Source organism: Ostrinia furnacalis, unplaced genomic scaffold (genome assembly GCF_004193835.3).
Source record: "Ostrinia furnacalis isolate ACB-3 unplaced genomic scaffold, ASM419383v2 OfSCF6287, whole genome shotgun sequence".
In the NCBI taxonomy this organism is placed as follows: Eukaryota; Metazoa; Arthropoda; class Insecta; order Lepidoptera; family Crambidae; genus Ostrinia; species Ostrinia furnacalis.
In genome coordinates, this window is record NW_021136526.1 from 116,946 (window position 1) to 261,124 (window position 144,179).

At 36.0% G+C, this 144,179-nt stretch overlaps 2 protein-coding genes and 1 non-coding gene across 4 annotated transcripts; all 3 read right to left on the reverse strand.

Annotated features, from left to right (window-relative positions):
* Positions 1-27,527: 27,527 nt before the first annotated feature.
* Positions 27,528-64,145, reverse strand: LOC114362215 (putative inorganic phosphate cotransporter). 2 transcript variants are annotated; one of them, XM_028317513.1, is made up of 11 exons: positions 64,034-64,145; positions 41,422-41,561; positions 40,477-40,656; positions 38,384-38,522; positions 36,856-37,079; positions 36,350-36,499; positions 34,638-34,770; positions 33,406-33,530; positions 32,368-32,487; positions 31,684-31,819; positions 27,528-27,636 (listed from the first exon to the last, which is right to left on the reverse strand). In XM_028317513.1, the coding sequence occupies exons 1-11, from the start codon at positions 64,101-64,103 to the stop codon at positions 27,569-27,571; spliced, it is 1,485 nt and encodes a 494-aa protein (XP_028173314.1). In that variant the 5' UTR covers positions 64,104-64,145; the 3' UTR covers positions 27,528-27,568. The 2 variants fall into 2 exon arrangements, with proteins under 2 accessions (XP_028173314.1, XP_028173316.1); XM_028317515.1 differs by lacking the exon at positions 64,034-64,145 and adding an exon at positions 62,538-62,651.
* A 12,920-nt stretch (positions 64,146-77,065) lies between these two features.
* On the reverse strand, positions 77,066-108,546 carry LOC114362216 (putative inorganic phosphate cotransporter). The gene is made up of 11 exons (XM_028317516.1): positions 108,359-108,546; positions 104,336-104,463; positions 94,084-94,263; positions 93,010-93,148; positions 89,567-89,784; positions 87,947-88,096; positions 84,173-84,305; positions 83,299-83,423; positions 80,273-80,392; positions 78,871-79,006; positions 77,066-77,213 (listed from the first exon to the last, which is right to left on the reverse strand). Exons 1-11 carry the CDS (start codon positions 108,393-108,395, stop codon positions 77,164-77,166), a joined length of 1,416 nt encoding a protein of 471 aa, XP_028173317.1. The 5' UTR covers positions 108,396-108,546; the 3' UTR covers positions 77,066-77,163.
* Positions 108,547-135,476: 26,930 nt separating this feature from the next.
* On the reverse strand, positions 135,477-135,548 carry TRNAM-CAU (transfer RNA methionine (anticodon CAU)). The gene has a single exon. It is a non-coding gene; the product is annotated as a tRNA-Met (tRNA).
* Positions 135,549-144,179: the final 8,631 nt, after the last annotated feature.

Below are 144,179 nucleotides of genomic sequence, written 5' to 3' on the forward strand. Positions count from 1 at the left end.
TCTTCTTCTTGTCGTGTCGACAACAAACTTATACAGTGTCAGTCCAAAACTTCGCTAAAAGAGTAGTGTTGTTAGTAGGAGTCATAAAAAGACATTGTTATTTTAAAATAAAAGCCGCCGACACCAAGCTGCCCTGCTGTCGACGGGCTTGGTGTGTAGAGTTAAACTAAACTTGTTGAACATAATCAAACTCCTATTTACACGCCACGCCACTCATGTTTAACACTAGAAGTGCTGAATATTACGACCTCCCTAAAAGCGCCGCAGGGTCAATTTTGTCCCAGCATATATTTTGTATCATTTTTTAGTTTCAGGCATGAACATTATGGTTAAAACTATTTGTAGTATCCTTAAAAATGGTTTATCTATATAGATAAATCAATATGTACTTATTTCTTTTTAAAATTTAGATGTATTCAATTTTAATTTTGAATTATTAAAAGACAGATATTTTTGGTTTCATATAAAAATAGTCACATGTTACATAGTGTTACACGGTATTAAAATCATGAAATTACTACTTTAACTATTCATTATTATTTTTGAAGGAATAATAAATATCTTACAAATAATAGTGCACATTTTGCACAAAGTTTTTTGTATGGTTTTTTTTGTCTCTTTGGTCTACTATGTGTTTAGGAATTTCTATGGGTATGGTTATTTTTCTGTTATCCGTACACACACAGTGAAGTTTTTTACCAGTTACAATGAAAAGTATGTTCGTTTAATTTAAAAAATATATAAGTCACACATTTTAAAAATGTATCAAATCATACAATGTATGAACTGGCCCATGTCTAGAAGTCACCTTCCTACTAATATTATAAATGTAAAAGTTAATAAAGATTGATGAATTGATGAATGGATGAACCGATGAACGGATAGGAAGGATGAATGGGTGGATGTAAGCCTTGAACTTGAACTAAGTGAGTGTGGATTCATGGTTAGATCAATTGTTGTTTTTTCACTCTTTTACGGAAAAATTACTAAGCCGATCTTAATAAAACTTTGCAGTTTTAGTGTCAATACTTCAGAATAACATAATATTGTCTATAATTTACAATAATATTCAGTTATTTGGTCAAATAACAACGATAAGCGTCAAAAAATTAGGTCTTTCTATGATAAACTTAATTTCTCACTAGGTGAAGTCACAGGCAAAAACTAGTACAATATATTTATATTTCTGCATTGCGACGAGTCACCTAAACGTTTCTCACCTCTACATTCTCGTATCTCCTCGAAACAAGGACTCTTCATCGAATTATTGTTGCAAATACCAGGGTGGGACAAAAATGACCCAGTGGCGCTTCTAGGTAAAACCGATTTTTAAAATTTTTCTAATAATGTTATATTATCAAAAACATTAAAAAATGATAAAATTCAATAAATCAGGAAAAGTCAAAAAGTTTCATGGACTTTGGTTGAAAAATAAAAAAGTTAGAGACGATTAAACTCGCGAGTGGGACAAAAATGGGACGGCGGCCTTTCTAGTGTTAATGAATACTCGTAAGTACCCGGCGCTCTTGACGATTAAATGCGAATTGATTTGTTTTCATCATCATTTCAGCCATAGGACGTCCGCTGTTGTACATAGGCCTCCCCCAATGATTTTCACATCGCCCGGTTGGTAGCGGCCTGCATCCAGCGCCTGCTACCTATACGAGGTCGTCGGTCCACCTTGTGGGTTTGTTTTAATGAAGGATAAAATAAACTAAATAATTTGATGAATGACAAAAATTGGTTCGAATATTAACACATTTTATTAGTAAGCTTAAAAACGGGGCCTGCATAAGTGATGGCCTTTCAGTCGCCTTCATTTTAACCTATAAAACTTAACTGCCCTTAATAGATCAAAGCACATCGCAAAAGGGCTCTTACCGTTACAAGATCGCGATACCAGCAAGAGGTCAAATCGATAAGGGCCCTCGGCGTAGTTTATGCAAAACAAAACACTTAAAATGTATTAGCAAATTGTTGATCCGACGCAGTTTGTTTTAGAGTTAATCGGGACGTTTCGAATCTGGGAACTTGTTGTTATCAGATAACTGGGTTCGTTTGGTCCAATGAATGTGAAAGAGCGGGCAAAAAGTAGGTATTTTTGTTTAGTTTTTTAACTAATTCTTGAATGAATTAAAATAGAAACACGCGATATTTATTAATGATCTACATTATGTACTCACGGCTAGACGTTTTGGCTGCTATGCTGTAGCCGTGGTCACGCAGTCTGGCGGCGTTTACATTCTTGAATGAATGACAAAATATAGTACTAATAGGCCACTGACAGTCCAATGGACGTTGAAGTAATCCCCCAAAAAGCTCTCCAAAGTACCTACGATTCACGAAAGTTCATTCTGAAAACCATTTTGTCTATCAAAGGTTAGGTACGCATTCGTGCTGAACAATAGCTGAATGTTAATGTTTATGCGTTTTTAAAATGAAATATTATGGAAATTGAAGCTTTTCTTTTGTTACATTGTCAAAAACAAATACTTTACGTAATCTTTTCATGACCCTTGCGCATCCATATTTTTCTTATTTGTTCGTAAACAAAAAAAAACAAAGCTTTGTATATTTCACCATCAAAATGCACGCCGAGGTCTATAATAAGTACAGGTTCAACAAATTGTTATGAAACCTTTTTCGCTGCCGCCCGTGAGTTTCATTAGGGGCATAAGCCTTAGCGGAAATTAAACGTTTTGTGTAAGCACAATCGAAAAGCTTGCAGGAAGCTCACGACACACGAAACTCTTTCTCGGTTTTGTTTTAGTAGTTACTTGATCTACTTAAACAGCAGGAAACAGTTAAATTGCGAGACAAATGATGAGATTATAATTTATGCAATTATTTAAATAAACTCTATATTTATACATACTCGTAATTGACGTAAACGAGTCTGGTATATTTCAGATACCTGTGTATTACAGTTTTTATTTTCATTTAAAGACGTTTGCAAAGGCTTAAATTTCAGACCCTTCGATCAATTCATTACACTATTTTTAGAAATCTATCAACACCATGTTATTGTGTTGACACAATAACAATATAATGAGATGGATGCTTTCTTTCTTACTTTCTGAAGTTCTTGAGAGTCAAGAAAGTCTTGACACTTTTGACCGAGTCAAATTGAACTCTACATGAGCTTATTACCACAGAATAATAATAAGTACTACGTACAGAAGCTTTACTTCGCGAAGGTATTTAAAAAAATGTATGCCCAATGTCATTAACAATATGGTGTAATTTAGCTTGTCTTAAGAGTCAAGCACCATATTGTTGACAAACGTCAGTGATCGGCACTGCGCCGAAGCTATAGGGCTGACTTCGATAAAATGATATTTATTTATTTATTTATTATCAGAAAATGATATGTGACGTGAGGTGCCAAACTGCAGAAAATGGCGGAGGAAATACATGATTAAGCGTAATATTAACCACTTATTTACCTCTCAGTGTCTTCAGGCAACTTAAAAAAGTACATTCAGTGTTTTTATTATTATTTAGGCTGTTAGTTAAATACTGAACAGTATTTAGTACACCATTTTCTTTATTTTTTTTCATCATACACAAGAATACGCGTGCGTGAGTCAATGCTCGCTCATGTGAGGCCTTGTCGAATAGTAATCATGTAGGGTGCCATCGTGCTTGTTTTGTTTTCGATGTAAACTCGCGGAAATGAACGAACAGGCCTGTTATTACTGAATATGAAGGACTTGTCGCTGTAAACATCCTTGGGGTAGACCTTTGTCCAGCAGTGGACGTCATTTGGCTAAACTTAACGAACGAATAGCAAGCTTTCTGCACACATTTGCACAGTGGCTTCGTGTTACGTTCAGCAAAGAATGTTCCAGAGATAAATGGCCACGATGGGATGTTCCGCAGCAGCTTTCAGCATTCGTTCCGTGGAATTATGCACCAATCTGATAAGTGTTTAAAAGATGGAAGAAGGCGCAAACAATTTTAAATTACTTTTCTGGGGCGGCCGGATAATGCCAATGGGTAATTCAAAAATAAGATGGACGGCTCCTGATTCTTCGTTGCGTTTGTTTGTGAAAGATAGCAAAGTAAATAGCATAAATAATAAATGTAAATCATGGGCAAAGAGCCTGTGATTTTTTTTATGGAACAGGAGGTCAACGAGCAGACGAATCACCTGATGGTGTTGATTACCGTCTCCCAAAGACACCCGTAGTCGCGGTGGAATTACTAGTGTGTTGTATATTGATTGGTGTTTTAAGGCCGGGTAACAGAGAAAATGGCGAAAATGAGGTTTTCATTTTTCATTTTTGAGGTACTAAACAGTAAAATAAAAGGCTAAGATTTTTTTTGGGCATAGTTGAGGATATTTTCTAGGGCTATTAACGGATGGAAACANCATTTGTGCAATTATTACACCTCTTCAAGCAAAGCTTCAAAAAGAGCAATTCGCTAATGATAATGCCGTCTAAATTGAGTCAAAGTTTCATCTTATATCTAAATGATTTTTCATAATATCCTTGGCCACGCGTGTTGCATAACAATACAACGATAAAACTTAAATTATAAATCACGTACATAAATACAGTAAAACGACTTTAATAGTCCAGTACAAATAAATCAGTGGGACATTTTCCCTAATACAGTTATGTCCCCCCTTTATAATAATATTCACTGTGCCGTTACAGCCTTAACTATTAAAACTCCGACCCTGTAATAAACTGATAATAAAGTTTTACAAGTTCCAATTAAAACACAAACAGAAACAATTACGGGCCCCGAAACTGTAACATGTAACTGAAAACAAGGTTACCCTTTTCAACAATTAGGTAATGGATAGTGGACGATTATATTCGGAAAGTAAGGGACAAAGACTAACCAGTAGGTTCATTGTATGTATTAGGTATTTTTCTTTTATTTTGAGCTCTTAATTTTATTACTTGGTACGAGTATTATGACTGTATTCACAAACATTACTATGAGGTCTCACAGTGCGTGTGGACGCATAGTGTCACACATGAACCAATGACAGAGCTCTATTTTTTTTTTTTTATTTAACAACTTAAAGACAGTTACATTGAAGCAATTACATTTAGATAGCTTTAAAAACCACTAGGGTTTGATGTAAAGCTAACGAGTTTGCAGTGGGTACATTCACAATTTCACATACAATTACATAATACAGCATAAAAATATTTTAATATTGTTACATTAGCTTTAGGAAATAGTCCTTCAGCTTATATTTAATATTTTTAACAACGCTGTCAGTTCAATTTGCTGCTTCACTTAAGCAAGAATCCTTTGTAAATACGGACGTTAGTCGCTTAAGGCTACTCATAGGCATACTCAAAGGCATAATAAATGACCAATTCATTTTTTTTTTTTCAATTTTTAAAATCACTACCACTGACTCTTCCAGTCTACTAGGCCTCGTTTAAAATTTCAAAGATTTCAGTTTATAACTATTATTAATTTTATAACTTTTTCAGTCATGACCGTTATTATAACCCTACAGGCGTTATGACTCATCTATGACTGTCATTACTCGATTGATGTAACCTAGAACCTGTGCTAGAAAACCTCTTAATTATCAATAAATAGTTTAGTTAATTATATTCTACCTGGAGGTTCTAGTTTCTATTTCCTGATAGAGAACACAAAGCACTAAATTATTTCCTACAATCGGCAGTTTAGGTCCTTTGAATTAATTATATCCAGGCTAGAGTCGTTTTAATATCCGTGCTATTATCAATCCAATTATTCATAGTGCTCAGAATTACTTTGTTGGGTAGGTAAGCCTACTTCAGTTTCCTATCAATTGTTCATATCTAGACTAAAATATAATAGGACAACGTGTGAACTATTCACACTCCAACGAAATAAGCTTTTATTGTCAGTAAAATAAACAATAAATTTTATTTACTTAGTCCGTACTTAAAATTGCTTCAAAATTTTCAAAAGCTCAAGTCTAGAAAAGTTCTAATCTAATAAAAAATATAAATATTTAAAACTTAAAACAATAAAGTGACAGTTCTATAAATTATTGCCTAAACATACTGCAGTGGCTGCATAAAACAACAATTATTTTTGTGTAATAGTCGAATGTCACCGTAGTAATTTATAAACTGCAATCTGGTGGAATAAACTACTTTGTAGCATGCAAAGGGGAACTTAGCTGGTGAAGCCGTTTTGATAAAGGCTAGCAGGAAGTGGTTATGAAGTGGTGAAAATACTAAAATTTAGCGGCTCTGCCATGCGTCTTTAAAAGATTATAGAGTAGCTTGTCTAGACAGCTGCTGGTAATGTCCTGTCCATACACTGTTAGAGGCCGGTAGATCTATTCTCATAAATAAAACACTGGATACTTAACTTTCACATTATATTGCCTGATTCTAAGGGCTGATTTTTCAATCGTCGGATAACTTTTAACTGAATATTTAATAAGTTTGGCACATTGACTGTTTCGGTATGGAAAATATGTCAAAATGACAAATTTATTCTTCAGTTAAAAGATATCTGATGTTAAGTGGGATACAGTCTAGGATGTACCTACTTACAAGGCTTTAGCAATCTTTACTAGAGCTAAGCAGAAGGTTTGAACGTACAGTCGTTGGGTCTCTGCATTTACCATGTACAAGTAAATAAATAAATAAATCTCTGAATCATTAACAATAATCTCAGAGTGGTCTCGAGTATGATAAAAATTTGCGTAACTTTCTATATTTCTTTGTGCATGTTTTAATCTCAGAATACGGAACAAACCAGAAACCGTCAACGGGCGTAAATGTGTATTCATATAAATTACTCCAAAACGCACTAGTTTGACTTTAGAGCAATTAGTCAATGGCCGGCGCGCGCATTGTTTACATATCCGTCAGATTGACACTTTATAATTAAATTATGCCGTCTTGTGCCGTTCCAACATGTAAGAATGCTACTGGAATTACGAAGAAAGTGCATGGGATCATGTTTTATCCGTAAGTAGCACATTTCCAATTCATTTTAATTAAATAATAATTTTNGGCCAGTCATGTCGTCTCGTTCTATCGCAAAGAATCACCATTTGATGAGAGCGAGAGCAAAAACGGAAATGGATAGTTAATACTGTGGCCGTGTGTACTTATTTCACTTACTTATTTTTTACTTGTTTAACATCTCATTAAAAAATTACATAATTTTACCCCGAAAATGGGGGTGTCACACGGCGCTAGTAACACTAAAGGGGGTAGAGGGGTGCGGGAGGGGAAGTATTTTGGACACAAGTTGCCGCGTAGAAATGTTATCGAACACTCCTTCTGGTTTGTTCTGTATTCTGAGGTTTTAATATAATTTTATGATATCAAAGTAACGTAATATAATAAAGTTATCATTGCATAAAACGAGAATTTGATTACAATTGTAATTATGTAAAAAGTTAACAATGCAACAATGTTAAGAACCTCTAGTTAACAACTACTCCGAGTGGCGCACTCTGGTGGCAAACACGAGAAACAGCGATTAAACGCAGTTAAATGCGTTAAGCAGTTTGCATTTTAATAGTATTGTTTGGTGTTGCTTGGATAATTCCAGTGACTATGTTAAATTTTTTGCTACAACAAACGTGAGTAGTTTACCGAACAACTTTTTTTCTTCTCTTCTGTGTAGACTAAAAAGTTTCGTAAGCGTGGAGATGGTTTTTACGTACTGTATTACAGTTTCATTTGCAAATCGAGTACTTAAATATCACGGTCTTTTCGCAAATGAGTACTTTAATAAGATGTTTATCGAGAACCTAAAGTTACGTAAGATTTTCAACAAACATCCTAATCCAATGAGACTCCAAACTTTGCTTTTTAGGTGTCGAAAATTTTGTTCGCGTTCCCAGGTTATCCCTAAAATGACAATACTAAAGAGTTTTTCCAGTACCTACAGTAGGATAGAAAATAAGACTAAACATTTTTGTTCCAAAATAGTACTTATCACAACTACTTAAGATGGCACAATGTTCAGCTTAATGTACATAATCTCCATCGATAGCATCTTAATGCATCGTATGCGCAGTTTTATCATCACTCTTGCAATATTCCCGTCGTATCGTCGTGTATTATCTCAAAAACGCTCGACACGACGTGCACGATGCCCGTTAAGGTCATTACACACGAGCTGATTACAGAACGTTATTACACGCGCCGTGATTTCACTGTTATGGCGGTGTTGTGTTCTCGCCTTATTATGAGCGGAGCAGCGTTTTCGTATTTTTTTTGATACACCACAAAGCAGTTTAAAAGCAATGTCTGTGTTCTGAAACGCTATCTTTTGTTTTTTGAGTGTAATCGAGTCGTGTGAAATCGCTAAAACTTGTTATTTTTTCAGTAAAAAAGGTTGTATTTACATTGGCACGTTGATATCAAAGCAAATGGTTGTATATTTTGCTAGAATTTCCACTAAAATGTTGATTAAACAGAACCTACATGTGGTGTTTAGATTTTATGTCTGATGAGAATATTTTCGTTTAGGCTATGAAATGTGTGTTTCATAGCATAACTCCAACCTGAGAAAATGAGTAAAAAAATTAAATTAAAATGCTGTATACCATACATACTCGTACATTGTTCTCTCACGATTTTGTTGCTTTGTTTATTTTAATAAAAGTGACTGCTAACAATATTTTTTCTTTTTGTTGCAGGTAAGTGAATAATATTCATACAATGCATGACAAGAAGGTAATCGAATGTTATTTTTATATCTTGCTTATTCTAGGTACAATATTTTCAACAAACAGTTAGTTTTGGCGTCTATTTTTACGTTCTTTGGGTATCTCAATAACTTCTAGTGCGATCTACAGTTGTCCAAATTTGACCGATTCTGAAATATAAACTCTACTACCTACTCTTTACATGACTTGACTTACTTGACTTATGGTCCTATGTCCCCTAGATGGGGCAGAGGGCGTCCACAACAGTCCTCCATCTCGTTTGATCTTGAGCTTCTCGCTTGATCTCGCTCCAGGTCTTGCCGATCTTCCTCGCCTCGTCCGCTATAGTGCGCCGCCAAGTGTGCCTGGGTCGACCACGTTTGCGTTTTCCTTGGGGATTCCAATCCAGAGCCTGCTTAGGGATGTGATCGGGGTCCCTTCGGAGAGTGTGGCCGATCCAGTTCCACTTGCGGCGCTTGATCTGCTGGTCGATCGGAATTTACATGACAGTTTATGATAATTAAATAGACGATTTCACAGTGATTTTCTAGTAAGTTCAATATGCGCATTCCAATGTACGCATTGCGTAATTTTTTATTTAAATTGAGTGTCATTTGCTATTTAGGTAACTATTAAGCCCAAGATTACAGATAAGTACTTTACTCCTTGTGTAATCGGCTTTTAAAGAAGCAGAAACTTTTACTAGAAACGCAGCACTTAAAATTTCAACGTAGTCGCTCCTGTAAATTGGAGTTCAAATCCGAGGATATCATATATCAAGCTAAAAGCCAATATACACTGGGGTACATTGCAACATGTATTTTAAAGTTTAAACAAGAATAAACTGCAGTATCGCGGCCAAAGCTACCTTTACCGTAAATTATGAGTAATGTTTCACAGGTTCAAACTCCGGAATGAAAGCGCGGAATATGGCACTATGTTTGGTCATAGTAGAAATATAAATAGGCAGTGGGCTCGCTCTTATTATATGCAACCCTCTAGTTGGGTTCGCCACTGATCGGGTGCCTTATGCGCTCGATACGGCCCAATCGCGAACGAGACCGATGGTCACCAAACGGCTAGGAGTACCTTAATTAGTTAATTCTGTACTCGCCACTCTGCCCGGTGAAGCTGGAAAAGCTCTTCAAGCTACCAGCGCGCGTCCCTTAAAAAAAGTCTTATTTTATCCTCAGCTGGATAAGCAAGCATGCCAGATTCTTCGCAGCTTAATTTTTGAAATTTTCGAGCTTTCTTCTTTCTTTCATTATCCTGGAAAGCTGCGCCTACCTACCATCATTTATTATCAGCAATTTGGGAGTAAAAATGCCAGATTATAATATTACACTGCAGCAGGGCTTCTCAATAATCTTAGATGAGTTACATAATACACATACATATGTGCAAACATCGAAACAAAATGATGAAAAAAGTTGCAATTAACTTGCGCGTGAACTCTTCCTAAAGAAATGCAACTAGCAAAACACACTGCAACTTTTGCTACTGTGACTGAATTGGTGTAGCTGAAGTAACTGAATTTTCAATTGTCTTACTTTCAGCTGGCAATGTAGCGTCGGTTTAGGAATGTGAATAAAATTGTTCTTAGTGTTGACACTATACCAGTCAGCTAGTTCTGTTTATGTTTGGAACAGTCTGCGTTTGGCCTTAATCTCAGATTATGGTCTGTAGTAATCGGATTTAGATAGAAAACTTAAATAGGTTACCTTTACTATAACTAAGTGACATTGACAACTGGCGAAATGGAATACTTATTCCATTACTTAGAGACTCAGTGAATTACTAGTTAATAAAAATAAAATGGGCGGTCAAAGGTGACTGAATTTCTTACGCTGCTACTTTTCAGCATTGGCCCATTTCGACGGTGAATACCTCCTAACTGCATTTATTTTTTTGGTTTTCAGGAGATAGAAAAAAATACGTAAATATTGCTTGCGCAATATTGCAGCTATCTAAAAAGAAAATAATATCGGTTAGGAGAAAAATTTCAGATGGAAATTATATTTTAAGCCTATTGTATTAAGAAAATCGATTTCTTAAAAAATGTTAGGAGGTATTGTCACTTCACCGTCGATTTTCTATTCCGAATCGACATCCCTACTACTACTGTTATATTATGAGACGAATAAAAGCGTAAATTCTAAATGCCAAGTTGCAGAAATATTTTTTTAGTTCATTTACAAATCTACGAACTCTTACCGAGTATTCATGCACTCCTACCTACAAAAACTATAGCTGAAAAACAAGTAAAAAAAATTTACTGAGTAAACAATTTATATTTTTCACACAAACTTGGCGTGATTCATTACTTCAGCACCATACTGCTTTGCAACTTGGATAACTTAATAATAATATGTTCTCGACTAAGAGTTGAAAATTTTCCCGTTTCTAAAAGTTTCTAGAAAAACATAACTGTAAGTTATTTTAAGTTTGTAACTGAGGTGCTGAATGAGCTAAGAACAATTGCAACTTATAAAACCTTTTAAAGAAACTTTGAAGTTTATTTTTGGCATATTTATTTGTTCCCTGTGGAACGGATTTAGATTGAGGAAATGTTAGTAAGATATAAAGTGTAAGCAAAGTTACTGAAAGAAATAAAAATAAACTTGGACAATTGAAACATTTTCGTACATAAACTTTTATCACCTAAGGTTTATTTTATCGACGCGAATATGAGTTACTCGTATATCGTGTTTTATCACACTTAATTTTAACTTTTAACATGTTTGCAACTGAATAAAAATCCTTTTTCATTATTCGACAACATTATTTTACATTCAAGTTGTAAATATAAAAGTACGCTATGTTTTTTTTAGTATACAGTGGACTATTTAAAAGCTCTACCTGGACTTGGGGGCTCAGTATTTACATCGGATTTTTTATTTTTTATTTTTAAGAATATAAGTCATTTCTATTGCACAAATTACTAATAGTCCCGTTAGCCCCTCGTACTAAACTGAATATGTTTGTGTCACGAGTGAGCTCACCACAATAGTAGAGCAGCGGCGGTGTTCGAACCCGCGTTCCTCGGATGATAAGTCGGCCAGTCCGACCCCTTCACCGTTCGGCTTTCGTGGCTTGGTATATAGCAAAATGGTTTAGACTGGGTTGCACCATGTTACATGTCAAACTTCATACAAAAAGCACCGGTTATCGTTATAGTTACGGTTAAATTAAGTGGTGCAAGTCGGCCTTTCTATTTAAAAAAATTAGCTAAATAAAAAAATATTTTTCAAAAACAAGCTTTTAATGCTCTAAAAAGAATAAAATAAAACAAACCCATCAACTTATTACTTTACTCAATTTATATGATTAAAAGCTTGTCGCGAGATTTACTAGATGTATGTATTTAACTATTTGATTTTTTTCTAAGATCAAAGTTTTAGCAAGATCAAGTTACGTATTTAATGTATTTTTTTTTATACAAGTAAATCTCGCGACAAGCTTTTAATCATATAAATTGAGTAAAGTAATAAGTTGATGGGTTTGTTTTATTTTATTCTTTTTAGAGCATTAAAAGCTTGTTTTTGAAAAATATTTTTTTATTTAATTTTATTTTCGACTTTTTAGTATTTATAATGCGGGTTTGAAAAGTTGAAATTTATTGAAACATTTTGGTTAAGGCGCAGCGTTAGTGATTATGACATATTATTTTTTATACACCCTCATAATATTCATATTCAGCTCTCAGCTCGTGCACCTTTGCAATGGGTTATTCATCTAATCAAAATGAAACTACTTACATTCATACTAAATGTAACGAACATTATTCCCATTTGATAGGGTTACGACTTGCGACGTATTAAATGAGCCCAAAGTCTACGGGGTTGTGTCGCTTTATTGCGGAGTTCCTATGGCCACATTCCAACTCCATAATTAGACCCTAGTATCATATAGGATTGAAGTTGTCGTCAATACAAATTAAACGAGCCCAAACTCGATGGTATTGTGTCGTTTTATTGCAAAGTTCATGTGACCACCTTCCAGCTTCATTATCAGACCCTAGTTATCATATTATGTGATTGAAGTGCTCATCAATACGAATCAAATGAGCGAAAACTCGATAAGGTGGTGTCGTTTTAGTGTGGAATTCCTATAGCCACCTGCCGGCTCTATCATCAGATCCTGTTTATCATATAAAATTGAAGTCCTCATTAATACGAATCAAACGAGCCCAAACTCGATGGTATTGTGTCGTTTTATTGCAAAGTTCCTATGACCACCGTGCGGCTCCATCATCAGACCCTGGTTACCATGTAGGATTGAAGTACTCGTCAATACGAATAAAACGAGCCCAAACTCGACGGGGTTGTGTCGATTTAGTACGGATTTCATAAGGCCACCTTCCGGCTCCATCATCAGACCCTGGTTACCATGTAGGATTAAAGTACCTACTCGTCAATACGAATCAAATGAGCCCAAACTCGATGACATTGTGTCGTTTTATTGCAAATTTCCTATGACTACCTTGAACTACCTTCCGGCTCCATCATCAGACCCTGGTTACCATGTAGGATTGAAGTACTCGTCAATATAAATTAAACGAGCCCAAACTCGACGGGGTTGTGTTGTTTCAGTGCGAATTTCCTATGGACACCTTCCGGCTCCATCATCAGACCCTGATGGTTACCATCTATGATTAAAGTACTCGTCAATAAAAATTAAACGAGCCCAAACTCGACGAGGTTGTGTTGTTTCAGTGCGAATTTCCTATGGACACCATCCGGCTCCATCATCAGACCCTAATGGTTACCATACAGGATTATAGTTCTCGTCAATACAAATTAAACGAGCCCAAACTCGATAGGCCTGTGTCGTTTTATTGCGGAGTTCCTATGACTACCTTCCAGCTCCATCATCAGATCAGCTCCGTGTCATCATAATATTGCATTGTCATCCGACTTACACATGCATGCAAAATTCCAGCTCAATAGAAAACCGGGAAGTGGGTCAATTTTAAGTTGCAAGATTTGACGACAGACACCAGACATGTGAAAGTAATAAAAAGCTTGTAAATACACTCGGCATCAAATAAATCGCACCTCCCGCGACAAGCACTTATCAAACGTATGAATCCCCACTTCCCACCAACATTGGGACTATTTGAAATCCTAGTTCTAAACTTCATTTCATTAAAGGAAAGGTTTTTGTCCCAAAAATGTGTCTTTAAAAGGATCCAGAGTCACTTCTTCAAAAAATAGGTAGTTACGCTTGAGCCAACTTTTATGGCTATAAAACTGTTAAATTGGGATTAATTGCTATCCATCTGTTAAAAAGGACACGTAAGATCATTATTTGGTTTAATAAACACAAAAATTGGTCTACTTGGTCCCATAGGTGAGCCCCAAGTGAGGCCTTTTTTTCAAGTCATATTTATGGTACCTACCTGTTAATTATTTATAAAAAAATTAAATGTGTTTTTCTTTAAGTTTATTTATTAGGCTTTCAAATAACACCAATATTGTTGAGGCACCATGATTGTGTCAAAAGAAAATCTTTAAAGTTTGCGTCGCGGAAGGTGCGATTTATTTGATGTTGAGTGTATATTACTTGTAGTTCCACTCCAGCATATTCAATTAAATATTACGTCATTCCTAATTCTCAACGAGGTAGCTGCACAATATTAACACTCGCCGCCGCTTCTCAAACTTGCTCTACCAAGCCGTAGTTCCGAGACTTTTTAACTGAAGAGCGGCTAACTCTTGAGAAAGGCTATTGTAGTTCAAAATTAACGGCACACCGCTATAGCTCAGACACAACAGACTATACATATTTTTTGTATGTCATAGCAGTTTAACTTTCCCCCAGGACAAACTTGACCTTCACTGGTTGGGTTTTTTTTTGAGGTCAAGCTTTAAATCCAGGTTACACAAAAGATTAACTAATGTAATTCCAATATACCTAGTAGTAATTATTTTGACAAACATTTACATGAGTGTTTAACACTGAACTTTTGCTTGAATATTTTTTTGTTTACAATTTTTAAGTGTGTTTTTTGTCGGAAAGATAAAATTAAGCAAAAGTTGACATAAAAATATAAAAAAGCTTGAAATTTCCATAACTAAGACAGAAATAAATGCGGCGTAATAAGTTAAGTTATTGAATCACTAGCTTTCCGCCCGCGGCTTCGCCCGCGTGGAAATTTGTCTGTCACAGAAAAACTTTATCGCGCGCGTCCCTGTTTCAAAAACCGGGATAAAAACTATCCTATGTTCTTTCCCGGGACTCAAACTATCTCTATGCCAAATTTCATCAAAATCGGTTGCGAGGTTTAAGCGGGAAAGCGTAACAGACAGACAGACAGACAGACAGACAGACAGACAGACAGACAGACAGAGTTACTTTCGCATTTATAATATTAGTTGGGATTGGGATAAGAGACACACGTCCTACAAATAGTATTCGCCTTTAATGTTAAATTAGTGTATAATTTTTCTACTAAAATTGACTTTCGTTTTTGCATTGGCTACGTCGCTGGCTGCGCCAAGAATTCGCCGCAAGCTTCATTATGTTCTACGAGGACCTGTTACTGTGAAGAAAATGTTACACTTTTAATTTGGTCGGAGATTTTGTAACTAGGTCTAAGGCTGCGGCCATACGTTGCTTCATTTTCTATTGTTTACGAATAGTACTCGCTTGTAATAGTTGTTAAATTCTGGTTAACAAAGCTGTATCGAAAGAAACATCAAAAACTGTAGAGAACTTAAAATGACTTATATAAGTATTTATTTGGATGCTTACGACAGAAGAAATAAGAAGAATAATCGATGTAGGAAGTTGTTACATTCAATCAATCAATCAATAAAGCATTTATTGAGTGGTACGTACCAAGGAGTTCGAAACCAAATCGGTACAGTGTTTTACATTGCTAGATTTTTAAACTTTATTTAATAACCGTTAACAAAAGGAAAATTGTATGTGAAAATGGGAAACGTAGCCAGCGGGAAAGGTCTAAATTAGTATTTCGTATTAAGTTACATTAATTCTGCGTAAAATAGGACGTTCCATTGAACGGTATAATTGATCTTTTATTAGCACAACTTGATTCATTAAGAGTATATCCCCATTCTAATCCCGAGAACCTGTGGGTGTGTTGTCTAGAGTCTAGACAATTAGTGTACGTTTCCTTCAAATAAAGGCATTCCCGATATTCCCGTTAACAATAGATAGTCCAAGGTTGTGTGTCACGTGTAAGGATTATTACAAAATCCTGAAAACGTCCACAAACGAACAATATTGCTTGTTAGATAACGGCTTAATAGTCCAGTAGAATGAAAGTAGGTCTCATAACCGGTGGGAAGTTGTCACAAGTTGTCATTGAGAAGATTATCGAATTATTTAGTTAGTGGACTGTAAAATCTAAGGCTGTTTGTAAAGGAATAAATTTTTATTATTAACTAGCGACCGCCCGCGTGGCTGTTCTTACGCGTGGATTCCGTTTTACCCCCGTTAGGGATGGAGTTTCGTAAAATCCTTAGCTGATGCCTACGTCATAATATCTACCTGCATGCCAAATTTCTGCCCGATCCGTCCAGTGGTTTGGGCTGTGCGTTGATAGATCACTATGTCAGTAAACAAAAACTAGATGGCGCTGCCATCATGTCAACATCGGCTCCGTGATTTTTATTTATTTAATTAATCTAAACTTGCTATAATGTAGTAAATTTGTGATAAAGGCGTAGATAACTTCATGAATATTATGTGCAAGTGTTATCTCCCGGATTTTTGATGGCGACTTTATGAAAAACATCGTGAAAACACTGTGAATAAGTGATAGTGAAAAAAGACCAGTGACTACAATAAAGTGACGTTTGACTATTTGCGTCGAATATATAAACTATAAACAATAAGTGAAACAACACTGTGGTGAATAAAGTACTGTATAAAGTTATTTACCAAAAATAATATATTCGTGGCGGTTGAGTTTGTTTCAAATTGTGTTACCACTTGTGGGATTGTGACTCTTACTGCGCACAACTTAACTGCTACTATCGAATAAACTCGATATAACGCCCTCTACCGACGCCGAACAATATTACCGGGACATATTTTCAATAATTTATCAATTATGATTGCTATAAGCGACAGTGGTGTCATCTGTTAGAAGCCGACGGAACTAAATGCAAGAATACCACATATGCTTTGACGTGACTTCCTACTGACCACTAAATTCGACCCATCTGTTATTGAGTATCTGGAGCAGTGGCAAGAGTACTGATCTAAACCCGGAGACTGGGTGTTCGAATCTCACTGCCAGCAGAATTTTTGTTATTTATATTAGTATCTCGACCATAAAAAAATATTGCAAAAATGAATGACTCCACAAATAACATTACTTTTAGACGATGTCAAATGACGAGAACTAAGTCATTGGAATGTTTGATAAATGATACTAATAATTCTCTAAGCCCTATGTCGTGTGATGAAGTCCTAGGTAGAAGCCTCGACTTGTCAACTAACGTGTATCCTACCAATCTGGAGGACATGAAAGCTGATATGAATAAGCTTAAAATGAGCCTGGCAAGCACACAAAAAGAACTAGAAAGTGTAATATTGGAAAACAATGACTTAAAAAAACAAATTACATGTATGAATCAAGAATTAATGGTTCTAAAGCAACTGTGTAAAAGCCCCACTACGTCACTACGTCATAACAAATGCTTAAGCAAAAGACAATATTGGACTATTTCTCAGTTTCTCAGCGTGTCTTATCAACAAAAATAACTTCTAATAATAACAGGGAGAATTCCTTAAAAACTGTTCATGGGAATTACTCGGGAGCAGACAGTCGAATAGCACAAAATAATCATTCCTTTCGAGAGTAAACTAACTATGTTTCATCAGAATATAAGTGGTCTAGTAAGTAAAATAGAGCTGTTGGAAGTTTGTCTCGGGGAATTTTACATGAATGGTACCTATATAGATGTTATATGTTTATGTGAGACTTTTATAAAGTTAGGAGAGATACAAAATGTTAGACTAAAAAACTTTCAGGTTGCCTCCTCATACTGTAGAAGATCGCAAAGGCGAGGAGGAGTTTGTGTTTTATGTAGAGATTATACGGAATACAATGAGTTAACATTTCTAAAGGATATAGCGCATGAAAACGACTTTGAGTGTTGTGGAGTCTATATACCAAAATATAGACTTATAATAATATGTATATATCGTACACCAACGTCCAATATAAATATTTTTTTTGAAAAATTAGAATTTATTTTATTTAAATTTCGAAATGAAAAAAATAAAAAGATAGTTATCACAGGTGACTTCAAAGTAAATCTACTCAAACAAACCAAAAACTCCGAACAACTGCAACTTATAATGCAAAACTATAATTTTCACATCCACATAAATGAACCGACAGGACGAAATGCATGTTTAGATCTTTTCGTAAGTTCTGCTGAAGGTAAGGTTCATAACTTAGGTTTATCTGATCACGAGACTGGCCAAACCCTACAGTTCTCGCTGAATAATAAAAACATTCCAGTCCAACAATGGTTCGTTTGGAAAAGAGACTATAGCAAAGAAAATGTTGAAAAATTCAAAGAGTATTTAGGACAACTCACCTGGTCGGAGCTGTATGAATTTAAAGATTTCGACCTTGCATTTGGCTACTTTCATGACATTTATGTACTGCTTTTTAAATTATGCTTTCCTTTGTTAAAAATTAAAATAAATAACAAACCTAAAAAGTCTAAATGGATCACGAAAGGCATTAAGAGATCCTGCAATACAAAAAAGGATCTACGATTTGACTATTATAGAAAAAAAACCAGCCAATCAAAGCATAAATATCTGAACTACAATAAGCTGCTAAAAAAGGTAATAAATACTTCACAAAAAAAGCGAATAAAAATTATGTCTCTAGAGCCGTAAATAAATGCAAAGCTTCTTGGAATATAATCATCAACAGCCCTTTACAGTCCACTGCTGGACTATGAGAAATACTCTTGGAATATAATAAATAATAATAAAAATAAAACACAACCAAATACTGACATTAAAATAATCCATAATAATGAAATAATTACAGACCTTGACTTAATTACTGACATTTTTAATAATCATTACACTAACTTGACACAAGTTACTGACACTTTAAAACCCGATGACAACATAAATATGCACAAACAGCCACAAAGCATCTACCTACATCCTTGTGACCCTGTAGAGATCATTAAAATTATCAAATCCTTGAAACCGACCCAATCAGTAGGATATGACGAACTATCTACAGACATGGTTAAGCACAGTGCCACAGAATAAGTAATAGTACAGGTACAGAAGGATTACTCCGCACGACGATTTAAATAAATGCGAGTCTTGCTGCGACGCGATACAGTGGAATTCAGCTCGCACAGCACTACGTACCTACAATTTTATTCACCTACAAGTTTTGTCTCTTTCTATCGCGTGCCTCTGAACTCTTCTTACGCTGTTAGGGTTGCTGTCTAGTGAAAAAATAATTAATCTACTTATTTGTAATGAGGTACGTATGTAGGTAAGTAAAAATAACATTTCAAATATACCTAATAATTAGGATTAAAAAAACTTGTTCTATTACAATGTCTTCATTCATACCTACCTATTTTAACATAAGACAGATAAATTAAACATACTATTACAGAAAAAAAGTAAAAATAACATTTCAAATATACCTAATAATTAGGATTAAAAAAACTTGTTCTATTACAATGTCTTCATTCATACCTACCTATTTTAACATAAGACAGATAAATTAAACATACTATTACAGAAAAAAAAGAATCCTATACTATCCTAAGAATTTTATTATTGATTACCTACATGGCCAACATACCTTTCAGCATCTTTGGGAAGCGAAAAAAAAAGATAAATCCGGTAATTTCTTTTCGAATTGAAACACCCGAACGCCGCACAATATTTCTTTCTCTTTATGTCCATTTTTAAATAATACTTCGATCATAGAATTATAATCATACTAAAACGCAAGCCAGCAGCGTCCTGACGGGCGAGCGCGTGACACTCGACTGATATAATACCCGCCGGCGGGGCGCTTCGCTGTAGGTAATTATCGGATGTACCACGCGGAGTGAGCCAGGCCTGACAGTGCATACTATATTGCGGAAGTTCTAGCATATTTGGTGAATTTTTCGTTCGAAACTGGTCGGTTCCCAAGTAAACTTAAAAGTTCTGTAGTGAAACCAATTTTTAAGGAAAATGATCCAATGGATATAAATAATTATCGTCCGATTACTTTAATCCCAATACTGTCAAAAATATTTGAAAAAGCCATGTGTGATGTATGTTATCTGTGGTCGACGATCATCTGTCATTCACATAATAAAGATGTCGGAGTACAAAGTGTTTTAATTATTGAATTAATAAATAACTATATTATATGGCGCAGTCGAGTGGTAAGAATTTAATAAGTATTAGAAAATTAAGATGGAGATGTTAAAACAGCCGCCGCCGCTGTCGTTAGTGGGCGATATTTCGCAAAACTTCAAGCGATGGGAGCAAAGGTTTTTGCTCTATTTTAAAGCATCGGGGGCTGAAGAAAGATTGGATGAACATGGTCAATGCTTNAGCTTTGGACGAAAAAAAAGAATTGACAAAACACACGTCTACCTATAGGATCAACAGGTTCGGTGTCCCCCAGGGCAGTGTACTGGGACCTCTCCTATTCCTTATATATATCAATGACCTACCTGACATAACACATTATCAATGTACACTCTTTGCTGACGATGTCTCGATAGTTATAAGTAATGACGATATTGAAGAACATGTAAATGAAGTCAATAAAACAATTAATGAATGTATAAACTGGTTAACATCAAATAATCTTAAAGTAAATGTTTCTAAAACTAAATATATTAAATTTTATAATAGGAAACCAAAAAGTAACAATTTCAAAATACAGTATAAGGATGAGGAAATCTTGGAAAGCGAGAGTACAACTTTTCTTGGTATAGTACTTGATCATACCTGTTCATGGACACCTCACATTGACACACTGAACACTAAAATAAATAGATTTGTCTATTGTCTTTGGAAATTAGCGAAAATAACAGACATTAAGACTGCTCTTTTAGCCTATCATGGTTATGTCGCTTCTTTGCTTCGGTATGGACTTGTACTGTGGGGCAATGGAGTAAAGGCTAACAATATATTTATTGCACAAAAGAAGTGTTTACGTGCTATCTTCAATGTACCCCCATGGACGCCTTGTGCTCCAATATTTAAGGAACACAAACTCCTCACTCTCCCCTGCCTGTACATTTTTGAACTGTGCAAGTTTGTAAAAACGTATCCAAACTTATTCATCAAGTTTGAAGACCAATATAAATTTAGCGACAGACACAAAAACAAACTAGCACACCCCAGGGTGAGAACTGCATTGTACAGTCGGAACTGTTTTGTTATGGCCACAGTCGTATTTAATAAATTACCAGCTCAACTGAGAGAGCTAAATGGAACATTATTTAATAGAAAATTATTTAATTTATTAGTTGACAAATGTTTTTACTCGGTAAAAGATTATCTGACATATAAATTCTAGTGGTTAATACCTATTGTTTGTCGTATGTATTCTGTGGTACTAATATGAATCTGACATTAATTAAAATTAATCTTGACTGTATTCGAATAACTGACATAAATATTTACTGACATTATCTTTATTGATAATTGTAATTCAAATAATTTATCTGTTCTTTGTTTGTAGTTGGAAAGTTCTCATTTTTTTTTAACTATGCATGGGTCAATAAAAAAAAATGTAATAATCACACACTAGCTTGCTGGTGAGATAAGCTGCACTGTATAACTATTGTAACATCTACCTTGTTGTATTACCTTGTCTCGGTGAATAAATGATCTTTTATCTTTTTATCTTTTATCTTTAAAGTCTATCAGTCAGTCACCTTTGAATTTTATATTCCTGTCACGGCTTGAAAAACCCTTTGGCAAATCGATACCAATTATTAGATAATTTTAATACAATGTGACCGACCATGTTGATCGCGGAGGAAATATGACAAACTAAAATAAAATTACTTTCAAGTCTCCTTCACACATTAATTGTGAGCTAGGGACGGCCAATGCCGAATCTGCAATCGATTTTCGAAGTAAGCCCTTCAAATCGCATTAATGACTCGACAGAACCGAACAATGGGGCGTTGGACAAAATAGCATGTGAACAAAAGGCTTTGTTTTGCGCTAATCTACCTATAAGTGTGGGGGATAATCAGATCTGTTGTTGTTTACGTTTTTAGGGGTATAACAAAAACGAGCCTAATCAGCAAATAAGTTTTTTCATTAGTAACATGTTTTGTTTTGAAATTGTTAATCTTTTTACCACTTATTTGTTAGAGGTCAAGCGTAAGGTTATTTACGTTACTCTTCTTGTTTATTTTTTCTGTATATTTTACATTTAGGCTAAGTTGCACCACCTTAATGTAACCGCGACTATAATCCCTGTGTTTTTGTATGGAGTTTGACAGACTTGACGTTTGTTAAAGTAAAAGTTAGATGCTGTAAATTCGCTTTAGAATCACAAGGCTTTGTAATTATAATATTTATCGAAAGATTATACACTCAATATGAACAGAAAACAACGTGATTATTTGTATAAATCGGTAATGCAACTTCTTGTAATTTAAAACGAACCACCTGCACGAACTCTTCAAACTTGACTCTATGAATATGAAATGTAAAATTGAAAACCTACCATAAAGCTCAGGGAACATTGAAATTTCAGTCTACATTGGCATCCGGGGTGATTTAGGACTGTAATATGACAAGACTCAATGCGCATGATATAAAACTATTGAAATGAAATAGTCTATTTTATCATTTAGATAAGCTAGGATAAGAAAAACTTTATTTGACACATTTGTGGATTGTATGATCTGAGGTCATAACATTATGTTATTGTACAACGTTACTTTCTTTATACTTACTCGTATAAATGAACACGTTAACTTAGACGTAATAATCTAAAAAGTCTCAAAAATATTGCTGCCGTTTTAATAAACGGCCCAAGAGTTCAAAATATATTTTTGCATAACAGTGTAATCACGAGACTCCATACACCCAGCTTCCTGTTTCTTCAATTAGAAAAACTCAATTGAAAATTTTCTTGGTATTTTGTATATTACTAAAGTTTTCGAGTTCCCAAGTTTAAGAACAAACGAAGTAAAGCGAACGTTTCATTGCATTCGTAATGACATGGTTTACAAAAGACTTGCACTTGAATGCAGTGAAGTTGTACCGCTGTTCTGAGTTTTAGAGGAACTTTTGAATAATGAGGTTATTAACAAGAGATGCGATTCAGATTCAGTTGAATTTGGTTTTATAACTTGAGGTAGGTTTACTGCATAGTAGAGCGTAGAGCGATACGTGGGGGTGTTCCTTGTCGTGTCAAAATGTCAGCAAGACTTTAGATTAGTGTGAGTTACACCAAACACCATCACTAGCGATTGCGTAAAAAAAATGTAATTTATGAAAGATTGTACAGCGTCCCTAGTGGATTCTTTCAAGAACTAAAATATTCATAGATTTTTTGACGCACTGGCTAGCGACTAAGTTCAATGCAAACTCACACTAAGCACAGTGCTTTAGATATTATTATGTACGTCGTGTCAGCTCTGTTATGTCACATGCAGGAAGGGTCCTGCCATTCCACTAGAGCTAAAACCGGGTATAGTACATAACTTAGTCGGTTTTAGCTCTAGTGGAATGGCAGGACCCTTCCTGCATGTGACATAACAGAGCTGACACGACATTGCACTTTTATACATTACCTATTACTACCAGCTTCCAGCTGTCGCCAATGCACTTATCTTAAAATGTTGATAGCGTTCTTTTTGAGACTGTCATTTAATGCGTTTTAGAGAAGATTGTCTTTAGTAAGTCTAGGTACTTAACTTTATAACCTGCAGTAAAATTAAAGAGAAAACTCAAAAGCTTTCAGACGAGTCAATTCATCGACGCATCAGCTTAACCATTAAGATACAAACGTCAGCACGTTAAATTAAATATTGGCATCTTATGTAGTTTGTAATAGTTGCTATTTTCAACCGACTTCAAAAAAGGAGGAGGTTCTCAATTCGACCCGTATGTTTTTTTTTTTTCTATGTTTGTTACGCGATAACTCCGCCAATTATGAACCGATTTGAACAAATCTTATTTCAGCGTATAGGTAATACCTCAAGGGTGGTCCCATTTAAATTTAATAATAAAAAAAACAACCCCCTAAGGGTGGAAAATTGGGGATGAACTTTTTTATACGCAATATCTCCGCCGATTATAAACCAATTTGAACGATTATTTTTTGTTGAATAGGTATTATCAAAAGAGTCGTTTCATGCGAATTTGAAGAAAATATTTCACCCCAAAGGGTAGAAAATTGGGATGAACTTTTTTATACGTAATATCTCCCGCCGATTATGAACCAATTTTTTTTGGTCTCAGTGTACTGCCTACCTTCAGTGGTAACATCAAGGTAATAATTAATTAACTAAAAAGCAAGAAATAAGTGAAATTTTATAAAAAAAAAACCGACTCCAAAAAACCTACACTAAAACGTAGAAAAATAATTACTAATTACCTACTTATTTATTAGGACGAATTATTAATATTTATGTAGGTATACCATGATTGATACTTTTGGAGTCGGTGCAGGCAAACGTTTTAGTGTAGGTTTTTTGGAGTCGGTTTTATTTTTTTTTGCAAATACAAATGTAGTCGTTGACTGTACAATAAACAAGCGTTGACTTAAGGGCTCCCGCAGACAGCGCCATGAAATCGGAACTTACGCGGATCGTAATTTTCCTCGGAAAATTGCTGAGGAAAATTGGAATGGAAAACACTTGTGCGGAGACGGCTCGTGAATATTAACACCCGCTTGGAACCCGCGGTGTGTGGTCGCAAAGTCGGTGGTGAGAGGGCGACAATGTCTTAATTTCGGATTCGGTTTGTCGGAAATGTAAAACATTTTTGTCTCTTCTTTCTATATGGATTTTAAGAATTTAATAGTCGAGTTCTTTAAAAGGACTTGGATAAAAAAAATATTGGATGAAATTTCCTACGTTTACAATGTTATTCTAGTCAAGTGATTAATTTAGAAAAGATGTAGAAATATTTTATTGCCTTTTATAATGTTTTCCATCAGTAGGCCTAAAATGCGCGCCACGATAAACGGTTATCACGCCATTTTATCGATTTTGCCCATACATTTTGACGTCGATATAAGTTACCACGGCGCGCATCTTAGGCCTACAGGTTGTGTATTACAATAATTAATGGATTGATGTCTTATTTATAGCGCGGTATTCCTACAAAAATACAATGCATCATCATGCATCATCAAACTCGTGCGCGCATTTCATAACGGAGCAACATAAACTTTTGTCGTACATCTGTAGTCGCCCTTATCTCGTGAAAAGCGCGTAGAAACGTCTGAATACTGCTTTCCCTACGTCATTGTGATATAATGGCGACCTACGGAGTTGATCGGTCATTGTGCCCCATTTATGGGACCCTCCAGTAGATTTCCACTTCACATTGATTCTTGTGTCAATGGTTAACCCCTTACACACAAGGTTGACATTTTTCATTACTCTGTGACCTTATGACAACCCAGTAAGGTTCGAAATATGGTGGCCGCAATAATACACAATATGCCAAAGGTTTCAAATATTTATTGTTTTGGAACTTCCTTTTGCTCACTTATCAATGTTTTTCTACTGATTCCATTCAGCTACCCAAAGTGTTATGTTATGTTACACATAAAAAATGTAGGCAGGAAGGACACATAACCGCTTCGTTAAGACTAGCTGTGCTAGCCCTATGGTTCGAGCAGAATAGAATAGTTATTTAATTTTTAGCTTTAACTAATTTGAAAATTATAAATAACTTGAAAAAATCGAACTGCCTAAGGCGGGCATTGAACCCACGACCTTCCGCTTGCCGGGCGACTGCTCTTCCAACTAAATAACTATGTAAAAAGAGCTGTTTCATCTTAACTGACAGTTAAATATTTGCAACAATATTTCTGTTAGATGTAGGGTAGGTTACTTAACATTGATGAAACAAACGCTGGCTGTAATAGCGTATTACACTTGAAAATTTCGACGGGTTCATCCAGTGTCTAAGTAGCTCAGTTGGAAGAGCAGTCGCCCGGCAAGCGGAAGGTCGTGGGTTCAATTCCCGCCTTAGGCAGTTCGATTTTTTCAAGTTATTTATAATTTTCAGAATATAATAGTTTTCCCATTAGTTGTCGTAAGAAGCGACTTAGAGAGAAATATACGAACATCAGAGGTGGAATTGTGTAAAGAAATCGTTATCATTTGATAGTTCATAACGTACGATTATTCTGTCAAACGCTTTGTTTATCTGACTTTATCATACGTTATGAACTGTCAAATGATTACGATTGCTTTACTTACACAATTCCACCTCAGGACCCCCATGGCCATACCTATTTGGCTGACATGGGAATGTAGGCTCAATCCTTCATTTCAAAGGAGGATCGTGTATTAGAGACCAATTGACCTAATAATGATGTAAACACAACAACAATAAAATTGGTCAATCTTTTAATCAGTCGCGACTTCTAACAATTCACTGAAAAGGTGAATGTCAATTTTTCAGCTGCTTGCCTTTTTGATTCTTGATAATAACTTTAAAGATTACAAAGTGAGCCCTTTGCGTGTCGAAAAATAGTTTTAAACTGTTCTTAAGAAACTCTTAGCTTAATATAATAACATTACTAGCTCTATGAAGTGAAGTTGGTCCAACAAGTAGAGCAGCTGTGCTTAATTAAAAGCGCCGAGTGCTCAGATGTCTCACTGATTAACTGTTTAAACATTGTTTAAACGTGTGACCTTCTTAAGTTGTCAACGTCGGCGAAGACGTAACTGTACCAATTTCAGCTATTCTGATTTTATTTTGGCTAAAAGGACGCCTGCACCATTTTCTACATCAGTATGTTAATATTAATTAAAGTGCAATTGACAGAAGCGTGCTCAGTGATTAAAGATGAGTAATAAATTGCGTCACCAACCTTTAATGATGGAAAAGTTTTCTGAATGATTTATAAGTAACTAGCTTTCCGCCTGCGGCTTCGCCCGCGTTGAATTTTATCTGTGACAGAAAAACTTCATCGCGGCGGCCCTATTTCAAAAACCGGGATAAAAAAATATCTTATGTCCTTTCCCGGGACTCAAACTCTCAACAAATCTCTATGCCAAATTTCATCAAAATCGGTTCAGTGGTTTAGGCGTGAAAGCAAGCAAGACAGACAGACAAAGTTACTTTCGCATTTATAATATTAGTAGAGATAGTTTTTATCATTTTAATAAGACAACTCACACGGGTCAACACTGACACATTTTATAGGACAGTAAGGTGAAAGAATGAAACAAAAACTATTTTAAAAATGTTTTATATCTTTTATTTTAATACTTATTTACATATTTTACTTATCAAAGGTACAAATAAATTAAGGCACGTTAGGTTTGACCTTTCACGTTATGCTCGGTCTTTGGTTGTTTAATTGTTCTTGCAGTTCGGTCGTATCAGTATTATTATGTTAATAAATAATATGTATCAAGTACGTATATAAATAAAAAAGAACTTCAAAATCTACCCAACAATAATGATAAAAATACAGGTGTATATAAATCACTGATCACAGATAAATATCACAAACAATAAATTCACTTAATTTTTCATTTCATTAATCACATATTTAAATGTATAGAGAGTAAGTACATCAATTAAGATTTAATTTGGATTCATTATGATATAAATTATCATTAAGTTTTTATTTTACTCGTCTTCTGGATTTCTAGATATTCTTTTATCAATAAATTAAATTAACTATGACTAGTTTTGTACAAAACGATACAGCATTTAGAACTTCTGCTCCCCTATGCTAGGTCTTCTTACGGTAACCGATTGTTTTCTCTTCACTCCTTCCTCTGAAACAATTAATAAAATAAATCAACATAAAGGTTTATTCTAGAGATGAAACGGATATCCGGTAACTATCCGGTAGGCCGGATATCCGGCCTAAATTTACTAACCGGCCGGATACCGGATAGTAACTCACTATTCGGCCGGATACGTGCAACAAGTAAACCAATTTAATTTTTGCTATTCAATCACACACTCACGATAGCAATCGAAATCGCCCGAATTAATCTGACGGATTCAATTTTCTAAAAGTGTGACTAGTCTAGTCTACTAACAGACCCCACTGCATCTGCCATCGCATTCGAAGCACCTGTGCGACGCTAAACTCGTCACGACATGCAACGAGACAATGGGCCAACTATCCGGCCGCCGGATATCCGGCTATCCGGCCTAGCAGCTGGTCGGATATGCGGTATCCGGCCAAACAATTATTATCCGTTTCATCTCTAGTTTATTCATAATAATTTTAAAGATGCTATTTTGAAACTAAAATGTAAGCTCTTATATGCTATAGTTGACTGTACAGTACACAAGTGGCCCAAAAGTTGATGTTAATTTTTCCTTCCAATTTTCTCGAAAAAAAAAATCAGTGTTATTTCGGACCTTGTTAATTTTACAAACCCCTTTACTAATACTATAGGAAAGACAATCAAAATGTATCTACAAACATACAACCAATTTGGGAATAGAATTGTTTTAGCACTATTTGCCATACTACTCAACCGACTCTCACGTTCCAACAATCGGTAACCTCACAATCTCAAGGAACCACATTAATACTGCGTTTAAATCACTGGCATTCCAGAGCGTGCCCCAAATAAATTCCAGGGAATCTCTGGAATTGTCTAAGAGGGTCAATTAGCCCATAAAGTTTGGCAGTAGCCGTGATTAACGTCGCTGCACTCCCTGCAATCGAACATATTATCACACTTTGCCAAGTTCTATAAATGGGAGGAAGTTATGTAGATTACTCCCTGCGTAATCATTGCGAATTCCGTACATATTTCAGAATTAAGCCACTGACATGGGTCAGGGACAACAGCCAGACCCTTCTGTGTGTGCCTAACTCTTGATAATTCACTCATTACAAATTACCGTATCTGTAGATGCGGCAAAAGTGACCAACTTTTATTTTATCAAGCTTAAACTCAAGAGTTTCAAAACTGTAAATACAATTTTTAAATAGAAAAGACAGAATTCGATGGGTGCCTGGAATAAAGCCGCAATAGCCATAGCAGCAGTTTTCCGATTAAGCGATTTTCGTAATCTGGGGGTCCCTATACACCTTGTGATTTTTTTTCAGAATTTTATCTTTGAAACTGGCCGATTTACCAAAAGCACTATGGATATTGAATCGTTATTCCCGGAAATTTGTTTACCAGAATAATCGTGGCATGTTCAATGTTAAAAGTTTTATTTCAAACTTCTACAAGTAACGGCCATTGCGGCTTTGTTCCCCGAAACAAACTATGTGTACCAAGTCACAATAAACATTACCTACTTGTACAATTTCTTTAAACTTTCTTAAGTAATAATACTTCATGGTGTTCTTCTATGCAATAAAAATATGTTGATTGGATTTACATTAAGCAATGCTGTGTACCTACCTGACAACTGCTGGACTGGAACACAGTAATGCTGTCAACATTATTGTTATGGCGACAGACTTAGGAAGATAAAGGGGACTTAGGAAGAGAAGAAGGAGGGATATTTGGTTTATGTTCATTAAAGCTTATTTATAATAACAATATGTTTCGGCATTGGAGGTAGGAAGCCATAGTTTCTCTGTAGTTGAAGTTTCCTTCTACCTTGAGCCTGATCACAGTTTCCACCAGGTGTGATAAAGGGCAAAAGCTTCCTTGCTGAGAATAAAAACATGTTCTGTTCAGTTATTGTCTCTAAATCTGTTCTACGTAATGTAAACTTAGAAGATTGCCCATATTAATTCACTTTAAGAAAGTCAAAAACATTTAGCGACTTACCACTTTAGTGGAGCGATTACAAAAATAGTGGCCTATTAAGTACATGTTTTTTTTGTATTATTATGAATGTCCAGAAAACTGCGCAGTTTTTAAAATTATTTTAGACCTATGAAAGTTCTCATTTTTTATTATTTAAACATTTAAGTTGAAATTTTGAGAATGTTCTGCTAAAAGCATTTTTTTTATGTTTCTAGCAAAAATTTTGAATCTTGCATCAAAGATAGGAAGGTGAATATTTTTTTCAAACATTTGCAATTAATAGCGATATTGTCAAAATAAAGAAATCTGAGATAAGTCAACCCGAAATAAAGATAAGTTTTTTTAAAGCCTGTCTAGGTCATGAAATTGAAAAAAAGTTACAAAATTATTGATAACTTCTAAACTACGAAAAAGCCGCGGGCAAAAGCGTGTAATATTATAATATTATCATTATGTACTAATGAATTCCACTACTTTATATAAAGATATTAACGAAACACTCTAGATATTCAACTTTGTACTCATTTCGATACGGACCATATGAACATAATGTACACAGCATTCACCAGTACATTTTCCAAGTCGATCATTAAATTCAAGCAAACCGCTATTACTGTATTCGCCATACATCCTTCAGATCAGCGCACAACGCTGCAATGCACTATTGCTGTATGATTACTTTTGCACTTTTTACCGGAATGAAACCACAATGGACTCTTACGGAACCGACTTTCAAAGTATGAAGCGGCAATATGTATTTCTACCTTTTTTAAGGTATATTCTAAGCACTATAACCTTATGCACATTATATGTTACTCCAGAAAAAACAACGCATCGTTTGATATACAAACCATTTGGATACGCCTCGTAGTTTAGTTATTATTCAAAAATTTCACTAAATCTCTTCTCCTGTAAAATTGCGTTTTGTCGATTGCGGCTTTATTCCAGGCACCCATCGAATTGATTTAATTAACTTATGCCTGTTTTCACCATCAATCCCTAATTTTTAAATTACCCTTATGGGTCACTTAAAAATTAGGTATTGATGGTGAAAACGAGCATATGATACCAAGTTTAAGAAAAGAGCTGACTCTATGTCTACAGAATTAAAAATTACTCAAAAAGACCTATTCTGTGTTATATTTTTTCTTCTGGCTTATTTTTTCACGCTACATACGTTGGGATGTTCGTATCTTATATTTATGAATAAGCTTCATTAGCTTTAAGCACATCGTATATGGGTGTTAAGCCTCTTAATTGGGCTCCTCATCTGTAAAAAGATTATTTCGGATGCCTATTCCTTTCCTTAACGTTACTGAGATAATTCAGGATGCATGATATGATAATAAATGTGATAATAAATATGATAATAAACCTGTGAATGAAGCAATATTAAATAATATTCTTAGATGTTCTGAGGATTTACTCGACTGCGCCAGGAAAAGGGTTATTTTTTAAAAGACGTTAAATACTTTGAGCTTTATAATTTCCAATTTAGTGGGTATACCATTGAGTTGATAAGAACATAGGCTTGTTCTTATACGTACGTTCATTATGCTTTGCTTTATTTTTATTCTAGCTTTTTCACTTATTTGCTCACCTATTCAACCATATTACTAACAGAAAATAAAGTATTTCCCAACTGAGATGAATTTCCCATTGAATCCCAAACCTAGCAGAGTCCAAGACATCTCACTGACTTCTTCAATCTTGGTTTGAATGTTTTTCCAAGGATAAATAAAATAACACGACTGACGAACATTATTATAACCATAGGGTATGGGGGTCAAATCCTCCATTTGACTCTTATACACTGAAAAAAATGTTCGGATACTGCTTACACAACAAAAGTGACCACCGAACTAAGTGTCAACTATAACCAAACTAAGTCTAGCTCACTACAGAATTATTATTTTTATTTACACAACATTTTGTTCCTCATAACTAAAGTGTTCGGTGGTCACTTTTGTTGCGTAAGCAGTAACCGAACATTTTTTTCAGTGTAGGAAGTTCTTCTGCTATAGTGAATAAAATGACCTTATGACGAAGTTAAAATATAAGTTTAATGGTGTAAATAAAAGAACTACGTACCAACAGCACCAGTGGTGTTCTCAGGCTCGTTCCAGCTCTGGATGTCTCCCGAGATGAACAGCACGAAGAACAGGTTCCCCAGGAAGTAGAAGGCGATTGAGATCAGGAACACCTTCCTCCATTCTGAGGCTAGAGTCTGGGTAGAAAAAGTTTCATTTGTTAATTGATGTCAGGTTTTCTTTTTTAATTGTCATTGCTATTTATTGCAGTAAGTAGATCCATTTAAGGACCTAGCACATTTATCAACCCGGAAAGGGATCGTAACTGTATCAACTCAAGGCGGTCAGTATTCTTTGTATGAAACTCTATACTGCAATGCACCCTTGTCTTATCCCCCTTGCCTCACGGTTATCAGCGCGCGAAAGGCGATGACAGCTCGCTAAAGGCGATGACAGCTCGCTAAAGGCGATACGGTGTTGATCCCATTCCGAGTTGACAAAGTCTGCTATGACTTTTTAGTATGTTTATGTTTATAAATTAAGTAGAAGTAAAAATCAAAAAAATGTGTACTGCTAAGGCTTTACCTTAGCAGTACACATTTTTTTGATTTGAATATTATTTTGCAATCGTGTACAAGGTAAAATAACCATTCGATAAAACACGGTTCCTATTTGAATTTTTAATTTACATTTTATCGATTTCACTTTTTCTCATAATATCAAATCAAAGCAATTCAATATTTACCTCGTCCTGAATAACAGCTGACACGCTAAGCGGCGCCATGATGGAAAAGATGGCGCTGCAGCCGTTGGTGATGCCCATGAGGGTACTGGCGAAGTTCGGTGACAGGTCGATGTGGGACAACTAGAAGACGAAAACGAAAATTATATTGTAGTTAGTTAAACATATTTTTGAAAACCTTGGGGAAAGCCCTTGTCCAGCAATGGACGTCTTTCGGCAACGAACGAACGAAAACATAAAAGATAGAAATACTATACATCCAAATTTCATTTATCCTGAAAGAAAATACCTATTACTTTTAAGCATTAGTTACCTGGAATTTGGATATAGATTCATGCTAAAACTACTTCAGAAACTTCTATGAATTTCTCATTTTTGTAGCCAAAAATGTAGGGATACGGTTCCTAGATCGTTTTTCGAGAATTAACATTTTAAAAATTCGGTTTAAAAAAGAAAATGGTAAAACTTTTCTCCTTCCAAGATACGAGTGAGTTAGGTCTATAACTTTGCATTTAGTGCAGCGAACTTGGGTCGCCTTGAGAGCAGCAAAGTAACCCCTAGTTAACATCGTGAAATTGAGTATTTGATATTAAAAGCTATGCTTCTTAGAGTAATGAGTTAAGAATGTTATTCCGAGAATATTGACTACCGTTATGAAAAGCTTTAAGTACCTACACAATAATTTGTAAAGTCACTCATAGCAGCATGTTTCGCAGTTTTCCTTACAACCCGTATTCACAAACGATGCTTGCTTAAGTGAAGCAGCAAATAGAACGCACAGCGTTGAATTGAGCTCTATGATTGGTTCGTGTGTGTTCGCGTGTTCGCGCACTGTGAGAACTCATAGTAATGTTTGTGAAAACGGGCGTTAGACATTTTACTCAACGCTATTTAGCCCTAAAGTTTGGGCAATTTTTATGGTAGACAGATTAAACTTATTTTTTTTACAAATAAAATACGTGATGAAACTGGAAGAAAGTTTAGGGAAATAAATAAGCTACTCGATTAATTAAGAAGACAACTGGCTACAGCAAGTCTTACCATGAATCCGACATAGTGAGCTCCATTGAGGCCAACAGTGATGGTCAAGATGACAACAGCCAGGGTGAGGTGTCCCGCAGGGAGGTATGACAGGCCCAGTAGAGCTGCTGCTGGACCCCAGAAGGCTGGAAAGTTAGACAAAAACATTTTAAGTTAAGATCTATGTTTCCTACGTTAGTGTTCTACAGAACTAGTACAATAAAGCGAAGTTTTGAGAAGAAGTTATGTTATGTATCAATGGTAGCAGCCCACGCGAAGTACCGTTTTGTGGGTCATACCCCAAGGGGAGAATTGACTATGAGAAGGAACGGAATAGAGAAATTCGTAGGGAGCGTACTAATACTAATACTAATAGCGCAAATGGAAAAGAGCCAGCACTATCCCGAGGTTCGGCTTTGTACACCATGAGGCAGGTAGAACCAGGGGTTGGCGCAGGGATATTTGTAACATTAGTTCAGAAACTTCACACCAAATTGATACCTTCACTTGGTGAAAGTTTTAATCGAACTAGTACAAGATTTCAAAATAATTTTTACCTGAAATCGTCTCAGGGTAAAGCAAAATACTTACTTGAGAGCCTAGTAATATTGTCTTGGTTAGTGGTTCTAAAAGTCCCCTAAATATTATGTAAAATGAGCCTATTTATAAAAACCTAATGAAAGCGATTCTAAGATTCTATTAATTAAATTGTCTCAAAGTTTTAAAGATTTAATCATGCCAATTTTTAATTAAGGATTTTTAACTTTTAAAAAAATCTCGATAGTGAAACAGTTCAACTGTCGCGAAACTTAAATTTCATTAATTAATTTAACAACTACGTTGATAGGCCCTTTAATAATGACAAAACTTAGAAAACTTATACAAATTCTCTTTCCTCAGGGACAACTTAGGAGACTTTAAACTTGTCGAAACTCTTAATTGTGGAAATAAATTTGAACTTCTTAAGAAATTGACTTAAAAAATTTTAAATGGACTTATTCTGCTTATTATGATTGATTTATCTTGAATTACTTCCTTAATCATTCTTACTTAAAACTCATTTTAGTCAATTAGTATTCATTATCATTTCAATTCTTGGTCGTATAGTAAAATAATATTTTAAAATTGCGCTGTCCTGGGAAAACCAAGTCTCACTGGAAACTTTTAGCAGTGGCCCTTTGTTATCTAATTTTAAATCTAATTTAAAGAAGATCAAAATTTCTATTTATAAAATATACTTCCAAAATAATTACCAATTGTATTGAAGATTTTCCTAGAAGCAACTAAGCTGATGATGTTGCGGTTGACGAGGAAGTCTGAGAGCCAGCTAAAGAAGAAACTCAGGATGTACATCGCTATGTACGGCAAGGCTGAAAGGACGCCTCCCTGTAACAAATACATTTGAATGAAAATTAAATAAATTAAATAAATAAATTGAACATCTCGTAAGATAAGTCAACAAATATTACGATAGTAGGGTTTACAAGAGACATGAGCAATAGCTTTACCAGAAAAGGTAAATAAATCCAAACGCTATTTGCCTTAGCCCCGTAAAAGTGAATTAAAAGATCTACTCGTAATTGATCAAGAGACGTTACTTAGATTGGTACCGAAACCTGTCTTTTATTTGGACTTATAGGTAGGACTCATAGGGAGAGACAGTCCAGTGTGTGGACAACTTCAGAGGATACAGTTGCGGATACCATAGATCTGGAGGCACGGCAGTGCCCCCGCCAAGTCGAGCGCGACGCAAACATTGCCGTACCATCCTTTACTGGAACCATTTCGCCGCATTTTCAGGCCCCTATTTGAGAACTTCTGGATAAGACCAGAACGCAGAAATGTTCGTCATCTAGTAAGCTATAATCACATACTTAAAATCCAAAATTTCAAGTGTGTAGGTCATTTAGTTCCGAAGTTAAGCGAAAGCAAAGTTTCGCATTTATGACACTCACTCACTCACTCACTGATGATCATCAAAATAGAACTAGTACTTCCCATAAACTCAGAGAGCTGAAATTTGGTACAGAGTTAGGGTTTAAGGGCCACATAAAGGGAAAACTATAAAAACTAGGAAAATCGAAGATCTGGAGTAACACCACATTCATAATCAATACTACTAGCGCCACACCGGCACCGTGGTGTTCGCCTGTACCGCTCACCGCTAGATGGCGCTAGCACTTTGAGCGTCGATTTTCTGCACCGCGGTGTGCAGATTTTTATCCTTTCTAGACTCCCCCGTCGATTAAATTGAATGTTGTGTAATTTGAATTGGGTTGATTTCGTTTATTATATCGTGAGGTTCGCCAAGGTTAGTTATTATTAAAACAATTCTGATTCGTTGTCAATTTTAAAGGTCGCTGTGTTTAATATCGTAAAAAAAATTTCGATAATATTAAAGGACGACGACATTAAATAATTATGTCACATTCTACAAAAAGGAGTGAAATCCCACCAAAAACATTATGTAAAAAACTAGCCAAGTCTCGATGGAGCTGCTTGTTTATCTCTAAAAAGTAATGAAATCTAGACAAAGTCGTGCCAAGTCTATGGTTCTTTACTGCGATTTCTTTATTATTATAGTTAATGTTGTGTGACTTGGCCGTTGAACAATCTTTATTAAGATAATCAATAATCATGCATAAGTATTATTGAAATACGCAGCTTTATTAAGCCTACAATTGACTGGTTATTAAATCAACGTTTTCCAAGTGGCAATTTTCCATCGTCAATGGGTAGCGGTTCTGGCAACAGATTGGTGAAATGGTGTCATTGAGCACCTGGTTTTGTACCCTTCAACGGCCAAGTCACACAACACTAACTATAATAATAAAGAAATCGCAGTAAAGAACCATAGACTTGGCACGACTTTGTCTAGATTTAATTACTTTTTAGAGATAAATAAGCAGCTCCATCGAGACTTGGCTAGTTTTTTACATAATGTTTTTGGTGGGATAATACTTACATGCTCAATTTTAACCCCAAGAACGCTGTTCATGTACGAAGGCAGTTCCGTGAGAAGAGTCCAGAATCCCAGGCCCTGACCGCAGTGCGCGATGAGGATGGACCAGAACGGGAGCGACGTCAGAATGCTCCTCCAAGGAGTGGGTAGACTCTGGAAAGATGAGGAGATAGTTAGATAACATATTTATTATTGTACACCACACAAAATAAGAAAAGAAAAGACGGCATTTAGCATGATACTATGCTAAGTCGTTGTATTGCTGAACTAACTGATCCAATGATTGATAATGATGCTTCACAAATGGACAAATTTATTAATTTATATTTATTATAGTATTTATATTTTCGTCTCGAGACTAGCTCTACTGTTATCTGGTAGGTACTAGAAAAATATTTGCAGAAAGATTAAAATAAAACCTTAAGAATTTTGATTATTTCTACTCGCAAGAACAGCAATTCTCTGATTTCAAAATATAATATTAAACAAAACTCAACAACCCAACTTACTTCGCTATTCAGTTCGTCCGAAGCAGCATTCGTTTCAATATACTTCTGTTCCTCCATCGAGATCCATCTGCTGGTGCCAGGAGCTGAAGCACCCAGCACGATCCACAGCACCGACCATACGAGGCAGATGATGCCAGCCACGTAGAACACAGACGGCCAGCCCCAAGGACTGGCTGAGAGGAACCCGGCTGTGGTCATCTCTATGATTGTTCCTAGTTGGGCGCCTGGGAAAAAAAAATGAAGTATTGTAGATATTATTAACCAACACGAGTTACGTGGTAGGCTGAATACGTTTGTGTTATGAGTGGGTTCGACTAGTGGCGCTTTCCTTGGAACTTGATTCGGCCAGTCGAGTACCGCCACCCTCTTTTACATAGTGACATGAATTGCGTATTCGGAAAGCAATCTTTGATAAGGTATACCTTAAAAGAAAAAATACTCCCAAGACAGTATTTTTATGATTGTACTCGTATTTAGACTAGAAAATAGTCTCAAATTTTCAAAATCAGGTTTATTAATATTAGTAGTCATCTCATTATTTATTTTCATTTGAAATGATCCTTTCAACCAACTCTTTATTTATAATTTGTCACGGATAATATTCGTTCAAAACTTTGAAACTATTTTTTTATGCATAACAAGGCAGTTATTTGACCACAATCGCACCTGATGTTAAGTGGGATGCAGTCTAGGATGGTACATAATCTGCCTTGTTGCCTATTCTCTCTCGTCTTGAAAAGGCCCGGATTATTGTCTTCGGGAAAGACAGCAGCAAGAAGCGAATTCCAGTCCCAACTTAATACTTTTGAACAGAAGAAAAATTGTTCTACGAATGTATTGAAATTGCTCAAATTACAGCTGTCCAAATTATACCGAGTTTCTGGTAGAAACGACTTACCACGGTCGCTAAAGAGTTTTAGCAGGAAAGTTTTAATCGGATGAAATAGTTAAGTTGTAATAGTTGGATCTTCCTTGTTCGGAGAAATTGAGGGCTGCAATTTAGTCTACTTTCTAGATTTATAAACGCTGGAAAGTTGTTACCCAATCGACGTGGGACTAATTTTGTGGGTAAATGACCAAACTTTAAACGTGTTCAACGGCGTTGCGGTGATTGCGCTATTAAATAAAATCTTTTATGAAACTGATAAAGTAATGTAGTGTTAACGAGCTGATTCGGATATATTGGCGTATTTAATTTAATAGCTCATAAGATCGGACACTAAAGTTGTGGTAACTGCTTCGACAGCAGAAAAGAGATTTTATTGTTTTCGGATCTTTTGAAGACAATCATAATATTGAAGCCGTCAGCCATTATCTAATATTAAAATTATTTTAATTTAGTTTCTGCACACAGAATCATGACTGAGATACCCACCTAATTTTAACCGGTGTTTGTTGTGTGGAGTTTGACAGATTTTTGACGGTTGTTAAAGTGAAAGAAAGATGGTGCAACCCAGCCTAAGATGAAAGGTTATTTATAATAGGTAGTTCCTAATATATTCACAAAGGTAGGTACATTATTCCTTACCAGCGTAAACAAAAGTGCCAAGTCGACTCCTCTCCGTGACAGGCGCCCAATGGCCCAGTAACCCATGGATGCTCGGGTACAGCAGACCCTGGGTCAGACCCATGGCCACTCGACATATACAGACAGCTATCCACCCACCCTGGAAGAAATAAGAAGCATATTCAGTAAATTATTATCTTCAGCAAATATTTATATTATAAATGCGAAAGTAACTCTGTCTGTCTGTCTGTCTGTCTGTCTGTCTGTCTGTCTGTCTGTTACGCTTTCCCGCTTAAACCTCGCAACCGATTTTGATGAAATTTGGCATAGAGATAGTTTGAGTCCCGGGAAAGAACATAGGACAGTTTTTATCCCGGTTTTTGAAACAGGGACGCGCGCGATAAAGTTTTTCTGTGACAGACAAAATTCCACGCGGGCGAAGCCGCGGGCGGAAAGCTAGTATAATTATAAAAGCGAAAGGTCACTGACTGACTCAACAAAAATTTTGCAATATGCAAAATCAAATTTTGCTTGGGGGTTCTTTTTAGAACGTAGTTGCTCACAAAGAATGGATTTTACTAAACTCCACCCCTAAGAGGGTAAAACGGGATCCACGCGTACGAAGTCGCGGGCGGCCGCTAGTTTACTATAAACACTAGCTCACAAATTAAATAAAGCAAGCACTATTTTTGTCAGTAACATTAACAAACAGACATTTTAGTTCAAGTAGTGATATGTGATTTTTCCATTTTATTGAAGAAAATAATCACACAGTCACTCAATCACAACGTTTCCAAATGTAACTATGTACATTTATAACTCGAAGTACCCTTATTATTCCACAAATACCTCAATTCACAGTTCGTACAACAAATAACTTTGCGCCTCGTGTCTGCGAAATGTTCCCATCAATAGTTTTCCAAACAAATTGAGGCACTTGCCGCTTTTGCGAATGTCCTCCTCAATAATTTTGCGCCCGTTTTAGGGTTTCGTACTGGGGGGTTTCGACGGAAGCCCATTGTGTCCCGGACTCGACTTCAAATAAGATAAGTACTCGAGTTTGAAAAGATTTTACTTGAAGTTTGAAGGAAGGAATTTCATGATTTTGAACAAAATATTGGCTAATATTATTAGCCCGACTTTCTTTCAATTTGCTTAGATTTTTGAAGAGCCAAACAATAGTAATAGAAAACGACGTAATATCTTCAGCCTTGAATTCAGACAGCTTTCTTTTAGCTAATGGGATTTTTGCATTGATAAAACTTTAATTTAGATGACAATACCCCATTGATATCTGCATCGGACTAGGTTAATCCTTGCTAACCGTTGGAACCAAATACACACTTATTTTACTGCGAAGAAACGTGTTACAAAAAAAGTAAGAGGTCCGGAACCCTCAGCTAACAAACTTTTTTCGCACTTATCTATTTTCATATTCAGTTTCACGCATCTGCCAAATTTATCGCGCACTGGAACGTAACAATGCTGAGTTTACGGACCCCTTTTTCTGTTCTTACTTCCAAAATAATTTGACGTAAGTGAATGTATGAGATTTATGCGGAGGAGTCTTTGTAATAAACGTGGTAGAATGCTCCTTTCTGGATACTTGGTAGTATGTCGGCCAAGTTCACAAAGAAGACGAACGATATTACCTACTTGCAAACAATATTGTCACAAATAAATACGAGCATAACTAGACAAAATATAAATTAACATTTGCAATTTCTAAGCTTGATACTGAATCAAGATTCATTAGTAATCCTTATTTGTAACTAAAGGAAACGGGAGTTTTTTATGTGACAGGGGGCAAACGAGCAGACGGATCACCTGATGGTAAGTGATTACCGACGCCCATAGATACCCGCAAATTAATCGGAAATAACCATAACAATAAATTATTATTATTACAGCGCAAATTTTACAACTTTAAAAAAAAAATTACTGTTGTTTGATGTACTGTCGTTTGTACCAATAAACAAAACTTTTTGCTTTGTTATAATACAACACAGTCACTGCGAACAGGTAGTGTGGTTGGGTACTTGTGTCGGCGTCACTAAGCGGAAATTTTAAGCTAAGTAAATTTATCTTTTTAATATTAAACTGAATAAACTTACATGCTGAGCACTAATAGGCAGTATCAAGTTGACGACGCCAGTCAGCATCATAGCCCCGAACACCAGGAACTTGCCCCCGAACCGACCGGCTAGCATGCCAGCCGGTATTTGCAGGATAATGTAGCCCCAGAAGAAGGACGACAAGATCGTGTTCTTTATACTCGTGTCCCAGTCGAAGATCTGTAAAAAAATGACGTCATTAAAAATATTTAAAATGTCTATTCTTTCGTTGGTTTCGGCCAGATGACGTCCATTGATGGACAAAGGCCTCTCCCAAGGATTTCCACAACGTCCGGTGCGCTTATGTATTATCTCATTTTATTTATTTAAAACAGATTTAACGTTAAAAACAATATTGAAACGCAAACTTAACAGTCTGATACATTTTAATTACTATAAATTATTCTAATTCTAAACGACTAAAGCTGTATAACTCTACTGACAAAATAAGCTGTGCGTCATATATGTAGAGAATTTTTAATATTTTGGGGATATATGTACATATTATTTGTGGCGAAGAGATCATGAGAAGTCCCAACTTAAGGTATAGCACACTTATCAACCTAACAAGGGATCAACTTTCGCCGCGCTGTCAACTGAGAGGCGAGGCGTTTACTTTATGGTGTGGATGAGTATACGTGTGTAAAATACTGACCGCGTCGAGTTGATACGGTTATGATCCATGCATCATTCATTAACAGTAAGTACAATTTTTTATGTCTTTGTTACTAGTAAAGGCCCTCGCCAACGGCGACTTTTTGTAGCGATGCAGTCGCGCTGCTGTAGCGCGTTAGTAGCGCGTTGCCATCACTTCTGTAGTGCGTTGCAAATGCAACTAACACGCGTTAGAAGCGTCGTATTAAAATCGTCGTGGGCGAGGGCCCTAACACTTCTGCGCAATATCTATGTTGAAATATTGTGGTAATTCAAAGTTCAAAGGTGTACCATATGTCCATACTCGTTGGGGCTGGTCTTGTCTGTCATGGCGACGATGCCGACGCTCATGCTGACACGAGTGGCGTAGGAGACGGTGGTCGCTGTGAACAGCAGGAATGCGATGACGTGCCGCATGCCCACCAACCCATCTGAAAAAGACAATGGTTGTTAGTTTGAAGTGTTGTCATTATTGTGCTTACCATAAGTTTACTTTCATGTGTACTACCCCTGAGATGGGTGTTGTTTTACAAAACTACAGCTGGAAACATTGAATTTTCAGATGGACACAGTTTATTCTGTAACCTATTATTGGTACCGTTTGAGAGAGCTTGTGAAGCACTTTCAATATCAGTGACCAGTTTTTCTATATCTTGAATAGTGTAGAAATAATCGAGTGAGATCACTTATCGTTTCCACCCTGTATGGTTAAATAAGTAATGAGGCAAAGACCTTCGTGATGTAAAGAAAATAAATACATCAGTCTTACTTTTATAAGATAACCAATATCATATAACATGAAGGAATAAAATTAAATATGGATTTGTTGAGGTTTTATTTCAATAAACCAAACAATCAGCCTCAGATCATTCTATGATCTGAGGACTTTGCGGTCTCATTTAATTCATTTTCATGAAATTCTATTCAATTTACACTCAAGTTACCCGGGAAAGGTAACTCACGGTTTTCGCGTAGGTATTTTAATTGTTAACGAGAATTAATTCGAAGAACTGTCAATCTACAAGTGAATTGGTGAACATACAATACTATTACTTCAGTGAAGAGGAACCAAACAATGGTTTCAGCCGGGGGCATCCACAATACTTCAAATTAATAGACTAAGAGCTAGTGAACGCCTGACCTACGTCATTTTATAAAAGTTGATAGTTTGTCATGTCCTCATCAGCCAGTTTTGATAGTTCCAAATCCTTGCAAGACAATCTTTTCAGGGTAGTAGCTAAGCCACAATGACCCAAACTTCATGATGCACCAACAATCTGATCTATAATGGGAGCATACGCTAACAAACTTTTAGCTTTATAAAATGACGTGGTTCTGGCGTTCACCAGCTCTTAGTCTATAGGGGCTTATTCCCATTGAGACATACCTTTTTGAAGGAACCCGTTTAGTAGTATACAATTTTTAATACAATGTCCACACGAACATCCCGTTTGAGTGTCTCGCAAAAAACCGTTCCGTTTGAACTTGAAATGTGTTCACACGACAGTCCGGTTTTTCGAAATCCTGCATTACTGGATTCCGCAAAAATGGATGGCAATGAGAACGAACCCTAATTTAATGACTCAATGTTCTCCGATTTCGAAACTTTGATAAGTAAAGGTGTCAATACTTGACACATTCTGTTTACATACATCTAAATATTCACTCAATATCAAGGTTATATTATACTCGAAGATATCAAGTAGGCGATAAATGTCAATAAATTGACAGCAGGCAAATCAGTTTTCTAGGATATTGAGAATCGAATTGGCTAAGCAGAAAATTCAATAAAGTTCATACTTGTACTCGTTCATACGACTGACAACGAACAATTGAACAATTCTGGAATATATTTCATAAAACATATTCCGGTTACCTGGTATTAAATTTGCAGGATTTCATCGAGGCTAATACTAATGTATTGTGTCCTATAGAAAGACAGAATATAATAAAATCCATATTACCTTTATTTCGATTTTCGATATTTGTAAATGGTATTGAATCAGTTCAATAATAACATCATCTTCGAACGAAATTCGGTTAACTGCTCGTTAATAGCTATAGCCTTAAAGTATCTTTCTTAATTTTTTTATACAGAATCCTTAGCCAAATGAACTGAGTTCAAAGACTATATGTCTCTACATTGGCCGAATAAATCACATCAATGTAGAGTCCTCTAGAGCGTAGCTATAAATAAATATCCTTGGACATTTTACACAGCGCCGCTAGCCCCAAACTAAGCAAAGCTTGTATTATGGGTACTCGACAACGGATATAAACATACTTGATACTTTTTTTTTTGGAAATACATACATATTATACATAGAAAACACTCAGACCCGACACAGAAATTAAATTTCATCATTTCAATTTCTGCCCGGCCGGGAATCGAACCCGGGTCCTCTCAGCATAGTAGTCCGTTCTGAACCAAACGGCCGACTGTTGCCAAAGTCTTTGATGTAGAGACGCCAGCCCATCAGACTATACATTTTTATAGCAAAAGCGTACTTATTACAACGGCACAAGGATTTAGATGTGTCATCTGTACCAATCCATAACCAGAAAAGTGGTTCATTCGTCCTCCCAAAAAGCAAGACTTAATTTCTTATTGTCTTTTGATACAGCAGTGAAGTGACATCAAAACAGAATTCTACCCACGTTTTAACGACGTCATTATGTGTGTCAAAGACTTGTATGGGGAAAATAATGTCGCTGTGTTCTTTATGAGGATTTCAATACGCACGTGATTTATTTGGATTTTTTTATCTATTATGTTTGTTTTTTAAGTTCATGACGTCAAATAAAAATAAACTCAATTTAAAGGTAGCCTTTTGAACTAAGCTTCACAGACGCAGCGTCTTTAGCTTTGGTCTTAAAGGTAGCCTTTCGAAGCGAGTTAGTACGCGGCGTTGGTGGCACAAGACCCAAGCTAAAGACGCTGCGTCTGTGACGCTTAGTTCGGAAGGCTACCTTAAGGTACACACATGCTTCTATGGGATCGTTCTCATAATGATTGAACCATTTATGTATCTATAACTAATTTCACACTAAAACACTGAATACCTACATAAAAACAGGCTTTTTTGAAGATGAAGACATAAGTAACTAAAGCCCAAAAATTTAATGTTCTCTACATTGTAAAACTTTTATTTGGAATCAATGAAGTAAATTTAATCTGCTGTGCGAACACAAAAATAAAAGTTATATTATGACAATTTGCATGAAAAATACAGTATTATTATAATTTTATCAAAAAGCAAAGGATAGAAAATGCCGTAATGTGCATGAATGCAAAAGGAAATTTATTAAATAAATATTAAATAGATGTTTCAGGAAAAATCAACGCAAATCATGAGTAAGGTACTTCCGCTCTGTTGCGCGGAAATATAAATGCAAAATCAGCAGCAATCAACATGTCAAAGCTTTTTCCTTTTCACAAGTGAAAAGTAGATAAAATAATAATAGGCAGAAAACTCACTGCTTTTTCTGTAAACTTGACAATGGATTAGCACACACACCTGATAATATTTTTCAATAATATAATACGACAGAAACTATAAATTGATAAATATTAACTGTCTGGAAGTCTTTATTTATCTTAAAACCAAGCCTTTTAATCTCCACTGGAGGAGCAGGTAATTGTCGAGGGTCATCCTCAAAAATTCACTATAAACAAAAGGCGGATTTGTCCTATATTTCTTATGCTGCAGGCAAGATGGAACAAAATATTGATTTAAAACTGCAATAAAATCTATTTCCTAGGATTTTCCTAATCTCTATACATACCCTTATTATACTTTTCTTCTTCTTAGCGATTTAAGTCATTTTTTCATTTATAATAAGTATTAGTAGAAATCGATTGAGCGTGTTACGGAACAAACTTAGGCAGAGTTACATAACTTTGACAAACGTCAAAAATCTGTCAAACTCCACACAAAAACTATTTTCGGTTTCGGTTAAAGTAAGTTGGTGCAACTCAGCCTTACTGTTTGTACTTTTAGTATGGTACCTCGCACATGTCAACAAAGTGACATGTTGCCCACGTGAAATCACTTGTGTTGAAACGTAGGTATGAAATGGTACTTCGGAATGTGATATCAGGGGTGCACGTTTGACACGCGAATGTGATATCAGAGCAATAACGTGATAAGTCATTTGCAGTTCAAACTGAAATAGAATAGGTCATGTACGCTAGTTCATGCTAGAAGCCTATGGAAAATTTAAGTTCTAATGTAAATAACGTTTGATGAATCACATTATTAGTTGTGTCATCTAAAATAGGTAATTCAATTAAAGTATGTATTGATTATGTTGTTGATACATCTGTAAATAGGTACATAGATAAATAACTTATGCTACTGTAATGATAAGATTAAATTATCTTTGTAGGCTTAATTCTGGCTATTGTAAGGTAAATACCTAGAGGTTATTGAATACAAGAGTGGCATAAAATATTAAAAACATGAAAAAAACTATTGTGATAAGATATAGACCGTATGAGGTGACTGAAAAGTGAGCATTAAATGTGAAGTAAGAAATATGAGACCATTGTCAAAATATAATATTGCAGTATTTTACAGCTTATACAACAAGGCAATAAAAGGTTTTTGAGTTATAATTATCTATTAAAATACGAGAAACGCAAATCAAACGTCTTTAATCTATTTTCTCACAGCAAACGTTCCTAGAATAACTAGTTGGCTAGAGGTTATGTACACAATGATCACGTTCCAGTCAATGTGATAGAGACTTTTATAGTAACTGTATTACAATAACATCAAATTGATATTATTTATGTCAATGTTTTACTTGATAGTAATGGAAAATGTTGATCATCTGTACCTACCTATTTTTGTTTCTAGGTAGTTGCGAGCGCGCTGAGTTTTCTTTTTGCATAATAAAACTTCTATGTAAAATATTCAAACAATCAATGGGTTTTCATATAGGTACACCAAAAACTTCCTTTATTCCTATCAATAAGAAAAGATTCAGAAATGCCTCACCTACAAAATTAAAAAAAATACCTACCTCTGTAAAAAAGAAAAGGCTGACTTCCAAAACTTCATCGCTGTATAGAATCTAATATTACATGATTATTGTATATCAACTAGATTGTTTGTTCACCAAACTACTTTTTAATCTACCTAATGCGTACAAATTGCAATTTTAACTACATCTCCGTCTACCCTCCACTCCGAACGAACTACAAATTACCGAAACTTTTGGCAAAACATTTTTGCTTATTACACTTATATCAAAATGCGTCCCGAAACCATTACTATTATTAAAAAGAGGGAAGTGGGGATCAAATTATGGGAGAGTGTTCCGTACTGGAGTTATTAAAGTCACTTGGCACTAACAAAAGGGGCAGGTAGTGCAGTAAGGTTTGGTTCACACTGTGGGCATAATAGCGACTCACAGGGAAAATCAAAACTCAAAAGAATTGTTGAATATGATGTAGGTACAACTGACCTCGGTCCCCCCGAGGTGAGTTGTAACAGAGGCGATTTGTGACATTGTCGACTTTTTGGAACTTATTAACTACTAGCAAGCTCGTAACGGTGCGCGTTTTTAGTTCAAGTCTCGAGCTAACAAATTCGCACAGTTCCAGCTCGCTGATAGTTAATAGGTTTCCAAAAAAAAATACACAATTTCACAACTTTCCTCTGTTACACTCTCCTCGGTCTCCCCTACTCGTGACTATTGGTCGACAATAGGCTAGATGACAAAATTTCAATTATTTGTCCGTAAGATAGATAATTAGAAAATATTACTCTCGTATTTTTTATTTTCTTTCATAATTAAATAATAACAGTGCTAAATCGAGTTGAAATGGCGCGATACGTCACGCTTGAGTAGAATATTTACTCAAAAGTGACGTCGCGCGACATTTCAACTCAAATAATACTGTAATTATTCGATTACGAAAAAAAAAATATGAGTCTAATATTTTCTAATTATCTGTCTGACGGACTAAATAGAATTTCGATTTCATTACCCAGTCATCATCCCTATTCCGTCAATTAACTTGGTGAATGCTGCAGTTACGCATCACGCAATATTGTTTGTTTGATTAAAAAATCATTGTATCTGACTTTGTTAAGATCAGTTAAATGTGATTCCATTTGTTTTAAAATTTGGAAATGTATGACAGACTAGTACCTATAAATTACAGCATTGGCTATAACGTGGGTGCAACGCTCACATGGGCAGCTGATCATATTGTGGCAAATTAAATTTTGTCTTCAATTTGTTCAACAATAGATATAAAACCGTATGCTCTAATAATTGTAATGTTTGAATAATTAAAACTACATCAAATAGTCTGTTTTGACTCTCCAAGTACCTACCTATTTTATCTAATAATTTCTACTTAACTTATTTTGACCTCTCTTGTTTCTCTATCTATGAAGTAGATTTTTTAAACTAAATCAGATGTGAATGTGAAGATCACGATAGAAGAAACATACTTACTACGAAACATTGGAATTCATATTGGTAGGTCCATAAAAAGTGGATAGCTATATGCATTCGGATGCTGCAGCTGTCTAGTTTTAGTATGAAAAATGGCTTCAAAGGTTTGTTTCACATGTGACTAATAAAAATATGCGTCCATTTATCTTATTTTGACGCGGATCGCGAAAACCGCGTGGAACCATTAAAATTAACAACATAGTGACTGACGTCACGTCAAGCTTGACACTGGGACCTCTTGTGTGGTTGTAATAGGGTCTGTTTTTGCAACAAAAAAGTTTAGTCTATTGTGCTGTCTGTACCAACACCTCATCGCAATTCACTCGGCATGAATGGGGCGCTGTGAGATTATGACGTGGTGTTTCTTTTTTTACTATCGTCATTTTTTGTAGTGAAGTATGCACGAGACTTTTCCCAATTAAATTCTGCATGAAAATGAGACAGCCGAATTTTCAGGCATTAAGCAACTTTTAATTTGCGAAGTCCACGTTCAGCCGTAGGATAAAATTTAATGATGGCTGCGTCTGCTTGTTTACGTAGGTGCCAGTTTAAAAACTGTGGTCGCAGGTTCTAATTCCGTGGGTGATAAAAAATCCTGTAATTTGCGCGAGTTGATGCACTCTGTCTATGTTATGGATAAGTATGTTATTTTCTGAATTATTGTAATTAAAAGTATTACTAGGACAGAGTAATGTAGGCAGGCTTCCCACACATTGGATCTACAGTCTGGTGAAGGTCACTTGGATGCACTTGGATTTAGGCAGTGCATGTCCGGTCGTTAAAGAAATATTTGTATAGCACTGGACGTCTTTTGGTTGGAATGATTGAAAATAAAAACATTTGGTTATCTAGTCGCAATTCATACTCTTCCCTAGCCAAAGAGCTTTATTCTTTCTTTATTATTACCTTAATTTCGAACTCCTCCTATGTTCTTCTGATTAATTTCGTTGCGGGTCCAATGACAGTTTAACTTTTCCCCGGGACACACTTGACCTTCATTGGTTGGGTTTTTGTGGCGGTCAAGCTGTAGTCCTGGCTACACAGGAGTTGCAGTGGTGGGAACGAGAGGTGGGAATAGTCCCGTTAGTCAAAGAGCTTGGCAATTTGTGCCATTGTAAGAACATTTAATGAATAATATTGAAGTCTAGGCCATACATTTCACAATATTTCAATAGCTAGGGCTTAGCAGAAGCAATAGATTGTCATTGTTCGTTGTAGTAGTTAAGTATTTATCTGGAGTGTTTTGATGGTCACCACTTTAAAGTCTGAATCGCAGTAAGTGGGGCCTGGTGATAACGAAAGTGTTTGTGTGTTCTGTGTGCCTACCATGAGTTTACGTTAGGTGTGCTCGCTAGCGACTGCGTAAAAAATGACATTTTTAATGTATGACATATTGTGCAGCGCCCCTAGTGGCTACTTTCAAGAAATAAAATCTTCATAGAATTTTTTGACGTATTCGCTAGCGAGCTCACCTAACGTAAACTCATGGTAGGCACACTGGTTACTTTTATGAGTATAATGAATTTACACAATTTAATTTAGTTTCTCAAAATCCTTTTTATTTTCCCATCAAAGGTCAAGTACGTACATAATTTGACTCCTGATTTTCTTTTTCCAAGTCAATATTCATTGCATAGTGGGTAAGTATTCAAGATAATTCGTGGCAAAAATGACATTAGTCTGCTAGTTTTGTATTTCCTATTTCTGGAAATTCATTGACTAGTAGAGAATGCCTATTTGTATTAGGTACGAGTAAGTTCGCCATTTGTACAACTTTACGAGACGAAACAAAAGAAACAACCTCACTTACAAAGAGGTTTTTTTAATAAGTAAGTGCTATTGGAATGCACTTGCAATTGGAGCTAGTGGAGTACTCCAATTGCAAGACAGCGATTGAGATTATAACTGTATGAAAATAAATATAGCTTTAAATAAAAACTAAATTAGAGCACATACCTACATACTCATTCCGCATTGTTTTCATCTGCAAAATCACAATGAATGCAACCTATAATTGCATAGTTTCTCACGTCCAATTACGCGAACGTAACGAGAATGCTATTGGTTATTGGAAGCGCATAAAAAAGGTCATTGTCGACGGTTCGGATTTTAATTAGAGGCACAGGGACGCATTCAGGTCCAAGGTAAATGTAATTGTAACATGTAAAGGTGACTGAGTTTCTTGCGCTTCTTCTCAGCACTGGCCCATTTATTGTCCTAAAGCAGTGGTAGGGTTAATACTGGGACGTGTGAAAGTGCTTTTTATAAAAGCCTACTTGCAAAAATGAGATTTTTATATTTGGGCATATTTTGTGTTTCGTGACCTTTATGAAAGTTTTGCTATAGTCAAATTACATTTTAATCGTCTTACAATTATTATCAAAATAAAAAGCTCCCTTAAAAGATAAATACAGACTACGGGCATGTGTTGACGGTCTGGTATCTATGCGGTCAGACGCCGGGCCGGATGGAAACCGACCTTTTAACACCCGCCCTAATGTCAATTAAATAATAATAATAATCATGATACATTTTCGCCTTTTCACCTGAAAGTTCTAATGTAATATAAACATTGTTTAGTTCCTTATGCCTCAATAAATAAATAAAACTAAATTCTACGAGTAGAACACATAATTTTATACAACAGTAACAGAAAACAATCTATCAAAAAACAATTAAAAAACATGATGGTTGACACCGTTGCTAGGCTAGAGTCCAAAGACTAAAGCCTACCACCAGTGTCGCCAACAGCACCTATCATAATTTAAAGCGATTACTGAGTCCGGTCCTGTCGCATCACAACCCATTATGCGTTTGTTGTCGCCGTGACACTCACGCGGCGCGCATCCTTATTGGGCTGTGACGTCATATAAAATGATTGTTGCGAGTTCGATTGCGTTTTTACAGCCTACCTATTTGTTTTTATTCGATGTACTTTTGGGAGGATTTGTTATGCAAAAGCATACGTCGTTGCCATTGCATCAACTCAGTTGTATATTATTGCTGCTTTATTGAAGAGGTTCGCTTCTATAATGTGATGGTTCACACGCCCGTATTCACAAATATTACTATGAGGTCTCACAGTGCGCGTGGACGCACAGGGTGACACACGAACCAATAACAGAGCTCTACTCAATGCTGTGCGTTCAATTTGCTGCTTCACTGACTTAAGCAAGCATCGTTTGTGAATACGGGCGACAGTCTAGTAGGTATGTAAATGTAGATTTAGGAAAAAAACAAATGAATTGAATGACGTTTTCCCTTTGGTGCGTCAGTGCAAAGTGTTTGGAATTAACTCAAGTTACTTTTAACAAAAATCATATTTTTTTCCATTAAATTCATAAGTATGAAAACAATAGAGCTGTGAACCTTTCGGAATAAGCCCTAGTTTTCAACTTCTGCCTTTTGGACTAAGAATTATACATAAATCTGTTCTTATCTGGTCAATTCCACAAAATCAAAGAATCAAAATATTCCAAAGAGTTATCAAACTTGGTGTAATGAATCATAAAACGAATCCCGTCAAATTCCATGACATAATAAAACGTTATAACTGCAAATTGTCGTCGTAAAAACTTGACCAATCCGACATTTTTATGTCCATCGTTGATGAATACGTAAAAATAATTAGATTTTTTATTTCGAATCCTACATCAAGTCCGGACTAAAAACATATTCAACGACATCATCCATTTAGTATAACTAAAAAAAGACGATTCAAGTTTGATACAATACTTACATTAGGAAACAACCATTGTATAGTTCCAATATACATAAAATATTCATTTTATTTTTCGTTATGAATATTTTATTCCAGCAGATTTATGTTATAGTGAAGTAGTGGTAGAGCGAGCTATGATTAAGCTGAAATAGGCCTACATACTTTTACACTAAAGAATTTGAATAATTTACATAAAATAGGAAAATATAGTTTTTAGATACATTTCCGTAAAATTAACCGTATTATTTTGAAAGTTCAAAAACAATTAAATATTTTAACTTGCCTATCCGATTAAGGGTTATTTTTTTTTATGTGAAAGGACAATTAAACGAATATTGGCCTTATAAGCCTTAGAAAGCTTAGCACACCAGCAGTCCGTTTCAAATTAGACACAGCAGATCGGCCACACCAGATGTAGTACGAGTAAAAAAGTAGAGTCAATACATCGGGCCGTTTTCATGGCTGCACGGACACGGCACATCAAGTTTAACATTTTGAGCTCTTATGGCGTTGCAATAAGATCGGTTTTCGAACAAAAATGTGTAGTCTGATGTGCTGTTATATGTATATCGCCGGATCCATGCTTCGGAACGGCGAGTTCCCGGTTATAGATCCCGGTGGATATTTCCACGTCAATATGCTTCTGTTCAGCGGCAATTGCACACACACTTGCGACTTTAATCTTGCGTTTATCTATAGTATTCTATGGATTAACGGTTTCAAATAAACGATAGTGTATGTATTTCGTTCAATTCGTTTATTTCAACCAAAGTACGTCCACAGCTAGATAAAGACTTTCCCCAAGAATTGCCACAACCACTGGTCCTATGCTACCCGCATCCAGGTGCTTCCTGAGAATGATCTTCACTAGATTGTCGGTCTAGCGATTGGGAGCTTGCCTAGATTATGTTCTCCAGTCTGTGTTCGCCATTCAAAATTTTCTGCCCCAACGGTCATCAGTTCTACGAACTACATATGTGTTAGGACCCTCGCCCACGGCGACTTTTTGTAGCGTTGCAGTCGCGCTGCTGTAACGCATTAGTTGCGTTGCAAATGCGACTAACGCGCGTTAGTAGCGAAAAAGTCGTCGTAGGTACGTCGTGGGCGAGGGCCCTAACGCCACCTAGCGTCTCTACGTTAATATCCACGTTGCTATTTGTCTCACAAAGGCTTTGTGGTGGTAGAGGTGTGCTAGCATGAAAGGTTCATTTGAATAAGGCGACTAAGTCGCACGCGCACCTACAATCCTCAGAACGAATCAGCTGGTGTCGCGCTCGGCCGCGGACACATTTGCGCCTCACTCGCAATAATCCGCACTGATTGGATACTGTTTATCTTGAGGGAATGCATTTCATCCCAGCTGGTCAACAGGGATGCTATTTGATATTACCTTATAAAAGCAAAAGGTCACTGACTCACTCACTCATCACGAAACATCAGAAACTACAAGTGCTAAGAGTCTCAAAATTTGCATGGGATTTCTTTTTAGAATGTAGGTGCTCACTTAGAACGGATTTTACGAAACTCAACCCATAAGGGGGTACAACGGGATCCACGCGTAGGTACGTAGTCACGGGCGGATAGCAGGCGCTTGTTGGTTCATAATATTATTTTTAACTAGCTTTCCGCCCGCGGCTTCGCCCGCGTGGAATTTTGTCTGTCACAGAAAAACTTTATCGCGCGCGTCCCTGTTTTAAAAACCGGGATAAAAACTATCCTATGTTCTTTCCCGGGACTCAAACTATCTCTATGCCAAATTTCATCAAAATCTGTTGCGAGGTTTAAGCGGGAATACGCTTTCCCGCTTAAACCTCGCAACCGATTTTGTCAGACAGACAGACAGACAGAGTTACTTTCGCATTTATAATATTATAGTTGGGATGGGATGATGATTCTGATGAGTACTGAAAAGATTGCAGGTTAAAATGAATCTGAAAGGACCTAGTATGTTTTATTTTGTTTATTTAATATCAATTTCGTTTCATTTGTAACTCATGTCAAGCAAAATAGAGAACTTTAAGACTCAAACAAATCCGAAGTTCGCCATTTTCAGCAATTAAGAAAAAAACAAAAATGAGAAAATGAATGCTGCCTGCGCTAACTTTGCAAATGAGATAGCATTTTAATTTGAGTATTATGTATCATGAGATGAAATTTTAACGAGGTTGAATTAACAAGCATGAATATAATAATATCATCCTTGTAAAATCGTAATGAAGTTTTTTAATCTATTTAATACCAGCTTGAATTTTTAAACTAATAAGGAGAAACAGGCTCCTACTCGTCGATGACTCAATACCTTTGTTAAATTGTTACTAAGAATAGGCGCACACTCTTGATTTTTCGTCGGCCGATAGTTTAGTCGGGCTGTTGATCAGTATGGGCATGTATGGGAGTGCGCACACTACGCCCATTCGATTTGGCCGATTCTTCATACAATTTGAAATCGGACACAACTATCGGCCAACTAAAAATCAACGGTGTCCGCCTACTCTAAACAATATAATCCAAATCGCTTCACGTCTGTGTGCGGACAAAATTGACACAAGTTTGTTTGCTATTTTGTTCTTTATTTTTACGTGAAATCCACGCCACGGCAGTTAGCCTCCGGTGGATATAGGATAGGTGTCGGTAAAGGTAAAAAATACTGTTTTTGTGCCATTCAAACATTTTGAAATAAATTCGACACCGGCTGCAAACTGAACTAGAATGCTAAATGTTACAAAACGATTTAGAATCATTTTTCAATACAATAAACATACCTCAATATTTTTTAGGTTTATGATTAGTATCAAATTCAAATTACTACGAATTTACAAAATTTTAAGCAAGGGTTTCCAAAAAATCACCGTTTATTTCTCACCTAGGTAAATGTGCTTGTTTAGTGAAAAATTTAATTTATGATTTTGTCTAGTTCCTCCGACAATAAAAGGGGAACTAGCGTCTTCTAAAATCGGTTAGATAGTCAAATATCTGAATTATGTACTTGCAAATTCGCACCAGCCGTATGCCAGAGTCTTTATAATTATTTATCTGAGTCTTTATAATTATTTATCTGAGTCTTTATAATTATTTATCTATTTAAATTATAACAGAAGGAAATCGTTTCAGTTGATTACCAACAATAAGGAATAACTTGATTTCATAATTCACCAGCAAAACAATACCTACTCGTGCAATCTAAACTTGTAAATTACCATGGAAAAAACTATTATACTTAACAACAGCTAAGCAATTGAGCACCATTTTACTGACGGAAGTCATTTTTCATACCTAATCATTGCTATGACATATTTATTTGGCCTGCGACGATTTACTTTAATGACAATAATGATTCTATTTAGGTCCCGATGATCTAACGCGAATTATATTTTGAATAATGATGGTCACTGCATTTCATGATTCCATGACTCTTCCGTATTTGGTATAGGACCGAAATAACACACAAACATTACAAGTTTCCGTCGGCCGTTAGGTGTAATGGTTCGAAACGGACTACTATTCCGGAGGTTGCGGGTTCGATTCCCGCACAGTACAAACATTTGTGTGCATGAACATATTTGTTTGTATTGGACTGGGTGTTTTCTATGTATAATATGTATGTATTTAAAAAACAAAGTATTATAGTACAAGCTTTGCTTAGTTTGGGACTAGAAGCGCAGTGTAAAATGTTCAAGGATATTTATTTAAGTGATACCAGTGACCAGTGAGGCAAGACAGTGAAATAAATAAATGGATATCATTTATTTATTTACAAGATTACCAATTTAAAGGATTCATTTTGCAATGGAGGGAAATGGATATTAAACTTCGGATTTCTATATTCTTTAGATTAAAGGTATAGAAACACAGACTTGCAATGGGGTGCTAAAATTGTAATGGCTATTTTGGGACCTAGACAAGACAATACTGACCTTGGCTGACAATAGTAACTGAGTTTCTAGCGCTGCTTCTTCTCAGCACTGGCCCATTTATTGTCCCGAAGCAGTGGTAGGGTTAATACTGGGACGTGTAAAAGTGTTTTTAAGAGCCTATTTGCAAAAATAAAGTTTAATGAGTGTTTTTTAATTTTTTATTCAAAATAAGGTGATATCTATAATCCGCCGCCTACTTTAAGGTCAAACTAGAACAAAACATTACAAAAAGTTTTGTTTATTAAACTGGTAATGATGTCATATCCATATACACTGAGACCACAATCTCAAAGAAAAAAACAATGCATACAACACGACAACCTCACGGATGTGCAGTTTTTGAATAGAAAAACAATAAAAAATAGCTAAAGATGTCCCCACAACTTACTTGGATTTGAATTGACAGTTTTTTGCTGTAATTACATGTGCTTATTAAAACATACCTAATTTATTCTCCAATCAGCATTTAAAAATAAAACATGGTGACTATAATTATCACAAAGAGAGAGAGAGAGAGAGAGATAGAGGTAGAATTTTGTGAATACGCTACATATTTGTCTACATTAATATTTAACTTACTCTAAGGTTTAACTTCTTCGAAACGGGGCACATGTTATTTAATATTTATGATGACGTTAAGACTCAGTTGCACCATCTTACTTTGACCGTAACTTTAACAATAACCGGTGCTTTTTGTATGGAGTTTGACAGATTTTTGACGTTTCTTAAAGTCAAAATGAGATGGTGCAACTCAGCCTAAGAGTTGTGTAAAGTTTTACAACATGAAACTTCTGCCTGAATTTTATTTACGGATACAAATTATAATTATGAGTGAATGAAGCGCATAAATAAGTTCAAATCAACTGTTGACACAATCGCAGAAGAACTGTAATTAAATTGTTCTGCCCGCGATCGAGACGGATGCCGACTCATTAGTTAATGAGGTTTTTCTCTCTTTTCGTTTTCCTCCTGCTGCCTTCTTCTGACCTACCCGGGGAAATGAAGTCGATGTATTGCAGCCATCTCTCTTAGTGGTATTGGCATTGTAACTTGCGTGAAAGAGATGGGAAATTTTGAGTTGCAGTTTCAGACAGTGGTTAATGTGTGTGGCGACGCCACTACAAACTAGTGACCAACAGATGGCGCTGTCACTACTTCACTATGGCACACTCCGCCGCTCATACAAACCTGCATCGCGGTGACGGAGTTTTATATCCTGCCAAGTATATATAGACAAACCAAGATGGTGTAAATCGGACCTTGGTCCCCGAGCACAACACCCGCTCGGAAGGAAGCACTAACATCTAGCTTCCTTATTGTGGACGAACATCATATCCCACATTGGTGACCCCGACGTGATGTGAGACGCAACCTCCATCACCTCCATCTTCGGCATCAGCCTTCGCCATCCTCACCATCTCCGCCACTCCGTCATCAGCTCCAGTCTTCAACAAGCCAGCATCCAGCCTTCAGGGACCATCGCAGATCACAACCGACCTTCCTGGTTCCTCGGCAGCAAGCAACCGTCACTTCACTGGTCACGGGTACAGCTCTGGCCCAGCTCCACGCCCGACCATCGAAGACGCCTCCGCTCACTATCCGACTCACCGTGGATAGAGCACCGCAACCTGCTCGTCTCGACTCACCGCAGACTTGAGCACACTGGCACTTGTAAGTTCATCACGCACAGACTGCTGAGCACATCCTGACGTCATCCACCTCCGGTTCTTCCGGGGGAGTGGTGTGGCGACGCCACTACAAACTAGTGACCAACAGATGGCGCTGTCACTACTTCACTATGGCACACTCCGCCGCTCATACAAACCTGCATCGCGGTGACGGAGTTTTATATCCTGCCAAGTACATATGTATATACAGTGTGTCCGGGCATGTAGTGATCAAACTTTATGGGCCAAATCTAGGGACAATTTTATCGATAAAAATACTTCAAATTTGGGGCTTGACCCATTTATCGCAAAATTACAAGGATTTAAGATTTTAATTTTTAGTTTTCACCTCTTCCTTTAAAAACAAGTGAAAGCGTGGTTAGCTTAACATTAATAAGCAAATATTTTATATCATGCGATAGCCAATAAAATTATCTATTAGCAGAAGTAGAAAACAGATACAAGTTTCATACATTTTAAGGGAGTAAGAATGGATTTAATTAGAAAAAAACATGACTTTTTTCACTTCTTTTTCAGTTATTTTCCAACACAAGAAAAACCAGGTCGTTAAGGTATGTTTTATTTGCATTGTATTATTAGTATTTGAGCTATTCTACAAAACGAATGTAAATTTATTAGTCTACGTCTATTAGTTTCGACGTAATTGTTGAACAAAGATACCCCTTCCCAGCGGTTTCCATAGCGCACGCGACATGCGAAAATGCACTGCCTGAAAGAATCACACAACCTATTCCGATTACTATGGAAACCGCTGGGAAGGGGTATCTTTGTTCAACAATTACGTCGAAACTAATAGACGTAGACTAATAAATTTACATTCGTTTTGTAGAATAGCTCAAATACTAATAATACAATGCAAATAAAACATACCTTAACGACCTGGTTTTTCTTGTGTTGGAAAATAACTGAAAAAGAAGTGAAAAAAGTCATGTTTTTTTCTAATTAAATCCATTCTTACTCCCTTAAAATGTATGAAACTTGTATCTGTTTTCTACTTCTGCTAATAGATAATTTTATTGGCTATCGCATGATATAAAATTTTTGCTTATTAGTGTTAAGCTACCCACGCTTTCACTTGTTTTTGAAGGAAGAGGTGAAAACTAAAAATTAAAAACTTAAATCCTCGTAATTTTACGAGAAATGGGTCAAGCCCCAAATTTGAAGTATTTTCATCGATAAAATTGTCCATAGATTACGCCCTTAAAGTTTGATCACTACAAGCCCGGACACACTGTATAGACAAACCAAGATGGTGTAAATCGGACCTTGGTCCCCGAGCATAACACCCGCTCGGAAGGAAGCACTAACATCTAGCTTCCTTATTGTGGACGAACATCATATCCCACAATGTGCAAATAAAAAGAAACCACTTTATTCCAGCCAAACTCGAGTATATTTCCACTTACACACTTACACTTCAATTACTCAATATTCAACTCACAATAATTATTATAACAGCTATCGGACATAGATTCGTCAAGTGGTCTGAGTTCTATCGAAGCTAACAGAGTAATGATTCTGAGTGAGCCCTAGGCCTACAACAAGCCTCTCTATCCCCTCCACATTACCACTTCCTTGCCAAACAAGATTAAAGTGTGTTGCCACTTTTTAACTTTCAAATATATACTAAAATCGTAACATTTTTTTAAATTCACTAAAATAATAACAATATTTTCTAAAAATCATGACACAAACTTGACTTGTGAGTGTTGGTAGAGTCGATTCGATGTCAAATAATTTGTTGAAGAAAAAGATGTCACAGGCCAAATAACAAAATTTTTCGTAGTCTCTAATTTCGGGTGTGTAATTTCGGGTCGGGGTGTAGTTTAAAACTTTTAACTACGAATATCAGTCAATTTTATTATGTTATATATGTAGGTATGTTTTCATGCTTCAGCCCATCATAGGTCATAAAGTAATGAGGCAACGTTAAGTATTCGGACAAGTAAGCCGTCATAAATGTCATTAAGTACCTGGAGCCTAGAAGTGATACTAAGCTACTGACACTGTTTATGACGCTATTATTACACCTATATAATAAATAGATGAATTTAAAACAAAGCATAACAAGAGATTTATTATGAGGGCAATGCGGTTTGTGGGGATACTATGGGATATATCACGTGTGCCGCTAACTACCTGCCAGCGATATTTATTGCATTATCGCTGAAAAGGCTGAAAACAAAGGGGATGCAGTATGGCCGGAAGAGCACACGCTGTAGATAATATTGGTTGCTGCCAGTTATTAGCATTGTGGTTATGGCTCTAATCTAGCCACTATTTGCAAAGTAACCCTGTAGATATTATGTTCGATTATGTACGGGATTTGTGGCTGAAAACTGGTGTTTTGTTATTACACTGAATTTTAGATGGTCAGCTCTTTTTTATTACCACCATAATACTGTTATAGATCCATTTATTAAGCGTTGTAAATTAACTTGATTTAGACAGATTAAGGAGTTTTGATTAGGTTAAAACTCAAAGTAAGCTAACAAAAAGTTAGTACCATAATAAACTATTACGGTGTTAAGGCGATTAGTGTCCTCAATCCGCGCCAAATGGGCATTTTGTAAAGCCTACTCCTCTTTTACTGCTAGACAGAAATAGTTGAAAAAAATATATGTTATACAACAGTTCAAGGACTACATTTGTGACGTTTGAATTTTCGCTACGTCTCTTTGTTTTGGATTAAAAAAATAAATACGGGACATCGATTTTTTACTTAAATTCCCTACTCCTCCAAAACGGCTATGTTAATTTAAAAGATTTTTGCACGAATAGATTGGGAATTCTTTAATCTTTAAATGACACGTTGCGTTTTTCAATCGAACATTACTTTCATTCATAAATTTTACTTTTGATAAATTCCGAACGTTTTGCTGTTGAGGGGGCCTTCGCGGGGTGCGGGCGGCAGTCGGCCGCTGGCCTTCAGACGGGGAGGTTGTGTCACTCGCTACAAACTGACATTAGCGATCAAAATGAATTTTTTCTTTGGCTAAGTTGCACCACCTGACGTGACCTAACTTTGACCGTAGCTTTGGCGATAAAAAATTTTATCCCGTACAAAATGTTCATGGATTTTGTTATTTTTATTAAATACCTTTACGCCTGGTTAAATGACACCGACATCAAGGTTCATCAATTTAAGTTTAAAATAATAGGCAGTAATGTATGAAGAAAGAGCTTCTATTCTGTATCTACCTATGCCCGTGTATTTTTGATCGGTGTCAAATCGGAGTTTTTGGTGCGGGGTACGCGGGTGTTGCTCGCGGCGTGAAGGTCAAACGCCCAAGGTCATTGAGGACTCTAATCGCCTTAAGGTGAAGTAACGTAGAATTTGCGTCGCATGTTGTACGTTGTAAAGTTTTACATATTTTGGGAAAGTAAGTAAATCTTTACATAAAAAAAGATTTACAATTGCAGTGTCATACTTTTTAAAGACATAATTCACATAAATACTAATACCATCATACATAAAGACATGCACACAAATATTTGTATTAGACAGGGATATACACCGTGGTTTCTAGCACAGTTATGGACAGTAGGTATATCTACTACATACGAACCACCAAGCCAGCCGGGCGTCTTTACCTGTACTTCCGTAGAGGGTACTGCATAGTACGCTTGAGTTTTTAACTTGATGAATGGCGCGAATGATATGCATAAATAGAAATACCAACACATCCGCAGTAATAGAATCGGATGCATTTGAACAATAAAATAGTCAACTCCAAATCGATTCGTTTCGTCACTATGTGCCTGTGTAGGTACGAACAGCGGCACATCAAGTTTACCTTTGCGGCGTTTATGTGGATGTCATAAATAAAGTATTGTTTTGTAAAAATGTAGAGTCAGTTGTGCTTCTTCTTCTTCTTGTCGTGTTAGCCCAAAACTCCGCTACAAGAGTGGCGTTGTCAATCATTCAAACCGAAGTGAGCTGTGCTGTTTGTTTGACCGTACAAAACATGATAAGTTATTTTATTATAGAGAGCTCTATAACTGTTACATTGTCTATGATATACAGTTAAGTGATAAAATTCTAAGTTCTTAGAACTTAATTAATATAACATATTTAGCATTCAGATTATCTCAATTTACTGAAACTAACAGAACTTAGCATACTTACTCATAGTCATCTTAGTTCGTTAACAGTTATTAGCGCTGCTTAGTAGCTTAATTTATGAGTCTTTAAAGATGACTTTTGAAACTTTTTTGGATTTTATAAATTCTAACCAGTTTAAGTAAGTAACTTTAGAGCTGCTATAGCATTTGATAAGCTAATCTAACCTATAAGAACGTGTTTGATGAATCACGGCATAATACTTATTTACAGATAGTAGAGTTTATGCAATATTCCTGATTCAGACCTGAAAACGACTGTCCGAAAATAAAAAGCGAACATATCCTAGCGATATATGCTGATTTGAGGGTCAAGGGCTGATCTTGGTCTATTCTGGAGAACCAATTCCTTACACAAACAATAAAATTTAGCTTAGCTGCAGGAGTTAGCGTGAATATTAGTAAATTGATCACTTCAACACTAATAGATATTGCTAATGCTAAGACATCATAAAGGTAGCATGAAGGCGCTGGACACAGGCCGCTACCAACCGGGCAACATGGAAAGCATTGGGGGAGGCCTATGTTCAGCAGTGGGCGTCCTATGGCTGCTATGAATGCTAACAAAACTAGACTGAACTAGAGCTAGTTTATGATGAAACATCTGATCACGGTTAGTCCAGCATGATAGATCAAGTGGAGGACCAATCAAAGTACTTCTGGCAATCGTAAGTAGCTGAAGTGTCATGCTATCTAATAAACATTGTTAGTAAATAGAAGATAAGAAAACACTATCTGCACTTGTAGTTTAAAGTGCAATACTCATTTATTGGAAAATGTGGTCGTTAGATGTAAATAACATTGATTGATTGCACTGATTTAATTCTGAAAATGTTTTTATTTTAAATTTACTTTTTACCAAATATTTAGTTAATTCTCATAACAGAGTTTGGATTTTAATTTAACGAATAATAATAAAAAGAGCACTTTGAAAACATTATATTTAATGTGAAATGCCTAGATCTACTGAAAAAAATATATTTCAAAAACAAACTTATTTAAAAATTGATAATGTTTTGGACAGTTTTTAAGTGTTTGCCGCAAATCTATGCCCAAGAAGAACTGTATTTTATCTATAATTCTTATTCGTCAAAATGTTTAAATTCTTCTTTTATTAAAATATCTGAAATATTCACTTAAATATAAACTGATTCAAGTATTATTGAACCTTCGACCTTTCACTTGCTGAGTGACTATTCTCATCACTGTGCTATGGAGATATTTTTAACCTAAATTTTAAATAAACAACTTGAAAAAATCGAACTGCCTAAGGCGGGAATTGGCCGTTTTTCAATTGTCTTTAGACAGTTCAATTTTTCAAGTTGTTACCTAATTTAAAATTTAGTTTGAGAAGCGACTCTAATCGCTAAGAAATTTTAATTACTATTTATAAACATATCTTCCTATACAACGGTAGCGTTTGAAACATGTCTGTAATACAAAAATAATGACCTCCTTAACTAATTCGACTCTTATTTTTAAACATACCGGGTTTAGGCGCAGATCCTTCACTACTCTCAACCATTCTCACTGCACTTCACTTTGAACCTTCAAACTTAGACCTTAGAGGTCAACTTCCGGTGCGACAGGAAGAGACGCACGCGCACGACTGAGTCCACAACGGTGTAGCTAGCCTTATATAACTTGTAATGCACTTGAATAGCTTAGTATAGTGTGGCCATGGTTCACAAGGGATATGGGATAGCCATCTGTATGTAAAAGTTATTGGATGTAAAAAGTATTTGAAGTAGTACCTATTTTTTATGTACTTTCAAAAAGTGTTACTTTGATCAGATATTTTTATATTAATCTAGTGGAAGTGGAATTCACAATTTATTTATTTAGATTATTACGGCTACTATTTATTATCATATGGTCCAGTTTTATCAATAAAGCGTTTAAGAACAAAAAAATATGACACATGTATAGACTTACGAACAACACATTTTATTAATAAGAAAACAATTTGTGAGTATTAAATACCTAATTAAAAAGTAAAAATCTAGAAAAAAAATTCTAATGAAATCAAAAAATCTTTCAGTATAATGTGTTCTGTCCAATCACACGTCTCTCATCTTTCCAAAGGTTAAAAATAATATTGCAATCTAGCAAGTATTATTTTTTATGGTCACCCTAGTAAGCATGACGTCGGATTGTCCACTGCGAGATGAGTCTATCGCGGTAACAATAAAATTAATCAGATGTAAATTAATGTATTCAAACGTTTATTAATAATACTTCTGTTTAACTACTGTAGTTTCAATAAAGTATTAGGTTTGAGAAAAATTCTAATTTCTCCGCCCAATCATAGTAATGGTAAAACATTATTTACGCCGCCTGCGACTTCGTACGCGTCGATCCCGTTTTACTCTCTCAGGGGTTGAATTTTGCAATATTCCGTCTTACGCCCGATTCCCATATTCAATCCTTGTCCAAATCCGGATTACAACTGTCAAATTGAATTCAGTTTTAGTTTATATTTCCAAAATTTTCGATGCATTTACACTTTAATATTGTTTAAATAGTCTTATAAACAATATAAAAATGTAAAAACATCAAAAACCGCAGTTATTTTGGCCAAAAACATATTAAATTTGACAGTTGACAATCAAAATCCGTATAATTTGGATTAGGATTGAATATAGAAATCCAGCAATAGTGAGCATTATAAGAATCCCCCATGCAAAATTTGAGACTTAGGAGTCTACTTAGAAACTATAAGTGCTAGACACTTGTAGTTTTTGAGATTTCGTGATGAGTGAGTCAGTCAGTGACCTTTCGCTTTTATAGATATGGATTAATTCTTATTCTGTGTGCGCAAGCTTGTGTACTATGCCTATGCATGCAGACAACGGATATAAACATGATTGTTTGATTGACATGATCTGTCACGAAATATTTTGGGCAGACTGTGGAAGGCTCTAGTCCAGAAGTGGGTGTCAAATATCCGAAGAACGAATTTAATATGTAATTTTCATACCAACCTTGGCAGATATAGTTAAAAACTGATATTCCAAAGACCACGCAGCTAAGCGCAAGTATGAAAAAATACATTTTGATTTTTGTTTTTCACTGCCACATTCACTGCACTGTCACCGGTCCACTACGTCACTTATCACAACGTATGTAGATATTAATTATTTATTATACAAAATATTGGCAGATAAAAATTGCAAGGCCAAGGAGGTTCCATCATATACAATGGTTCCGTATCACCTAACTTGTGGTTGGCTTAAAATTTGGGGCAATTTTCTCATAATAATATGAGAAGATTTCCTCTTTCTATAGTCTTAAAATAGAATAATTCAGCTACAGTCGTTACACCTACGTACGTAGTACATACATCATCTAGATTCTATATGATCATTGGTCTATGGTTCTAACATACCTAAAATAGAAATATATAAGTATAGGTACTACGTTATGATTACAAACATTGAAAACAATGGAAGCAATTTTTTATTTCACGTTTGCGTTTTGCGTTACGCATTCAGATTCAGTGGTTACATCCTGGTCATCAAATATAATCGGCAATGGGCAGGGCATATAGTACGTAGAACTGACGGCTGATGGGGCAGCAAGGTTCTGGAGTGGAGGCCACGTACTGGAAAGCGCAGCATAGGACGTCCACCCACAAGGTGGACCGACGACCTCGTAAAGGTAGCTGGAAGGCACTGGATGCAGGCCGCCACCAACCGGCCATTGTGGAAATCATTGGGGGAGGCCTATGTTCAGCAGTGAACTTCCTATCGCTGAAATGATGATGATGAATCGGACATAAGACCTTCGGTCTAAATATTTAGCTGTTACAGTTAAACACCGTAACAGTCAGCTATAAATGTGTTAAATTATACCTATCATTTAATATTATAAATGCGGTGCGAGGATTCGATATTTTTCACTTCCGAACGCAAAACCTACTGAAAACTTTTTACAGCTTATCCAAAAAGGTAGAATAAATAGTTTTTTTAATATACGAGTAGTGTAGATAGGTACCACGTGAATCCGCGGTCAGTAACTAGTAATATAATATTTTAAACTATTATGTTGCAGTTTTTACTACAAAATCCCGTAAAGTGATAATTTTATAGTAACTAGTAATATTTTAATTATGATTTTTCCAAAAGGTCCCCAAACTAAATTATCTTTATTGTCAGTTTATCTAATCTATAATTGATTAAGACGAAATATATGACTATATTGATAACAATAGATAACAATACTGTGTATTTTATATAAAACAATTATCATAATACGTGGCCCCCTATTATGTACAGTTGCAAACACATCAAACACTAAGGCTGAGTTGCACCACCTAACTTTGATATAACAATAACCGGTGTTTTTTGTATGGAGTTTAACAGATTTTTGACGTAATTGTCAAAGTTGAAGTAAGATGGTGCAACCCCGCCTTAAACTTTAGGGAGATGTTGTTTGTTTTATTTACTGTACAGAAACAAATACCTAGATATTCTTTAGCATTTAAATATGCATAATAATCTCATAAAAGGATATGCACAAATGAAAACAAATTAAACCTTCTACAGCAGTGTCATCTCCAGTTCCTACGAAAAGTAATAAAACAGTTTGAACTTGAGTCTGAGGACTTATTAATTAATATTATATTCATATTCATTTATTGCATCCTGTTGTACAATTAGGTATAATTATTTACTTACCAATACGATTAACCATATTGCCTTGTATTTTATTGTGTTTTTTTTAAATATTCATAATACTTAAGCTAATAAGTAGGTAGTGACATTTACTTATCAGGTTATGTTACATAGTCTACCATTTCACCTTTGTTTTTTTAAATATTATTTTGGTTTTACAAAATATGAAGCTATAGTAAAAACAATTTGTAATCAGCACCGAAGTAAATTATTGTCCCGAAGCTCTACAGCTTTAAAATAAATTTAATTATTTTTAAAATAAATTAATTTCAAAAACATTTTTTCTACTTGTTTTTTGCTTTTTCCGATAACATAACATAGCATATTATGATTTAGTGCAATACTTATCACATTAAAGATTTTCCCTATAAAATAGTGTCAACTGACTATCTAGTTTCTTAGAACACTAAAAAATTCAATTGTTCACTCATCCTTTGAGCAAGTGATCATCAGGTCATCGCTCCACCTTCGAGGTCGACCTTCGAGGCATCTTCCGGTCTTCCTTTTACCACTCGAGATCCATTTTCCCTGTTGTTTGAATCTATTGCCAAACACCTTGACCGCCGTTAAAGAGTGTACTTCTAATAATTATTATCCGAAGAGATATTATTAATGCAATTAACATGCTAATACCGCTCATTAATAAGTTTTCCTTGTAATAAGAACTCTTAATATTATTATTGGCGACAATATTCCTATGGTGGTGGACTAGCCGACTTGAGATCTTCAAACCATATCGTTCGTTCATTAGTTTCAGCTAAATGACGTCACTGCTGGACAAAGGCCTCCCCCAAGGACTTACACAACGACCGGTCTTGCGTTGCCACCATCCAGGTTCTTCCCGCGATCTTCACCAGATCGTCGGTCCACATAGTGGGAGGTCTGCCCACGTTGCGTCGCGGAAGTCTAAGGCGGCCGGATACTCGCGACACCCCAACTCACCCGATGACGGAACGCCGCGGTTTTATTGGGTATACCTCGTCCTTTTCAGGACGGAGCAGCGCCCTTTTCAGGGCGCCGAAAGTCCCACACACCACCCTGTCCCCCAGCAGTGGTGAGGGTGTGCAAAGCATTTCCTCCGCGACAAAAAAGGTCTGCCCACGCTACGTCTCCCAGCCCGTGGTCGCCACTCAAGAACTTTTCTGTCCCAACGGCCATCATCTCACAAGTTATGTGCCCCGCCCACTGCCACTTAATTTTACCAATTCTGCGGGCTATATCGGTATCGGTCACTTTGGTTTCCCTGCGGATCTCCTTATTTTTGATTCGATCATGCAGGTAAACTCCGAACATAGCCCTTCAAGCCATATCCATGAAAAATAGAGTTATTTCAGGATAGTTTTCACTTTTATATGAAAAGGGGTGTCTTATTATTATAAGTATGCAAGTTGGTTTTATGTGACCAGGCAAACTCATCCAGCTTCCCGCTTTGTTGTCGTGTCATCTGTTATAATTTGAAATTCTGCCGCTATTGATTTGAATATTAACTTCCTCATATTAAGGATAACGTTACTTAAAAACATCTTTTACAACCAACCTCGAGATTGCGCTAGGACAACTGGACTATAATTTCTTCCGACTATACTCTGTTTCCATGATTTCATAATATACGTAGGCAATAAGGCATTGTCCGCAGGTTCCTCAGCCTGAGACCCTGACCACCGGTAGCTTGGGCCCTGCTCCGCTACTAGCGGAATAACTATTTTTAAGTCTTTTTTTATAATGTATTTTTATTTTTTTTGATAATTTACATTGTAAAAAAACATTTAAAATTAAGAATCAAAGTTAATAAAGAGAATAATAATAATAAATACACTTTATTGCACACCAAAGATAAGAACAGAAAGAAAAGGAACACACAAGGTACAACCTATGGTGAGGACAGTTTACTAATTGTTTTAAACAAAACATAATGTCTTGAGAAATTCTCTATCAGTTTACCACAGGGCCAAACAGAAAATTTGAGTATTTAAGGCGGCTCTTCAGATCTTTTGAGTTCTTTTAAGTTTCGTAACAGTAACAGACGTTGATAGCTTATTATAGTGGGACCAGAATAACACAGAGCACAAAATTGCATTGTACTCGTATCCACCCAACATTGAGAAAAACTCAGATATATTTTTAATTAATCTGCAATGTAATTGATCACTTTTCCTCAGTAAAACAAAGCCAGTCACATTGTGGAGTACATTGTTATGCGCCATATTGGCAATGTTTATCATTGTCCGCGGATGCTTGAGGAAATCGGAATATCGCACTTTAATGAGATTGCGACAAGAATTATAATTGAAATTAACGTTGTATTAATTGAACTGACGACAGCGCATCAAGCTGAATACTGTGGAATCTCAACATTATTACCCGACTGCGTCAGAAGGAGGGTTATGTTTTTTCATTTGAGCTGATGATAAGATTCGGTACCAGCGTTTGCTCACGGCTTCGCCCGCATTAATTTTGGTCTGTCTTTATTCATAATATTATAACTTACTTCTTACTAAAATTATAAATGCGAAAGTTTGGATGTCTGGATGTTTGTTACTCTTTCACGCAAAAACTACTGAACGGCTTTTTATGAAACTTTACAGTATTATTGTTTATAGCCCAGCATAACATATAGGCTATAATTTATGACGATCTGTAACAAACTAACTTTCACGCGGGTGAAGCCGCGGGCAAGTGCTAGTAGCCTATATTCATCAATGACATTATCATTGAAGAATTATTAATATTTTTTTTAAATCGGTCCATTAGTTTCCGAGCCTATTCAAGACAAACAAACAATCAAATCTTTCCTCTTGATAATATTGTAGATAAAATCTCGCTAGTGTTCATGGTTTTTCTGTGAGCAATTGTGCTTGCTTGTGACTTGAATTATATTTTTATCAGACACATTAGAAGGAAAGAAAAGAATGATCAAAGTACTCGTACCTCTTTGTTTTATTACTTGCGCTGCTGCTTTTCAACACGGGCTCGTTATTAACTGTCACAAAGCGGAAGGTTAAATTTATGTAAAAAGGCACTTTATTAGGTCATATAATTAACACATTGCAGAATTAATGCAACATGACCGTACTTTTTATAGTACAGCAACAGCATAGCAGACTATAAAATGTTGCAAAGTCGCTCTTAATCCAGCTACATAAGATGCCACAGTGTTAGCTCAATGTGCAGTAGTGCTGCAGTCCATACAACTCGCATGGTCAGGAAAGGGTCATATCAGCTAAAGTTGTTATAAAAATGCCACAAAGTACAAAATATTGTAATTGGTCACGTTATATTTTAGCATAATTACAGCTTTATTCAGTAAATTAATAAATTTATTGTTACACGTTTACTTGCGGGTCTAACTTGTAGGTAAACATCAAGCTTGGTTACTTATAATTGTTTTTCTCATCTCTCTTCGGGCTTGCCCTCAAATTATGAAGGAACTGGAAGAACATCACATTTATAAACAGTATCTTTTATCTAGATTCAAAAGATAGAGAGAAAAGTAATGACCGTCGTTAGTGAAGGTCACGCAACATATTATTTACTATGCTGAGGATCTAGTCCAATGGGCATCGCAATCATACCAGCGTAGCACTGCTCAACTTAATTTTTCTCCTTATTTTTTCGTAGTCTTTACTATCATGTTATATGTGCTCATTGTACTGTTCCATTTCAAGAATATTTCTTTTTGTTTCCTTTACTGATGTCATCGGAGTAATAATTAGCTCATCATGATGTCGTCCACCCTCCATGCCTTATAACCTATCTATTTTCACATCAAACTCGGCCTCTCCTTGGCACGTAAGAGGAGTTCCTAGGTTCAGGCTTGATCATGATTGTCACGTCTGCGGCGTTATCCTGCCGGTGACCTAATGAGTGCTGAGTCAAGGTTGATAGCTAAGGAAGAACAGCCAACACACGACCTTTCGCGTGTCGGATGAGTAGAACGTACGTAGCTCAGCTGTAGTAGTCGTCCATTAAGAATGAAATCTTCATTTTTCATTTATTTTTAATTTCTATGAACAACCCTTATTGTCTATGCTTACTTCGTTTATTTAGATACACTTCTAATACAGGTTTTTATAAACTTAAAGGAAGTTGTATTAAACCCTAGCCCTGTAATGATAAAACTTGTAACTTCAGTAAAGAAATTTATTTATTTATTTAGTTACTCACCCACACACTTTGCGCTGGGACACTGATTATTTATAGGTTTTTCATGCACATTGTACTTTTTAACTATATTGTTAAGTACATGAAGCGCTGGTAGGGAAAAAAAGAATGACACACATAAAAGCGACGATTGACGATTTGTAAGAACTAATTCAATTAGATGTTTATTTTTTAAGCATGTTGACGCATTTCTTTCAATTTATCGTTAAATGAAGCGACGGAATGGGAGTAATGAAGTTTGATCTACTATTTTTGTATATACATACTTGTCATTGTAAATGAGACTGGCTGTTATAATCGCGACTGGTCACTTCAGCTGCCAAGGTGGGCGCGATTAGACGCGACCCAACAATTTCCTCCCCCTTATTTTTGGTTTCCGTTTCCTAATCGGGGGATGTTCGGCGAGTTAATGGGTTTCTAATTCGGCTCGATTAATGTCTTTTAGTATGACGAAGGGAAAGCACAAAGCTAAAACCGTTGAGTGGAAGATTTAATCGGGATTTACGAAATCTTATCTGGTGGTAGGGACTTGTTTTATGCAACTTTTGGTCGCGATAGCTTAACAGATTACGAGGCTCTACTGGTAATTTATTTATTTAATTTAAATAATTTCCAGATGACACAAACTCACTAAGTTTGATGATAGAAAATACTTTTCCAAATAAAACTCAATTCCTGTTAGTGTTTATTTACAATAATTATGCCCGTTTTCACCTAATACCTAATTTTTAAGTAACCCCTATGAAAACAAAATTTACAGTGAAAAAACGTGTATTACAGTAGGAAAGACAGGTGAGGATATTTCCCCTAAGAAAAAATTGTGAAAAATGACAAATTTACCTTTCTCTTGTTTGAAGTTTAGCTATTAGCTTAGAAGCCTTTATAGCTTCTTTAAAATTTATAACTCAACTGTATGATTAAGTAAAGAACTGGGCCAAAGGCAATTTTTACTTTGGCTGTCAAGCTAACAACGGGGCATCTTATATAATTTCGCAAAAAATATACAGGGTGTCCCAAAAGTATTGTCAAGCCGAAGCCCAGAGGTAGAGTATGACTAGGGCTATCCAAATCACCCCCATGTATGTTTCGCGATTCTGATAGTTTTCAAGTTATGATTGTTTTAAATTTCTATGCTTACTAGGCACTTTTTTGGTCACTGTTGCGCGAATAGTCAATTTACATGCCTGATTTCTTATTATTATTAGATGAATACTAGGCCTAGCTGATTCAGAAGTATTTACATCCACAACACGAATGTAAACTAGAATCCTGGTTGTAAAAAAATCATAACTCGAAAACTATCAACTATCTAGCTCTACCTCTGTGCTTCGGCTTGACACTACTTTGGGACACCCTGTATAGTCTGCTGTCTGTACATACATTGTCATAGCAGCCTGCCCAATATATGCGGCCCGCGTAGAGTATTACGACGGGCCTGTTTAGCCGTCCGCGCACGTTTGGGGCAGATATATAGGACCGTCCACCGAGATGACTCTATTCTGTGGCTTTATTTAAAACGCAGACACGTTGACAAGCCTCAAAGAGTTGTTTGAGAAACGTTTGGAAATACGTCTTAGTACCTAAGGGTAGGCAGGGCAGATAGTTGGGGAGAATCGTTTAGTGTTCTATTGGAAGTCAGTGTGCCTACCATGAGTTTAAGTTAGGACTGCTCGCTAGCGACTGCGTAAAAAAATGACATTTAAATGTATGACATATTGTGCAGCGCCCCTAGTGGCTACTTTCAAGAAATAAAATCTTCATAGAATTTTTTGACGTATTCGCTAGCGAGCTCACCTAACGTAAACTCATGGTAGGCACACTGATGTTAAAAGGTAAATAACGAAAGGTTTACCTAAAATAAATAAATTGTAAGGTCTCCTGCAATAAGTGACCTTGATGATGTTGATTTCTTATTTTTAATTAAATCGTTCGTTCGTTCGTTTCAGTCAATTGACGTCCACTGCTGGACAAATGCCTCCTCCGAGGTTTTCCACAAGCACAGTCGTGCGCTGCCCGCATCCAGGCTCTTCCCGCGACCTTCACCAGATCGTCGGTCCACCTAGTAGGAGGCCTGCCCACGCTACGTCTTCCAGCCCGTGGTCGAGAACTTTTCTGCCCCAACGGCTATTGTCTCTACGAGTCACTTCATTTTAGTAATTCTGCGAGCTATGTCGGTCACTTTGGTTCTCCTGCGGATCTCCTCATTTCTGATTCGATCACGCACGATTTAATTAAATATTTTAGTAAAATGTAGGTTACATTATTCTCTAGTCTGTATGTCCAGTAAAAGAAAGGAACGATAGAATATCCAGTTCATTCGTTCAAAAGCATTGGTCCAGTTGCCTCCATTGGATGCAGTTTAAACATTCATAAGCCTAGGGCTGCTAACTCCGTTATTCCCCGAAGTTGTCCTTGTGCAAAAAGCAACAAGGGACCGTTATGAAAGACTAACTTTTGCTCGCGGCTTCACCCGCGTGAAATTTATTTTGTCACAGATCGCGATTGATTATACCCTATATGTTATTCTGGGCTATAAACAATAATACTGTAAAGTTTCATCAACATCCTTTTAGTAGTTTTTGCGTGAAAGAGTAACAAACATCTAGACATCCAAACTTTTGTATCTATAATATTATTATAAATGCAAAAGTTTGGATGTCTGGATGTTTGTTGTAGGACTAAAATAGAGAAAGTCGCGCTTGACGTTTCGGCTGCTATGCTGCAGCCGTGGTGAAAGAGTCTTTAAAAATGTCTCCATGACTCTACATGAATTGGTAAATGGATTGAAATTGATATTACACTCGTGCATGAGTGACTCTACCTATGTTAGTGATCATAGTCGCACAATAATTGATTACAATCTTACCCTAAGAGTGTATTTTATTTTATAGTGGGCTTCCCCAGATGTCTAATATCAGGTGCACTTAAAACATCAGGTGCGATTGTGGTCAAATACCTGCCTTGTTATGCATTAAAAAAATATCTTAAATAGTAAATACATAGTACATAATATGTTACGGTCAAAGTGATAAATGTGAAAATTATGAATAATCGCCGGTTATTATGAATAATTACCGCATGATTTGGTAAATGTGATTAATATGAGGTCATTTATGTGTGTAAAAAACTAAATAGGCGGCTTAGTGGTGGCCCAAGGGCCACCCCCGCCGCACCTTAACCTATTTTTCACTTTAAATCAAAACATTATGTTATGGGCATCATGGAAAAGTAATATTATGCAAAAAAACATTCCAAACTTATTATGCCAAATTAAATTAATATATCGCACCTTTAAATTTAAACCGTTACTAAACGAAATTATGAAATTTTGCAGGAGAGCCAAAATAAGAAAAAAGTCAATGTTTTTTTTCAANTAACGCTAGATGGCGTAAGAAGGCAATTTTGAAGAAGTGGTCTATTTCATATTGTAGTTTACGTGTCCTTTAGTAAGATGGCGTTGATAACTCATTTTTGCGAAAAATTCGTTTAGTAACGGTTTAACTTTAAAGGTGCGATATGATATCAAAACGTTCAAAAGTTTGGCTGTACACGAGCACGTACACAAGATGTTGTTCTCTTTTATGAAATTTGTTAGTACTAAGGTTGAATTATTAAATAATCACTGTTAAATAAGGAAGTAAAAGTATTCAGAAACTCTTACGTCGGTTGGGAATTATACTACGACTTCTTGGCTGTAACCATTAATATGCAGAATTTTTAATGTTGTGATAAAGAGACTCGCAGCATTATTTTGATAAAGACATAGTGTTTGCACATAATGAAATTATGTTTAGGAAAACATTCCATATCACCAAAATATAGATTTTTTGGACTTTTTTCACATCGACCTCACGTGAAGGCAGCTCTACATGAATATAACAAAAAAAAATGTTTTTCGCGTCGGCAGTAAGTGTAGGCAGCCCTACATGCCCTGCCACTGTGCATTGTATAATAACCCAATGCTTCGCTCGCGATGTTTGGTCGCCCGATAGCAATGGAGATTGCTATTGAGGCCGACGACTGACTGCGTCTTGGCAAACGCATCCGATTCACTATTGTGAGATTGGTGGAGAAGCTGTTGCCAAGAGAAAAACCAAATAGACTGGTTGGGTGAAATAAGGAGAAAAGATTTATGTACTTTTATACTGTTTACTGTTTTAATTTAGATGAATAAAGGTCTAATCTGCATTCATCTAAATTAAAACAGTATAATGCTGAGCTAGGGAGTCTTTTGGCACACTTATTATTTCATGTTTAGGCATGTTCTTTTTTTAATTGTATGTGGAATTTAAACAGATTCTATTCATCGTGATCTAAAAATTAAATTTTTCAATTATTTAATTTTTAGCATTAAGAGATGCATCTAAAACTAATTTTGAAAATTATAAATAACTTGAAAAAATCGAACTGCCTAAGGCGGGAATTGTACCCACGATTATTTTAAACCCAGTATTTTTCAATAATAGATTATTTTCATTCCCACAATTAACATTATGACAATCTGTCTAAAAATATTATGTCAGAAAGTCAGTTTTATAATATTCAAATAAAAGTTATTTGGCAACTTTAGATTTAGCTCATTATTAAATTAACAGTTGACAAAAAATCCATACAGGGGTAGAGCTTTTTGTAACTTTTTGAGTTAAAACTCCGACTTAAATACATTTAACACTAGAGTACACGCGTGGCCTACTATAGAAGACCAGGGTAACATTTTACGCTATAACTTTTTTAAAACTTGCGCCAGAGAGCTGGCATTCCAGGAAAGCCTCGTTTACTAAATTTGTCAATAAGCCAGTAAAGCTTGGGTTGCTAGCGCTTGCGCACTTTTCTAAAATTGGCCGTCAAAACTGCGGGTCTAGTCAAAACCCCGAAATCAATCATCAAAAAAATTACGGAAGACTTGCAACAAATGGATTTACCACGTGTAACAGGCAGTAGAAAGTGTTGAATACTATGACAGATAAAAAATAAATGATATTTTTCCATTAAATTTTGTTTTTGTTAACATGGATCTCAGAGTGCAATTTTGGCCCAAAAAATTATATCTTTTAAATCTATTTATAATGTTTGATCCCAAATAGTTATTTAGAGAAACTTTGATTATAAAAGAACTATAATAAACAATTTTATTATTTCCATAGAAATTTTATTCATAAATTGCTTACAAACTGATTAACAGTGATTTTAAATTGGCTTACCAGAGTAGGCCGCGCGTGTATTGGTGTAAAAAAAGGGGCGCGTGTACTGTAGTGTTAAATGTTAAAGCTCCAAGTTCAGTAGTCCTTCATTATTACAGAGTAAATACAAATGAGTAGGTTATCTTCATAGAAACGCACCGAGCGCAGTTTGTATGTGAGCGCGCCAATACGTATGCGACGCGCAAGCACACACTGACAAAATTTAGCGTGGATTGGCGGTGAGGTGCGCTGAATTTTGTCAGTGTGTGTGTGTGCTGTATTGGCGCGCTCACATACAAACCGCGCTCGGGCGTTTCTATGAAGATGACCTACTCATTTGTATAGCCTGAACAGGGACATAAAGGCGCATAGAGGCGCGTCAATTGCATTTGATAGTGCAACACTGAGTACAGTCGTACCTGTGTTAAATTAATAGGCTAACTTTATGTATCATGATTTAGGATTACGGGCTAATTTGATATTTTCATAAATTAACCCTCGCTGTACGAGGTGGGGTGTGACACACCCCAGTCCTTTAAAAATAGCCACAATTTTAAAAATTTGCAAGTGCTGAATTTGAACTTCTCAGTAGCTGGAATTATGACACTGCTGCTTCGATCAGCGTTGCAAAATCAGTCCAGCGGTGATTACCAACTCAGTTACATGCCTTTAAAGTGCGTGTGGGTGTCACACACCCCACCTGGTACGGGACGTTGTTAAAAAGTTAAAAAAAAAATCTAACAGTTTTGGTGTAATTTATATATTTTTAGCTTTGTCGATTGAATAAAATTGAATACAAATATTATTTTTCGTGATTTTTACGGTATCAGAAATTTTCAAGCACTTTTAGTCAAATGAGATAACTTCTGGAAGTTTAGTACTGAGATACGAAGATGTATGTGAACATAAACTTATGGGCTACAATTTGTACTTGGTGATACAATTTATGGGCTACTGAAATGGAATAACATATTTTATAAATAAATAAAATTGTTACGCTCCCATTTTATGCATTGAGCATACTCATTTTCTTTCATCAGAATTGTGGTAAATTGAAAACCGATGATCAAAACAAATTTATACCCTTCCAGTTTTTAATTTACTTTTAAATTATAAGTACATACTTGTACTTTGTTAAATAAAAACGGTTGTCATAATTAAAGGCACTAATTTTAAAATAGGTAGTTGAAACAAACCACAGCTAATTTTCATAGTGGACTGTACTATACGATAAACATGTCAGTCAATTTGACAACCTTTGTCGGAAACATTATTCAATGAAAATATTGTCCGAACCCTTAGTATTTCTCTTCGACAAATACTTTAACACATTGTGGACCACTTTTCTTTCACGACTGTAAAAAGATTTTAGCAATTTAATTCACAAAATCAATTGCGCACATTTAAAATAAAGTTTGTTTACACTTTGACAGCAATAGACTGACATGCAAGGTGACATGTTAATGAAGTTTTCAGTTACTGTTGCCATTAAAAGAAATTAGTACCATTAGTTTTCCGCAACATGGCGAGGGTTTTTATGTTCCTGGTCAGGCTATATTTACTCTGATTATTAGGATTACTATAGCGCGATACTGTGTCGCGCGATTGTAGATAATAAGCCAGCATGCTCAGTTTATTGTCCACGGGAATATCACACTTATTGTCGAATATCTTCCCCTTATAAGATAGGAAACTTTGGTTTTTCTTAAGTGCACACTCGAATATCACTAATTGACGTAAACGTTTGACGTTACTTCAATACATAGATACTGTAATGTCAAAACTGTAATGTAAAAAAAAATGTTGGAAAATATTCTAACATAAAAGTAGATAGTAATTTATGAAAGGGCAAGTTTGCCCAATACTTCGTGCATACATGAGCCTGAGCCGTCTCACTAATATTATAAAGGCGAGTGTCCCGAGCTATCAGGGACCATCAGAAAGATATTTAAAAAGGACAAAAAACTATAGTTGATATAGATAATAAAATTACACATTATATTATTTAAAATTAATTTATTTACAACATGGTGTTAGTCAGGTACTTAAATTAAGTGTTTATTTATTTATAAATACATACATACATAATGAGTGTTTTTAATATTTAGTGTCGGCAGTTTGTGAAGTCGCGTTCGGAGCTTTCATTTCTGAAAAGGAAAATGGACGATAAAACAATTTAGGTAAATTAATTCACAAATCGTATTTTCCTGGATTTAGGTTAGCATGGATTAACCCTTAAATTGTTTTTGTCCGTTTTAAAGGACATGTCAAATAATTGCTTACAGAATCTAAATTAAAGCAATTTATCGACTTTCAAGGGATATTTTATAAAAAGCATGATATTTTATGTGAAACACGAGGCAGGCAGTGCAGTTCAATAAAAAACCGCGAATTTTAAAAATAAAGACAGTTGAATAAATGCAATAGCAATGTCAAGTTTTCACTCTTGATAAATGTGGCAATACTGTAGGTATTACACTTGTTCTTGTGCTTTATTGATTGATTTTAGAATATTAACGAATAAAGCTGACGGTTATTGCCAAAACTGTAAAAAAATATCGATTTTTTTCCATTTATTTCAAGGTTACAAATGTTATGTCACTTAAAACGGACAATGCCATGTATCAGTAATAAATACACATGTTGATTTTTAGACATTTTTACCCAATTTCCCCCTTTTAGGGGTTGAATTCTGAAATAACCTGAAACACGTGTTTATTCATTTATCGATAGGAATGTATCCTGTGATGTTTCGAATTAAATAGTGTAACTAATTTTGTTTCGCCCTACAAACTTTGGACCCCCATTTCACCCCCTTAGGGGGTAATTTTGGAAAAATCCTTTCTGATAACACCCCTAGACCCTAATAAGGAACCTACATGCCAAACTTTGTGTCTTTATACCTACCGGTTTGGGATTTATGTTGATAAATCAGGCAGTCACTTTCTGTTTTTATATGTCAGGGTATTTTTTGATAAATTTATGTAAAATCAACAGTAAATAGTCCAGATGGATTGCAAAAGGCGCTGGATTAGCCAGAGGATGATTATCAGGGATTCCTGTATTGTTATTAAGAAAAGTTGTTTTACGTTTGTTTTTCTAAACTGGCAATGTCCGTCCTAAGTGACATGGTTGTAATGCTAAATAATTAGCAATGTCCGTTTTGAGTGACATGTCATAACTTCTATACTAATTGAATTTTTTTCAAAAAGTAAATATTTTTTTCTTAATCTATCAAAACAATACCTAAATCCCAAATTTGACCATTTTTGAAGCAAGGGTTCAATGAGTGCCAATTTAAGGGTTAAATTAGTTTAGCCTAAATGGTGGAGGTGTTGAATCAAATAAATATTAAATAATTTATCAAATCAAAAATGTCTTTATTAATTTATTTATGTGAATTAATTAAGACTTTTAATAAAAAATGTATCTAACTAAGACGCCACTAAATTAGACTCAGTTTGTCTATGTGTTAGATAAGTATAAGTGGCCTATTTATTGGCCCGAAACAGTATTAGGGTTAAAACTGAGAAAGTGTTTTTTAAAAACCTACTTTCAAAAATATAATTAATTTTACGAAAAATACCTAAGCCAATGAACATGATGTTGGTTCATCATCATTATTTCAGCCATAGGACGTCCACTGCTGAGCACAGGCCTCCCCCAATGAATCCCCCCCCAATCCCCCAAAGGTGGACCGACGACCTAACAAAGGTAGCAGGAAGGCGCTGGATGCAGGCCGCTACCAACCGTGCGATGTGGATGTTGGTTCAGAATCGTTTAAATACAGAATCGTTAACATACCAACTTCAGGGTCAGTCTCTTCAGGGTCATTCCACGGCTGCTTCTCCGAAGTGCTGTACAGCACGAAGAACAAGTTACTGAAGAAGTAAACGGCCGACGCCACAAAGAACACCTTCCGCCATTCTGCTGGGTCCGTCTGCAAAGTCACATATTCAATGAAGAAGCCACGATAGCCGAACGGTGAAGGGTCGGACTGGCCGACTCGTGATCTGGGGAACGCGGGTTCGGTTCCCGCCGCTAGACTATTGTGGTAAGCTCACTCGTGACACAAGCATATTTAGCTTAGTACGAGGGGCTAATACGAGTTTTAGTAACTAGATTTTGCCCGCGGTTTCACCCGCGTGAAATTAGCTTGTCACAAATCGTCATAAATAAATTATAGCCTATATGTTATTCTGGGTTTCAAACAATAATACTGTAAAGTTTCATCATAATCCGTTCTGTAGTTTTTGCGTGAAAGAGTAATAACAAAAATCCAGACATCGATACAAACTTTCGCATTTAGAGTAGGCGCACACCGTTGATTTTTAGTTGGCCGATAGTTTAGTCGGGCAGTTGATCAGTATGATCATGTATGGGAGTGCGCACACTACGCCGATTCGATTTGGCCGATTTTTCATACAAATTAAAATCGGGCACAACTATCGGCCAGCTAAAAATCAACAGTGTGCGCCTACTCTTATAATATTAGTAGGATTTGAGAAATAACAAAATTACTAATAATCTTTGAAAAAAATCTAATTTCCCTCCCGTCTTCAAATGTGTTATGTGAACCAATTTAATTACACGTCCCACGAAATACTTGGCATCTGTTTTCCATTTGAAGTTCATTTAGTAATTAGAAATTGGGGATACGACTTGGGACCTGGAAACAGTTAAAAGCGTCTGGTATTGTTCAATAATACACTAAATCATAATGGTTCTGTGAGAATCGGTTTCAAATCCCACTTAATAAATCTTTTGATATGTATTTCAACCAGGGACATAAGAGCCTAGAAGCCATTTATTATATTAATTGACAAAACAGATGATAAAATTTCAATTATTTTTCCGTCAGACAGAGTATTAGAAAATATTTGACTCATATTTTTTATTTTCTTTCATAATTAAATAATAACAGTGCTGCATCGGGTTGGAATGGCGCGTTACGTCACGCTTGAGTAGATTTTTTACTGACGTCACGCGACATTTCAACTCAATATAATACTGTAATTAATCGAATATGAAAAAAATTAAAATATATGTGTCCAAATTTTTTTATTATCTGTCTGACGGACTAAATAGAATTTCGATTTCATTACCCAGTCATCATTCCTAGTCCATGTAGTAACTGACAAATTATTTCCATGCTAGACTTGTAATTGGATTGTTTTCAAGTTTACGAATAGTTTTTAAAGCTTACCTCATCATTGATGATGAAGCCGCAGACCAGTGGAGCAATGATGGATATGATGTTCGCCAAGAAATTGGTGATACTCATGAGACTGGCGCTGAAGTTTGGCGCCAGGTCGATGTGGACAAGCTGGGACAAAGAAAACACATAAATAACTTTCTGTACACTTTCTGGTTTCGTTTGAACCCAATGTCGTCCACTGCTGGACAATGACCTCCCCTGGATGGACGGCATGGATTACTACAACGAACGGTCCTACTCTCCCGCATCTAGGTGCTTTCCGCGACCTATAACAGGTCGTCAGTCCGCCGAGTGAAGAGGCCTGTCTACATTACGTTTTACGGCCAGTTACTTCATCATTTCAGCTACAGGACGTCCACAGCTAAACCTAGGCCTCACTTACAATACTACGATTAAACAAAATATTAAAGTACTAGCTTTTACTTTAATATAGCCCGCGTGGAATTTTGTCTGTCACAGAAAAACATTATCGCGCGCGTCTCTGTTTCAAAAACCGGGATAAAAAGTATCCTATGTCCTTTCCCGGGACTCAAACTATCTCTATGCCAAATTTCATCAAAATCGGTTCAGTGGTTTAGGCGTGAAAGCAAGACAGAAAGACAGACAGAGTTACTTTTGCATTTATAATACATATTATAGTATAGATAGTATATATTATTTTGTGTACATTAACGTTTCTTCAAGTCTATTGAAGGTCACTCTCGCTACCAATGACTTTGCGTTCAGTGACCAAGACTTATTTCATTTTAATATTCGTTGCTATCAATAACATAAAGAAAACATTGAATTTCAATTTTATTGTAAACAGAACCTAAAAATACAAACGAAGAAAATGGTCTGTATTTATTTGATTCAGGAGGCATTAAATTGAAATGGTACCTACTTCAAATTCTCCCGCACTGGGGTCTCGGCCCCTACCACTTTGTGACGATTTAGTCGTAAATACAATATAAAATATTAAAATTTCTTAACATAAGTTAAATACATAATTAAATATGACAACGACACAGATAACTGTGTCGGTGTCATCTATACTTCTATACTAATATTATAAATGCGAAAGTAACTCTGTCTGTCTATCTTGCTTTCACGTCCAAACCACTGAACCGATTTTGATTAAATTTGACATAGAGATATTGAGTCCCGGGAAAGGACATAGGATAGTTTTTATCCTGGTTTTTGGAACAGCGACGCGCGCGATAAAGTTTTTCTGTGGCAGACAAAATTCCACGCGGGCGAAGCCGCAGGCGAACCCAACTAGAGGGTTGCCCACCGCGGTGTTGGACCCAAGTCCAGCCTACGGCGGGCTCACTCTAGTGGGCCCGATCGAGGGGACTACGGACGCGGCCTGAGGGCGCCACGGTAGGCTCGGACCTCGGCTCAGGCCGTGTCCGGGGGACGGATGACGGACGGACGGAGGGGAGAACCGGCCCGGTACATGTCTGTACCGTCCGAAATGGAAAGCAGGGCCTCGTACTCGCCAGCGAGTACGGTGTAACGAGCTACTGTGTTGTGGAGTAGTTGGCGTGCTTAAGGCAGTGATGTCTGTGTTCAGAAATTCAGGAACGCATTCGGTGCACCTCACCGCTAATCACCGCTAAATTTTTTAAGTGTGTGCGTGCGCGCCGCATACGTATATTGGCGCGCTCACATACAAACCGCGCTCGGTGCGTTTCTATGAAGATGAACTACTCATATTTTGTATTTACTCTGGTATCCGGGACTAAAATCAAGGACTATTTACGAGTATGAGAAGGCCTTTCATCTACCCAATTATTGTGTTCGGTGAATGGTACAATCGAATTCTATTCAACTTTTATGACTTCATTTATTTTTGACACATTGAATAAAACTACGCAATATTTCACTAGTGCCTACGCAATATTGCGTAGTTGGCATTCAATGTGTTAAAACGGTTTTGGTTCAAAATGTATTATAAATTTCTATAGTAAGGCCCATAACTGCACTCATCCTACAATGTTATTGCATTCTTGCAACATTATACGCAGCAACCCCACTATTCATAAGCTACAAGCTCCACGGTCAAAGGAAACTTGCTTTATAAATAAGGGTTCAAAAAGATTTTCTATTATTTTCCCCTGCTTATTATTTATCGGTCTGTAAAAGCGTATGTTTTGAAGTTTCAAGTTTATGGCATCGCGTGCGTTCTTAGAAATGAGAACGAACTTTGAAAATTTCATGTTTTTCTTTTCAGTTACTAATATTTTTTAAACATTGATGAAAAAAAAAGGTTCAGATTGTCATGAAATCTAGAGTTACCAAATTTAAAAGACGAATTTTGTTACAAAAAGTTTCGACATTGTTTAAACAACTACCTAATTAACGCTTTGTCACTTTCTGTGCCTGTTTGTTGATTTCGGTGTTCATGAAAAAATACAAAGTTGTGTTATTAAAACGGAGTTATAAATTTTTTTCAGCTTTGAAAAGTCAGGTCTAGTTTGAAATTTAAGCGACTTACAGATATTTACAGCACAGTTTTCTTAGTCGTTTTCTATTCCAATTTCGTACCACCGGAATCTACTTTAAACCATAAAGTTTTCAAACTTTCTTGTCCTACGTGATCTACACTAATACTCATACTATGAAGAAGTAAAGTTTGTAAGTTCGGAAGCAGTAGGTAAATCACTAAAAAATATGCATCAGATTTTAAAATTTCTTTCAACATTCCAAAGTAATTTACATTGCATCTGGTGACAGTAAGAAAAGGTTCGAATCTAGCTTTTATCCTATCCTATTAAAAAAAAAAAAATAAAAATAAATATCCTATTAAAACAACTTAGAGTTCAGAATAGTCCTAGGTTCATTATTTAATATTAAATTTCATGTTTCCCGATTAGTTTTAAAGCTATAATAGTTTATTTTTACGTTCGTATTCTAAATCTTTCTCTTCTCTTTCACTTCAAGTTAAGAATCAGCTTTGGGCTGGATTCCCCTAATCCATATTAACTTCAAACAAACGTCGACTCTATCATAGTATAGATAAAACTCCTTACCAAATACCCAGTGTACTGTCCAGCATTGATTCCCACGGAGATGGTAAGCATGGCCACCGCCAGCACCATGTTATCCGCAGGCGTGTACGACAGGCCTATCAGCGCTACGGCAGGGCCCCAGAGACCTGAGGAATACATTATTATCATGTAGTTAAAAAGCACATCGCTTACTATGGGCCTCATAAGAAGGCTCAAGGTCACCCAAAGAGCGATGGAACGTGCTATGCTCGGAGTTTCCCTGCGTGATCGGATCAGAAATGAGGAGATCCGTAGGAGAACCAGAGTGACTGACATAGCCCGCAGAATCGCTTAAACCAAGTGGCAGTGAGCGGGGCACATAGCTCGGAGAGCTGATGGCCGCTGGGGTGGGAATGTTCTTGAGTGGCGACCACGAGCCGGAAGACGTAGCGTGGGCAGGCCTCCCACTAGGTGGACCGACGATCTGGTGAAGGTCGCGGGATTAATCTGGATGCGGGTAATGGAGGACTGAACTTTATGGAAATTCTTGGGGAAGACCTTTGTTCAGCAGTGGACGTCATTTGGCTGAAAGTAAAGAACGACGATATTGTGCCAAAATGTGTTTTTTTCACAATGATTGCTTAAGCCTAGACGCAGACCATCGATTTTTCGTCGGCCGATAGTTTAGTCGGGCAGTTGATCAGTATGGGCATGTATATGGAAGTGCGCACATTACGCCGATTCGATTTGGCCGATTCTTCATACAGATTAAAATTGGGCACAACTATCGACCAACTAAAAGTTGATGGTCTGCGCCTAGGCTAAGTAAATAGATGGCGCTTAATATATTGGTTTACAACACTACCACTACTCGTATAATGTAGGCAAGTAGGAGTAGTTGGCATATTATACTCACCAATAGAATTAAATAGTTTCCTAGTATGTGAGACGCTTAGCCACTGCTTCTTGAGAATGAGATCAGTCATGGCGCCCATGGGGAAACTCAGGGCATACATCGCCAAGTACGGCAGCGCTGAGAGGACGCCGTTCTGGGAAATGAAAGATTAGCGTTACTTGTGTTTTATGCGTTTTCGATATTTCAAAAGATTTGTAAAGAAGTCAAAACAAGTGGCTTTAAATTGTTTATTTATTTATTTATTTTCTACTAGCGACCCGCCCCGGCTTCGCACGGGTGCTAAGTATACATATGTATGTATAAACCTTCCTCTTGAAACACTCTATCTATTAAAAAAACAGCATCAAAATCGGTTGCGTAGTTTTAAAGATACATATTAACAGACAGCGGATATGTTTTATACTTTGTAGTGATGAAGAAAAGTAACAGCGTTGTAGTATACATTTATGTGACGGGCTAGGGACTGTAAGCCATACAGAAATATTCGTATAACATATACAACGTGTCCCAAAATTCAAGGATAAGCCGGCGCTGCAGGATGGACATAGTCATGACTACTTTAGGAAAAATAAGAAAAAAAATCTATCTCAATTATTTTTTACGTTACACAATAAATTATGAAATTCGTCGAAAATTGACACCCCTTATGACATTTTACATTACCACGACTACATTTTTTCAAATACTTCTGTTTTTTTGTTTATATTGGCAACTTAAGTAGTGCTGCTGTCCAATCTAATTCTTAAAACCCCTAGAATCCTTGCAGTTTTTATACAAAAGTTAATCAAAATATGATATTTCCTTAAAATTTTAAACGATTTTTACTTTCACTCCACTTTGACTCGTCGTTTTGTAAAAAAACAGTATGAACACTACTGCGGCAAGTTTATTATAAAGTTGATGCAACTATCCAAGATTCCAAAATGGTATAAAACTCTAAGAAAACTAGTCGCAAAAAAGATATGCGTACCATTTTCACAAGCACTTCGCTTGTTAGTAGTATGGGATAAATCTTGCAACTGAATTTAAAACCAGTTCTCCTCAACCAATTAAGCTGAAATTTGGTAAGTACGATGACAATGCAATATAACCACAGCTACTTGTCTAGATAATATTTTCTCTAGCTGTGTCCCTGACAATAAAGCTGTCATACACAATCTTACGTCAGATCACTGTGGTATTAAAGTAGAATTTATTTGTAATAATTTGAATAATAAAAGTAACAAAAATTCCCTATGTAGACCTGTAACCATTAGTCGTCTAGAACGTTTTAAAAATAATCTTGAAAATAAATTGCATTTAGTCCCGTACGTGCAGGGAGACCCAGATGCTCTTTACAATAACCTTTTCGAATGTATTAAAACCGAACATGACAAAGTTTTTACGGTAAAGCCATTAAAACCAAATACCAAATCAAAGTTTAGTGACTGGGCTACTAAGGGAATATACAAAAGTCGAAATACGTTATATGAACTTTATGGCATGAAAAAGTATAATAATAGTATATCTTTTCTTGAGCATGTAAAAAAGTATTCAAAAATTTTTAAGAAAGTTTGCTTCATGGCTAAGTCTTTTTATATTCGGGACAAGATAGGGAACGCCAGTAATAAAATAAAAGAAACTTGGAATGTTATCAACCGAGAGACTGGTAAACTAAAACCAAAAGATAATGACTTTTCTCTCAAAGTTCACGATAATTTGATTTCTGCAGATAAAGATGTAGCGGAAGCTTTTGACAAATTTTTTGGTAATATAGCTTCAGCAACAACTGCCAACTTAAAGTCATCTCCCTCCGAGGCCGAAGAAATATTGAAAACCCACGTGACACCCTGTGACTCGCACTTCTCTTTTAAACATATTACTCCATTAGATATCACTAAAATTTTTAATCTTTTAAATGTAAAGAGTACAACTGATATCTGGGGCATCTCTGTCAAGATAGTCAAACACATTATTGATATAATTTCCCCACAGTTAGCGATAATATTCAATAATTGCATAGAGAAGGGAATCTTCCCCGACCTCATGAAACATAGTAGACTAATGCCATTATTTAAGTCTGGTAGCAAAACCGACCCTGGCAATTATAGACCCATTTCTATCTTGCCCGCTCTGAGCAAGATTTTTGAAAAAATCATACAGGAGCAACTTGGCTCTAATAAACTATTTCATAGTGAACAATATGGTTTCACCAAGGGTCGTTCCACCACCGATGCTGGGGTTGCACTGCTTAAACATNTATTACTTATTCTGTGCTACTGGGTAGTAATCAACGCAATTTTTAATCAGTTGTTTGGTAGGTACTCATAAATATCTTTAAAAGGCATCCAGGTAAATTACGCTTACATGCCCTCTTTTGTAAAAAAAAAATAATAATTTTATAATACTATAGCAAGGCACCATAAAAATAACAACGATATAAGGTTGCACTCATAAAAAATTGCTAAACTACTGTCTCCATTCATCCAAAACAATAGGCTTAAGATATTATTGAATATTTTACTGTACGAGTAGTAACGATCGTCCCTTATTCGGTAGAGACCCACGAAAACCAAGCATCATGGTTTTAAAGTGGGTCATGGCTTATTCGGATCCTTTTCATTTGGGCACCACATGGGCACCACTTATGGCGCACTCGACCTCCTTTTGTTGTCTTTGTTAATGTTATATTGGTTTGGGATGGTAATTCTGTTAGCAAATGTAGATTTTGTAAGACTGTTTTGTTTTGTAACTCTTGAACCTTTACCTACTTTCTTTAAAAGAAACAATGGGTCTTACTTTTTCTGACTACTTTTACTCTGGCCACTGATTACTTGTCATCGTTGGATTATTGTAGTGAACCCACTCGTAATACTGGGATATTTAGCTTACCACGAGGGTTTAACAAGGTTTTTTTTATAAAATCACATGTAAGTTAGGGTCTGGTATTACTTTAAAAACGGTTCATATTTTACAACTCTATAAATAAAAAATAACTTTCAGAGTGCGGTAACGCTCGCCAAAATCCCCATAATTTAAACACCCAACACTTCAATTATGAAATCTATCTATGATTGAGGCATAGCGTTTTAGTATCTATCCACCATGGAAACTGAAATTTGTTAACCACTAACGACCAATCCACTAACGACGGGTTGTCGGTCAACACGGCTCTGGGCTAGTAATTGGCTGCCTCTGATTTATTTGAAATGCTAACATGAATCCGTTTTGGTTCGGCGAAGCAAATGAATAACTGTTGGTGAAGCGAAAATAGATATAGAAAAGATTTTGTGCGCACTTTTTTTGGGTATTATCTTAGAAATAAATTTGTTTTTAGTACAACTAAGGAAAAGGGAATAAATAATTTGAAACTTTAAGAATATGTACTTCACATAAAATATCTCACATTATTTCGTCAAAAGAAAATGTTAATTAATAACATAATCCAGTTATTAACAATTTTCTCTGAAATTATTTAGACAAAGAAATACCTCGACTTAGAACTGACGGACGGATATTAGTTAGTCTTCAAAGACTAAAAAAGTACCTTACTAGGTATTTTTAATATCTCATTAAAATCAGAAAAATTAATCGCAGCATGAGACGTCCACTCACAAGGTGGACCGACGACCTTATAAAGGTGCTATCTTTATGATGAAGATGCTGAATGCAGGCCACTACCAACCAGGCGATGTGGGAGTCATTGAGGGAGACTTGTATTCAGCAGTGGACGTCCTGTGGTTGAAATGATGATGATGATGAAATATGGTGCGGTATAGTTCTCAGTATACTTACACTCTTGATCTCGAATCCCAGCACTCTGTTCATGTAGGACGGGATCTCCGTCATCAGGGTGAAGAAGCCCCAGTTTTGCCCACAGTGGGCCACGATCACCGCCCAGAATGGCAGGCACTTCATTATCTTGAGCCACGGTGTGGGGTACCGCTGTAGGAATACAATTATTAATTTAAAACCATAATCAAAAATTTTTTGACATCTCAAATAACAATGTTACCACTTTTTAACTATGTTGTAGAAAAATGAAATCACCTATTATGAATATTCATCAACATCGGGCTACAGGAGATGACCCTCTCTCTAATTACCAGTAGCAAATTGGGGGATTCCCTACGCTGGCCAGACGGCTTAGGGAGGCAAAAATAATATAGGTAAATAATGTTCGAATTGGGTATTAGTCGCCTTTTACAACATCTTTGGCTGGTTTTAGTGTCCGGTGCGGACCCGCTCCGCACGGTCAATCTGTAGGTATGAACTTCTAGGGAGCGTTTTAGAGTATGCGGTTCGGAGGAACCGTTTCGCTCCCTAGCAGTTCAGACAGATCGGCTGTGCGGAGCGATCCGCACTGACAGTCCGCGTGACACTAAAACCAGCCTATATGGTGGGAGGAGTGGTCATGCGTACCGACAATTTTAATGGTTGGTACCATAGGTCCTCAAAAGGGCAATTTATAAGCTGCCCTTATAGCCGTGTCATTTTCTTAATAATAAATTATTATGTTTTTAATATATATTTTCATAATAAATACCACTTCTAAAACAACGTTTTCATAGATTATATTTATGACTTTGTCTTATTGTGACATCAATTTATCGTAACTACGCTTCACCATTAATATTTCAAATAGATAAAAGACATTTCCAAACCACTTTGCGGTTGATTCCTGCGTAGGCGTCTGTTCTGTCAACAAAATTCTGTCAACCTCTAAATATCAAATTGGATTTGCACTTGAATCTTCGAGATTAAATAAACATCTTTAATTTCAAATAATGATTAAAGTAATACTGTGAACAGTTTTTTCTTGCTTACTTAACAAAATATCTTGATAAGGTACATTGAATTTCGTAGCACAAAATTTGCCTTCAAAAAGGTAAATTATAACGAAGATTGTTAAGCTTGCATGAATTATACTAATAAGGTTTAAGTATTACATCGTGTACGCAGCTAACAAGATAAATTACATGATTTCAATAATAATTTAAAACAAAACTAAGTTTTTGTATGTAACCTCTACGGTTTATGATTTTTTCACTATCAGTAATTACCATTTCAGTATATTTTTTCTATAAGCTTAGCTTTTAACAGCTTAACTTTAAACAGCTCAGCTTATAATTAATGCTCGTGACTAAAACAGTCCAACGCTCACAGGACATCGAACTGGCAACCCCCAAATTAGGCTGTCATTGAGTGAGAATAGTCCCGTTAATAGTTTTCATACAATTTCTTAAAGCGCAGATGCAGTGCCACGACCGGCCTTCGCGTTTGTTATTCTTAGATATTGTTAGGTCTCACAGTGCGCGTGGACGCACAGGGTGACACACAACCCAATCACAGAGCTTTATTCAACGCTGTGCGTTCGATAACAAGTATCGTTTGTGACGGGCGTTAGTTTCTTACCTTCTGCTGCCCAACTCTTCCCAAAGACCTCTGTATATACAACAGCTCCTCCTTGCTTATAAACTTGGACTGTTCAGGACTGGCGGCCCCGAAGACGAGGTAGAAAGTGGTCCAGATGGCTCCGAGAGCAGCATTGAGGTAGAAGATGGCCCGCCAGTCCAAAGCTGATGCTATGATGCCGCCCACGATCAGCTGGAATGCTATCCCCAGCTGGGCACCTGGAAGTAAAGTTGATTAAGTTGGTTTTAAAGTGTGACTCTACATTTTTCATATCAATATTAGTCCGATCAACGAAGCTTTTTGTAACATTGAATAGAATAGAATAGAATAGAATAGAAAACTTTTTATTTGCAAGAAAGGTATACAAGCAGGCAATACATAGATTAAAACAGAGAGACATAAACAAGTGGACAATTAACTGCTTGTGCCCCTCTGACAAAAAGGCACCCGCTCAGCGTACATCAAGACCGCCAGGGCTTGTCTTGAAACTGATTTTCAGCGGGGGCCTTCTGTTGTCACGGCGTACCCCTGCTGACGGAGACATTGTAACCCGAATCATTCCTCTGCCTTTGAAACTTGGCACATGAATAAAATAGTTAATACAGAATTATAGATATACTAGTTCAACAACTTTTACTAGGAGATGTTTGGTATTTTTACCAAAACATGATACGTTCTTATTGCTACCTCCGTAAGGTTGGCATTGACATTTAGGCCGAGTTGCACCGCTTACCTTTAGCGGTAACTATGACGATAACCGTTGCATTTTGTATGGAGTTTGACAAACTAATTTTTGACGCTTGTCAAAGTAAAAGGTGCAACCCAGCTTTAATAACTTCTACTGAAAAATTGCTCTGCTTAATTTCATTTTTTTCATCGTTGATCGGTCTATATGTTCGTTATATTTTGTCAGCCTCACAGTTAAATTACTATCTAGCGATGTAAAAGTAATAGAAAGGAAACTGTCAAGGTTTTCAGGCATATCTATCTTCTATATAAATAGAAATGAATTGATGTTCGTTAGTCTGATTAAAACTCGAGAACGGCTGGGCCGATTGAGCTGATTTTGGTTTTAAAATGTTTGTCGTAGTCCAGGGTAGGTTTAAACGGTGAGCAAATACGCACGCGATATTGTTTTTCTGTGACAGACAAAATTCCACGCGGGCGAAGCCGCGGGCGGAAAGCTAGTAATTAATACTTTCTTCCAAGTTATGTTGTCTATTCGGGAAAGTCAGATATATTCGTTAGAGTCGAAATCATAAGCAATATTATTAAGTAACTTGTAGTTGAAAATGACAGTATTTTTAAAGTAAATAAATAATAAATATCCTTGGACATTTTACACGGCGCCGCTAGCCCCAAACTAAGCAAAGCTTGTACTATGGGTACTAGACAACGGATATAAACATACTTAAATACTTTTTTTTGTAAATACATGCTTATTATATACCTACATAGAAAACACCCAGACCCGTCATAGAAATTCAAATTCAACATTTCAATTTCTGTCTGGCCGGAAATCGAACCCGGGACCTCTCGGCATAGTAGTCCGTTCTGAATTACTACACCAAAGGGCCGAGTGAAAAGTGTTTCGTCTTCGTCAATTTGCGATAAATATAGGGATGTCTCTAGCTTTTAGCTTACTAAAATAACACTGTATTCCCTTATCTCCAAAATGTTCATTTAACAAGTATAAACTGCAACTGCTTGCTGAATACGAAGCAGCAGTCGCTAACTAGACGCTATTCTATTAAAATTATGAAGTCCAACTGCGGTCGGAAGTTCGGAGGAAGCTTTTATAAGTTACTGCGAACTAGTGCAGCCAATATGTTGAGCGGACATCGAACCACAGACACACGTGTAAGGCATACGATGGATTAGGCAAGCGTATAATCAGCGAACGAATGCGAGCAGTATTCTGTGCACCTACCATGACTTTACGTTAGGTGTGCTCGCTAGCGAGTACGTCAAAAATCTCTATGAAGATTTTGTTTCTTGAAAGTAGCCGCTAGGGGCGCTGCACAATATGTCATACAATTAATGTCATTTTTTTACGTAGTCGCTAGCGAGCACACCTAACGTAAACTCATGGTAAGCACACTGCTCTCGATCGAATGTTGATAGCCGACAACTTTCGAAAACTTTTAAAATGGCATGCTAACTAACGCCCGTATTCACAAACGATTCTTGCTTAAGTGAAGCAGCAAATCGAACGCACAGCGTTTAATAGAGCTCTGTGATTGGTTCATGTGTGACACCGCACTTTGAGACTTTATAGTAATGTGTGTGAATACGGGCTTGAATCTGGATTTATAAATAATAATTTTCACTAAGAGTAAATCACTTTTAATATGTAAAATTAGTGTCCATGTAGGATCAGAGGTAATAACATAAATAGTTTTAGTCTTGATTCAATTAGACAATCCAAAATTGACTGAAGTTTTAGTTTATGTGAAAAGATTATGGCGGCTCATAATTATATCTAAAAATAATAACAAACAATTTGAAAGAAGGAAAGAAAGAAAGAAAAGATTTATTTGGTATCAAAGATAAAATTCTTTAATTTCTTCGTATTTTTTTAATTTAAAAGGTCTCAAATATATCGTTTAGCGATAAAAAATATCGACAAACTATCGATGCTTTTCTCCAGCAGACGCCGAAGCTTTGGAAGCTCTAAATGAACCGGAAGCAGCCGGTTTTGATGGCTTCGTAAACATTCTGAGCGATTCGCCTTAAATGTTTTGATTTCATTTACGGTTAGGTCAATTAGTTAAATTGAATGTATTTATAATTAAACATTTAAGATTCTTGAGGTATGAATCGTTATTCAATATTTTGTTAAGGAATTAATAATTATAATAATATTTTATCAACTTGAGGATAATGGCATAATGAATTTAAGCAAAAGGAGTTTGGGGTTATTTTCCCGTTAGGGTGAATTTGTCAAACTGTAATTTACTAACGCAGTTAAATAATTACTTGTTAACATTATTTAATACTGGCTTTTGCCCGCGGCTTCACCCGCGTGAATTCAGTGTCACAGATCGGCATAAATTACTACATGTTAATCTGGGTTACAAACAATAATATTGTAAAGTGTCAACAAAATATGTTCAGTAGTTTTTGTGTGAAAGAGTAACAAACATCCAGACATCCAAACTTTCGCATTTATAATATTAGTAGGATAAGTAGGATAGGCACATCAAATTCATTCAATTTTATTGTTCTGTTATTATGAAGTTTAAAATCACTTGTATCTTACCTCAACTTTAGGTTCGTTCGTTTCAGCCAAATGACGTTTAAAATCACTTTATCTTACCTAAATTTTAGGTTCGTCTGTTTCAGCCAAATTTTAATGACGTCCATTGCTGGACAAAGGCCTCCCCCAAGGATTTCCAAAACGACCAGCTTTAGGTGTTTTCGATAAAATAATTAACACTTACCAGCATAAATGAGGGTGGCCAGCAATCCCTTCTCTTCTAAAGGCACCCACTGACTGATGAGGTGGTGCATGGTAGGGTACACGAATGCTTGCGTCAGGCCTTGTAGGATTCGGCAGGCGCATACTACTTGCCAACCACCCTAAATGACAAGGGTTGAATTATTAATTATAAATTAGATTATTACAATAGACAAGCACATAACTTGCATTATTATTGTATTTTTTACATATCTCGCGAAAATTATTTTAAATATTTTTACTCAAAATTAATATTAATTAGATAATGCCGCGATTTATTTATTTCATTACTTCATCATAAATATACTTTTCGTGCAATTATTACAATGATAAAAATACATTTTATACACGTATAAAAGAAGCCACGTGGCTAAGACCATTATTTTAAGCATGAATTTATTTTGTGTTTCTATTATTATTCAAGTAGTTAAAATACTGCACAGTATCTATTACACCACCGCTTTTACATACATAGTTTATTGTCTTTACAATGCAAAAGGGTGAAGAATACACGTGCGTGCGTCAATGCTCGCTCGTGATTGTCCTGTCGATTAGATACCTCTGGAGGTGCCGTCGCGCGTGTTTTGTTTTCGATGCAAACTCGCGGAGATGAACAGGCCTGGTTCTAGTAATGCAGAATCCTGCAAAACTGGACTGTCGCTTGAACACACATTACCTATGTGTGCTTAAAACTCGAATCACAACTTTGAACGGATCGGTTTTTCGCGGGACACTTCAAATGGAATGTTCGTTTGAACGGTAATATTGAAACACGTAACAGTTCCTGCAAAAAACGGGTTCCTGCAGTCTCCATGGGAGCCCTAAAAGGTCACAACCCACCTTTTTAACGTAAACTCTATTGTTACTGATCCGACGTCTATCATTTCAAGTTTGAATTCAATTAATCTTTATGAAAATACTGATTAGGCCTTTTTCAGGTTACTACTGCGCTTCTCTAGCTTTTAGTAGGGTACAATCACTTTGACACAATTTACTAACATTTAAAGATATAATGCAACATTTTAAAAAACACTTATTCAGATATATTTTTACTTACCAAACTAGCATAAATTGGCAGAAACAGTGACACCAAAGCGTTGACCGCTACCGCAATAGTGATCAACCATTTCCCACCGACCCTCTGCACCAGAACCCCACCAGGGATCTGAAGGATCACGTAACCCCAGAAGAAGGAAGACAGGATGATGGACTGCACACTGTGCGACCAGTCGAAGATCTGTGGATAAAAAATAACAGCATTTATAACGAGTCTTTCACTTGGCCCACTCTCAGCTTGGCCCACGGACCAAGTCACTGGTTGAATTTTGAAATATGTTTTCTTCTAGTAACGGGGCCCACCTCCAATGTTTTATTAATAAATTAAACACCAAATCAACAAAAATCTTAGTTAAAAATTCAATCCAAGCCAAAAGTGGGCCGAGTCACTGAAAGACTGTTTATAACGACGAAATAAAATAACCTTCCTTCTGACGCAGTCACTTAAAAAGAGTTTAAAATCAGTCAGAGGTATAATTGTTAACTTAAAAGGGTGGACGTAAAACAAAAATGTTATTGTCTAATTTACATATGTGATTAAAATTAGGTGATGCTTCTTTTTTACTCAAAAACTAGCAGACCCCTAATGTTATGTTCATAAAAAATACCTAATGTAGTATTCTAACGGATTTTTTTTTTTCAAATCGTTCCTGTATATTCAAAGCCTATTCAATACAAACAAACAATGAATTTTTTCCCCATAATAAAACTAGTGTTGAAATGTAGATGTAGAACAACAGTTGAAGCGAAAGCGAAAAACATAATTTTTTTTTAATAAAAATGGCATTAGTCGTAGTAGCTTATCTAACCTACCTATCAAGTACACTAATAACAAATATTTTTCCTCAATCAATAAAAATGTAATTATTATTTTTATGTCAAAACATAAAACTTAAATAGGCTTCTTTATTTATCTCATCTTATGAAATCAAGGAAGTCATTTACGTCATAAAATAATACGTACTTCATAACACAGTTTTATCAGAAAGTGGGAAAAAATAGGCTTGAAGATTGTCAACTTTCTGAAATAAACAATCTTATCATTTAATACCGCGCAATTCAATAATATGGAGGCCGCGTACCGGAAAACGCAGCGTGGGACGTCCACCTACAAGGCGGACCGACGACATCGTAAGGGTAGCGGGGAAGCGCTGGACTCAGGCCGCTACCAATCGATCAACATGGAAAGCATTGGGGGAGGCCTATGTTCAGCAGTGGACGTCCTATGGCTGAATGATGATGATGATAATGATGATCATTTAATACATTTCCGTGTTGCGTAATTTTAAAAATGTAAGTTATCAAATTGAAAAAGAACATTTACATTTAAAATTTATAATAACTGAAAATTAAATAAAGAATCAACTATTTCAGGAACTGAAAGAGTCATGAACTTATGAGACGGTTAAAAATTGCTGCTTCATTCGTAAGATAACCAAGCTTGAAGCTCGTCTCTTGGAAGGTAAGTTACGCTTCCCAGCGCAACTTCTGGAGTGATTTACTGCAGTTGCAGTGTGTCTCAGACATGACAGGACTGTATGTATATACAGGGTGGAAACGATAAGTGATCTCACTCGATTATTTCTAAACTATACAAGATATCGAAAAACTGGTTACTGATCCTGAAAGTGCTTCACAAGCTCTTTCAAACGGTTCCAATAATAGGTTACAGAATAAACTGGAACTATCCCAAAATTCAATGTTTCCAGCTTCCATACTAAATGTATTGCGATGACACAATATTAGAAGTGTAATTTATTTTTTGTTAAATAATAAACTTAAAAAGTCCGTTAAATAAACTTGTAACTTGCATCTTATTTAAAATTATTTGTGAAATACATTACTTTTAGGTTTTACTTGCTATAAAATTATCAAGAGATGAGTGCAATGACTGTGATAGTACAAAATGTACGGAAGACGGAAACATTGAATTTTAGGATAGATCCAGTTTATTCTGCAACTTGATATTGATACCGTTGGAAAGAGCTCGTGAAGCACTTTTAGGAACAGTAACCAGTTTTTCGATATCTTCTGTAGTTTTTAAAATTATGTAACTTTACCAAATGTATGGAAGCTGGAAACATTGAATTTTCGGATAGTTACAGATTATTCTGAAACCTATTATTAGCATCGTTTGAAAGAGCTCGTGAAGCACTTTCAGGATCAGTAACCAGTTTTTCGATATCTTGTATAGTTTAGAAATAATCGGGTGAGATCACTTATCGTTTCCACCCTGTATAGGGATATATTGTTGAGGAAACGTGAGCAGTTTGCAGTGCTCGCTTTGCTTTAACTCCAAAAACAGAATAGTAAAGGCTGTTTAATAAAAATATTTTAAATCTGACTTGCAATAGACTATACAATCTATGCAAGTCACTCTGACATTTATATTTTATTTTTATTTATTTATTTATTTATTAGGTACACCAACGATAGGTACAACAATACACAATAATTGTTAATGAATACGCAAAATATTAAGCTAATTGCACTATCACTTAAAGGTATACACAGCTTGCAAGAAATATAAGTTGCTGCTTAGTTATCATAAATGATGTTATATAAGTTAAATTATTATGATATTATTATTTTTTCGTGTAATCCCTGTTTCAATGAAAGACTGGCATACACTTATCTACTAAAAGTTAGCATTTGTTGCAAAAACAAACTTGAAATAGGGTGAAATAGGATAAAAATTTGTTTGTGGAATTTCTCAAGTAGGATCTGAAGATGATTTGTAAAGCTCAAAGAATACTATGTAATAAACCAAAGGTATGTTTTATAGTGAATTATGTAGGTATATTTTTTTGGGGTTACTATACTATACTCATATCAGCGTAGGGGGCGTAATTTTTAAAGCGCTATATCGTATAAATAGTCGCGCAGTTCACACTAATAAACAGATTAATATCAGAGACTAACTACAACCCGTGTATCATTCATACGGTCTCCCAACATGGCACACGCTGCAATTCTATTTCACAATGCTAGACAAAATATAAATCAGAGACACAAATCGTAATAGAAATATCTCTGCGGTTTATTAAACGGCTATAAATCCGGGTACAAATTAGTTATAATATTTGCTTTAAGTTTACGACGTCTGATGCAATAGTTTCAGATATTGCGTAGTACAAACCTTTGAAACCTTCATGTAAATATCCACTTTTATAAAATTAAGCACAGCTATAATTTTATTTTTGTTCTAAAAACACGCTACAAAGTGTAAAAGTGTCAGATCAATATATCTGGATTTTTTTCTAATCTTTCTAGATTATTTAAATCGATATATTAGATTGATGCGCCGTCGTCCAATTACATGAGATCTGGAATCAGTGCAACGAGCAGAGCTCAGCGGAAATTTTATCCATGTCACTGCCTTGGAAATGTTTGAGGATGCACATGTTGTATGCAGTTCATAAATACAGACTTGCTTTAGAGCGTCTAGGGTTAAACCTAGGGTGAATTATGTGAGAGTATTTTCAAAGACTGACATCTCATTTGAGTATGACATCAAAATGGGGAATATTTATGTGTTTGACCCGAATACATAATTGGATTCAAACTAGTCTTCTGTTTGTATGGTTTAGAAAAACATCCTTTCTTTTCGTGTCGACAACAAACCTACACAGTGTCAGCCCAAAACTCCGCCACAAGAATGGCGTTGTCAGCAGCACTCATCAAATCCTCCCGAGTGCAGTTGCTTGGGCACTCAGTGCTCGTCACAAAATGATATTGAAATTGTAACGGTTGAAAAACATTTGTCACGGCCTTGAGTCTGATGTACAAATACATGGTTCCACCAGACAAAATTAAGTCTGGTGTAATTATTAACAAAGCTTAAGGAATATAATTTAGTATGTTTTTGTGTCACATTTTCATCTGCGTCAGAAAAGTAGACAAAACATCTCGAACTTCTTTCAAATACGCACTCAACTGCTGCTGATAACCTTTCAATTGCCTAAAGTCTAATAAAACTAATAAATTATACTTAATAAATAATAAATAAATAATAAATAAATCTTTTGGACAATTTCACACAGCCCCAAAGTAAGCAACTTAATGCTTGTGTTATGGGTGCTAGCTTAACAGATATACCTACTACATATGTATACTTTTTTTTTAAATACATAAATATTATACATAGTCACACCCAGACCCGTCACAGAAATTAAAATTCATCATTTCAATTTCTGCCCGGCCGGGAATCGAACCCGGGACCTCTCGGCATAGTAGTCCGTTCTGAACCAAACGGCTGACAAACTTAAAACTCGGTAAAGTCAAGTTAACTGCGCACCTTGCTAGAACGCGACTATCCGGCACCTCCCCGCGTTCACCCTGTCCGTAGGTACCAGAGCGTCGATGTGACGTCACGGCCGCTAGATGCGCAATTGACCGGGTTGTAGACAAAAGCACTGGCTAGTAGAAGTACGGCAAAAGTGGGTGTTGCCCGGTCATATCGTAACTAGCCCTTTTCCTCAAGATGTATACGACGCAATTAATACGTAGCACACACAGTGTGACGGCTTCTTGACCTGCCCCGCCCACTGATAGCGTGATGTACGATCTACGCGTCAAGTAATGTGTTAAGTATATTATATTTGAATAATAAGGATCTTTAACCCTTTCAATGCAACATAGAGTTATTACGACCATGTGCAACACGTTTGCTTTCTTTTCTTGGTTACTTTTGGTATTAGAGATATGGTATTTTGTTGCGCATTATTTTTTGCTCTAAAAATAAAGGTCAGTTATTTTATAGAGAAAAAGGGAAAAAAATGTATTTAACCCTTTATCACTGGTAGTGCGATTGCTCTTATCTATCGGCTATACTCTGATATTTTTATTGGGTAGAGCCTGTAACTTCTTTCTGTACCCTGTGAGGAATACAATACGTAGAGATTAGAAATCTAGATAAATATTTAAATGAAAGGACATATAGATCATATACACAAAATAAGATCACTGGCGTACCGCAGGGTAGTATCCTTGGCCCATTGTTATTCCTATTGTATATTAATGACCTCCCAAAATCCACGCAACATTTTTGTACATTATTTGCTGACGATGTATCGGTGGTGATTCCAAATACATATGACTCATTGACAGAATATAATAACGACATTAACAATACAATTAACGACGTAATCAACTGGATGAAGAATAATAATTTGAAAGTTAATATTAAAAAAACCAAATATATTCAGTTTCATAATCAGAGAAATAATAAAACTTGTAAACTATCAATACAGCATAATGGACAAAACATTGACGAAAGTAATGAAGTAGTCTTCTTGGGGATAACCCTAGATAGTAGGTGCACATGGAAGCCACACATACATACGCTGTGTAATAAGATTAATAAGTTTGCATACGCATTGTGGCGCCTAGTGAACATTACAGATGAAAAAACTGCTTTATTAGCATATCATGGATATGTGGCTTCTATGCTTCGATATGGCATTATATTATGGGGCAATTCAGTAGACTCAGACAGAGCTTTTATTGCTCAAAAGCAATGCATACGCTCCATTTGTAAGCTATCCATTAGGACAAGTTGTAAACCTTATTTTGAAAAATTAAGGCTCTTAACATTACCCTGCATCTATATCTTTGAAATGAGCTGTTTTGTAAAGATGCACCCCTACCTTTTCAGAAGCAATAGTGAAGTAAATACAAATTATCGTGGACGCTATCCAAACAAACTGACACTGCCTGTAATGCTCACATCCTTGCAAAGTGACAACTGCTATCCAATGGCAGTACGAATTTTTAATAAATTGCCAGATGAAATAAAAACACTGCCTATTCGAGCATTTAAGACACGCTTATTTAAATTATTGGTTAGCAAATGTTATTACACAGTGCAGGAATATTTAACAGATAAGTCAATAAGAGTCTTTGAATAATTATATTGAGGTTATAAATTATTATTAGATGACATTTGCAATTATGTATGTAATCGTTATTGAATTATGCTTGGTGAATCTTTGACATCGACAATTTCTGAATTTTTGACATTGAGTATCTACTATTGACATTTATATTGACATCTTACATTGATAATATTTTAATGGAATTTGTTGAAATGTTTAATAATTAATTAATTTAATATTTGCATGTCAGAAATGACTAATTGTGAGACCTAACCATTAACTGTATCCATCTCCTGTACCACATTTATAGCAAATAAATGATGATTCTGATTCTGATTCTGAATTTGGCTGTTCAAAAATTCTGTTGCTGGGGTTGAAATTCATACCTTCATCAAATATTATGGGCCAAGCCTCTTCAAGTCATATCTGACTTTATTGCAGTATACCTAAAGTTGCATAAAATAAGTGTTGAAGACCCAAAAGGTCAAAACTCGCTTCCATATTATTATCTTCGTAACATTCATTTTTACTTCGTACCATAGATAAAAATGCCAATTAATGATGAATAAAAACGAATTTGTCTGACCATGAATCAATGTTTACGTTCCGATATCACGAAAAACAAACAAAATAATTGAAGTGACTAGTTAATTGCGACTTTGATAAGAAGATACCTATAATTTGTATTGATTAAAACGTAAAGGTTAACTAAAAATAATTTTATTAAGTCATGAACACGTGAATTGCCTCTTTTGCGTCTGCCACGAATGTTTCATTATTTAATAAGGTAAATGTATCGAAATCGAAATAATTAACTAGAATGTGTCGTTAGGGCCAGGGCAGGAGAGGTTAATTTTTATTACACGATATTATTATGGAGGTCATAAGTACTTTATAATGATAAAAATATGTTTAAAGCTACTAATTAATGCTACCTACTTCATATTTGTTATCTCTTTGATAAACCAATTATTATGAAATTTCTACGAAATTATTTATTTTGATAATAATGTTTAATTATTTCTATTAGTATTATCAATTATTTTCTGATATTACAAATCACTCTACTTGTCTTTTACATTTTCGGATAAAATCAATAAATGCATACTCCAATACCTACTCATAAAAACTTATAAAATTCATTTTATTTTTGCAAGTAGCCTTTTAAAAAGCACTTTTACACGTCCCAGTATTAACCCTGTTAGCGCAAAAAGCTCAGTATTGTTTGTTAGCCTTCTTTTCAAGGGTTTACTAAGAGTCTTTAAAACACACATATAAATATTGATGCGAATTATTGAATAAGTTTTTATTTGCACTATGCGGGGAAAGAACCGTCTGTAGACTAGTGACCTTTAGCGAAGAAGTGAGCAAACTATTGGGTCAGGCGATAACCAAACACTTTTTTTTATACATAGGTATTTTACCACAATCACATTTACGAGTATGTACATTCTCAGAATTTATCGTATAACAATAACATCTAAAATAACAATTTTATAGAGCTGTTAAATATGACAACCTACACGTTCTCTACAATGTCAAATGCCTAGAAAGTATGAAGTGATAATATCTCCTTGAAGCCATTGCTAACTGGTATCTACAGCATACAATGCACTCCGTGAGTGCAGTTGTAAAATATGTTTTTGAATGGCGCACCTAATAATTGAAGCCCATTGGCATAGTGCCACCTGAGCTCTTAAATTGAAGCATACAAATATATAGGATGTTGAAACTGAAAGGATGGCGGAGATGTTAGGGATGATTGAAAGTATGGTAGTATGGAGGATTGTTAGCATGGTTCTATAACAAAATTCCAACTTTCAACCTGAGTTATATTGAGCCCAAATTAGGTATGTCCAGAAATGGGGTGTGTAAAATATGGCCCGAAATAATGTGTATTGTATTTTTTTAATTTCCTAATTGCTATCTAAACATCCTGTTCAGTACTACATAGTTCTTGTACAATATTTGCGAAGTTGTTGGCTGTATAACTGACACTTTGAGGTATGTGTGATCTATGTATCTATCAGAAGTAGTAACAGAAATGGGTTAGCGACAAAGTTCTAATATGATTTTGTACGATAGTCAAATATCAGGATTCGTGGCGTGCATTTTTTTAACTTAAGGAAATGCTTTGCGCATTCCCACGGATCAATGGGGACGGCCAGTGGGTTATGTGGGACTCTCCCCGTCTGCTCGCTAAAGGCGGGGCCTATCCACTAAAACCCGACAGTGTTCACCGGAGCCCAAAGAAACGGAGCCGCGAGTTATTGTCCTAACTCGGACATTCGTCCGCAGCTCCACCTTAGGCTAGAGCAGTCTTTCCCAAAGTGGGCGATAACGCCCCCTTGTGGGCGCTGCAGGCTTAAAGGGGGGCGGTAAGAGACCCAGAAAAAAAAATCGGGACGTTGTGTAGAGGCTTGGGAGGCGTCATCTACTAGGACTCTTAGACACCGACTGAGCTCGACTCTTGACTACAAAAATGGGGGGCGCTAAAAAATAATTTATTCTCAAAGTGGGCAGTAGACTAAATAGGTTTGGGAACCGCTGGGCTAGAGGCTCGCTCACGAGCGAGCGTCTCCAGCTTCAAGGAAACCCCCAATCCCCTTCTTCAGTTGTTTTTATTGAGGTTTTTTCCTCGTGGCCCTGGGCCATACCATAGATTAACTAACAGTTACCTATACCTTGAGGGCAATGAACTGTTTATGATAACCATTATTTAGTTACAAGTTTCCGAGTATACTCAACTCGTACCTACGTATAAAAACCAGACAAATGACCATAATTCAACGATGTCTAAGATTGCAGTGTTTATTTTTGACACATAAGGTTATCAAACTTTAAACTCTATGGATGGTGTTTTTAAAAAATAATAGTATAATATTTTAAATGAATGCTACATGTGCCTAAATATATGATCAAACGACTTTCATTTACTAGTTCATCTAGTCGAAGAAATATAGGTATTGTTTGCTCCGTTTTAATATCTAGTCCATGAGAGCAGACATGGTTGTTACTCGTGGATTATTATGTCACCGTAAAATTAAATTCTGTCAGATTATAATCTGACGTAGTTATTTATTTATTTAATTTAAAACTTATATGCACATAGAACGGTGTACATAAGGCGGACTTAATGCCTTAGTTAGATTACAATCTAACTTAACCTAACCCACTGTTAGTTCACAATCTCACGCGTTATTATATCGACGGAGTTCACAATTTCACATTGACAGATAAATTATATCTCAGTGTTTTTGGTCTACAAATATCCAGCATAGTCTAGTCTAGATTTTTTTTATGCTAGACAAGGCAGGTATTTCACCGCAATCGCACCTAGTGTTAAGTGATATGCAGTTTAGGATGGTACATATCTGCCCTGTAAGTGCCTATTCACTCTGGTTTCCACTGATAAAGATCAATGACAGAGTTCAATCATTGATAACATAATCTTCATATCAAGATTGCCAATGTCAGTGTCATGGATTAAATAATCTACGCTGGGAGCCACTTGAAACAGGTTATTATCAATTTGTCACTAAGTTTGACATTGAAAATAAATTCGTCGTAACACTTGAGTTTGTCAAGAGAAAAATATGCATGCTTCCTTGTGGCGAGTAGATTAAACTTAGTTTTTTTATTCGTAATTAAAATATTCCAATTGTCAAATTGTATGACAAACCGCAACACCAGCTCAATGTGATTTTTAACAATCAATCAATGGTTAGCTTGACTGTACGATTTTTAACTATTAGGTACTTAATATTTTGACAAAGGTTCAATATTGCTGCTTGTCATAAAGTTTTACAGTTAGTTAACTTAACACGAATCAAGAAACTTGATCTAAGGTGGCAAATCGACGATAAGCCTAGGCGCAAACCACTTTTTGTCGGCCGATAGTTGGGTCGGGCTGTTTATCACCAACGTGTATAAAAGTGCGCACACTACATCGGCTGATTTCTCATACAAATTTGAAGTCGACCAAACTACCAGTCGACTAAAAGTTAAGCGGGGATTGTTACCCCTTAGCCTAGGCGCAGACTTTTAGTTGGCCGATAGTTGGGCCCGATTCTAAGTTTTTTTTTATGTGACAGGAGGCAAACGAGCAGACGGATCACCTGATGGTAAGTGATTACCGTCGCCCATAGACACCCACCCGCAGACCCAGGGGCGTTACAGGTGCGTTTCCGGCCTTAAAGGCGAAGATACGCTCTCCTCTTGAAAGTTGTATGCCGATACCAAATCGGTATGTGCGCACTTTCATACATCTCCATACTGATCAACAGCCCGATCCTACAATCGGCCAACTAAAAATCGGTGGTCTGCGCTTAGGCTAGGCACCCTTTTAAACGACCGCTACCACTAAACTGTGCTTACCTCAACGTTATCGCTTGTTTTGGTCGTCATAGCGACAATAGCGATGCTCATGTTGACTCTCATGGTAAAAGCCAGGAACATCGCGAAGAATAGCAGGAGCGTCTGTACATGACGGATGCCCAGACCCTCTGAAATTAATTAAAAAATATATATATTTATTCATGTTTCATCACTATTTTGGCACTTATGATAAATTAATATTCTAACAATTGTTTCACAATTAAAACTTATAGCACGGTATACGTAAATAATATTGACCACTGTTCATTTCTATCTTTGCGTGACATGATTTATTTTCTACTAAGTTTTTTCCCGCGACTTGGTGCGGTAGGTACCTAACTTGATGCGGTTAATTTATGCGCGTTCCAGTGAATTTGAAAGTATTAAATACTATTTTAGATTTTAACTATCAAAAAGATACAATCAGTTTTCCTTTAGTTTTTGTTTTCCTCTTCTTTGATGGTCCTATTGGCCTTAATTATTATAGCTACTTCAAAACGGGTTTGGTATCGCTGCTCCAAAAATATCTGAGATGAGTAGAGGAAGGAAAAATACTTGTTTAATTAAAGATAAACAAGATTACTGCATTTTGATATTCCTTTTCTGGAGTACTTGATATAAATAATTGTAAGATTCTTATCTACTGGAATCAATGTATAAATTATTATAGAATTAAATTAAGTATAATAATATATTATGTATTTTCCAGATGATTTCCTTCTACTCGATACAATTAATTATGTACTCGTATTTATTTAACATAAAGATATATTAAAACGTCTAAATATATTATTTAACTAGCTTTCCGCCCGCGGCTTCGCCCGCGTAGAATTTTGTCTCCACATATCGAAACTATAAGGGTTCCTTGTCAGGACTACGGAACCCTAACAAAAAGAGAAGATATAGATGACCCACGCTGAACTGTCCCACCAAACTCAATGACAGGGGGGCGCTACCATCGTTCAACTATATGGTTTCCAACATGGCAAAAATCTGAACCAGCGATCCGGTATTGACGGTGGCGCCCCACTGTCAATGTCATCGACAGGACAGTCCAGTATTTTGGAACTATACAACATAATTATACCGAAGTGACCCACTCAAATTCGCTTCTGTCAAACTTAATTTAATGATTATACAGTGTGAGTCACGTTAAAGTGTACATATGAAAATAGATGAAACTAGACCTATTTTTATCGACAAAAAAGAGGTTAAATTTTTTTTGAGATTTTTTTTTAATTTTATATAGATTTTTTTTCTACCAATTACTTATTGTAAAGAAAACGTAATAACTTTTAAACTAAGCGGTATATCCTGATAAAATAAAAACAGTAATAATGCTAAATAATTGTAATAAAGTAATAAAACTAAGCCTCTCCGGGCGCGCCATTCAACGCTTCGTTAACAACGAAACTGAAAATGGCTCTAGATTTGTAATTTTGATAAAGACAAGTTAGATTTCAAGTTAAAACAAAAGATTTCGAAGTAAAATAAGCATTTTAGTTAAAATTAAAATTGTCCCTACCTGTAGAGGAGAATAATGTTGTGATAGGCCTTTGTTCAAACTATCATAGCAAATGTTGTGATAGGGATAGAGACATGCGATTTTTGGTTTTACAAAGGTAATGCGATAGAGAATAATACAAAACAATAAAAACCACCTGTTATAGGGGCATTTTTTGGAGAAATTTATCAAATAACCAAAAAAACACGAATTTTTAAGCAGATTTTTTTCAAAATGTATCATTTTTTATTATTTTTGGCATTTTTTGTGTATTTTATGTATTTTTTTACTATTGCCTGTTATTTAGCATTATTACTGTTTTTACTTTATCAGGATATACCGCTTGGTTTAAAAGTTATTACGTTTTCTTTACAATAAGTAATTGGAAGAAAAAAAATTCTATAAAAAATTAAAAAAAAATCTCAAAAATTTTTTGACCTCTTTTTTGTCGATAAAAATAGGTCTAGTTTCATCTATTTTCATATGTACACTTTAACGTGACTCACACTGTATACAAAACTAGCGGCCGCCCGCGACTTCGTACGCGTGGATCCCGTTTTACCCCCTTTTCCCGAATTTTCTTTGCTACAAACCTCACGGAGCCCGAGATCTTTCCAACGAATGCAAAACCGTGGAAATCGGTTCGTGCGTTCTGGAGTTATAGCGTCAGGGAGGAAAACCCGACTTATTTTTATATAGTAGACTAGCGGCCGCCCGCGACTTCGTACGCGTGAATCCCGTTTTTCCCGCTAATTCCCGTTCCCGTGGGAATTTCGGGAATTCCTTTCTTAGTGCACCTCTACGGTACCTAAGCTACGTCCCTTCCAAATTTCAAGTGCCTACGTTTAGCCGTTTAGGCTGTGCGTTGATCTGTCAGTCAGTCAGTCAGTTTCTCCTTTTATATATTTAGATAATAAGGCGAACTTAATGCCGTATGACATTCTCTACCTTTGGGCCAAATAGAAAATTTGAGTAGGCGTTGCATTTTTCAAAACATGCCCCAGTCGGTTATAAAGACATTTCAAGGACTAAAAACAAAGTCCATGGCTTAAATTCATTCATTTTATGACACTGACATTCGCCATGTTAGCGGGGTCTAGTTTTTTCCGTATTGAATGTAAGCGCAAGCGTATCTTCCCTTTTTGTTTTACTCGTAATCTAAGGACTTATTCTGCGGAGACATCCCGTTTATTGCAGGATTTTTTTGCAGTATCCCGTTTCGTAGTATCCGTGTTAATGTTAACGTTCATACTTCATACGAACATCCCGTTTGCATTTTCCCCAAAAAAACCGATTCGTTTGAATTTGTTTTGAATTTCAAACTCATGATAATAATAATAATAAATACACTTTATTGCACACCAAAGATAAGAACAGAAAGAAAAGGAACACACAAGGTACAACTAAGCGGTCTTATCGCTATGAAGCGATCTCTTCCAGACAACCTATGGTGAGGACAGTTACTTTAAAAAAAATATGAAGGGGAAGGCGGTGTCGACACTAAAGAAATAAATGAAAACAAAAGGCGTGATGTGTGTTTACACAACAGTTCAGTAATGTAGAATCCCGCAAAACTGTATTACCGTGGGAAAGAGCCCTAAGATGTCTACAAATATAAATTCGGACGTTCCGGTGGGCAAAGTTAGACTATACAATATAAAAGGTCATTGACTGACCGACTCACTCACTCATTACTAAATCTCAGAAATTACAAGTTCTAGGAGTCTGAAATTTTGCATTGAACGTAGGTGCTCACTAAGACGGGATTTACAAAATTCAAACCCTAAGGGGGCAAAACGGGATCCACGCGTACGAAGTCACGGGCGGCCGCTAGTCTAGTAAATAAGGTCAATATTCTCCAATACATGTATGTAGTCCGATGATCTATCATTTACCTGGTAGATAACCTTATTGATTCGAGTGATTCTATATTTGTAGCCACCAATTAATAAACAATAATAAAAAATACAAGAAAACAAGTTCGACCGGTCAAAAAATATGAAGCGGATGAAACGATAAAAGAAAAGATAAAAGACGGTCAATAAGATTGCTAAAATAAAACAAATTATTGCACTTAGTTCATATTTTTCAATTTTTTTTTATGTGACAGGAGGAGGTGTCCATATCATAGTAAAATTGAAGCTTTTTCAACCGACTTCAAAAAAGGAGGTTCTCAATTCGACCCGTATGTTTTTTTTATTACAAAAGTGTTTATGTTTGTTTTTATAATGGTACAAAATAAACAATTTTAACCATTATTAAATGATGATTCCATTTTATTATTCTTTTTTTATCGATAGTAATTTTATCTCTAGACTTCATCCGGGATCATGCGCATTTCATAGAAACTCGTAATAGAAAGGTACAGCCGGCAGATCAAACTTAACACTGTATAGTGACTTACGCAGTTGCAATAAGTACGATTTTGCATTAAAATGTTCCAATCTGATGTGCTGTTCATTGTATTTCCTAGAAATGTAATTAATTTAAAATAATTTAAAAAATACTAGAATACATACTTGGTCGAACATTTTCAGTCTTTTCAACGACGCCCATTTTTGAAATTTTATATTTATTTAACTAATTACACCAATCCATGTGCACACACATACACCTTCACCAGCCGTCGCGTAGTGATTGATCTTGTAGACTAAGTTATAAGTTTGCACACAAAAATCATTTCGCGGGAACAAAAGTACTATGGAGCCTGATGATAAAAAAAATTGAAAATTTAGTTTAGTCATTCGCTCTACACTTTGATTCCGTTGATACAAATCGCTGAACTTAAAAAAATATTACTAGCCTCAATTTTTTTTGTAACTAAAAATAAAAACAAAGTCCAGAAAATAAATTATTTTAGGCTGATTTATTATAACCTCGTAAGTCCCCGCGTACTTGTACAAGTACATACTAAGCATAGTAGTTCAGACCTGACATTTAAATTTCATAGCAAGCGTAACTGCCTAATGTACTTACCCAAGTACAAATTTTTCTTTCCCCATTTACCGGGTTGTTTTTTTACAATGGCAAAAATGATACGACCATACTCATTCAATACTCTATGGTCAATTCCGCCATGTTAGACAGGTAATGTCAACTGTCATTGTCAGTGTCAATTTTTCTCAAAATGGTCACGCGGTCGGATTGCCGGCCGGCACGAGGGTAGTTTATCTGTTTATATCAAAGTAGTCTTTTGTTTTTTGTCTTGTTTTTTAAATGTATCTGTAAATATAAATTATAGTTTTTGTAAATTAAACAAAATTTAAAAAGAAACTTTGTATTTTAGGAGGTTTATGATCGGTCAAAATAATTTGTACTTGATATAGTACGTTAGGCGTTTGTTACACAAATAATTGTATGAAAGTTGTATTAGGTATAAAATTAGCGTTTTTTTTTTCTTTGAAGTTCATTACTATGTAATTTCTTTCATAGTATAGCTATGTCCATAAACTCTTTTTTTATTTGAAAATATACTTCAAGGGCTTACTTTTACGTATAAAATGTTAAGCTTAATTTTATTTTTTAAATTAGAATTTAATCTTCAAAGACAGCTCGTCCTAATTGTCGTCCGTTTCCATTAAACAAAAATAAATATATTTTTATACAGATACCAATTTAAAAAAAAATGTCTTAATTTTTTTTATAGCTTAATGTTGTTACAATCTACCTACAAAATTTCATAAAATTTGAATTCATGGCTTTTTAAAAAATCACAAAAATATTAGTATGGAAAAATTAATTTTGGTGAAATTCTCCATATAAAACGCTAAGGCCAAATAATTTTATCTTAAACACTGAATTTTATAATTATTGCTTACTTAAGTGACGTTTAGAAGAAAAATATGATTTATTTTTAATACTTAAATAAAAACTTTATCTTAATTATATTATTTTTTACACTGTATAAAATGCCTAACGTACTTACAGGAGTACAAACTATTTTCAATATTTTTCTTTTAAAACAGGTGCTAAAGATGCTAAACTTACAGTAAAAAATACAAAACATAATGTAACACTTAAAAAACTATGTAAATCCGTCAATATTTTATCTCGGTCTGAAGCACATTTCTTAGTTTGTACTTGGTATAGTACATCCGGCAGATATGAAGACTGCTATTGAAAAAACACAGGACTTACGAGGATAAAATTTAAAAGATCAGGCATTGAGTCTGAAATATAGAATTATTGAAGTTTAAAGTTTTGTTATTACTGTAGGGTTTACTTGATGTAGCAAACAACTCAGCCATATCCAAAATTGATAAGTTTTACGAACTGAGGAACTTATATTTGTTTATGTTTTGTCTGGATACTTTGTTTACATTTCTTACAATTGAGCTCGATCGTGTCACAATATTCATTTTTTAATTAGGACTTGAGTTTTATTTTTTAGTAATTTCAATCGCGTATTTTTTTATTTAATTTTTTTTTATTAAGTTTTAGTTCTTGTTTTTTAGTTTTTGGATACAAGACACGTTTTATTTTTTATTTACTTTCAAACTACACTTCACTCGACCACCTAACACAGACTGAACGACATATTTTTCCTTGTACTATTCATTGTTAAGGTCAAACTCCTTATAGGTGATTTTACAATATCATTATTGGAGAATCGATTTAGTTACGTACGTATAGTAATTGCATTTCCAAATGGACAATAAAATATAGATTTAGTAACCTAATTTGTTCATAATAACCCTTTGAGTTCACTACCTTGTGTTGTGTGGAATGTTTGACGATACTTTTTATTTAATAGCAATTGATGCCCTGCTTTTTCTATTTTTCGGCAGACAGTGATGATTGAGTTTGTTGCGGCGCTTCTTCTCAGCACTTGTCAAATGTTTGTTTCGAAGTGCTGGTAGGGCAAAAAAATAATGAGACAAGTAAAGGCTCCTTACGAGCATTTTACGATTTGTAAGAACTAATTTAATTAGTCTACAACATATTTATGATTTTGATAATGGACAAGCATGTTCATAATTATTTATAACCATGAAAAAAACAATATAACTAAAACATCTTTTTGATTTCTGAATTTTAATTTCTGTGATGGGTCTGGGTGTTACTATGTATAATATTTATGTATTTACAAATAAAAATATTTAAGTATGTTTATATCCGTTGTCTAGTACCCATAGTACAAGCTTTGCTTAGTTTGGGACTAGAAGCGTAGTGTAAAATGTCCAAGGATATTTATATTTTATTTGTTTATTTTTTTATCTATTCTATTCTTGGACTTATATCAATTTCCACTTGACATTAGCTCAAACAAACCTCTTGATTTGATTTGATCTTAATGGTTTGATTGTCAATAATCAAAAGAAGAAGAACCTTTTACTTACTTGTACATCATTGATAACGGGATTATTTAAGGATCTAGTATGTTTTTATAATAACAAATAAATCTATACTATCATAATTCTATACTAATCTATACTAGTCTATAATTCTATACTATCTATACTAATATTATAAATGCGAAAGTAACTCTTGTCTGTCGGTCTGTCTTGCTTTCACGCCTAAACCACTGAACCGATTTTGATGAAATTTGGCATAGAGATAGTTTGAGTCCCGGGAAAGGATATAGGATAGTTTTTGTCCCGGTTTTTGAAACAGGGACGCGCGCGATATAGTTTTTCTGTGACAGACAAAATTCCACGCGGGCGAAGCCGCGGGCGGAAAGCTAGTATTACAATAAGCGAATAGATATTCGAATTTTATTGAAAATGTGGCTCTATCATCTATTTATCTATTTTATAAAAGCAAAAGGTCACTGACTGACTCACTCATCATGAAATCTCAGAAACTACAGGTGCTAGGAGTCTCAAATTTTGCATGGGGGTTCCTTTTAGAACGTACTAGGTGTTCATTAAGACGGGATTTTGCAAAATTCAACCCCTAAAAGGGGGTAAAACGGGATCAACGCGTACGAAGTCGCGGGCGGCCGCTAGTCTATCATAAAATCATTTTATCTGTTACCATTTTAATTTTTTTAGACTGTACAATACAGGTTCTAGTTAGTTATCTGACCACAAAATAATTAATGTATGTGAGAGGTGCAAAAATGCGAATATACATTACATGAAGGTCAACAAGAAGTGTGTTTGCTATTTTTGAGTATGAAATGAATTTGACTCTATTGTTCATGGACTGTTTTTTTGTATAAGTAAGTGTGTAAAGTATATAGCTCATAATTATGTGACCTTGACTATACCTATTATCAAATCAAATCAAATTTCTTTATTTGCATAATTTCAGGTAGGTACATAAGTTGTCTTACATAGATTTGTCTTATGTCAATCAGGTTCAAATTCTTCCACTGTTGCCTGTAGTCACTAAATAAATCTGAATGTATGAAAAGATACGCATAATTTAATTCTCAGAGTGCAAATTCTATTGACCTACTTCAGATTAAACGTTTCGTCTTTTTCTATGCCGTTCTCTAGTGGTGAGACCACCTGCTTAAGATCCAGATGTCCCAGGCTCGATTCCCGGTGGAAACATGTTCGGTTTGGTTGGAGCCAGGGCTGGTTCTAAGTCGCCTACTACGACCATCTTACCTAAGTCTGTCGCCATAACAACAATGTTAACATCATTGTTGTGCAACTGGAGGGGAGACTTTTTGAGCCAGTTCCTCTAATATGGTTTAGGATTCCGTAATTTTCCATAAGTGAGATGCAGGCTAAGGCTTCCTTATGGATAAAATCACATGTGATAGATCACTACCTAAAGCGGTTAAAGTATGACACCAAACTACAAACCACACTTCAAATAAAAAGTATTACAAAATTACAGAGACCGATCCATTCCTGTCACTGTCCAGTAGTATAAAGTAAGATAATTCTATTGTAAACAAATGGGTTATCTAAAATTGAAGGGTCGCATCATATCAGCACAGTTCGGATCTCCACGAAGCTGATAATGTCAGGACCGTCAAAACTAATCCATATGGCTTACGTCATAAGAGGTATTCCGAGTGCAAAGATAAGTTTGTCGCGAAAGATCGCCTTGAACTCTCAAGTTTCGGTTTGGCTGAACCGTATAATCAGATAGGATTGTTATGAATTTAGTGTTGTTGAACTAATTGCGGTCGGAGGACTTTCGTCGCTGTTACTTAGTCTTGTTGGATCATCAACTAAGGCTGGGTTTATTGATGTGCCGTTCCCGAGAACGCTCTCTCAGCTGAGAATATTCTCGGGAGCGTTCCCGGGAGCGTTCTCCTAAGTGAGAAAGGTTGAGAATCATGTTTATCAAATGGAAATAAACAAACTTTCTTAAGTAAAATAGTATTAAATTAAGTCAACAGATAAGTCTATATTAAACAATACACTCTATTTGCAGTGAAAGGCTATATTCTCAGTGTTCCCGAGAATATTCTCGGGAACTTTTTCGGCAATATTCTTGGCAACTGCACCTTTATTATATTTTATTTTTTTCGTCGTGAAATGTCGTTTTAATGATATGTAAGATGACAGAAATTTCTTTTTCCACGTAATTAAATAATGTAACTGTCCATTTTTTCGTTTTTAACACGCTCTTATTAGGTCGTCGTGTATGTAACTAACTATGTAATGGAATCTTAGAATCTGAATTACACGCAACCACAATAAGGAAGCTAGATGTTAGTGCTTCCTTCCGAGCGGGTGTTATGCTCGGGGACCAACCTCCAATTTACACCATCTTGGTTTGTCTATATATACTTGGCAGGATCTAAAACTCCGTCACCGCGATGCAGGTTTGTATGAGCGGCGGAGTGTGCCATAGTGAAGTAGTGACAGCGCCATCTGTTGGTCACTAGTTTGTAGTGGCGTCGCCACACCACTCCCCCCGGAAGAACCGGAGGTGGATGACGTCAGGATGAGCTCTGTCAGCAGTCTGTGCGTGATGAGTTTACAAGTGCCAGTGTGCTCAAGTCTACGGTGAGTCGAGACGAGCAGGTTGCGGTGCTCTATCCACGGTGAGTCGGGATAGTGAGCGGAGGCGTCTTCGATGGTCGGGCGTGGAGCTGGGCCAGAGCTGTACCCGTGACCAGTGAAGTGACGGTTGCTTGCTGCCGAGGAACCAGGAAGGTCGGTTGCGATCTGCGATGGCCCCTGAAGGCTGGATGCTGGCTTGTTGAAGACTGGAGCTGATGACGGAGTGGCGAAGATGGTGAGGATGGCGGAGGCTGATGCCGAAGATGGTGGTGATGGAAGGTCACGTTCCAATCACGTCGGGGTCACCAATGTGGGATATGATGCTCAACCACAATAAGGAAGCTAGATGTTAGTGCTTCCTTCCGAGCGGGTGTTGTGCTCGGGGACCAAGGTCCAATTTACACCATCTTGGTTTGTCTATATATGTATACTTGGCAGGATCTAAAACTCCGTCACCGCGATGCAGGTTTGTATGAGCGGCGGAGTGTGCCATAGTGAAGTAGTGACAGCGCCATCTGTTGGTCACTAGTTTGTAGTGGCGTCGCCACAAGTTGTTATATTTTAATGCTGTGGACGAAAGGCACATAGCTGCTATGTGCTATGTTTTGTTAAGAAACTTTCATTTTTGTAATCTATATTTCTATACTATCTATACTAATGTTATAAATGCGAAAGTAACTCTGTCTGCCTGTCTCGCTTTCACCAGGCCTCCGTCACTCGCCTATGCCGGCCGAGATAATTACCTACAGCGCGCGACAACTTCAAGTTGCAAATCAGTCCGGGCCGCCACGCGCCTGTTTGCACACGCGTATCTATACACGCTCGGTCGATCATAGTCGCAATCAAGGTTTATTGTTCCAACAGCACTGTTATTCTTCTTTAATGAAAAATTTTAATATTTAGGAATAATAATTAACTGTAGTGATTTAAATAATAAAAAAAAACTACACTTTTTAAATAATAAATTATTTTGAAATACTTATGACAAAAAACTATAGCAAAAAAATTATTGTAGCTAATAAAAACATTAACTTTACTTCACCGTGTCTATTTTCCGACACTACATCTTTTAAAACTGTTTGTTTAATTTCGAATTATCGCAACACTGAAGTTTATTAATAGGTACTTTAGAGATGGTACGATTATACAAACTCCACTAGATTAAAGTTTTCTAATCGTAAATACAATAAATGCTTCTTAAAATTAAGTTTTTATTTATTTTACTTTGCTCATACAACCCTGACGCTTGAGCGGTGACGTAGATCAATTCTAAACACAAAAAAAATGCGCTCTTGTGAGCGTAGTAGTAAGGTGCGATTTCGAATGCACCATGTGCGTTGGATATTTTGCATTATTATTATTACCGTTAAAATGTCGGCATCTGATCCTACACAAAGGAGTGCAATTTCTGTTGCTACTATTATGTATTCTGTGAATTACAAGAACAACGGAAATTGTGTCTTTTTGTTTTTTTATGATAAAAATGTTATAATACATTTATTTTCAGCTCAGAGCATTTCTTAAACCTAATTAACATACGTAAATAATCAATATTAAATATTAAATTCCACCTAAAAAAATGTTGAATGACAATTTTATCACTTTGTATATTGGGGTGTGTCATACCCCACCTGGTACGGGACGTAACTTTTAGTCACCTCGTACACGGAGGGTTAACGTTAGATTAGAATGTCACGGATTACTGTGTTGTATACTTACAGTGGAAACTAAATATACTTACTAATTTTATTGTTATTGATGGAGTTTCGTAAAATCCTTTCTTAGCGGATGCCTACGTCATAATATCTACCTGCATGCCAAATTTCAGCCCGATCCGTCCAGTAGTTATATATATTTAAAAGTCAGTCAGTTAGTCAGTTATTATATTTAAAAGAAGAAACATTTGATATTTTAGTACCGGAGTGTGGTGTAAATAATGATTTAAAGCTTTTTATTGCCTATTATTATAACTTAATGACCATGAAAGTTTAAAACAGGTATCTAAGTACTTTGTGTTTGTAAATTAACACGTTGGGCGCCTCGCGGCTCATGAGCCTAGAACAATAACTTTGAGTACAATTGGGAAGGGAAGATGGTAGTCCACCTCCGTTGAATTGTCTTCGGAATTGCAGTTACTGGTTAACGCAAATGCTCTTACATTTGCATAATGAACTTAGGTACGAGGGCTGCACTAAAAGTATCGGGAATGGAATATTTCCACTGTTCCTATCATATTTAAATCTTTTTAATTGCAAACTCTTTGGTTTTAAAAATCTAATACCATTTATTTATTTAAAAAAAGATTCTCGGTCTTATCACAAGGTCTTGTGAAACTTGTTTAGTTGTTGAGAAAATGGAATTGACTCAAGAAAATTCAAGAGTTATGATTTATTATGACTTTCGGAGTGGTTTAACACAAACACAGTATGTTGACCGGATGATTTCTGCATTTGGTAATGAAGCCCCATCCTAAACCACAATTTATCGCTGGTTTGCTGAATTCCAACGTGGACGTGTCAAGCTCAGTGATGATCCCCGTCAATGTCGTCCAAAAACTGCAGTCACCCAAGAAAACGTTGATGCTGTGCGTAAGCTGATTGAAGAAGATCGACATGTGACATACCGCGAAATTCAGGAAACTTTAGACATTGGCATGAGTCAAATACAAAAAATCTTGCATGAACAATTAGGAGTAAAAAAGTTGTTTTCCTGATGGATCCCGCATTCGCTCTGTGAAGAGCAAAAAGCGGCTCGCGTTACTTGGTGCGTCAGAACTCTCGGAAGATTACATGCAGGATCCTCAAATGCTGTATACAACATCGTATCAGGTGACGAATCCTGGATATACGCGTACGAACCCGAAACAAAAAACCAGTCACGAGTTTGGGTGTTTGAAAATGAGTTAAATCCAACAAAAATTGTTCGTTCACGGAGTGTTGCAAAAAAAATGGTGGCCACGTTTGTCTCCAAAACCGGCCATGTTGCGACTATTCCTCTTTGGGGACAAAGAACGGTTAATGCANTAATTTATGTAAAACGTTAAAGATTTCCTGGCCTGGACTTGGTATTACATGGATCTCACAACTTTTTACCGTAGAACAACTGAGTTGCGAGACTTGGTTTTTTTGACAAGTATTGTTTTTGATGGGATTATTTTAACTTGAATAAGTAAAGAATACTCTTTACTTGTTATTATACAAGTTACTACTGTTTAATCTTTCATCCTCCAGTTACATAACATCATGATTTAAAAAACGCAAGCAAACTACGAAGTAAATACTAAAGTCAAGAATTCACATTAATCTGAAGTAAGAAGTTCTTTATAACCCAGACGAAATTGAAAAGTCCTCAGGGTGCAATGCTTCAGTTGTCGCCTGCCCGCGACGCGCAGAAAGCCAAAGAAAATGTTTAGTTCGTTGAATTTTGAAAGGCGAATTAAAAATGTTGCAAACTTTTTTTTCATAGTTTATGGGTTACTAGCGGCCGCCCGCGACTTTGTACGCGTGGATCCCGTTTTACCCCCTTCATCTGTCTTACGCGGTTTATATTTTTTCGCGCAAACTCCCGTTCCCGTAGGAATTTTGCACTATTCTGTTGTAACTAAGCTTTAAGTTTACTGAGGTACCTGCATGCCAAATTTCAAGCGTCTAACTTAAGCGGTTTAGATTTTTCATTCAGAAGAATTTCGGGAATTCCTTTCTTTGTGCACCTCTACGGTACCTAAGCTACGTCACGTTTAGCCGTTTAGGCTGTGCGTTGATATGTCAGTGAGTCAGTTTCTCCTTTTATACATAATATATTTAAAAGATTTTCAACGCACTCGTAACGCTCCGAGCCTGCGATTGTCTATGGGCGACGGTAATCATTTATCATCAGGTGATCCGTCTGCTCGTTTGCCTCCTGTCTCATAAAAAAAGCACTGGCCGTATTTAGAAAATGTTTTTAACCCTCAATTTGCATGGTAGGTCCCAGGGACTCCACGTGAAACTGTTTTGGTTCATAGTTTTTTTTATTACGCGAATAAAGTGCTGTGCGCTTGAGTAGCTTCCTTTGGTGTCGTGGCCAACTCGGGGGCGAGAGGTCGTCTGCGTGCGCATCACAGAAAGTTGAGTAATTGACACTTGCGGAGTCCCGTGGACTCCACCATACACTTTGCGTAACAAAAATTTTTATTATGATATTATGGTTTTTTTAAATTATGGTTTATTTACGGTTTGAGTGGATCAAAAAAGCATCAAACAGTCACAATACATGATTTATCAATACGTCAGATGCAAATGAGGCCTCAGATATGAGGGACTGGCAAGAAAGTCTAGAAGAAAATGCAGACGATGAAGAAAAAGAAGAGGATTTTACATCTTATGTCCCGAAAGATTTGTTTTGATGATTTTGTATTTTGATGATGTGTTTTGATGAATTATAAGAAAGACTGCTTATTTTGAAATTCATTTGACAAAAATATGCTTGTATTGTTCGAAAAAGTTTGGCAGGCAATGTGCTGCTCGTAGTAGTTACTAAGCCATTGCACGTTTTTTCGTGTTCGACCTAAGCCCTAATGATTTCTATACTTTCCCTAAAATAAAGAATAAATTGCGTGGTCAGACATTTTCATCACCTGAAGAAGCTGTGGACGCCTACAAAACGGCCATCTTGGAGACCCAAACTTCCGAATGGAATGGTTGCTTCAATGATTGGTTTCGTGTTTGGAAAAATGTGTCAAATTTCGCGGAGAATACTTTAAAAAGCAATAAATACATTTTTAAATAGTAATGTTGTTTCACTTCCTTGATTCCCGAAATTTTCAGTGCCGCCCTCGTAGATATCCAGTTGAAATAGCACAAATTCTGCACAGTAAATTAACGAGTATCTTAGTGGTTTCTATAACTTACCAATTAACTTCCAGAATAGGCTTTATTAAAACCCAAACCAATGATTAAAAACGTCAAATGCGGATACACAAAGTCAAACATCGTTGGCAACAGACGCAAGAAAAGTAAAAAAAATTGCCGTTTCAATTGCCCTCGGACGTCATGGTCCACATATTCCATTCCTTTGTTTAAAGGAATATTGGGGACTCGATATGTCCCGATCCCAGGAGACGGCAGTCACAATATGGGACAGGATAGAAAAGCTTGTAACAAACGGATATAACTTTGAATTCAGCGGGATAAAGTTGGAGTGCCTGTGAGGGAATTTTAAAGTCGGGTTATGAATAAGTGGATTCAAGATATTTCTGCAAATTTGAAGATGCCTTTAAATAAGGGGACATTTAAAAGAAGGTCATTTTAAGAATTGATATTACCAGATAAATACGCCCCTACTAATAAAACAATAAACTTTACTTTAAAGTGACATTAAGTATGGAAATGTCACCTTATACAAACTGTTCAACGATAGTGTCACTGTTTATAAGTAAAGGATTAGTTTTATTTGTTTAATTCCCAAAGCAACCGATTCAAAAACTAGTAACTTTTTCATTCATTTGAATTCTAGCTTTAGAGTTTAGACTATTCCATTCCATTCGATACCATTAGACACAAGCATTTTAGTTTGAAGTTATTTTGTTTTTCTATTAACTTCTTGACTGTTGCGATTCTAGACATTCCCGACTAGATAAGAAAAAAATCTATTAACTTAACTCTACTATCGATCGACAGTCACAACACAAATGTTTTTAAAATCATTTACCTATTTTATATAAGATTTTAAACTTTCGCGTTCCATATCAATTAAAATACATTAAAATACGTGAGTGCATAATGTAACTCATTAATAAACGTCTCGTTAAGACCCGTGTCTTTCTATTTTAATCATTTATTTTCTACAAATAGGCATTTATTGTGCTTTTACACGCCCCAGTTAACCCTGCTAGCAGTGTTTCTTTAAGTTTAATCTTTGAACCAAATAATATTAAATTTATTATTGAATGGCAATTTGTAATATAGTCTCAAAACACTTAACGTACTAAAAACTAAAGTATTGCTTAAACACTATTATTTCTTATACCCTAGGGCCGTACTCATCAATTCTTGAATTCTGATCTAACAAAACAATCATCTTTCCATCCGATATTACACTCCCAAAGGAAAGCGTCGAAATTGAATTTCATACAATTGTCATTTTCTATAACACGGCTGTGGCTAAGTCAATTTTATTTAGGTTCTGCAAATTTTGCATGAAACATCGGAATAAGAACTGGAACCAATTGTGTGTTCTCATTCGGTTTTGGGATTACAAAACTATATTACAAGGACAAAGAAAATTGCATTATCGTTGGTTACAATTTTTTTTACATTTTGCTCCTATCGAAAAGGTTACGGTCTGCGTCCAGCGCTTTCCTGCTACCTTTATGATGTCGTCGGTCCACCTACGCTGCGTTTTCCGGTACGCACATTTTCACACTTTTCCGGGTAACATGGAAAATTGGAAAGCATTGAGGGAGGCCTATGTTCAGCAGTGGACGTCCTATGGCTGAGATGATGATGATGATGATGAAAAGTTTAGGTTTCTTTTTGCGATTAAAATTTACTTTGTCCCTTATTAACGGCCCGTATTCACAAACAACGCTTGCTTAATTCAAGCAGCAAATCGAACGCACAGCGTTGAATACAGCTCTGTGATTGGTTCGGGTGTCACTCTGTGCATCCACGCGCATTGTGAGACCTCATAGTAATGTTAGTGAATAAGACCATTTTATGTCAGAAACGTAATTTTAAAAATTACCTCCTATCATAGCACGTAACCGCCCAATTACCTTAACTTTGTGACTTTGTTGGATTTTAGTTCCTCAAAAAATTGAGGACCATCAACAGCCACATATCAGCTAATCATTGAGTCATCCAAGGTGTTGTTCTACAACAAAAACGTATAGTCTCATACTAGTGTTGTTGTACATAATTTATACAAAAACTTTAAACATTTTTCCGCATCATGCTGCACTTTAAGCAATGTGCATCCCACTCACAGTGGAGTGGGTATTGCATAACATTAAATAAATAACGCAGAAAGAGCTCTATAGTCGCCTTGGCAAGCTCAAGCAGCAGAATGCATGTAAACTGAAAGCACACCTGAGACGAATAAAGTGTAATGACAACTCAGTTATTTTGCATGAAACTTAGTTCCTGGGCTTTGGGTTTAGTTTGTGGGATATGATGCTCAACCACAATAAGGAAGCTAGATGTTAGTGCTTCCTTCCGAGCGGGTGTTGTGCTCGGGGACCAAGGTCCAATTTTTTTTTTTTTTTTTTGAAGGGACGCGCGCTGGTAGCTTGAGGAGCTTTTCCAGCTTCACCGGGCAGAGTGGCGAGTACAGAAGGTACTCTAGCCGTTTGGCGATCGTCGGTGCGCGTGCCGACGAGGCCGAGTGTGGGCTTCGCTACGCGAAGCCCAGGCTCGTCCGCGTCGGTCGCAGACCGACGTTCGCGATCGGGCCGTATCGAGCGCATAAGGCGCCCGATCAGTGGCGAACCCAACTAGAGGGTTGCCCGCCGCGGTGTTGGACCAAAGTCCAGCCTACGGCGGGCTCACTCTAGTGGGCCCGATCGAGGGGACTACGGACGCGGCCTGAGGGCGCCACGGTAGGCTCGGACCTCGGCTCAGGCCGTGTCCGGGGGACGGATAGGGGAGAACCGGCCCGGTACATGTCTGTACCGTCCGAAATGGAAAGCAGGGCCTCGTACTCGCCGGCGAGTACGGTGTAACGAGCTACTGTGTTGTGGAGTAGTTGGCNTGTTCGAAAAAGTTTGGCAGGCAATGTGCTGCTCGTAGTAGTTACTAAGCCATTGCACGTTTTTTCGTGTTAATTTTTTTCTAACATTTTACATATTATTTATCAAGAAGACAGTTATGTCCACATAATTTAGAAAGAAAAAACAATTTTGGTTAATTTTTTTTCTAAGTTTAAGAGGTACAAAATGCCTATGTCGATTTTTATGTGATTTTTACGACTTCATGAAAATTTTATTTTTTAAATGAATTTTAATTAATGTTTCCATTTCTGTTATTTCTAATTAATAGTATATTAACCATATTATCTTACCAAATAAAAAATATATTACTTTTATAAGTATTAGTATATTTTTTCTTCATTTGAAATATGGAGTCCCTGGGTCTCCACCTTACACTTAACGTAAGTTTTAGTCACCATGCAAACTGAGGGTTAAATCCGAAATGTACGAATTGAAAATAAATACATTTTTTCCCATAATATAAATAATTATTTAATTTTATAGGTATATGGAATAACATTGGCCGGTTTTTTTGTTTGTTGTACTAAGTACATTACTTAATACCTACGTAATAGGTTTAAAATGTTTTGAAAATTCAAATCATTTAACTTGCGTAGGCAGACCTGTAAACAAATAACACTTTTTTGTTTGAATACTAGCACGTGATATACATTTCAATATTAATTTTATAATTAAGTTACACATAGGTTGACAAAGTTTAGGATTAGATAGCGCCGTATAAAAAGTACAAGGATAATAATGTATTTACTTGCTGCGACTTTGTTGTATTGGAATGAACGTAAGGCGTCACTCAGTTTATGCAGCGTGGCATTATTATAACAGAGGCACACTTTTCTATTTAGAGAATGAGAGTATCAGACATCATTATCAATATTAGTATCTTATTATGAAATATGGTGATATTTTATGGTAGTGGTATACAGTTCAGTGTTAGACGTTAGCCTTCCTCGAGGCACTCAGGTATTTTTCCATGCTGCTGCAACGAGTTATCTTTTGTGGTTATATTAAAGTCAAAAAAGGGTTAAATTTTCCAACTGTTGTCGTCCTTAATTATAATACTTCACATCAAAGTGACTTAAACCGCTGGATGTCCATGTTTATTCATAAACCACATTGTTATCCGCATTTGGACGACCGACGACGCACTGTGAAGCTTCCAAACCGTATAATTAAAAAGTTAAATGACTAAAAGCCACATAGCTACATTTTGAGCCGGGATTACCGGTCAGTTCGCACTGTGCCCGGTTACAGCGGAATGCTTTATTTCGCAATTTTCCCGAGTTCCCAACTTTTCACTGTATAAACTGTACAGCATAGTGTTAATTCGTACCGGTAAAAGTTATTTGTAAAGTTTCCTGTTGAATATTTAATTTGAAAACTTTTTTATTTAGTTCCCTTTAAAAGCTTCCTAAAGCAGCTTGTACGGGCTTGTTATATGGTTCGATCTACGTGCTACCACACAATGTGTTGTTGCAATGTGAAGTTAGAGGAAGCACTAGTTATTTTTAACTTTATTTTGCTTTTAACAGCGTTGATGTTTAAGAGCCCAGGCTGGACCAAATAAACACAACTTAAGTTCACTCGTTCGTTCACTATACGATAAAAAGCCTATTATAACCTACCACGTGGATCGTGAAGTAAAGGATCCATTCAAACTGGCGCACAATTCTAGGACCTTTTGATCTTCTGATCCTATTTCAGCATACCTTTTCTCATCACGTCATGATGACGTAGGCAATATTGGATTGGCTCGCAAATAATATCTGTAGTAAGTTTATTGAACTACAAAGTCTTAGCACGTGCCTACTTTTTCCTTTCTGTGAAATGATGAAAATATAGTTTTATTACATTAAGCACTTACTATAAGAGGCAATAACGTTCATGCCTAGGCATTGGGAAATTCTAGGAATTTATTTTAACGTTAAAAGTAATTATTGGATTTCCTAACTAGACCATTTTACGACGGAAAATACAAGCTCCAGGAAAGAAAGAAAGAAAAATTATTTTTGTAAGACGACCCTCGAACCGAATTCCTCGCGAACGCTGACAAAGGCCAGTGGAAAGTAAAGAAATAAAGGTGTATAGGACAAAGTGGTTATTTGTACAAAAAATACCAACAGCTCAACGAGATCCTTTGGAAGGCAACGCCAGGAGATTAAGTCGGTATTGCCAGTAGTTGCTGGCTCAAAGGGATTCAGATGTCAAATAGAATCTTCTTTTTGTCTTAGCTGATGCAGTTACCTGATGATAGCTATTTAAAAGTGTGCCTTACAAACTTAACACCGCTATTACCGCTGGTAATTGACAAATGACATTTTGATCACGCCGTACGTGTGACGTCTTGGACTTAGCTAGAGCTTTTTAAACTTATTTACCCGACTGCGCCAGAAGGAGGGTTATGTTTTTCGAGTGTATGTATGTGGGTATGTATGTATGTATATTTCTTTGGCACGGCCTAGAGCCTGAACGGCTAGACCGATTTAGCGTGAGAGGTGTCGTTAGATTCGTCTTAATTGTGAGAGTGACACTGGCTATATTAAAATTGAAAAAAAAAAAAAAAACAAAATGGCGGATTTTAGGCGTCATAATAATTATCTGCAAAAAAAATTTTTTTTTCTCGAAACCTATCGAGTGGGGTATCAAAATAAAGGGCTTTTTAAGTAGTTTACAAAAATGTATGGTACCTACCTACTTATTTTGTATATGCGCTTGCTCTTCATAATAATCTCATTCAAGGGGTGCTTAATCAGAATATTCTTGAATTCTTTCTGAAATTCTAAATTCAAACTGCTTATCTTTAATGAAACAAAATTTAATAGTACTCGTAGGTTAAATTATGTATTAGAGAGTTAATGAAAATATTGAGATTTTATTACAAAAAAAGGTCAAGGATTAAAGAGAAACAATTGAGGTATTTTTAGATTTTCTTACTGTATTTTAATTTTCTTTTCTTATCATCTGACAACCTTTGAAGAGTTTTTCAAGAATCCTACAATAACTTAAATGGTTATTTTAATTAAAAATAGCTCTGAATTCCGCAGAGTCAAATTCTAAGAATCACTGACGGGATAAGGAAGCTGTGATTTTATAATATGAACTAAGAGAATACTTTTAACTACGATTTTTATGTCAGAGTACATAATTTTATCAAAGAAAAATTGTAGTCATAAGTAACCAACTTTCATAATTACATCTTAAATTACTCGTAAGAATTAGAAATCAATAACCTTTTCATTCACTATCCCACATAATTATGATTTTATTTATAACTGTACCTTTTAATTCATTGCTATAGTCCGGTCGCCGAGCACGTAGAATTTCGTCCAATAACCCCAAGCTACCCATGCTTATCGCTCGCGCGTAATTATGTTACTGTCGCGCTCGCACACTCACTGCTGCCGCCCGTCGCACAGTCGCGACAGCAGTATATGTAATTACGCGCGAGCGATAAGGATAGGTTGCTTGGGGTCACTGGACCAAATTCTACTTGCTCGTCGACCAGACTTTATTATACTAATGCTCTTATACTAATGCTCCATCAATTTCATTAATTCATAATTATGTTATTTTCTTAAGACTAGCAGATTTCTTCTTATCAGACCATTATTTATCTACTAATGTGTCATCCACCTTAGATAAAATGAGTATTTTTCCATTTCATTGGAAAATGATGTTTTATCTTTGTCCCCTGAAAAATTGGCCGTCATTTTTTAAGTCATAAAGGTGGAGGTTCCATTCAGTTTTTCTAATAAATGACTTCACATGAAATGTTATCGACTACGTAGGATCTTGTTAAGGCCGTCGCATACTGTGACTTTTTTTATGCAGCAAAATAAAGGTATTTCACTAGATTTCTTTTTTTATTGCTTGTAATTATTGTAATTATTTTTCTGCCAATCCTGTGGTTGTTACTCTTACTTTTTGCTTGTTGCGTGTCAATGTGTTTTGTAAATAACCCTTTTATCTATCTATCTATCTATCAGATTTTTAATCTATTATTGGATGCTTTATTTCACGACTTTTTTAAATCTTGATATCAGACTTTAGGAACTACCATAAAGATCTGGTTCGTACTTAAAAAAATCTTCTTTTATTTATGTTAAATCTATTAGGTTACTGATTCTGAGTCGCTTCTAATTTGGACACTGTTTGCAAAGTCACCCTGTATATAAGTCTCCCGGCCTATAGAATGGGGATGTTGCCTGGGTCAAAAAGCAAGAGTTTTAATTAGTCCGTCAGTTAACTTATCAAAAAATACTCTACACGTATTTTTCACTTTTTCAAACTAATGAAAATTTAAAGAGATAAAGCGCCCCAAAGTTCATAAGAAGAGGCCCGTGACGTCAACGCTTGCTTAAAAATGCCGCACGTTGTGACGTCGTGCGCAACTTCAACGCACCATAACTATGTAATTATTTGTTAGATTGACAAATAAAAATATACGTGTCCAATATTTTTTGATATTAAACATTACGGACTAAAAAAATTTTTTTAGGCAACTAACGTTTGCTGCGTGACCTTCTATGGCAAAGTGATTATAGACTATGAAATAGTAAAATGTAGACTGCAGACACTTGTGTGTCGGCTCTAAGCTCTATAAGTCACTCGCGTCCGGCAACAAATGCGTGCGTCAGCATCGCTCGCTGTCGTGGACATCGACGGTGATGGATGACTACGCATAGGATTCGCCCCCGGATTTGTTTGTTCGAGAGTGCCGCTGACGTTTTCAATTAGCCGATTGCAATTGACGTGTTCATTGCAAATCAAACGGTTGTAACTAGTTTTCAGTTTGATTTATTTCTGCGTTTTAATTTAGACGAGATTTTGGTCTGACACAGGTTTTGTTCGCAATTTAATTGTTTTGCGTAAAACTCGAACCCCTTTTTCTGAATTTATCCTTATTATAGTAGCTATACCTATCTATCGACTAGGAAAAATTCCGGTCTAATAGCTCCAACTGTTTTGGAGATAACCGAAACTTATAGAACATACCTACTGACTAAAATAAAAATCGAAACTGATTAGTGTAATTGATTTCAATAATCATCATCATCACAGCAGTCTACGGGTGCATAATAATATAGTCCACAATCCACATACTATTTTACTATCTGCTATAACCTTTCGCAAAGTACACTATTATACACACAATAATGTATAATCATCAGTGCTAGACAAAGAAAATTGAAACTGTTAATATTTATTTGAGCAATAATTTTCTTTTTCTCCGTATCCAATTCACAAATAACATCTAAATCTTAGTATTATCATATCAAATAATAAAAGGTAAACAAACTCACAAATACGAAATACCTTTGAGAGATATTTTTATGTTTTCAATACTAATATTACAGAGTAAAGTTTACTTGCTTTGTTAAAAGGATAAATTTAATTGCGTAAATAACATTTAATAAGAAATAATACTGAAAAAAATTTTGATTGCTTGTTCCATCGAACTTTATTATTACAGACAATTAAAAATAATATTTAGATCTTTGTTTGCTATTAATACTAGCAAGTAAGACAAATCGTAGTACAAAACGAAGATTCTACGAATAATTTTCAATTAATTCTGGACTATGTAACTTTGCTGAAACTTTAATTAATAAAATCTTCTATCTCAAACACGAATATTTTCAAGTCCTTAGTAATTGTATTTCAAGTTGTAATTCTTGCAAATTTAGTTCAATCCATCCAATTTCATAGTCTTTCGGAGAATAAAAACTGTTTCAATAATCTTTTATCCATCCTTGCATAATCCTATCCATTCTAGGCGGTTCCATAGGGTTGCTAACCCGCATCAAACAGTAACATCGCAGTATTATTTTAACTTAATATACAGAAAACAGGGTAATGGAGGCATCATCCTATGTTATATTACGTCATTAAGGTCTATTACTAAGAATAAGTACAGCAACTGTAATGAATACGAAGAATAAACTAAGATAACGGGCTTACTCGTAAATTCTAGACAACGTTTTGTTCTTGAATGGCGTCTAGTCTCGAGACCATTTACAAAGAAATAAATGTAATACTTAAATCAGAATACAGAATTACATATTTACCTATAATAATATGTATGTAATTGAGAAATGACGTGTTTGCAATATGTACTTACCAAAAAATATTTAATGTATGTTTAATTTTGCATGCAACGGTGACATAAATCGAAGAAAACTATAAAAAGTTGTCACCATAGCTTAATCTTAGCAATGAAAAATTATTAATCCTCTTAAAGTCAACATCTAAAATTGTAAACTATCGCGTTCCATTTCAACTAAAATAAACGCCAAGCGAGTACATAATGTAACTCAGTCATAACGCGTCAAGACCCGTGTCTCTTTATTTTTACATCTATAAAATTATTGTTTTGAATAGTGGCAGCCCTGGTTCCAATCTTTCGCCGAGGGCATTCATTGGAATGGCCGGTCTTATGCATATTAATCTAGAGAATGAATGGCTTAGATTGAATGGATGCAACCCGATCGAAGTGATACATAAATATTTAAACAGTCCCACAACCATTGTCTTTGTTCAAGTGCTGTAATTCAGTTTTTAAGAAGTAAATGATCACTGTAAAAGCCTAAAATAAGCCTAGGCGCAGATCTCTCTTCTCTCTTTCTTCTCTTTTCAGCCAAATGACGTCCACTGCTGGACAAAGGCCTCCCCCAAGGTTTTCCACAATGAACGGTCCTGCGCTGCCCGCATCCAGGCTCTTCCCGCGACCTTTACCAGATCGTCGGTCCACCTAGTAGGAGGCCTGCCCACGCTACGTCTTCCAGCCCGTGGTCGCCACTCGAGAACCGCAGGCGCAGTTCACCGACTTTTTATTGGCTGATAGAAAGTCGGACTGTTAATCAGTATAGGTATGAAAGTGCGCACTGGCATCGGACGATTCTTCCTACAAAATTTAGAGCCCAACTATCGGCCGACTATAATATTTTGTCGGCCGTTTGGTGTAGTGGTTCAGAACGGACTACTATACCGAGATGTTCCGGGTTCGATTCCCGGTTGGGCAGAAATTGAAATATTGAATTTTAATTTCTGTGACGGGTCTGGGTGTTTTCTATGTATAATATGTATTTATTTACAAAAAAGTATTTATGTATGTTATATCCGTCCTCTAGTACCCATAGTACAAGCTTTGCTTAGTTTGGGACTAGAGGCGCAGTGTGAAATGTCCAAGGCCTATTTATTTATAAGTCTGATATTTTCTCGCTAATATATAAATTATATTATAACGATCCTGAATTTAATTACAGAAACAACTACATTAATTAAATTGCAAATGCCCTAGGCAGCTATTATCTCGGTAATATTAACAGTTTTAGAACTGTAAGAATTTCTTAGAAAATGTATAAAAATTACCTTCGAGGCGTTATCTTGAAAACCCAAAGATAAAAATTAATTACATATTACGATTTGAAAAATTGTGCTGCAAAGCCAAATAATATGAAAAGTAATTAATTATATTTCCAGTAACGATACTTACCTACTTAGTTAAATTAGATAAACTAAAATTTAAATAACCCTCCTTCTAGCGCAGTCGGGTAAAAATTCATGGGATAAAAAAAAATGTATAAGTATGAGTCTCTCGACAATGTTCGTATCTGGTAAAAATATAAGAATAGGGTAAAAAAAATAAAGAAAACAATAAGCAGATAATTATGTTTATGAAATTTTAGTGTTGGCACACACACTTACTTATATCACCAAGCAAAAACATTATATTATTGTATAACTCTAAATCCAACATAATTAGCGTTATTTACTGTTCCAGAATTTCTAAGTGCACCAAAACAATTTTCATTTTGCTGGAGAAAAAGGCTTAAATCATACTTCTCTGTTGTTTATTGCCCAGTAAACACATTGGTGTTTACTGGGCGTATAAGAAATATCGATAGATACTAATGGGCATCACTATTGAGTGATGCCCATTAGTATCTATCGATATTTCTTATGCGTCCATATTTTAAGTTAAAACAAATCCATGATGTAATTAATGAAGAACGTATAAATGCTGTATAGAAAAATCTTGACAGTAACGAACTATACCTCTTCTTCTTCTCAGTCTGTCTGTACATTCTGTCAGAGTGGTCGTGGTTATCATTGTGAATCACGATTAAATAGAGTAAATGGTAAGTAAAACAGCAATAATAAATCAACTAGCTAGTTTCACGCCCCTAAATTACTAGTAGGTATAAAAAGTTACATAGTATTTTAGTTACGTATTATTTATCTGCACGAAGGCTGGGTTGCACCATCTTACTTTAACTTTGACAAACTTCAAAAATCTGTTAAACTCCATACAAAATACACCGGTTATCGTTATAGTTACGGTCAAAGTTAGGTGGTGCAACTCAGCCTAAAAGTAGGTACCTAATTATTTTTACTGACGGGATTGCTAACTATGTACCTTAATTTTGAGTTTCCGATATTTCGGCACTGTAACTGAAGAAGCTGGTGAACTTGATAGCAATCCTGTCAGTAATAATAATTATGATAGTGACCATGAAAGTTTAAAACAATAAAAGTACCTACATAAGAAAAAAGGATTACCTAGGTATTTATTGACAAAACGTTGTTATTCCATCCGAAAAATAAGGATAATGCGAGTTTAGGACTGTTATGTAAACTGATTTGAGTATTTGCCAACTTGTCCCTTACAATTTGTTTATTTGTTTTACCAAAATATTACCCATATCGATAAAATCGAAATGAAAACATCGACCAGTCCAGCAGCACTTTGGAACTAGCTCGCACCGAATAAAACCGACTAAACATCACAATTACCCCGTATTCGGTTTACTAAAGCATTCCCTGCATTGTCTTTACTATTCTGCTTTTATTATAGGCTGCGCTGTGTAATTTGAACCTGCAAAGGCTTCTTTTAAACGCGCCAGCGTAATAACGAGGTTAATTGGGGAAAATAGTGGCCTTAAATCAAAATCAAAATCAAAATCAAAAAATACTTATTCAGTTTAGACCACAAGTGGCACTTATGAACGTCAATAGAAAATAATATAAAAAGAAAAAGGTAGCCCTTATGGGGCACTTTACATGTCTCCTTATCTTTTGGGCCCTACCAGCGCTTCGAGACAAACATATGGCAAGTGCTGAGAAGAAACGCCGGAACAATTTTATTTACGTGTTCAAATCGTAGTGAACACTTAAATAATACATAATAAAGTTTATTTTAACCAACCCACACCTTTTTGTGAGTCAAAAAGAGTTATTGTCTGCTTAATAATATATTCACGTTGGCACTATAATTTTCGATGTTTTAACTTACCTACCCAATACATAGGTAATAAATAAGGTAATATCCTATTGTATGAGACATAGGGCGGCACGTGAGCGAGTTTTGTCATGAACAAACACAAAACACAGTAAAATACGTTTACCAAAAAATGAATGGTGAAATATTAGTATATGTAGAGAAAATCATATTTCATTGGTAGAAAATTTATATGAAAATTATTCTTTTAATGATAGATCGCCCGGAGTCCTGCCAGCAGGACTTAAAGTACTTCCGGTAGGACGCAAAATTAAAAGATCACAGTTTCGTAAGTATACATTGTACAAATTTCAAATTTACACGAAAAAATAGAGTGTTTCTCTCTCTTTCACCCAATAGTGCCCAAGATCGAAAAACGCGACTAACCGTTAGTCGGAGCCCGATGGCGCACGAGTATACACGGGGGCAGCGCGTTCGCGCTCGCGCGACACATTTTGACGCGCCGGGCCTGGAGTCGGCAACATTTTGGCGATAATATTATAATGAATGTGAAGTATTCCAGCCTAATCAAACATTTATAATTTATTTCTTGTTTTTGTTTTTAATTTGTAGTGTATTTGTAAGTGATAGGTGTAATTTCTAATACAAAGTGACATACCAAAGTAATTAATTTAAAGTTCCTTATTATAGTTCCTATTAGTTAAGTTGAAAGAAGATAAATAAGTTTATAATATATTAAGAAAAGTAAAATACTGGTTAAACAAAATGATTCTACGACATGACTTTTTATTTAATAAACACTAACCAAGTGTTTACTACTTCTGGTGAGGATGAGTTCAAATTTGAAGGTCACCGTACTGCTGGAAGGACCAGCAAGCAAACACGTACAAATTGCGTACTGCGGGCAGGACTTGCGATAATCTTCTGGCAGGACGTTTAGAACAAAAGACCAGTCCTTCCAGAAGAGCCTTCCAGCAGGACAAAGCACCGGGCGATCTATCATTAACGCTCACATATTTTTTTAATAAAAAATATACGTTATTTACAACAATGGCTTTTATTGGAACGCCGTTGAAAATTAAATGTTATAAAACAAAACCTTTTCGTTTTTTACCAAAACATTTTAATTAAAGCAATAAATACACAAGACAGTGAAAATACGTTTAAAAACGAGTGTAAAAAGAGTGATTAATTAGTGTTTGCAATAATTATTATTGCACGTTGTATGCGAGATTTATGTGTATCGGCGGAATATATGAGTGCGATGGTAGTATTTTTAGAAGCAAATTAAAAGCTTAACACAAATAATACTGTTTCCATTTTAAAATTGTTTATTACTGTAACAATCGGGTCGGGAATGTGAAGTTTTATTTATTACGGTGAGAATTAAGCTATATGGAACTACAATTCTTCTTCTTCTTCTTAGCGTGTCAACAACAAAACCTTCACAGTGTCAGCCCAAAACTCCGCTACAAGAGTGGCGTTGTCAGTAGCCTTCATTAAGTCTTCCTGCGTGCAGTTGTTTGGGCACGCAGGGCACGACATCATGTGCATGGTTGGCCGTAGTAAGGACAATCTGTTCAAGTGGGGATTCTTGGATGGCTCAAACTTGGAGTCCAAGTGTGGTTTTGTTCCCCAGTCGACGAAACACATGCATTTCCATTATTATTTTGATCTGAATTGACTTATCAGGCAAAATAAGCGGTACAAATTCGCCGGGTCAACTAGTGGAACATAAATTCGTATCTATGCTATGAATATTATTCATGGAACATTTTCGAATGACCAAATAAACATTGATCCATACAAACACCGGTTACATTAGAGCCGGCTTTTAGAGCAATACCGGTTTGAATACCTTTTATGGGGGGTTATTTGACTAACGCTGCCGATAGAGCAATGAGCATTGATTGGTAGTTTTAGACGGGTTTTATAAGATACGATTATCGTGCTTGAAAATTTTAACTGGTTCTCATACTGTAAAATGTCTGAAGAAAACTATTTGTAAAATGTCGAAAAATATTTACGTATCTATCTGCCATTATTAATGTCACCATGACAGTATTTTTAGCAATAAAATGTGATATCTTAATATAATTTTAAAAATTGAATTAGGTGTTATAGGTGAAATTGACTGTATACACTATGCCTGCATTATACATTTTAATTATTGAAATCATTTCAACACTGCCTGCCTTGTATTGCGCATCTAGCGCGCCTATGATTTTATCGATGTTAGACGATAAACCCATACATTACTTGTCTAAAATCGATATAATATCACGACAAGATTTTATCATCGTTCATTTTATCCCGCTTGTCGATTCTAACACCTTTTTCAAACCTGCCAGAACAATTTGTGCCGTGTAAAAGCCCTGTGACAGATTGCGCTGGTCGATTTTGATTTCAATTGGTTACCCAAGATTGGACGTGGCAATCTGTCATGAATGCCATGTTACAGTATTCGCTTCGAGGCTTTTGTGTCGTCAAAGGGACCTGTCCAGTGAAAGACGAATTGGCTACAATGTAGTTTTATGTAGACAACACTTACAAATATAGGATGTTTGGTAGACGTTTAGAATATCGTAGGGTTGGCATGTGACGAGGCGATGTTTGATTTCTCAGTTCATTAGTTGTTTTAAAATAATGATAAAACATGGATGAATAAGCTGGAAAGCATAAAACAACTGGAAAGTCTGAAACATATTTCAGAATTTGAGACTTTACTTTATATTTAATATTGTTCCACCACGACAATTAGGTACTATGTTCATAATATTTTCCGCTAATACTCTACATTTTGCGTGCATGTTCAAAATTGAATTTTCGTAATATACGAGATACGCAAACTTCAAAATTATGTATGTTATCCTAGGAACTGTAAAGTAGGTGCAACTAGCACGAGTAGTTTCCGAGCCCGCCGCAGGTGGAGCCACTGGCGTAGTATAATGAGTTTAGCACTAATTAGTGCACTGTTTTGTAAGTACAGGAGAGCGTTGATTATATTATACGTCAGACCGCCGGCACGGGCATGCTTAAGCTTATGGTTGGTTTCATTACTTGTTGATAAAGGTTAGGATCTTATCTGTCAGATAAACTACGGGTTCTATTTCACAGGTTTGTCTTTGAAACTTATCTGTCAGATATAGTACTGAAACAAATCCAGTTTCAGAGACATTTGGTAAGTAGGTGAAGTTACAAAATCAACAGTTATTCTTTTTAGATTAATATCTTTAAGAGACTATCATGAGCTGGTGAAACAGACCCTTTCTTATCATAATTATTTCCTAAATCCCGTTTTCCCCGTCAGTGTATTATTATCTATTTGAATAAATTCGCTGACTTGATGACAGTGAAAAAAGTTATTCTCAATTTTATTAAAGATTGGTTAGCAAGCGTCTTTTGTCTACACTTTTAAAAAAAGTGTTTTCTCGTTATTCATAGATTGCGTGATAAAGACTACTTAACTACGTGGCAGACAGTAATTCACGCGGGCAAAGTCGCAGCTAGAAGCTAGTACATTACGGGACACTTCTTAGGCCGTGAATCTCGCAAGATTTTTATGTAAAGTGTAGATGTTTATCGTTGAAATAGTTTTTATAATGGAACTCCCATCCAGATAGAGCGAATTACAAACAACCAAACATTTAAATATGAGTTAACGATATTAGCAAAAAGTTGTTCCACGAAAATGAGATTTCCAAACATTTAGGTTGGCTTATCGTTGGAAACAAATATTAAATCTGACAAAGCCGAGGACCCTTTTAGCGTTTTTTCGACTTGTGCAATTTGTCTTCTAGGCTCGGGGCCTGCGTTCAAGATAAAATTAATTCGCAAAACTTTCGCACATGTAGCCTTGCTTTTTGTACAAAGTTGGAGTAAGTATGAATTACAATCAAATAGGTTAGGTACCTACCTCTTTAATCTAGACACAATAAATTATACTTAGGTTTGATTTATACCCTAAGTATTACTTAGAAATCAGTGTACGTTTGATCTGCCAGAATAGGGGTGGGTGACTTTTTTCTGATAGGTACTTTAATTTTGTGTTAAAAATCATTATGAACTAGCTTTTGCCCGCGGTTTCACCCGCGTGAAATGTATATTGTCATAGATCGTCATAATTTATAGCCTATATGTTAATCTGGGTTATAAACAATAATACTGTAAAGTTTCATCAAAATCTGTTCAGTAGTTTTTGCGTGAAAGAGTAACAAACATCCATTCAGACATCCAGACATCCAAACTTTCGCATTTATAATATTAAGTAAGAATTAGTAGGATTACCGTCTACAGTATAAGTTGAGCAGACAAAATCTAGTCATAGACATCATACTTACTCGATATCGTAGCCACCAAAGCGCGTTTAAAATGTCCCGAAACGGTTTCAAGGAGCCAGTTGTGAGAGCACCGCGCTGTCTCAAGATGTCATAGATCAAGTACCTATCAGACAAAATTTGTAAGCAGTGAAAATGGCATTTCTTCATAAAAATCCTTATAAAAAGGCTCGTATATTTAGGTATAAACATTATTAAATAATGTTAAATATTATTAAATAATACGAGCCTTTTTATAAGGATTTTTATGAAGAAATGCCATTTTCACTGCTTACTACGGTGAGATAAATATTTTTATTAGATCATACAATTGATATTAAAAAGCACAATTTTTTGAGAATAAAATAAAAAAAAACGGATATTTTTTTTTTATAAAACAGTGGAGATTGAAATATTTGAGTATAGCAGAGCGTAGTTTCGATCTACGGACCTCTGGGTTATGGGCCCAGCACGCTTCCACTGCGCCACTCTGCTTGTGATGGAAGCGGCGAAATTATCGTATGCAAGCTTTTGGCAGCATTCGCCCTCGTGAATTCCGTTCTGTCGCAAAAAGTTCATTTTTCGGGTTACCTATATTTTATGTCTATGACACTTCCGTCGCTTTCTATTTGTAAAAGAATTTTCTTAATCAGTTTAGTAGATCCATAGATTACCAAACATAAACTTTATATTAATTATGTCAAGGTTTCATTCTGAATGTATGTTTTTTTTTTAATATAATAACTTATAATAGGCTTACTTGTACGATATAAAATCACTTACGCCTATTTATATTAATGTTTTATAAGTTAGAGAACAAAATAAACGATCACAACCACATGGTAGCTTCTGAGTGTCACTAACTAATAATAATCTTACCATTGAAATGGTTTCAAGCCTTAATCTCTCGCTCTCGTATACCTAAGCACTGATGGAAATGTCTACACAACGAATTTCACATTGTTTTCTGAAAATCCGGTTAAATTATTCTAATTTAATAAAGCAACACAAAACAAACATAATTCCTGTGCGTGTTATTGTGTAATTAACACCAATTTATCTTATCGCTTACTCAGCAGAATCACTTCTGCGTGCTCGAATCTGTGTCACGAGGTAATCTACCAGGAAACGCGGTAATCAACATTCTGTTTTAAAAACTATAGTGGTATTCAAAAATAATGACTCTATTTCAAATGAGGAAAAAAAAAACAATTAGGTAAATTGTTTTTTTTAACACTAATATTATAAAGAGGAAAACTTTGTTTGGTTGGTTGTAATGAATAGGCTCAAAAACTACAGGACCGTTTTTAAAATTCTTTCACCATTCGAAAGCTACATTATCCACGAGTAACATAGGCAAAATTTTATTTTGGAAAAAAATAGGGTTCCGTAAAATATGTAGATAATGTAGTCCACGCGCGCGAAGCCGCGGGCGGAAAACTAGTGGTATTATAAAGTTCAAATGCACCTTTAAACAATAAACATTTTGACTCTATGTTACTTTTGCGACTATAATAACAGTTAAGATATTATTTACATATTAAAAAGTAGAGAGAAAATCGTCTGTCTCCATTTATATCCATGAATTTTCGCTTGCTGTATCTGAATTACCATCTAACTATGCTTGCTACGGGCATGATTTGTGCTTCGCAAACTAAATAGAAGCAAATGCAATCAAGACTTACTTCAAATACACCGATCATCGCTTCTGTACCTATAGTTTATGGCACGCCATTAAAGCGTTTAATCCTGAAGTCTAATAATGCATCATCATTCAACCCAGTTCATCTTTTTTACCTTTCGCTTGTCGGGTGAATCCAAATTACCATCTGACATTCTTTGTTTAATATTTTTGCTTTGAGAAACTATAAATAGGCATTAAATACTAATATGCAATAAAAGATTTTTTGATTTAACTCCAAATAAATCGACTGCCACTTCTGCATCCATATAATCTCTGGCCGAGGTAATCAACTGCCAGGCTCGCTGAGGGCGCCGTCAAAGTGTTTACAGTCAAGCGTCACCATTTAGCCCGGTTTACATTTTTTGACCTTCTGTTTGTCAAGTGAATCCAAATCATGTATTGTATAACATTTTTAGCAAGAACCTAAAAAATAGGCATTAAAGAACAACGCAGAACGAATAGACGGTCGCTTCTGCATCCATAATCTATGGCCGAGGTAATCAACTGCCAGGCCCGCTGAGGGCGCCGTCAAAGCATTTAATCACAGTCAAGCGCCACCTGAAGCCTATAATGCACCGCCATTCAGCGCGGGCGCGCGGCTCATCTTTGGAAAGGTTCCTACATAATTTCAGGCTGGGCTGGATGACAAGGCTAAAAGCGATGACCTAGCAGGTAGAGGCTTAGGCTGGATTGCACCATCTTACTTTAACTTTGACAAACGTCAAAAATCTGTCAAACTCCATACAAAAAACACCGGTTATCGTCAAAGTTGCTGTCAAAGTTAGGTGGTGCAACTCAGCCTAAGTAGGGTGATTGCTATAGTAATTAGCCTATACATAGTTATTGGTGTATTGGATTGTTAATAAGTAAGAGACAAAAATATTTACTACATTGGACTGCGTATTGCTCAGAAAAAATATTTGTCTCTTTTCCTCTCTTAATAACTTATATTAGGCTTGTTTCTTTTTATTTTAGGCAAGTTGGTCAATAACTATGTATTGGCTAATTACTATAGCAATTACCCTACGTTTAGCTTTTCTTGTATATTCGTAAAGATAACGGCACGCGTGTCAGATAATTAACTACTTAGTGTTTCATTTTATGGACTAGCTGTGCATTGTAATAGAGAGATCTTTGGAAAGGTTCCTACATGATGATGCCGTTTGGTGTAGTGGTTCGAAACGGACTACTATTCCGGAGGTAGCGGGTTCGATTCCCGCACAGTACAAACATATTTGTGTGCATGAACATATTTGTTTGTATTGACTGGGTGTTTTCTATGTATAATAAGTATGTATTTACAAAAAAGTATTTAAGTATGTTTATATCCGTTGTCTAGTACCCATAGTACAAGCTTTGCTTAGTTTGGGACTAGAAGCGCAGTGTAAAATGTCTTAGGATATTTATTATTTATTATTATTATTACATAATTCAGGCTGGGCCAGATGACTGGGCTAACACAAGCGATGACCTAGCAGGTAAAGGCTTAACGTTTAGCTTTTCTAAAGCCCGGTCTCTGAACACGTAAAATTTTGTCCAATGACCCATCCTTATTGCTCGCGCGTAATTATGTTGCTGTTGCGCTCGGTATCCTTCCGTTTGGCCAAATTACTTTTCGCCAAATTTCACTTCGCAAACAACTTATCGCCAAAGTTTCATTTCCCAAATGAACTTTTAGCAACTGTACTTTTCGCAACTAATTCATTTGGACAAATTATCATTTGGCCAAATTTTACTTGGCAAATGTTTATATAGCAAATGTTTTATTTTGCCAAATATTATATCCCAAATAATTTGTTTGGTCAAATCGACACTTCACATACTTACCCACAAATCAAACCATAAGGCAGAGGCAGATGATCATGGTTTTCACAAGAATGTTATGTAAAACAAAGAGATTGCAGAAAATAGTATGGTTGCAGAAAGTAGGTATTGCAGAAAATAGTAGATTAGGTTAGGTTAGAACAGTGATAGAATCACCTCTATTGTTAATGAATCATTTGGGAATTTCGATAAAAAGAATGAAATATGAAAAAAATATATAGAACAAATTTTATATCAACTACCCACTAAACAAAATAATAACCACTTGTTAATTTGTAGTCCATTCTAAGCACCAATCAAAATTTTTTGTATATAGTGTATCGTGAAATATTTTTGCCAAATGAAACATTTGCCAAAACATACTTTGCCAAACAATAATTTGCTAAACAATAATATGCCAAAAACGGCATTTGCGAATTAAAAGTTTGCTATAAGTTGTTTTGCCAAATGAAAATTTGCGAAACGTTGTTTGCGATGTGATAATTTGGGAAACGTTTTTTGGCCAAACATTAGTAATCCGTTGCGCTCACATACTCACTGCAGGCGCCCGTCGCACAGTCGCGACAGCAATATAATTACGCGCGAGCGATAAGGATGGGTAGCTTGGGGTCATTGGACAAAATTCTACGTGGTTGGCGACCAGACTATAGTACCTATCTTTGTAAAGATAACGGCTCGCGTGTCAGCTAATTACTGCATCTTATGTGATAGGGGATCATTGGGAAGCATATTTGCATAATTCAAGCTGGGCCAAATGACAAGGCAAAAACAAGTCATAGCCTTAGGCGTTTGAAAAGACTTAGGATGAGTTGCACCAACTAACTTTGACCGTAACTAGGTATAACGATAGCCGATGCTTTTTTTATGGAGTCTGACAGACTTTTCACGTTTGCTAAAGTAAGATGGTGAAACCCAGCCTTAGGGTATTCGGTTAAGTAATAAAATTCGACGGCACATCCATCGAAAGTCTAAACATTGGTATCTTAAGTAGATGTAGTTATGTATTAATTTCTTGTATCTCTAGATTTTTAAAGAGTCTCAAGTTCTTAACTTAACTTAACTTATTAAACGTAAGATTCCTTCCAGAAAAACTAAGCAGTCAAACATATTCTTCCTTTGACTATGTAAAGTTCAACAGGCATGGTTTTAGGGTTGTATCTATGTGCAGAAGAAAATAACATAATTTACGTCACTTTATTGCAGTTTATTGTAAAGCTAAGGACACAATTGTGTGCTTTGTTGAGACTACTCTGCCCTTGCATTCTCATAAATTTAAATCTCATATTTTTCACAAGTATTTATCTAGTAGACTCTGGCAGAAAGGTAGTCTAACATAAGCTTGGTTTTTACCCGACTGCCCCAGAAGGAGGGTTATGTTTAATACATAATATCACCAACAAAATAATTGGTAATTGATGCCTCCGACTGCATTTTGGAACATTAAGGCTTGTTTTTATCTTTTTAGTTAATTTTTACGCAGTTGGGTTTTTTGTTTATTCAATAATCATTTTTTTCTTTCAAGTGACAACAATATGAACAATAATATTTAGGTAAATATTTTCAAGGAATAACTCTTGCATACATTTTAATTATAGGCACAGCAAAGTGTGACTACAGATCATCATCATCATCATCATCATCATTTCAGCCATAGGACGTCCACTGCTGGACATAGGCCTCCCCTAATGCTTTCCACGTTGATCGATTGGTAGCGGCCTGCATCCAGCGCTTCCCTGCTACCTTGACGATGTCGTCGGTCCACCTTGTAGGTGGACGTCCCACGCTGCGTTTTCCGGTACGCGGCCTCCATTCCAGAACCTTGCTGCCCCATCGGCAGTCAGTTCTGCGTACTATATGCCCTGCCCATTGCCACTTCAGCTTGCTAATCCGTCGAAACTACAGATCCGATAGACATTATTTAATCATAATAAAGTTGAGTCATTTCAATTTTGAAGGCCAGCTTATTGCTACGTTGTTAAACTACCCAAAAATGCTGTAAATAATGCCTTATGACTCATGTTTAAGACCTTTTAAGCCAATTTTCATGGCTTATTTTATCCCGACTCACTCTGAATAAGCCTACAGGTGGGATTCATCAGTGTGAGCAAGCCTTACGGACAATCTACGTGGCCCGAGACGTTATCAAACATTGCTCGCTCGAGTTCGCAGAGCGCTGCGCCAGTGTATTTGCTGTATGCATACTAATATCTTCTTATTAAAGTACTTTACTGCTGCATCCGACTGATCCAAAATTGAGAATGTTGGAGGCCATTTTAACAATGCATAGAGTGAGCAAACATTAATTTGGAAAATAATAAATTTTAAACAGAATAGAATAGCACTAGGTGGACCGACGATCTGGGGAAGGTCGCGGGAGGTGCCTAGATGCGAGCGGCGCAGGACCGGTCTTTATGGAAATCCTTGGGGGAGGCCTTTGTCAGCAGTGGACGTCTTTCGGCTGAAACGAACGACCGAACGAAGAATAGCATAGAATAGAATACCTTTATTCAGCATATAACATTTAGGTGCATAAATGTACAGAGATTAATATTATTGAGCCATGCTGAAAAGTCGCCCGCTCAGCGAAAATCGTCACATGACACAAGTCTTCAAGTCACGAAGCTGGTTTTCAGCAGGCCAACCAACGCACGACGGGGGTTATTATTACGCGCCCTTTTTTACGATAAATCTTTTCATGATTTTACTGTAGGTACATACCAGAACAAGTTAGAGGCGGATTGCGGTCAGCATCCTATCCATACCTCAAGATTTTCAAATTCAAATTCCAAATGTTGCATTTTTGTAAAATTCGGCCAGTTAAGCGTTCCAAATGTTGCATGAGCAAGTATGCACACAGCTATGTCGAATTCCTAGCCAGTGTATCTAAAACATGGTACAATCCTAACCTCTATGGCAGAATGGAATTTTCCAGGGAAGTTCGTATCGCAGCCCAAGTAACATTTTACTCCATTTAAGAGTTCACATTTAGTTCCAATGTGTACTTAAAGCATTAGTACAGTTCACTCGTGATGTATAAGCTGTATTATTGCAATTAATTACACCTATACCTGTCTAAGGGACTTATAGGAGTGTAGACTAGTGTAGAGTTATACTTTTATACGATTGTTGGTGTTATAATACTCTAACAACTATCCTTTAGTCAGCCGTCTGACTAAGAGCATTATAGGAGGGTAGAGATACGGCAACCNTTGGGAGTAGATCGCATTTGCAAACATTTTATGAATTTTGATAGAGAATTGCTATCAGGAACAAGCTATTGCTTACTAACTGACCCGGTGAATTTCGTTCAGCCCGTTTCGTCAGAAAAAAATGTAGGAATCAAATAGGCCAGGTGATGAAAGAATTTTTCAAATCGGCCCATTAGTTTCGGAGCTTATTCTACAAACAATCAAATAGTGTTGATTACAAAATAAATAAGAAGTTATTTCCTTACTTGTTTACTCATTTTTGGAAAATAATCCGCTCATTAAAGTCCAGAATTTCTTTGAACTTAAGGCGACAAACAAATAAAACTATTAAAAAACTAGGCGAGAAGGAAATTGTAAGCCAATTCAATTAAAAGTTGGTCCGAGTTGAGAAGTATAGTGCAAGAAACAGAGGGGCGCAAAAAGCTTTCCGTGGAGATCGTCGGAGTTAAGATTTTGTTTAAAATAATATTTTATTCAAGCAGTTCATTGTTGATTCCTTTTTAGAATATTGTTGAGTCTTTGAGAAAATTACGTCTTCGTAATTAATGCTAAACACTGTCACTAAAATTATAACAGCTGGGTTCTTATTTTACCTATTTATTTTATTTGGGTTTTATATTGTTTTACTCCCTTCGTTCGTTCGTTTGTTCGTTTCAGCCGAAATACGTCCACTGCTGGACAAAGGCCTCCCCCAAGGATTTCCACAAAGACCGGTCCTGCGCCGCTCGCATCCAGGCACCTCTCGCGACCTTCACCAGATCATCGTTCCACCTAGTTTGCCCCCTGCTTACCCCCTTACGTACGTTCTAAAAGGTACCCCCAGACTCCTAGCACTTGTACTTTCTGAGATTTCGTGACGAGTGAGTCAGTCAGTGACCTTTCGCTTTTATTATAGACTAGCTTTCCGCCCGCGGCTTCGCCCGCGTGGAATTTTGTCTGTCACAGAAAAACTTTATCGCACGCGTCCTTGTTTCAAAAACCGGGATAAAAACTATCCTATGTTCTTTCCCGGGACTCAAACTATCTCTATGCCAAATTTCATCAAAATCGGTTGCGAGGTTTAAGCGGGAAAGCGTAACAGACAGACAGACAGACAGACAGACAGACAGACAGACAGAGTTACTTTCGCATTTATAATATTAGTTGGGATTAGTTGGGATTCTTATTTTACCTACTATCAAAAATACCATCCTAAAGCTGACTATTTTTAGCAATTTCACATAAGAAACTTTTTACGATTCCCTTTTAACCCTACAAAAATAGGTTTTATTTTCTATTTCAAAGGTTTAGCTACAAAAAAAGTAACTGCAATTATTTAGGTGGCATAAGTAGGAGTATTCCATATAATTTCATCTTTCTTATTAAATATATAAATGGTTTTACAGCGCATCTGACGCACTATTATATGGAGACATCTTTAAGGACAAAGCACACTCATCAACCCGGAAACGGATCGTAACCGTATCAACTCTAGTCGATCAGTATTCTTTGTATGAAACTCTGTACTGCAACGCACACTTATCCGCACTGTAACGTAAACGCCTCGCGGTTGACAGGGCGGCGAATGGCGATACGGTATTGATCCCTTTCCGGGTTGATAAGTGTGCTATGACCTTAACACCGGTTTATTTTCTCAAGAATTTGTCTGTTTCAAATAAACTCAGGAATGGTCTTGTTAATATTCAGTTCGTTTTCAGAGGCTTTTAATATTAAATCTGTGTGCAGCCACGATGGAATATTGATGGTGTGTGCTCATGCATACTCCTTATTTCCATTGCAGTGGTTTGGTCAATGTTTATAAAATGGGATCTCATTTATTGAAGGGCTGTCATCGAATTTACTTTTAATCCTACTATAATATTATAAATGCGAAAGTTTGGATGTCTGGATGTTTGTTACTCTTTCACGCAAAAACTACTGAACGGATTTTGATGAAGCTTTACAGTATTATTGTTTATAACTCAGAATAATATATAGGCTATAATTTATGACGATCTGTGACAAATGAAAATTCTCGCGGGTGAAGCCGCGGAAAAAAGCTAGTATTTAATACTCGTTGGGGATAAAAAAAACTACATATAGGTACTTATTAATGAACTTATTTCAAGTAGATTTTTTTAATGAATTATAAGGCAGGTGTTTGACCACAATCTCACCTGGTGTTTAGTGGGATGCATTCGGATTCTGAAATGCGTTTTAAAAGTTGATTCACAATCACAATACATTTATTTGTAAAAGGAGCCTCAATCAACTTTCTAAAAAAACATGCCTCAAATATTTTTTTAGATGTTGATACGCTGGGCTGGGTCAAAAGAATTAAACGGTCTAACTAGTACATCATGGAAACGTTTAAAAATATCACTATGTATCGTCCTAAAAATTAGCATCTATAATTAAATTGCCCTTTGA

What these genes read in the sequence shown, in the direction of transcription:
- LOC114362215 (XM_028317513.1), bottom strand. Translation starts at nt 64,103, where the DNA reads ATGTATTTTTTCATACTTGCGCTTAGCTGCGTGGTCTTTGGAATATCA. An exon ending in TGGCACTTTTGTTTACGCTG is followed by an intron (nt 37,080 to 38,383) that starts GTAAGGAATAAT and finishes TTTTTTTCCCAG; the next exon opens with GCGCCCAACTAGGAACAATC. An exon ending in CTCACTATGTCGGATTCATG is followed by an intron (nt 32,488 to 33,405) that starts GTAAGACTTGCT and finishes TTCGTCTTCTAG; the next exon opens with TTGTCCCACATCGACCTGTC.
- LOC114362216 (XM_028317516.1), bottom strand. Translation starts at nt 108,395, where the DNA reads ATGGGCGTCGTTGAAAAGACTGAAAATGTTCGACCAA. An exon ending in TGCCAATTTATGCTAGTTTG is followed by an intron (nt 93,149 to 94,083) that starts GTAAGTAAAAAT and finishes CTTGTCATTTAG; the next exon opens with GGTGGTTGGCAAGTAGTATG. An exon ending in GACAGTACACTGGGTATTTG is followed by an intron (nt 80,393 to 83,298) that starts GTAAGGAGTTTT and finishes TCTTTGTCCCAG; the next exon opens with CTTGTCCACATCGACCTGGC.